A 143,863-nucleotide genomic window follows, 5' to 3' on the forward strand; every position below is an offset into this window, starting at 1 on the left:
AGGGAGGATTGGCAGAATTTAATTTACTACATTATCTTTCAGGAGTATTGTAGAAAAGCTACTGCAAGAGGTTTTTTATTTTCCCAGTTTCTCTCCGTGAACATAAGTCACACTTATACACTATTAGTTCTACCTCTAATCAGAATTTTATCTTTTAATTGATTCAAGTACACTCTTGGTCTTCCAAAGAATGGAGCTTGTATTCTGATACTTTCAATCTGTAATATTCATCTTTTACTCTGACTTTATGATACGTACCAGCCTGGCTTTGCACGGTAGAATACCTATAGAAATCTTTTCCTTTCTATAGTGCTGAAATACGCTTTTGGGGGGTATTTTTTTCACAGAAAAAATACATTTATTTTTCTTTCATACCTGAAGCTAGTTCTTGTTTTCTATCATTATGTAGCTTTATATACAATAGTGATAACTTACAGGATTAAATAGCACTCTAGTCCCTTTAATATGTAACTCTTCATCCAGTTATTTTAAAAACTATGTTATAGCTAGTTTTTTCTTTTGCTTCAGGTGTAATAGTTAAATGAATAAGCGCTAGAATCAGAAAGGTCTGGCCTTGGAATTTCAGTTGACACTAACAATCTCAGTGACTGTGTTCATTGGTAGAGGTCAGGCTCTGCTGCAGTAACAGACAGATCCTAAAATCTCAATGGCTTGACTCATTAAGTGTTATCATTCATGCATAGTCTGATGAGTGCTTATGGGGGTTCTCCCCAAAGCTGTGACTCGGGATCCAGGCTTCCTTCATTTTGTGATGCTACCAACTCAACATGTGACTTCCAAGGTCATAGTGGGAGGAGAAGAGAGAACTGAAGGGGCACTTTACCTCTTAACTGTCTCATCCAGGAAGTGATATAATCAGTTCCACTCGTTCTGCTGGCTAGACTAGTCACAGGGCTCTAACACAACTGTAAGAGAGGCTGCAATGTAGGGAAAGACAATGGCTCTTTTGGGAGAACTAACTTTCTCACAGTGACCACGGAAATTTTCCCAACCTTCCCGTATGTTTTCTCATTAATAAAATTATACTAATAATCAGTAAATATGAGTTACTCTCTTTCAGAGGTTCAGTATAGGTACCAGATATAAATATATGTTGACTTTTATTTTTATTTAGCTGAGTTGAACCCAGTGTTTCTTGTATGTCATCTTTGTCTCGGAATTGTTCATTTTCAATATAATGATTTCCATTCCCCTCCAGCCATTATATTTTCTTTTCTGGCATTCTTCCAACCTTGATCACAGACAGCTGGTGGCTTGTATTGATTAGTAATAACGTGCACATTTGACTGAGTCATTTTGAGCTGTCCCTTCCCACCTAGAGTGGAGTTGAAGCATTCTGAATAGACTGTGATCTCTAATAAAGAACAATAAAGACAGGGACCAGGTATGGATGCCCCTTGCGCCCTTCTCAATGTGGCTAGACAGGGAGTCTCATACCGCCAGAACCATCAGACTGCTGCTTTCTGATTGGCATTGGATTCCCAGGAATTCCCAAGAATTTCCACACAATATCATGAAGAAAAGCATGCATGGACTTTAGAGTCAGAAAAACATGTCTGCAAATTCTTTGATCCTTCTCCCATGGAGAAGTGGAGTGTGGGTGTCCCCTCCTCTTGTGTGTGGGATGACCTCAGTGGCTGGTCAACCAGCTGAGTCCAGCAAAAGTGAAACGATGTGACTTATAAGGCTAGGTCGTAAAAGACAATTCAGCTTCTGCCTATTCTAATATTTTAATGATATCAAACACTTGGCAAGCGTTAGTTGTCCTTCCTTTCCTCAAGCTTATCTTTCTTCAACTAGTTTCCTGAGAAATAAGACTGACTCTGCAATGCTATGGTAGAAATTGTTCGCAGCCCAGCATCTTTACATTTTGGTAAGATATACCGTATTATGAGTACCCTCTTTGAGGCAGGACAGAAAACTCAAGACCCCTGTACTACCTTGTAGCAAGGATTCTGGCATGTGACCTAGGTTCCACCAATTAGATGCACCCTCGCAATACATGCATTGAGAAGTGAATAACAGGAAGAAGTGGTCGTTTGCAAAGGGGTGAAAGAAAATAGTCGTGATGGTGGCAGAGGCATTTGATGCCTTGGGGCTGGGGTGGCAGAGCTTTGGAATCCAGTCCCAAGTGTCCTATTTCTGAAAGCTGAGTCAGTTACATATTTTGAACAAATAGTTCCAGGAACAAATTTTTCCTGACTTTATAGCTTCAAAGTCTGGCTTTCTGACCCACTCTTCCCCTGAAGATTTTGTAGGCTACCTAATAACTTCTGATAATTTTGTTATTAAAAACCAATGAGGAATATATAAAATAGATAAACAACAAGAACCTACTTTATGGCACAGGGAACTATATTCAATGTCTTGTAATAACCTGTAATGGAAAAGAATCTGAAAAGGAATATATATATAAAATCACTTTGCTGTAAACCTGAAAATAACACAGCATTTTAAATCAATTATACTTCAATAAAAAGTTGTTTGTTTTGAAAAAAAAAAAACTTGTGGTTACAATCAAGAGACAAATTAGGAGTATGAGATTAAAAAAAAAAAACAAAAAATGAATGAGGATTCTGTCATTTACAACAAAGGGCCCAACTAATAAAAATGTACACTTCCAATTTGAGCCTCAGATCCAATGATTAACATAACACTTATATAAGAATAATGTCTCATAGTTATACATAGTTTATTATGAGCTCTCATGAGTTATTTTTTAATGTAAATTTTCATCTTTAATGCCAAACTCTTTTCCAAAGTATACCCATTTACTCTCCTACCATCGACATTTTACACTTTATCAACAGGTTTTTTTTAACCTTTACCAAAATTTTGGTTATGTTGTGCTATCTCAAGTGACTTTTTGTGTAAAGTTCTATGAATTTTAACATATATATAGACACCAATCTGCCTACCATTGCTATAGTTCTGTCTTTTTGAGAATGTCATATAGAGTATACACTCCTGTATACTGTAGAGCATGCAGTACAATTTTTTGAAAAAGACTGACTTCACTCAGCATAATGCCTTTGAGATTCATCCATGTCATTATATATAGAGAGAGTTTGCTTTGTTCTTATTGCTGAGTAGTGGTCCATTGTATGTGTATACCAGTTTGTTTACCTGTTCACCTATTGAAGGATATTTGGGGTGTTTCCAGTTTGAGGCGATTATGAACAGAGTTGCTATAAATACTCATGTACAGATTTTGTGTGAATATAAGTCTTAATTTCTCTGGAATAGTAATCAAGAGTAGGATTGCTGCAGACATTACATGAAATTTCTAAAAATCTTATATGTTCTGGTGTAATGTTATAAGTAACAATCCTAGTTATTACTTTAAAATGTATATCTCAGAAATAACTAATTTTCTTGTCAACTGCATTATTATGAACTTTCATCAAATCTTTAACCGTGGTCATTTTTAAGTCTTTTGTCATTTACAGACAGTTCTGGGTGTGCTCTGATGATTTTGCAAATATGTTCCTATAAAAGGGTTTCATCTTCAAGAAATTCATGGAAAAGACTCTGACAAGTACAGGTTTCTGGTAACTGACTGTACTGCTGAACTGAATGAATAAGCATTTTCAGAACCCTAATGAAAAACTGATGAACTCATAAAAGTGCTAACAAAAGATCAAGATGAAAAAAAAAAATTAATTACATGGGACTGAGTGAACTGATGAGGATGAGTATAATTTTTGTGACTTTCTGTCTGAATTAAAAAAAAAAAAATCCCACAAGGACTCAGAGGCAAAGAATATACAAATCAATTTTCACTGCAAAGTAAAGGAGCTGTTACAGTGGAGGATTACTGGACTGAATGTCAATATTATGACATAGTATGAGTGTGTTTCATGTTTGGTAATTGCAAAAAAAAAAAAAAAAGAGTAGGATTGCTGCGTAGTTTGGTGAGTGTATGTCTCCCTTTATAAGAAATTGCCAGATTGTTTTCTAGAGGGGCTTTACCATTTTGCATTTCTACCAGCAATGTATGAGAATTCCAGTTGCTGCTGTCCTTGCCAACAGTTGGTATTGTCAATATATATATTTTTTAACATCTTTATTGGAGTATAATTGCTTTACAATGGTGTATTAGTTTCTACTTTATAACAAAGTGAATCAGCTGTACATATACATATATCCCCATATCTCCTCCCTCTTGCGTCTCCCTCCCACCCTCCCTATCCCACCCCTCTAGGTGGTCACAAAGCACCGAGCTAATCTCCCTGTGCTATGCGGCTGCTTCCCACTAGCTATCTATTTTACATTTGGTAGTGTATATATGTCCGTGCCACTCTCTCACTTCATCCCAGCTTACCCTTCCCCCTCCCCATGTCCTTGAGTCCATTCTCGACATCTGCCTCTTTATTCCTGTCCTGCCCCTAGTTTCTTCAGAACCATTTTTTTTTTTTTTTAGATTCCATATATATGTGTTAGCATGTGGTATTTGTTTTTCTCTTTCTGACTTACTTCACTCTGTATGACAGACTCTAGGTCCACCCACCTCACTACAAATAACTCAAATTTCGCTTCTTTTTATGGCTGAGCAATATTCCATTGTATATATGTGCCACATCTTCTTTATCCATTCATCTGTCAATGGACACTTAGGTTGCTTCGGTATATCCCCAGTAGTGGGATTGCTGGGTCAATATTTTTAATTTTAGCCATTTTAATACGTGGTTTTAATTTGCATTTCCCTAATGGTTAATGATGTCGAATGTCTTTTTATGTTCTTTTTTTTTTTTTCATGGGGAATAATTGCAATCCCTGATCCCCATCACAAATGGGGTTCAACAGGTTACCCGCGTCTGCCGGCATAGGGTAGGCACACACTGAGCTAGGCATCACAGACCTGTTATTGCTCAATCTTGGGTGGCTGAATGCCCCTTGTCCCTCTAAGAAGTAGGTGCTTATTATATCCTCTTTGGTGAAGTGTCTGTTCAAGTGTTTTGTCCATCTTGTATTTGGCAAAATTAATTTTTCAATTTTCTATTTGTTGTTATTTTCTTACTATTGAGTTTGCAGAGTTCTTTACATATTCTGGATAGAAGTCCTTTATCAAATAAGCGATTTGCAAATATTTTCTCCCGGTCTGTAGCTTGTCTCTTTTCATTCTCCAGCAGAGCCTTTGGCAGAGTGAAAGTTCATAATTTTAATGAGGACCAGTTTATCAATTTATTTATTTATTTATTTATTTTATGGATCATGCTTTTGGTGTCATGTCTAGAACACTTTGCCTAACCCCAGTTCTTAAAGATTTTCTGTATTTTCTTCTAAAAGTTATATAGTTTTATGGTTTATATTTAGATCTATGATCCATTTTGAGTTAATTTTTTTGCATATGAATGGCCAATTATTGCAACATTCTTGTTGAAAGACTGTTCTTTCTGCACTTAATTTTTTTTGCATCTTTGTCAAAAATCAATTGGCCGTGTTTATGTGGGCATATTTTTGAACCCCTTATTCTGGCCCATTGATCTGTTTGTCTCTGAATTCACCAATACCATACTGATTCCTGTAGTTTTATGGTAATTTTTTAAACTGGGTAATGTAATTCCTCCGTTTTGTTCTTCATTTTCATAATTGTTTTAGCTATTATAGTTCCTTTTACATTTCCTAATAAATTTTAAAACCAGTTTGTTAATATCTATAATAAATCCTGCTCTAGATTCGTATCTTGATATTCAGCAGTTATTCCTCCAACTTCTTCTTTGAGATGGTCTATCTATTCTTGGGCCTTTGTATTTTCACATACGTTTTTGAATCCAGAAAATTGAAAACAGTTTTAAGAAAATAATTTGAACATTATAGTCCTATCTTCCCAAGATCTAGGACTTCCCAATTCCAGGGGCCCTGGACTCTATTTTCAAAGACCACAAATGTCTACATTTTAGGTGGCGATATTTATAGTTCTTAAAGGTCATTTGCTTTGTATCTCACCTCTGATGATACCAGACCAGTGTGGAACCAAGACATTACTACTGGTCACCAAAATCTGGCTTCCTTTTCCTTCTGGAGATAGAGGAGGAAGTATTATCTCCACTTCTCTTTGAAGTTAAGCAGTACCTTGTGACTTGTTCCAGTTAATCACATGGGGACTGAAGTCATATGAGTTACTTCTAGGCAGAAACATCTAAGAGCCAGTGATTCCCCATGTTTGCCATCACATTCTGCCATCGCAGTTGGCTTCGGTTTCCCAGGATGGTGTCTCCATCAGTTCAAGTTCCAGAGTGAGGATAATGTGGAGCAGAGTCCAAAACATCATACAGTTGACATGTAGCATGAGTTAGAAATAAATTTATGTTGTTTTTTACCACTGGCAAAAAAACCCCTGGGATTGCCTGTTATTGCAGGATAACCTTGACTATCTTGACTAATACTAGGTAGCTGAGGCTAACAGACAGTGACCATGTCAAACTGAAGTATACCCTGGTAAGGCTGCCAGGGCAACCTTTTCCAAAAAGAACCTGACAGCTTAAGCCATATCGGGGGCAAACACACACAAAACAAACAAAAATTCAGAGTTTTATGGGCATTTACAAATAGATCCATTTCTACTTTTGTTAAAATGATAAAGTAACTACATTATCACCTTCTTGACCAAGGAAATACAAAGTTTCTTTCTGTAATAATATAGCATACTCATCTGTCTCTTCTTGTGTCTTCTGCTATCCCTTTTCTTAGCTTCTCTTCAGCTACTAGGCTTTTGGAAATGTCTTTGTGTTCTTGGTTGGGGTTGGGGGGGGTCTCCTCTTTTCACGTAGGTTTCTCTCTGGGCAGCATTATTTATTTACAAATAGTAGATAATGTCATTGTTTCCGGTTTACAAGAATTTCAACCCCTGCCACCCTATTTTAACTTTCATCCAACACATCCATGAGCGTAGCAACAGAAGACGTGTCCTTTCGCTGGACTCCGCTGTAATATCGGTGTGCCTCTGCCACACGCCAGTGGCAGCTTAACGGAAGTCTTTGTTCATTTCAGGAGCAGGACACTTTGAATTCTAAGTTACAGATTGGTTAGGCTGTCAAAGCTCCATTGATTTTGCCAGATGAATAACAAAAAGGCATTTGGTAGTCTCTGTACTTCTTAGTTCATTAACAAACTACACCATCATAGTGCGGAGTCAGAGATCTGGAAGGTAATGTCTACTTTTTTCTTCCTCTGCATTTCAAGCCCTTTCTTTTGCATTCAGTAAATTCAATGAGAAGGCTTTGAGTACTTTGACTTATGAGTAGTTGGCCAATTATTTATGGAGTGTCTCCAAATCACCTTCGTAAGCTTTATTCTCTGATATTTTTTGACTTTGTGGTACATCTGTTCTCTTTATATAAGTCCCTCTTCAAGGTCTTTACTCCAGTTTAAAATTATACAAACCGTGTAATCTATTCTTTGATATATTTACTTCAGTTTGCTTAAGGTCAAAATTTATGCTTCGCTCACCTCCACCATATTCTGATAACACAATGGCTTAAAAAAAAACATGTTATTATGGAAAATTTCACAGTAACATAGAAGTAGAGAGAATAGTGCAATTAACCTCCGTGTCCTCATACCCTTCTACAACAAACAGAATTTGTGGCTACTTTTATTTCCTCATTCTTTCTCTAACCACGGTCACACCCACCCCCTTGCAGGATTATTTTGAAGCAAATCATAACGGCTTATGTTTAATTGGTAAAATAATAACCTACTTTACAGGTTTTTTGCTGATCATTTTCTTTCCATTTCTGTTTACTTTTTTTTTTTTTGCAAATTTACTTATTTATTTTTGGCTGTGTTGGGTCTTCATTGCTGCATGTGGGCTTTCTCTAGTTGCGGTGAGCAGGGGCTACTCTTAGTTGCGGTGCAGGGGCTTCGCACTGTGGTGGCTTCTTTTGTTGCGGAGCATGGGCTCTAGGAGCACGGGCTTCAGTAGTTGTGGCACACGGGCTCAGTAGTTGTGGCTTGCGGGCTCTAGAGCGCAGGCTCAGTAGTTGTGGCGCACGGGCTTATTTGCCCCGCGGCATATGGGATCTTCCCGGACCAGAGCTCGAACCCACGTCCCCTGCATTGGCAGGCGGATTCTTAGCCACTGCGCCACCAGGGAAATCCCATTTCTGTGTACTTTAAATGCTACTAGAAAAGGTATTTTCTGTATCATACTGAATTTCCATAGGCTCTTAGACTCTCCTTCATCTTCTTTATTTCATTTCCACATATCTTAAGTTCCTTGGATCAGTTTTTCTTTGGGTTTATTCTTGATTATCCAAACATGTACTTTCGGGGCTTGCACCTCAGTCAAAATTTTCTTCTCTATACATTTCAGTTCTAGCCACTTCAATAGCGTATGTCAGAGAATTTAATACCTTCTGGCATACATCTGTGTGCCTTCCTGCTTTGTACTCCAAATCCAATTTTCTAGTTGCATCTGCAAATGCATTTTCCCATGGGAGCATTTTCACTGTGATCTTTGTGTTTTCTTGATGTAATTTTCTTGGAAAACATATGGACTTTTATGTATACTTTATACCAGTGATTCTTAAACCAAATCAGGTAGTAAATCTCCGTGGAAATCAAGAAGTGGAAGAACATGAGTTCTGATTTACTTCAAATCTATAAACAAGGCATAATTTTATCATCAGAAAATGAGTATTATATCACTGCAGATTTCTGCATTCCAACATAAAAGGAAAACTGCATGTAATTTGTAAGAAATCACATATCCACTCTTTCAGTTGACCTTTGATTGCTTCTTGCATATTTCTATTTGTCATCTCTTACATGAGCTGGAGGACAAGAATGGGCAATAAATCTCGAAGGCACGGGACTTTCCTGGTGGTCCAGTGGGTAAGACTCTGAGCTCCCAGCGCAGGGGGCCCGGGTTCCATCCCTGGTCGGGGAACTAGATCCCGCTTGCATGGCGCAACTAAGAGTCTGCATGCCACAACTATGTTGCAACAGGATCCCACGTGCTGCAACTAAGACCCGATGCAGCCAAAATAAATAAATTAATTAAATATTTTAAAAAATCTTGAAGGCATGCTTATAGGAGGAAAACTGAAAATTAAGATGATTCTTTACACTTAGTGAATTTTTTCTAATTAGGAAAAGCCCATCAATATTCTGTTTCAGTAGTGGAGCATCTTGACTCAGCTTAAGAACACCAGTGTTCCAGAGGAGCACCTAGCAATCTGGTATGCAGTAATCTGACCATTTGACTAAGAATACTGCATTTACCAACTCAGAGATGATACTTTGTTTTCAGTCATAAGGAGTCAGTATAGTTCCCATGATCCCCCATTAAATGAGCAAAGTAGTTATATTGGGTTGCCCAAAAATTCATTCAGGTTTTTCCGTAAGATGTTACAGGAGAACCCGAACGAACTTTTTGGCCAGCCCAATAAAAATGTAGTATTTATAACAAATAAGTAAAGTGCATATAGCAGTGCCTGGCACATAGTAAGAGCTGTGTAACAGTAAGTTTTATTATTAAATTATTGTTGTTACCTGGGTTTCCTTTGGCACTTGGTAATATAATATGACTGGAACTTCTTCTGGTGCCTTCACCAGGTCCATCTTCTAACTGACTCTAGTTTTTGTTGTTGTCGATTTTTGTTTGTTTCTTTTTGTTTGTTTGTTTGGCTGTGGCATGAGGGATCTTAGTTCCCCAACCAGGGATTGAATCTGTGTCCCCTGCAGTGGGAGCGTGGAGTCCTAACCACTGACCCACCAGCGAATTCCCTCTACTGACTCTAAAATAGGGGCTTGGGCCTTCCCTGGTGGTCCACTGGTTAAGAATCTGCCTGTCGATGCAGGGGACACGGGTTCGATCCCTGGTCCAGGAAGATCCCACAGGCCACAGAGCAGCTAAGCCTGTGCCCCACAACTACTAAGCCTGTGAGCCACAACTACTGAAGCCCGCGAGCCTAGAGCCTGTGCTCCACAAGAAGAGAAGCCACCGCACTGAGAGGCCCGCGCACCGCAATGAAGAGTAGCCCCCGCTCTCCGCAACTAGAGAAAGCCCGCGCACAGCAACAAAGACCCAGTGCAGCCAAAAAAAAAGGGGGGGCTCACCTAACACCGCATCTTTGGCCTCTGTGGTTCTTCTCTCTAGATGTAGAGATAGAGATAGGGATATAGTCTTCCCCTCAGATTTCACATATTCTTATGACATGTGAGAAGTAGATGAAGGAGCTGGAGATGGTTAACCTGTAAGAGAGAAGAGTACATGGAACATTTTCATAGGGCTGTTGGGAGGCTGAGGCAGTGGCCACTCTCTGGGTCAGTGATTCTTCAATCCTCTGTAGTGACAGACTGCTTTGTACCTCTGATGCAAGCCCCTCCCCCCAAAAATGACTGAGCGTTTGCAGAGGCATCATGGACCTCCAGAAACCCATCCGTGGATGGGAAGGCTTCCTGCCTTCGTCTGGAGGGCAAAACAAGGACCAGGGAGTAGACGATGTTGAGTTGGCAGGGAAAGAAGTCCTGGTTCAATATAAGGATGCTCTTTCTAACAGAGCAGTAGTTCTCCAACTTTGCAGGATATTACAATTACCTAGGGTGATTTTAAAAATTCTGATGGCCAGGCTGTGTCCCAACTGACTATAATCAGAATTTCTGTGGGTATAGTCTGGGCATTTTTACTTTTTATAAAGTTCCCCAGATGATTCCAAGGTGCAGCCGAGTTCAGGAATCAGTAAATTAGAGTACTTTGCCATTGGAACAGTCTCTTTAAGTAGTGAGCGCCTTGCCAGTGGAGATACTTCAAGCACAGAACGTTTTTCTTATTGATTTGAACATTCTAACTCTACTTAATCTCTCCTAAACAGTATCTATTCTTTGCTCTATTAACCTCAAGTTCAAATTTATTTTATTATTTAAGAAATGACTTTGCTTTTGATTCTCTGCTTTTTTTCTTTCGAATTGTACACTTGTTAAGTCTATGGGTTCTGTGGTATTTGCATTTGTAATTCAAAATTACAAAGGTATGAGTGTACTTATAGGAGCTTCTTTGGCCTGGGCAGCAACTAAAGTGATATTTCACGATGTGAAAGGCCCAGGCTGGTTTGCACAATCTGTCTGGTCCTTGATCATACTTCTGTTTGGAAACAGAATAGTACTTCTAGTTTTCAGTCACTTGTAATATCATTTCTTTCCCTTTCAGCTTTCATTCATTTCCTCTGATGTCATATTGGAAAAGATTAGGATGCCCAAAGATATTTGACCTTCCATAGGTAAATGGAACTTTATTAGCATCAAAATGCCATTTTAAGCCTATGTGAAAAAGCCAAAATGGTAATAAAACAGATATTGTTATAAGAAGTTGCTGATCTCTACCTAGACAGAAAGTGAAAATGTGTGCTTCTGGCAGGGGTCACTTTGGGGTGAGAGAGCAAGGCGTGTGGTCCCCAGTGGCCTCTGTCTCATTACAAGCAAAGTTTTCCTCAGGAAGGCCCTGGCCATTCATCAGCAGCCATTGTGCTGATGTAATATCGGTGGTCATTGCCTGGGCATTAGAGTACATCCACACAGCTTGCGGGGTCCCCAGGAGGAACCCATCTGTGGGACTGTATTACAATCATGCTGGTTTTATAGACGAGTAAACAGACCTGGAAAAGTAACTCGCCCGACAAAACACACAGCTAGGACATAGGATTGGAACCCTGGCTGATTGGAACCCGAGTCTGTGCTCTCCTGATAAGGGTTATAACTTTCCTAACACTTTGGCTGGATTATGAATGCCAAGTCCTATTTTTCAACCTGGAAAAACATCAGCTAAAGATAGACAGCATCATCATCACCACCCCCTACCACCACCACAACCACCAACACCATCATCACCACCACCTACTCTATCAGTTCGCTAGGACTGCCACCACGAAGCACCACAGACAACAGAAGTTTACTGTCTCAGTTCTAGAGACTTGGAGTCCAAAGCCAAAGTGTTGGCAGGGTTCGTTCCTTCTGTTTTTTTTTCTGGGTGGTCTTTTCACTTTGTTTGTTTGTTTGTTTGTTTTGACCACGCTGTGCAGCAGCATGTGGGATCTTAGTTCCCTGACCTGGGATCGAACCTGTGCCCCCTGCATTGGGAGTGTGGAGTCTTAACCACTGGACCGCGAGGGAAGTCCCTCACTTTTTTTTTGTTAAATTGAAGTATAATTGATTTACAGTGTTGTGTTACTTTCAGGTGTACAGCAAAATGATTCAGTTATATATCTATTATAGATATAATATATAATTATATCTATAATATATATATTCTTTTTCAGAAAGACTATATATATTCTTTTTCAGATTCTTTTCCCTTATAGGTTATTATAAAATATTGAGTATGGTTCCCTGTGCTATAGAGTAGGTCCTTGCTGGTTATCTGTTTTACACATGGCAGTGTGTATATGTTAATCCGAGACTCCTAATTTATCCCTCCCCCTGGGTTGGTACCTTCTGAGGCTGTGAGGGAGGGATGTGTTCCAGGCCTCTCTCCTTGACTTGTAGATGACCGTCTCGTCCCTGAGTCTCCTCACACTGTCTTCCCTCTAAGCATGTCTGTGTCCAAAGTTCCCCTCTCTATGCGGACACCTTCATATAGGGTGGATGAGGGTGAACCAATTGACTTAGCTTTGACCACATTCTCCACCAGCTTCCTCAGAAGCCAAAGGATCCCCAAGCCGACATCCAGGGTTGTTGGGACAGGACAGAGGAGGCGGCTGGGATGCATCAGTCACACATAGCACAGTGGTTCTCTTCATATTAGCATAGTATCATTTGGATGTTTTGGGAGTGGAGGGTAGGGATGCTTAACTCTACATTCCTACTCTGTAGGGGCACTTGGTACTCCATCACCAGAGACAGAGTCTGTGGTAACATCTTTCTACCCTCTTTTCTTCACTTCCAACTTTGGTCTTTAAATCCATCAGTCTTTAAAATTAGCCTTATCTTTTACAATGTCAATAGCTGGCAACGGATGATTTTGTAATATTTCTTCTGTCTATTCCTGAACGTATCTTGAAGATATTTCACCTGAGTTGTTGAATTCCTTTTTTTTTTAAAAAAAAAAACAACAATATTAAATGCTAAGTTCAATTTGGATTTCAAACCACAGGAAGAAGATGTTAAAGACTTTAAGCAACCATCACAGTAATGGATCTCGGTCCGAAAAACAAGACTGAATTAGAAAATAGTGAAAATACTGAAATTCAAAGCACAGAAGAAACTGAATTAATCTATACTTGTCCAGATGAAAGAAGTGAAAAGAATCATGTTTGTTGTCTTCTCAATATCAGTGACATTACACTTGAACAAGATGAAGAAGCCAAAGAGTTTGTCATTGGAACTGGATGGGAAGAAGCAGTGAGTATTTTCTTGAGTTAGGTCTCTTGCATGTCAGTGTTTTGACACAAGCCTTTTCTTTTACTATTTTCAAAAATAGTTACTATTGCCAAAAAAAAAAAAAATGTGTAAACGATGAAATATAGAAACCTTTTGGAACAGAGGTAGAATGTTAATGATGATAATAGCTGTACCTTTTATTGAGTATTTATGGCCACTCACTATTGGCAAGCACAGTACTGAATGCTTTACATACATCAATTCATTCACCTTCTCAATAGTTCTGTGAGGTAGGTATTATGTGAGGCATAATATTATGTGAGGCAGCCTCACTTCTTGGACAAGGATACCAAAGCACCCAAAAGGTGAAATGTGTCAAAGATCACCCAGGCAGTGGTCAAGGCAGGGCTTGAACCCAGCTCTTCTGGACTCCAGAACCCAAGCTACTTAACTTAACCCAAGCTACTTAATTCCCCAAGAGAACTGAGATTTTTATCCTGGTGGTTCTACTCAGAACCCTGTGGGTTGATTCTTAAACTATTCTTAGAATCAGTAATAGAAATACAGTTCTAAATTTAGAACTGTAAGGGAATTTGGTCCAATCCAATGATTCTCACTTGGTAGTGACACAACTGGTGGGGAGGGAGAGGGGATGCTACTGGATGTAGTGGGTAGAGGCCAGGGGAGCTGCTCCACATCCTACAATGCCCAGGGTGGCTCCCACCGCAAGAAATGGTCCAGCCTTGGGACTTCCCTTGCGGTCTAGTGGTTAAGACTCTGTCCTTCTATTGCAGGGGGTGCATGTTCGATCCCTGGTAGGGGAACTAAGATCCCACATGCCACGAAGCCAAAAAAAAAAAAAAAGAAATGATCCAGCCTTGTCTTACCTTGGGCTGCTGTAATAGAATACCATAGACTGGGTAGCTTAAGCAACAGACATTTATTTCTCAGTCTGAGGTCAGGGTGCCAGCATGGTTGGGTTCTTGGTGAGAGCCCTATTTCATTTTATTTTATTATTTTTTGGCTGTGCCACGCAGCATGCGGGATGCAGGATCTTTAGTTCCCCAACCAGGGACCGAGCCCTTGCCCCCTGCAGTGGAAGTGTGGAGTCTTAACCACTGGACCGCCAGGGAAGTCCCCTCCTTTTCTTATAAGGGCATTAATCCCATCACGAGGGCCCTGCTGTCTTGACCTCATCTAATACCTAAATGACCTAATACCCTAATACCTCCCAAACACCCACCTCCAAATACCATCACACTGGGGATTAGGGTTTCAACATAGAAATTTGCCGGGGGAGGGTACCCAAACGTGCAACCCATAAAAAGCCCCCAATGTTGGTAGTGCCAATGTTGAGAAACCTTGATCTAATTGGTTTATTTTATAAATATGGAAACTGAGGCCAAAATAAGGCAGAGTGACTCTACCCAAGTCCACTTGACAGTTGCAAGAATGTGTGTTCAGAGCCTCCTCTGGTGCTCTCTCTACTGTATGCCCCACCACCACCTTGTTAAGCATATATGACCTCCTATACACACACTCCCAGGTCAGGTAAGTCAAGGTGGTAGAGAGTTCTATTTAAGCATGGAAAACTTTCTAAGCTTAGAAGGTTCAGTTTACTATTCAAGGTAATTACTTTGAAATATACATCCAAGGGCTGTTGGAAAAGAATTTTCTTTTAATTGGAAAAATTGCCCCGCACCCCATGCTGAGAGTACGTTTGCTGTTCACACTCTGTCTGGTACGATCCTGCCACACCATTTCCTCCTGCCTGCTGCCTGCTACTCTTTGCTCTCTCTGCCCAGCCCCCGACCCCTGCCCACCCAGCCCTACCCCACCTCTCAGACAGCCTTGCCTCAGGAGGGGTGACTGAGGTCTGTCCCCGCCCCCTGCAAAGGCTGCCTTCCTGCAATGGCTCATGTCCCCCTGACCCTTTCTGTGCTGGTGCCAGGGACCCCTGGGCCGGCATTTAGAGGAGGACAGAGAACACTTTGCTGGTAGCAATTCGTGAGAGTTTCTTATGCTTGCAGAGCCAAGGGACCTCACAGGAGCCAGATGATGGGATGCCTCAGGGCTGCACAATGTTGACCCAGGCTGACCCAGTGCAGGAGCCTTTCCTATCACTACCCTGCTGTTTCTCCCCGTGGCAGCCTGGGGATGCCCACACCACTTGGCGGCTCTGTGGACAGTCAGGGGGGAGGCACAGTCACCTTGCACTGCAGCTGGGCTCGAAGTCCTGGCAGACATCCAGACCTTTTTGGAAACACCCAGCTTACCTGTGACACCTCACCTGTAAGGGCCAAAAAGGCAAGGTGTCATTGCCCCCTGCCCTGGGACTTGGATCCCCTGCCAGGCCTTCTGAACATCCCGGAGATGTAGATCCTCTGTATCAGCCTCGGCCCAAGGCTCATGCGGGGTGCCTTTTTTTTTGGCTGCACCTTGCAGCTTGCTGGATCTTGGTTTCTGGACCAGGGATTGAACCCTGGGCCTCTGCAGTGAAAGCGCCGAGTCCTAACCACTGAACTGCTAGGGAACGCCCATGTGGGGTGCTTTTTATTTTATTTATTTATTTTTTTTAAAAGGTGTATTTATTTTATTTTTTAATTAATTAATTTATTTTTGGCTGTGTTGGGTCTTCGTTGCTGCACGCGGGCTTTCTCTAGTTGTGGCGAGTGGGGGATACTCTTCACTGCGGGCTTCTCATCGCGGTGGCTTCTCTTGTTGCGCAGCATAGGCTCTAGGCACGCGGACTTCAGTGGCTGTGGCACGCAGGCTCAGTAGTTGTGGCTCATGGGCTTAGCTGCTTGGCGGCATGTGGGATCTTCCCGGACCAGGGATCGAACCCACGTCCCCTGCATTGGTAGGAGGATTCTTAACCAGTGCACCACCTGGGAAGTCCCTGGGGTGCTTTTTAAAATCTACCTTCCCAGGAATTCCCTGACCCTTCCGAAGCCCCTCCCCTGAGTACTGGGTTAGTAGGTTGGGGTGGGCCTTGGGAATCTGGATTTTGAAAAGCAGCTCAGGTGACTCTTAGGGTCAGGCAACTGGGGAGCCTTCGCTGACTCACTTGGGCCTGTTTAATAGATTCAGAAAGACAAAAGCTCAGGGGTTGCTCCACATTTTAGGCTCCCCTCACTCAACATCCCGTTAAGCCAAAGTTGGCCTTTTCCACACACACAGCCTGGAGACAAATCCCCTTGCCTGGCTGGAGGTGGGGACCAAGCGACTTGCCTCACTCCACCAAAGCCACCATCTGGAGAGAGGCTGTCAGCCTGAGGACCTGTTAGCAAATGGGCTGGGACCCTTGCTTTTCTGTAAAAGCTGGAAAACCACCTGGGGAGCCAGGGCCGAGAGCAGTGAGGTATGAGGCAATGCAGCATGGTCCTCTTGAAGATGCAGTGCCGACCCTGCAGCTCATGAAGTGACGGGGTTCCCAGAACAGAGGCAGAGGGAGGGGGAAGCTGGGGAAGATGTGCTCAGGCTGACTCAGCGTGCGGTGCTGGGCAGCGGCCTTGTAGCCGTCCAAGAACTGGGACTTCACTATGCTAAAGAAAATGGGTTTTTTTGATGAGAACATATTCAAGGCTTCAGCAGCACGGCTTTGGGAAGAGCTAGGCCTGTGGAATAAGAAAGTATTGGACTCCTATAGCACTTACTAGACTTTTTAAAAAAGTGATGCTGCAGGCTTCCCTGGTGGCCCAGTGGTTAAGAATCCGCCTGCCAATGCAGGGGACACAGGTTCGAGCCCTGATCCGGGAAGATCCCACCTGCCATGTAGCAACTAAGCCTGTGTGCCACAACTACTGAGCCTGTGCTCTAGACCCCATGAGCCACGACTACTGAGCCCCCATGCCACAACTACTGAAGCCCGCGTGCCTAGAGCCCGTGCTCTGCAACAAGAGAAGACATTGCAATGAGAAACCCACCCACTGCAATGAACAGTAGCCCCCGCTCGCTGCAACTAAAGAAAGCCTGCGCAGCAAAGAAGACCCAACGCAGCCATAAATAAATAAATAAAAATAAAGTTCCCTTTAAAAAATAAAAAAAAAAAATAAAAAGGGGTGCTTCTCGACACTTATGAATTTCTAACAGGAATTTGGGGAGCTGAACATGTGAGGTGAGAGGGTGTGGAGGGTGAAGAGGGGATGATGGGAAAGGGATGTTTTTCTGCAGGGGGAGCAGAGGCTGGCCCCATCTTCAGGCCCGGGAGACAATGCTTCTCCTCACAGCCTCTCCTCGTCCTCTGCTTGGGGATGCACAGACCTTCTGAATGTGCCAGGACTTGTTGGCTGTAAGGATATGTTGAGCCTCAGTTTCCTCCTCTGTAACCTGGATATCAGACTAAATTGTAGCACTCCTGTGAGGATTAAATGAACGAATGCCAGGAGATCCTCAGCTCAGTGCCTGGAACATAGTAAAATTGTGGGAGCTATTTTTGCTTTTTTTTTTTTTTAACATATAAGGTTGCCAGATTTAGCAAATGAAAACACAATACACCCAGCTGAACCTGACTTTCGGTAAACCTAATTTGTTTAAGTATATCCCGAATGCGGTCTTGTATTTTTATCTAACAGCTCTGTTTACCTGTGACCTCTGTGGCAGGGTCAGCCGGGGGACTCCGGGTGTGGCCGCGGGCATGGGGGTGCCTAGGCCATGCTGACCCTGCGTCTGCCTCTGCTCCTCTGCCTTTCCTTCAGCCCCTCCGAGCAGCAGTCTCGCGGGTGTGGTAAACAGAGCCTGCAGTACAAGAAAGCCTGGCAGGGGGGACAAGAACAAACAGTTTTGATTTCATTTGAATAATTCTGAATTTACTTTAATGCACATCTAAAAAAATGTAGAGTCAGCACATCAATGTGGCCATTTATAGATACTATCGCTTAGTATTTTCGTCTTTAAAAATACTGTTACAGATACTATTGCTTAGTATGAGGCTAAACTAGGCATGAAAAGTTAAAACTAAAACATTTAAGTGAATTTTTAGAGAAATATTGATTCAAATAGGACAGCCAAAATGGGAATGGGGCCAAAGTAGGGGCAACTGGAGTCTAGGCAGCTCAGCTGAGAGTAACACGCTGTTTCATTTGCAGGTCCGAGGCTGGGGAAGGATTTCTCCAACTGCCTGCATCTGGCCCAGGAAGAAGCTTAAAAAGGCGAAGATGGGAGAAAGTGCCAGTAGCTGCTTACTCTGTGTTAGCCTCTCCCAAGGGAGCCTGGAGGCCAGGCTTCAGTCGGAGGCGGGGAAGTTGGAGTCGGGGGCTTCAGCTCCGGCTGAGGCAGGGCCGGAGAAGGATGGAGGCAGCTTCTCCCAGACTCCGGGCCCCCCGCCAGGCCCCACCCCTGCCTACCGGGAAGTTAACAAGACCTGCTTTCCCACCTACGGTCAGGGAGAGAAAAAAAGTCTGCAAATAAAAGAGTTTATTTGGTGCCTGGAAGACTGGGCCACTCCCGAGACTGTGAGGGGCAAGGACCCCGGAAGCCCCGGCGCTGACGGAAGTGCCTCCGTAGCAGACTCCTTGACTTCCAAGGCCATTTTAGTTCTACCTGCCCTGAAGGCTTCACCCCCAAATGGCTTGGATGTGCCGGGTAAGAAGAGTCAGAACTTTTTCTTGCAGCTGGAAGAGAAGGGGCCGAGCGTGGCGAAGGATGAGCGTGTGGCTTGTGCATATGGAGTGAAAACAGTTGACGGGACAGGTGAAAAGAGACCCGTTGAGCTGGCCAAGCACCACAGGGTGAAGGAAACACAGCCTTTCCCCACCCCGGTGGCCCGGACATCCCTGCTGGCCGGTCCCGAGCCCTGCTGCCTGCCCTGGTCCCTCCTGCCTGAAAAACACCTGGTGTGCCCTCCCCAGCACAACAGTGTTCGCTATCTCGCCACCTTGCAGCTTGTGCAGAAACAAGGAGCGCAGAACTACAAAGCCAAATTCAAAGCCAGGGAGCCGAGACCTCCGGTGAAAACCCCGCAGCGCGTTCTCACAGCGGCCAAGCCGGCAAACAGGCCCCAAACGCTGGAGACCAAAGTGTTGTCAAGACCTCTCTTGCCATCCCTCACGGTGAGCAGAGTTGTTATGGCCGTTCCCACTCACAGACTCCTCTGAGTTGCCACAATATAATTCCCTGGGAGTAAGCACTGTCTTAAAGTTGTTCATCTTCTCTTCCCTCTCTCCCTCCTGCCCCAACCCCAGTCTCTTCCTCCTCCTCCTCCTCGTCTTCTCGTACACTCTTCTCTCCCCCTCTCCCCTGGTGCTTTTTTGTAATATAATCAGGGGAAATTGAACCTCATTGCATGGGTTTTGATGTGCTCTCAAAGCCCCGATATTTATGTGTTACCTGCTACTATTGCTTAGCCATTTACAAAATGCAAACTGGTAATGCCAGTCTCAGCCTCTGCCTGACTTATCTCTGCACTGGAAGACAAGTGGATGGTGGGGAATCTGAAGGGCCTCCCTCAGGGATGCCCCCATGCCAGCCCTGAGCCAACCCGCAGGGGCTCCTTCTGCCCCCTCAACCCCAGTGCCTTAAGCCAAGGGTACTGGGCGTGTGTAGACCATATCGTTTCTTGATCTTTTGAACCTGGCAGATGTCTGTCTGTTGCCCCATTTTCTCTTGCAACAAAGATCTGCTTCAATAGAAACAATGTTATAAGAGAAAATTCCAGCCTGTGTCCAAGTGAATATCCTCTGTCCAAGGTGGCGTATCCTTATATTATATCCATGGATGTACGGTATCCCTTGTTTCCTATATGTCCCAGATTTCATATATTATAGCCTCATGCTAGTCTCTTGTGTCTGGGAAGTTTTTCTTACCATTCTACAAAATTCATCTTGGGAGGCAGGTTAAGAATAATTATTATTTTTTTAAATGTCACTGTGATTATTGTCAGCATACATGCTTCCTCCAGTCTTACCTTATAACTACTATTTGGGAACTCGACAACCCCAAACAGACAAGTATGGAATGGGGCTGTGACTTTCTTCCTTCTTCCATCGTTCCTCTCCCCTCATTTTACCCCAGTGCATATTTCCTGAAGTTGTATATAAATTAAACTTTTGTAAATGAGTTATATTTTAAATGTGAAGTGACAATGCTATGTAGAGAAATGCTCTGAAGAACCATTTTGTAATATGCATAACCATTTAGCCGCTCTGTAATTACATAGTTGGCATGTGCTTAAGGTAGGTTGTACTTGAACTCTAGGCTTTCCATCTCCTAAATGATGGGCAGACAGAATATATGACTCTATTTGTAAACATCTGCTTTCCATAACTGGTCTTTGTGATGTCTTGTCTGTTTAAGTTTAGGTTTTTTGGTTTTGTTTTGTTGGTTTGTCCTTACAAAACACCAGAAATGCAGGAGTGACTATAGTACAACTGTCACTGAAAGGCGTATTTTGCCTTTTGAGGTCATACACTTTACAGTCTAGAAGCAGTTTTCAGGTTCTACTCATTCTTTCTTCTCTGAATGAAGAAACCATCTGGATTCATCCCCAGGAAGAGGCCCTGATTTCCCACTGTGTCTGGACAGTGGAGGTCTTGGACCCAGTACTGTTTGAGGACCCTCCAGCTCTGGCAGCCTGCCCACCTAAGTCAGTGGTTTTTCAAGCCCCTCTTTATAAGCTGCAGAATAATGAATAAGATCACTATGTAAAGCAGTCAAAAGTGTTTGATTGGGAGGGAAAAAGTATCCACCAGTATGAGGGACAAAGCCCACCTGCTCAGCCCAGATGTACTTACCTGTTGAGATCTTGAGGCGATTTGAACTGATCCAAGTTACAACATAATGTTTTTTTTCTTAGGAAAAACTCATTTATTGAGATAACGGTTATAAATTCTGTAGCTTTGGGGGTAAACATATAATAATTTAGAATTGAGGAGAGCCAGTTTGAACAAAGGAAGGGCCAAATTTAAAGGTTTGTAGTATCTTTTTTGAGCAAATAATTTGGTCAATGAAATGTTGACTGGAAGATCCCTCTGTGAATAGATAAGAATGCTTTGCATTTGGCATCTTTTTCTTTAGGTAATTATTCAAGTACCTGTTAAAGGCCCTCTGGGATCTTATCTGTGTTAGCTGTGGTTTAAATTGTTTCTCTGCGGATAGTCACTCTAGGCCTTGTCCCAATTTCTATTCAGATTAAATCAGGACATCCCAAACTGGTCTTTGATGTCCAAGTTTAGATAAAGGCTAAATGTTGACTAGAATGCAGTTCCCCTTAGAGTTCTAGGTCACTAACAAAATCCTGCCATTTTAAGGAGTTAAGCATGTTATAATTCAGTGCCAATGGCCCTCTTCCTACCTCCAGGTGATGATCTCAGTTAGGTTTTGGTTCCTCTAGTCCTCCCCAAACCAAGCATGGAGGGCTCTGTGTTTCACCCCTCATTCTGTTATGTTTGGCTGTCTCATTAGTAAAGCTTTCCAAACCCCTATTCTTTTTTGAGGTTTAAAAAATCACCGAGTGGAACTGTGGCAGCACCCGACAGAGGGCTCCTGCAGGGCATGAGGTCAACTACTGGGTGAGGCCAGGCTGAGGTCTGGGGATGCTCCTGGGCAAGGGCAGGGCCATAGGGGCTGGAAACCTCAGAAAGACAGAGTATAGATCTGACGGAGAGACGAGGGACAAGGCCAAGGGGAAGCCTAAGTCAGAATAAGACCCGGCAACATTTGGACAAGTATGTAGGGCTTTGGCTACTCAGGGAGACTTTCCCTAATTTTTATGGTCTTTTTATTCTGGACTTTGCCCCCTATTGTGAAATTTACCTGTACTTCCAGGACCATGCTATAAAATGACTTGAACCCAGAATCAAATTTGCTTTCAACCTCTCCCGAAGTGCCGGAGCCCCAGCCCATCTCCCTGAGGGCTCCCCCAGCTGGCCAAGCAGGCCGAGCTGCACAGATGGAGTCCTCGCATCTGGGACTTTTTGGGTGTCTGGGCTTGGGTCCAGTGCAGCCTTAGTGCTGCAGTTTAGGGGCTACGGAAAAGTCAGCTGGGGAAGAAACGGGCTCCTGTGGCTGTGATTGAGGGCAGACGAGGGTGGTCCCTGGTACCACGGGCAACACTCTCCCACTGTCTGCCAGGCTAACTGGGGCACTGGAGCCAGGAGAGATTCAGTGCTGTGCCCTCGATGCCCAGGCTAAACTCTGACCTGAGCTCCACTAGCCGGTCACACGATACAATAATTCCACTTGAATTGGCAAGGCACTGTTCTAAGAGTTCAAAGCCTCTTCTGGGTATTATCTCTTTTTATCCTGAGCAAATTCATGAGGGTCAGGGATCATTTTCTCCTGTGACCCAAGGAGAATCCAATCAACAGAGAGCTTGTGTTTAGTCAGGCCTGGTGTGCACCTCGGGCATCTGAAGGTGCCAACTTATCTCCAAGGTGAGGGAACAGCTGGGGCACTGGGTGGAAAGTATCACATAAGGCAGGAAGGAAGGCTTCAGAATGTCATTCCTTCCTGTAAGATGGGAACAATTTGACATAGGATGTGGTGAAGATGAGGAGGTAATGTATGTAAAACAAATCAAGTAGAGGTTTGATCTGTGGTTTTCCTGAACGTGGTGATCAGATCAAATACAGATGGCTGGATCATTTCCCTTTAATGAATGCCTGGCTGTTCAAAATCATCTAGAAATCCTGTGGGCACGGCCAGCTGTCATTTGGAGTCTGATGGGTCTTCACTCTTTCAAAGTCCTCAGAACTCAGCTTCCTAACTTGTCGGCTCAGGGTCCTTGCTTGGGACTCCTGTTAATCCATGGGCCATCTTCATTCCCTGGCCCTTTTCCTCATCCTGTTTTGCTTGAATTTCCACTGCACCAGTCTAAACACCATTGCTCTGCAGATTTATACCGTGCCTCTCATACTGATTTTGTGTCACTTTGAGGTGTTACAGCAAAAAATTTACTTTTCAAGTTTAATCTCCCAGAACAAAGCTATTGTATATCTTCCTGAATACAGTCTTAGGATAACTCCAGTGCAACAAGTAAAACTAGCACCATCATCCTTTTTCCTAGGAGCTGAGAACTAGACTTTTTTTTTTTAATAGCCCAGCTTTGCCCCTGGACATTGTTGACTGCTCTATAAAATGAGGGGATTAATACCTAGGGTCCTTCCTAATTCTGTCATTTTAGTGCAGTTAACTTGCCTGTAAACATTACCAGACACTCAAAATGTGAACAGTTCTTTTTGTCACAGATTTGCGATCAGATTTCCTCTGGATGCTGGCTTTTGTAGTGTGAAATTTAAAAAAAATCTAAATGAATTTCAATTTGTACATTTCAAAAGTTGTTTATAGTAAAAATCCTAAAGAGATTAAGAAAAAAAATTTTTTTTACGTAAGACTATGAGAATTCAATTTTACTAACACATTCTTTATAAACAACGCACGTACTTTTTTTTTTTTAAAGACAATTTTTTAGAGCAGTTTGAAGTTCATAGCAAAATTGAGAGGAAGGTACAGAGATTACCCATATGCCCCCTGTCCCCCCCCCCCCCCCCGACAGATGCACAGCCTCCCCCAGGATCAGCATCCCCAGGGTGTGGACATTTGTTACAAATGATGAACCTACGCCGACATGTCATGATCACTTAAAGCCCACAGTTTACATCAGCGTCATTCTGGGTATTGTACATTCTGAACACATACTTTTTTTTTTGGAAGTTTTGAATTTTATTTTATTTTTTATACAGCAGGTTCTTATTAGTTATCTATTTTATACATATTAGTGTATACATGTCAATCCCAATCTCCCAATTCATCCCACCACCACCACCTGCCCCCCACCACTTTCCCCCCTTGGTGTCCATACGTTTGTTCTCTACATCTGTCTCTATTTCTGCCCTGCAAACTGGTTCATCTGTACCATTTTTCTAGGTTCCACATATATGCATTAATATATGATATTTGTTTTTCTCTTTCTGACTTACTTCACTCTGTATGACTGTCTCTAGATCCATCCATGTCTCTACAAATGACCCAATTTCGTTCCTTTTTATGGTTGAGTAATAGTCCATTGTATATATGTGCCATATCTTCTTTATCCATTCATCTGTCGATGGGCATTTAGGTTGCTTCCATGACCTGCCTATTGTAAATAGTGCTACAATGAACTTTGGGGTGCATGCGTCTTTTTGAATTATGGTTTTCTCTGGGTATATGCCCAGTAGTGGGATTGCTGGGTCATATGGTAATTCTATTTTTAGTTTTTTTAAGGAACCTCCATACTGTTCTCCATAGTGGCTGTATCAATTTACCTTCCCACCAACAGTGCAAGAGGGTTCCCTTTTCTCCACACCCTCTCCAGCATTTATTGTTTGCAGATGTTCTAATGATGCCCATTCTAACTGATGTGAGGTGATACCTCACTGTAGTTTTGATTTGCATTTTTCTAATAATTAGTGATGTTGAGCAGCTTTTCATGTGCTTCTTGGCCATCTGTTATGTCCTCTTTGGAGACATGTCTATTTAGGTCTTCTGCCCATTTTTGGATTGGGTTGTTTGTTTTTTTAATATTGAGCTGCATGAGCTGTGTGTATGTATTTTGGAGATTAATCCTTTGTCCGTTGATTCGTTTGCAAATATTTTCTCCCATTCTGAGGGTTGTCTTTTCGTCTTGATTGTAGTTTCCTTTGCTTTGCAAAAGCTTTTAAGTTTCGTTAGGTCCCATTTGTTTATTTTTGTTTTTATTTCCATTACTCTAGGAGGTGGATCAAAAAAGATCTTGCTTTGATTTATGTCAAAGAGTGTTCTTCCTATGTTTTCCTCTAAGAGTTTTATAGTGTCCGGTCTTACATTTAGGTCTCTAATCCATTTTGAGTTTATTTTTGTGAACACACATACTTCTTTAATGTTCCAATGGCTCAGTTGATATTGCATCCACAGCAATGCTTAAAATTCCACTCCACCAACTGGCCCTATGCCTCGGGCAGGACTTTTCAACCTTCACTGTTGGCATTTAGGAGCTGGATAATTCTTTGTGGTGGAGCTGTTTTGTGCATAGAGGGATATTGAGCAGCATTTCTGGCCTCTACCCACTAGATGCCAATAGTCTCCTGCCAGTTGTGACAATCAAGAATGCCTTCAGACACTGCCAAGTGCCACTAGGGCAAAACCGGCCCAGGTGAGGACCAGTGCTTTAGGGAATTAGTTATCTAGAATCCTAGAATTAGTTATCTAGAATGCCTCTGTTTGCTGCTTCCCTGACAGCTTTACTTACAGAGCAAGCAGAAGCCCTGGCACAGAGGCAAAGGAAATGTGGGAGATGTCCTGCCTGCTTCATCCTGGAAAGCACAGGTGCTCTCAGTTTTGTCCTGGTCCTTCAGGGCCTTCTGGGGGCACCTGCCCGGTTTCCCTCCTGAAGGAAGCGACTCCGGGCCTGCTTTTCCCTGAGACCGTCTCTCTCAGAGTAACAGTAGGGCTCATTGAGCCAGCGCCAGGAAGAGCTGTTGGCATTCTCTTATCCTTCTTTTAGGAGAATGTGCATTATTGTTTTGGCAAGGTTTTCAAGAAAATTCTAAGATGTTAAGTTGATGTATTTGCATTTAATGGCATCATTCAGAATTCTCTACTTTTTTAACCAGTACCCTCCTCAACTTCACTGCTTGTGCTAAATCACTGTGAATATTGAGAGGCAGCCAACACTATGTATGACCCTCCTCAGTAACCGCTGGAAAATCTATACTTCATGTATATGTGTGTGTGTGTGTATATGTATATATATATATACACACACACATATATATATATACACACACACACATATGAAAATGGCTTTCTTCTCCCATTTGGCTCAAACTACAAGCCTTTCTTCCCTATGTATCTTTTAAAATGAAACAATTTCTCGCTTATTAAAACTTGAAAACTGCTAACTTGAAAACATAGCATAAAACTAGTCTTATTTCCAGCACCACAGGAGGGTTAGGACTATTCACTGTCTGTAAATGTGAAAGAACTCTCAGCAATTTCATTCGCTTTAACCTCTGTATGTGCTCTGAAGAAAAGTAGAAATCTAACTAATTTGAGATAAAAACCACTGGTCCTGATAACTGTTCATGACTCTGCGAAGGCTTAGTTTCGTGGCTATTCACCCAAATCCTCATGACTGACTTTTCTAATGTAATTCCAGGAAAATGGGATGTCAGGGAGATACCATTATGGCAGCTAATGAGAGAACTTGAAATCTGAAGGCTTACTCCTTAGACAGACATCTCATTAGAGAAATGGGATTTAAATGGTTTTAAAATACACCACATCTTACCAAAAGAAAAAGAAAAAAAAACTGATACCAGCTTACAATTCATTAATAAGTACTAGACTCTCAAATATAGCTAAACAAAAACTATTACCACAAACTGAACTAAGACAATATAAACAGCTCCTAAAGCATAGTTTTCCAAAGTTTGAATGGTTTCTCAAAAAGCATACTATAGAAATCTTAATTTTTGAAGGCTCACTTTTTAAATAGGGAGAAGTCTTTGAAGAGCATTTTAAGGTTAGATATCCTTTTGTGATGTTAATTCAGATGCATTGACTCCTGCCAAATTTTTATTGCAGCACGAGCTCTATGTTTTCTGAAGTCACTAAATTTCTCATTACAGCACAGGAAAAGGAAGATAAAGTAGGAGAGAGATCAGTTCAAATTCAGTCCTAAGCAGCAACCATGTTTGAGATGCAATCATAAAACCAAATATTTCACCTAGGACATGGAAAAAGCACTAGATCACCAGAAAGCAAAGAGTAAAAAGCTGCAAGCAGAAGCAATAAGAAGATGCCAAACTCGGAACAAGGTCTTATTGACACATAATATGCTAATCAGCTCACTCCTTTAGGCCAAAAAAAAAAAAAGTCTTTGTTCACATAGGTAACATATGTATTTTTGAGAGTAACAAAGTCACCATGGAGATATATTTTTTTAAACAATTTTTTATTTTCTGAAATATTTGACTATTTCACTGATAAACTAAAAAAGAATATTTAATTTTGTTGTTCTTTTTTGTAGCCTTTATGACCTGTAATATTAACTTGCTTGATGGTAAAGAACCAAAAGTTAATGGAAGAGCCTTGCCCACGAGTTTCTCCTATGACAACCTTCACTGTTCCTGATTTTGTGGATTTAGAACAAAGTTACAAATGTGTTTATTTTGTTATTTATTAGTAAGGCAATATATAAATTTAGATTTTTTCTGAAGTTGAAAGAACTGAATGAATACTAGCCCTCTTTCAGTTTCAGTATTATAGACAATGCTCTTATTCATTCACGTACTTTGGACATTTGCTCCTTTCAAACATGCATATTTTTAAAATACAGTGCCCAAATGTGTTAATTTGAGGACACCAACAACCTGAGAGGCCTTTCCATTTGCTCTTTAGCCTGCTTCTCTCGATATGTAAACTAGTGTATCAGTGTGTCTGCTAATAAATACCTTTCACACAACTGAGAGAACCCTTTGGATTTAAGCATTGCAAAACAATGGTATTTAGTCGACTATCTTCTTGGACTATAAGAACATTAGACTAGCCGACATCTTGCTGAAAAAACTAGATTAAATTCATGTCATTTAAGTCTTTTAGATGTTGGGAGTGACCAGTAAGCCAACAGACTGACGTGTCCTCTCCTAGTGTCAAATCTAATCTGTGGCACTTTAACACACTTCAGGTGAGAACACACACATATATTGAGATATAAGGAAAATAAAACCGCATAATACTTGAGACTTCAAAGGCTTCATTCCTAAATGCCCCAAAGTTACATGTTCCTCCTACTCTTTATTAAACAGGCTTCCGAAAACAAGTCTGAGAAGCATTTCTTTTAAGTATACACGATAGTAAGTACTCTTCAGAGTCAATATTAGATAACAAGTTTGGACTGGAACTAAGAGAAGCATTCTAAAATTGCGACTGTAAAGGATTACATGAAAATATCACCCTGTCATTAAACAACTCAACTTCACAACTAGCCTGACACTGATACATTTCCTTCCAATCAAAAGTAGCTGCAAACCGGGACGCCCCTGGTGGCGCAGTGGTTAAGAATCCGTCTGCCAATGCGGGGCACATGGGTTCGAGCCCTGGTCTGGGAAGATCCCACATGCCACGGAGCAACTAAGCCTGTGCGCCACAACTACTGAAGCCTGCGTGACTAGAGCACGTGCTCCGCAACAAAAGAAGCCACCACAACGAGAAGCCCCCGCTCTACGCAACTACAGAAAGCCTGCTCACAACAACGAAGACCCAACGCAGCCAAAAAAAAAAAAAAAAAAAAAAAAGTAGCTGCAAACCTTACTCTGCATCTTTCAGGTAAGTCTATAAAAAATTTCTACTTTTATTTCCCTTTATCTAAAGGGACTCAAACACACTGATTTGGCTTTCCTGCAATTAGTAACTGAGCATGAGCAAAGAACTACTCATAGTCCTACCCTCTTATTTTTGCTCTTAAGCCAGAACCATATTACTTACAAAGATAAAAGACACCCCATTATGAAATGGTGACATTTGGATGAAAAATGAATCAGAGTAATTTCTTTAGAAATTATTTTTTCAAATTTCCTTTGAAAAAATTTTCCAAAAACTTAAATCATAGGGCAGTTTTTATCAAAATAAAAACTTTACGCCAAAACAGCAGCTTTGGGAATTCCCTGGCCGTCCAGGGGTTAGGACTCTGTGCTCTCACTGCCGAGGGCCCAGGTTCAAAATCCCTGGTCAGGGAACTAAGATCCCACAAGCTGCATGGCGTGGCCCAAAAAAACCAGAAGTTTTGGTAATGGAATGTCTTTTCATTTTCTACTAGGAAAATTGTTAGCATATTTTCATGAACAAAGGTAAGACAGTAATGGAAATAACTAGGCACAGTCATTTCATCGTGTGACTTTCAGAAGATGATGAGTTTGTGAAAAGTTAAGGCAATGAAGTCACATTATGAGTATGCTGAAGAATTTACACAAAAGGTAGAATTATCACTTCTCTTTAATCACTGAGTTTCAGATTTTACAAATAATCTTAGAACAATTCAGGTAACTAAGGTTTTGGGGGGAAACAGTTCTTACTTGTACATGAAGAACTATTACATGCTCCATTTTTCTGCAAATAACTCTATTGGCTGGATTAACAAACACTGTCACAGAAACACAGAATTTTTTTAAAGCCATAGATCACTGCATATATATTTACAAAAAGCCATAAACAAACATGCATTTCTCCTTATTAGGAGAACTTAAATAGATGTTTGAACATTAAGGCAGTGATGATTCTAAAACATAATGAAATTCTAAGTTAAGGCTTTATGTTTCTTTTGAAACCCATATTCATAGGCAACTGTGACCAAAGCAAACTTTTATCTATCAGATTGAGTTCACCTGCTCAGGATATGTTATTTATCCACTACCAATAATTCTTCTACAGGATAGGAATTAGTAGCAACACCATTAATTTACTTTAGTGAATTCTTAGTCCCCTCCTTAGGTTTTATTTTGAGGATTTAGCCTTCAGCAGCATAAGCATGTGCCACAGAAAAAACAGAGCATTTCTCTGGGTAAACTTAGAAAAATTTACAGAATGCACTGATTTTTACTTGCCTGAAAGTTGGCCAACAATCAAGAACTCAGAATCTCCTAAATACAGAAAACTCCAAAAGCATACTTAACCACACACCCATCTCAAAACACAGATGTTCTTGATTATTGAAGCACTTGGTCTTCACCTCATTTTCTTTGAGGACTGTTTGGTATTACCCTCTCTAAACAAACAAAGCAACAAAATGCAGAACACCATATTTTAGATGGATCTATTCTATAATTGCTATCCTCAAGGCACAAATACTATCCTTGCTAGACCAATGTGTTTCCTCATTTAAGGAAAAAATGAGAGGTGGATGAAAAGAAGATTCACTTTAAAATAGCTGCTGATTGCACTCTTGCCCTATCAAGCTTATGCAAAGTGTTGAAATTTAGGGGGGAATGTCCTTTTCTCCTTATGTTATTTTTTTTTAAACATTTAGAGAGACAAAACTCAGACTCAGCTGGTGGGTGCGCCTCGAGGAGCAGCTCTGGAGCACCGGCCTGACCTTCTGTAGGGAGTAGGAGGGATGCTCGTAGGACACACTCCAGTCTGGGCTAACAGGCATGATTGCACAGCCCAGCGTTTCCATAGTTGGGGTGACTTACTGTCACTTAGACTGAAAGGATCACTATTTACACTAAGTGCTTGCCGCTACTTCTTTAAGCAATAATTTTACAGCAACACGTCTTGTGAGGAAAGTACTATACACTTAACGTTCGTATCAGTAAGAGTTCACGTAGAGGAGGGATGGCATTGACTATATGACAATTGTCTCAAAAGCTAAAGACAAGTGTAGTTTCCTTTGTGTCTTCAAATCAGGGGAGAGTAAGATGTCAAAGCAGATGAAGCTGTTGGTGTTTACATCTGATGGTGCAGCGTCAGACTTGTTTAGACATTATTGGGACACAGGGATTTCTAACAAGCACTGGTGAAAGTATTTTAGGTGCAATTTAAGTAAGTCATACTTTGACTAAAATGTTTTGAAGGTTTGAAAAGTTTGTACCCTAGTCCTGGTGAGCTTGGCTTCAGCTAAATGGCTAGATGGGTTTTAAAGGTGTGAAATACATTTTTTTTTTTTTTTAAGAAGGGAAGACTACACTGAAAGGGCAAATGTAGGCAACACAAATACAATCATTGTTAGATCAACATCTTAAACTTTATAATACACTCACACATTTTTACACAAATTTCATGTTTACAAGTACAAAAGGCAAAGAACCTCAGAGATTCGAAGTAACTGTATCATCAAGTACATTCAATAGAGTTAACACTGCTGTCCCGGTTCTCCATCTTCCAAATCCAGAAGGGAACCAACTGTAAATGCCATCCCCCATGTGGATTCCACTTTCAGAAGTTGGAGACTGGGTGTAGTTCTGCACATGTCTGAGTTTCAACAGAGCTGAATTGAGAGTCCATCGTGTTCCAGGCCAAATCGGCCAGAAGAAAGTCATCCATTGCTGTTTGAGTTTCATTGCTGGTGAAGAATAAGCTCCCCAAAGTTTCAAAGCCAGAATTCATGGTCTATGTTTCTGCACTGTTCAACTGAACTTTGCTTTCTAGAGCAGGTAGGTTTTTAGCAGTGGAGATTCCTTCAGTTTGGGTCTCTGTGTCAGATGAATCAGTACTCATGGAAAAGCTGGAGTGTTTCAGAATACTTCCCAGAGGCAGATGAGGGCTACTGTCTAAAAAGAAGTTCAAGTCCGTCTGTGTCTGCGTGTCAAACATTTCAAGGCCTAAGAAGTTAGAATTTCCCCTACAACTGTAGGACTGGGCACAGGCATCTGCAAATAAGAAGTCAGTTTGGGTCTCTATGTCCAGGGATTCCAAGACTGGCTCCGTGGTCATGGTGCTAAGCTCACTCTCTTCAGTTTGAGTCTGGATATTTGAGGCTGAAAAGAACTCTTCAATATCAAAATCAATTGCAGGATTCTGGGTTGGGCCAGATGGGAGCTGGGTGTCAGGTCCAGTACTTGTGTCAGACAAAAGACTACGATTGTCCAGTGTCTGACCAGGCAGATTACTTGACAAGATGTTTTCTAGATCACTTAATAAATCTATGGTTTGGGTCTGATTATCTGTCATATTCTGTGAAGAAAGCATACTATTCTGTGCACTGAAGTTTATAATTGGTGCAGATTTCTCAATATCTTGATTTAAAGTTTTAGGGTGGTTCTGAGGTAACAAACCATGAGTCACAGTCTCTGCTACTAAGCTGCTGCTTATAATATTGTCTGTAGAAACACCATATGATGAAGGGACACTCTCAAAAATGTCTCCACACATTACACCTTGGTCCATCTGTACTCGATCATCGGTTGCACTTTGCATTCCACTGGTCTGAGTTTCTCTGGAGATCCCACCTGACTGGAAACTGGCATCTATAAACACATCAGTCTGAGCCGCTATAGATGAGGTTACTTTAGAACTGGGCAAAAAAGTTTGAGTATGAACACTAATGGGAAGGGAAACTTGAGAACCAAATGTCAAATCAGTTTGAGAACAAGATGACACAGAGGAGTCAGGGCTAACCCACTCTGCAGACGGTATAAAGTGTTGTGTGGTGTAAGACAGTTCTGTCTGTACATTGATTGAAGAAATGCTGTTCTTCTGACATGTGTTCCCTAGTTCTTGTAAAGGGTTAGATGGACTTTTACCGAAGTTCACTTGAACACCTGTGCTAATTGGCTCAACAGCAACAGGATTTACAATTTTTGAAAGAGGGAGGCTCTCCTTGAGAGAGCAAGCCTCCGAATCTAGGCCGAGGATCAGGGTTCCGATGGACAAGGGCAGTAAGTGCACAGCACCGGGGGCAGAGCCCTGATGATCGACACCCAACACCACAGGCTGGGCTGAGGAGTCGGCTGTAGGCACAAAGACAGGCACAGGAGAAAGCTGCATAACGGGGAGTTTAACCAAAGCCACTTTGGGCTTTGGTAAAAGCAACTTCTGAGGATACCTTGGAGGTGTTGGAAGAGTCTGCTTTCTGGCATTAGAGCTGCAAGAATCTTCAAACGAAGCCACTAGCTTTATTTCTGAAGCTTCCAGTTCTTGAGCATCTGGTCTTGGGGTTGCTTGGTTGCTCAGTGATTCAACAGTCTTACTGGACAACTTCTGGTTGTGCAGGCAGTTTTCCATTTTCCTTTTCTTACTAGGTGGATCCCTGAAAACAATGACAGAGTAAAAAGAGAAAAACAATTTTAAACTGCAGTTTTCTTCATCAACCCTGGCACTGTTATCTTCACTTACAAACTCTATTTCCCACATCTACAGCAGAGGTCAGATTCAACCCAGCGAAGAGAAATCCCTTCTTTTGTAACTCGGCCTATTATCAATATATGGTAGGTAGAAGTTCAGAAACATGCAAACAGGGAAGCACACCTTTTTTTTGGGTAAAGTGCTAAGTACCAGAACTCAACTTAGATCTGTAAGCATCAGGAAGCTAACAGATTATATAATGCAACTATTATCATTTCTAAAGTAGGAAGCTCTTAGTCCAAATATAAATATGACCTTTCAAATGAAGCACAGTTTCATGATAAAAAACTCTTCAACAATCTAGTATCCCTCTAACAGAAAACGCTGGAAGTTTTTGAAGAATTGAAAACCCAATAGATTTTCAGTTGGGAATAATAAGGGACTCTCAAAAGGAGCTGGTGAAAGAATAAGGAAGAACAATTGGGTCAAGTAGATGTGGATCATCTGCTAGTACTGCTGCCATTTCCAAAAGTTCCCTTCTTCATGTCACATCTTTTCTCCGCCATTCCTCCTTTCTCCCCACACTAATGGCTCTACAGGAAGTTTCATTTGAAACTCTTCCCACAGCTATTGGCTTTTGGGCCACCATTTTTCCCCTTTACCTGTGTTCTGCAGGGATCTCATGGCCAGTTCGGTAGATGTGGGACTGTAACGCAGTCCTGCTGGCATAGGGACAGCCACACGTGCACTGGAAGGTCTTACCACAATCCTCTGCATGTCTTTTCAAGTCCCACTCAGTGCCATATGAATTGCTGCACTTACTACATTTATGCTTCTTTTCGGCATGCATTTTCATAAAGTGCTAGGAAGAACACAAAAGGACTAAAATGAAAAACTGCAACTGCTCAAAACATTTCAAAAACCATCAACATACCCAAATTAACAATGATTTTACATGATACAATATAGCAGTGCAAATCAAAAGAATGTAAAAGCAGGCAACTCTTCCAGTCCAGAATCATCTCTTTCCCCACTGGCTGGGTCCCTCCCTCCTCTTTAAGATAGCTGCTTCTGAAGTTCTTCTTTTCCCTGCAGTTTCTTAATCCCTTGGGAGAACATTTCCTTTGTGCCTTTGCTCCTCTGACCTTGAAAGCATGCAGATTCACACAAGAGATCTGGAAGTACACAGTTTATCATACTTTGCTGACTTGGTCTTCTTTTCTTTCCAAATCCACTTCTGGACAACTTCCCCTCCAGAACAAGCCATGTCTCCTTCACTTACACCCTACTCATTTTTTCCCCAAGTGGGAGACTTGGGTGGCTGTCCTTACAAGAAGCTTTCTGCTCAATTCTCTAGTTATGATTGGTAAGTAATTAGAATACATGAGGTTTATGACATCTGCATTTCATCCTCAGAGAAGTATACTTAAAGGCAAGTAAAATACCTGTTTTACGAGAGAAAATTGAGAAAATGGTCTGTCAGGGCCTCTAGGGCATCCTTCAATTGGACAACAGTAGAATTTTGGTACAGTTTTCAAATCTTTTCTTATTGTTGGATTCACTATGCCATCCTGCAAAAGAAAAATTACTTTAAATAATTTTCAAAAAACCAACAGAACGAGCTGGGAGTGATAACAAGGAACGAGTAAAGATGTGCACAAGGGATCTTTTTAGGGTGATGAAAATGTTCTAAAATTTGGGCTTGTGGTGATGGTTGCACAACTGTAAATCTACTAAAAAATAACTGAATTATTAACTTAAAATGGGTAAATTGTATCGTGTGTAAACTATAGCTCAATAAACCTGTTAAAATTTTTCAAAACAAAATAAACAAAAACCAACTATATTGTTTAAAAATCTTCTATCCATTCCTTTAGCACTCCTTCTAGACTTAAAAATCTCTGCCCTTCAAGCCAGCTTCTCTAATTGTAAGTGGTATATTTATAGTTTCTTAGGCTCAAGACTTGGTATCATCCTTAAGTCTTCCCTTCTTTTTTATTCCACCCACACCGAATTAGTGTGAGTCTCTGAAAAAAACCTGACTATGATCTAGGTCTTCCTGATAAAGACAACTGTGACTTTCTCTGATCACCACAATGCCCCCTAAAGTAGCTAAAGCTAGTTAACACAACGTTTATACAGTAGCGTGAATATACGCACCATGCTCTGTTTGAAATTCAGTAATCATTATAATGGCCAGTGCTAACATAGCTTTTACTACCATGGCAGGCACTGTTCTAAGCACTTTATATATATTAACTCATCCTAGTAATCCTTTCTTATTAAGTATGTGATTGACTTTTTGGCTGGGAATTTTAAAATAATTGGTGAGTTAATTTAGCTTAAAGTGCTGTCTTATTGCCCCTGATGAGCCCACATACCTCAGGAGTGAGAAACCTATGACCTCCAGTATAATTCTTATCTGACAACCCCCAGCTGGCCCCAGAGGAAGGTGTGTGGATGGGGGGTCGGGGTGGGGAAGGACCTCCCTACTACGGCTGGAAACAACTGGACACGTGCTCAGGCCTCAGCTGCCGCTGTAGCACCTAGACGTTTTAGTCCTTAGGTGCTGTGATGGGAAAGGATTCACTACTTTAGGAACATGCCCACCTCCTCCGCTTCCATCAGTGTGCATCTAGAGAAGAAACGAAGAACCGTGCGGCTAGGACTCCCTCCGTTTGCTTTCCTACTGGATCTCAAGAGGAACATGTTGATCTTGTTGAGTCTGTGTCCACTCATGTAGAGGGGAAAAGAAGCTATTCTTGTTTCATTTTTAAACAACGTAATTTATCTCTCAACGATATCAAATGTAGTCAGTTATTCCTCCATGCCTTCTACCTTGGTCCATCCTTTTATAATCCTACTGCACTACACTGTCTAGATATTCATATTCATTTGGATTATTTAAATGGTCTCCTAAATAATTTTCCTTCCTCTTCTAATGTCAGAACAAATTTGACATTCCAAAAAATTATTTGTATGTATCGCCGAATACTATTTTTTTAAAAAAGGTACATAAAATAAAATCCCATCTCCTCATTATGCCTCCAATCTACCATTATAACCATATCTTTTTCTGTTCCCTTTTCATACACTCTGCTGCTCACCCTAACACTCTTCCCACTTCCATTTCCACCTTCTACAGCCACTCTCGGATGACTGTCTCCCTTCAGGCAGAATGTGACAGTGGGAAGAGGGCACGGCATGGAGAGGCCTGTGAGCCATTTCCACCACTGATTAGGCACATGACTTTGGACAGGTTACTTAATCTCTGAGCCAGTTTACTCATTTCAAAAGCAGAGAGAATAGTTAACTCTCAGGATTATCTAGTACTGGATTAGCATGGAGCCCGCTCACATTCTCAATAAATAGCACTCCCTTGTTCTGCTCACCACCCAGATCTATTCCTTGTCTGAATTCCAAGGTAGCAGCTAACTTAACTTGCAAAGTATCATTTTCTTCTAGAATTCCTGTCTCCTCAACTAAATTTCTTAAGGGCAGAAACTAAGTTATACACCTCTTGGTACTGTTTTCATGCTTTAGACTGCACACTAAAGGCAGAGCACTTTTAGAAAGGCAGCCCAGTGCAGGGCAGCAGCTCTCAAACCTAGCGGCCTGTGAAAAATCACTTGAGGCGTTAAAAAAAAATACCTGTGCCTGGTCCCAGTCCCAGGTAATGATATAATTAGTTTTGGGTGGGTTTAGTATTTGGTTTGGTATTTGGTTTAAAAATCTCCCCTGATGATCCCAGTGTGTAGCCTAGCTTAAGAACCATGGTGCAGTGGTTAAACCCATGGGTTCTGGAATATGGAATTCTCTACGTTGCTCCTTTCCTGTGACCTTGAAAAAATTAACTGTCTTGGTTTCCTTATTTGTAAAGTAGGCATGATAGTACGATCTACCTCAAGGTTGCTGTGAGGATTTAGTGAATAATTTAAGAGACTTAGAACAGTGCTTATCATATAATCACTCAATTAATTATTATAGCTATTAGTTATCGGCTGTGGAGATTTTTGTCGCTTCTTTTGCTTTCTGCCAACCAACTTAAGGCCAATAAGCTAATCTAAACTAGTACTTTACATTAAATACTGTCCTTGTGGCAACAGAAATAAAAGCAAAAATAAACAAATGGGACCTAATCAACCTTACAAGCTTTTGCACAGCAAAGGAAACCATAAACAAAACAAAAAGACAACCTACGGAATGGGAGAAAATATTTGCAAATGATGCGACCGACAAGGGCTTAATCTCCAAAACATACAAACAGCTCATTCAACTCAACAACAAAAAAACAACCCAATCGAAAAATGGGCAGAAGAACTAAACAGACATTTCTCCAAAGAAGACAGATGGCCAACAGGCACATGAAAATATGCTCAACATCGCTAATTATTAGAGAAATACAAATCAAAACTACAATGAGGTACCACCTCACACCAGTCAGAATGGCCATCACCAAAAAGTCTACAAATAACAAATGCTGGAGAGGGTGGGGAGAAAAGGGAACCCTCCTACACTGTTGGTGGGAATGTAAGTTGGTGTAGCCACAGTGGAAAACAGTATGGAGTTTCCTCAAAAAGCTAGAAATAGAGATGCCATATGATCCAGAAATCCCACTCATGGGCATATATCCAGACAAAACTACAATTCCAAAAGATACATGCACCCCTATGTTCACAGCAGCACTATTCACAATAGCCAAGACATGGAAACAATCTAAATGTCCATTGACAGATGAATGGATAAAGATGTGGGGTGTGTGTGTGTGTGTGTGTGTATACATACACACACACACACACACACACACACACACAGTGGAATACTACTCAGCCATAAAAAAGAACAAAATAAGGCCATTTGCAGCAACATGGATGGAACTACAGATTATCATACTAAGTGAAGTGAGAAAGAGAAAGACAAATACCATATGATATCACTTATATGTAGAATCTAAAATATGACACAAATGAACTTATCTATGAAATAGAAATGGACTCACAGACATAGAGAACAGACTTGTGGTTGACAAGGGGTAGGGTGGGTAGGGCGGGAGGGATGGATTAGGAGTTTGGGGTTAGCATATGTAAACTATTATATAGAGAATGGAGAGACAACAAGGTCCTACTGTATAGCACAGGGAACTATATTTAATATCCTGTGATAAACCATAATGAAAAATAATATATATATAGAAAGTATATATAACTGAATCACTCTGCTGTACAGCAGAAATTAACACAACATCGTAAATCAACGATACTTCAACTAAAAAAAGAAAGAAAGAAAAATCCATGGATTCATCTCAAAAAAAAAAAAATACCGTCCTTGTGAAAGTCTGATTGAAATGCTGCTTTTATTGAAACACTGGCCTCTGCTAGCTTTAATGACAACCAACACTGTCTCTCAATCACCAAACTCATCCCATTCACCAGTTCATCTTTTTTTAAATGAAATACTTTTAAACTTATTTTCCTTCTAGTGTTATCTGCAAGAAAAAATCAAATATGGAGAGAATATTAAGAAAGCTCTAAAATTCTTTTTTTTTTTTTTAAGGCTAGGACAATTAAAAAAAAAATTATTTATTTTGGCTGCACCGGGTCTCAGTTGCGGCATGCATGCGGGATCGAACCCTGGGCCCCCTGCATTGGGAGCACGAAGTCTTACCCACTGGACCACCAGGGAAGTCCCCATGCTTACTTCTAATACATCTTAAATTTGCTTAGCAATCCTTTTATTATCCCTTTTCAAACTCCCTATCATGCTCTCATATACCTGTTCACTTCACTTTTTAAAAAATTAATAAACTTTATTTTTTAAGAGAAATTTTATTAGATTCACAGCAAAATTGAGCGCAAAGTACAGAGAGTTCCCATACACTGTAGTGCCCCCCCGCCCCCCCAATACAGCCTGTTCCACTATTAACATTCCTCACCAGAGTGGTACATCTGTTACAATTGATGAAACTACACTGACACATCATTATCACCCAAAGTCCACAGATTTTATTAGAGTTCACTATCCGTGCCGCACATTCTATGGGTTTTGCCAAATGTATAAGGACAGCTATCCATCGTTATAATATCATACAGAGTATATTCACTTTCCTAAAAATCCTCTGTGCTCCACCTATTCATGACACCTTTCCCCTTAAGCCCTGGTAATCACTAATCTTTTTACTGTCTCTGTAGTTTTGCTTTTTCCAGAATATCATTTAGTTGGAATCATACAGTATGTAGCCTTTTCAGATTGGCTTCTTTCACTTGGTAATATGCATGTAAGGGTCCTCCATGTCTTTTCATGGCTTGATAGCTCATTTCTTTTTGGTGCTGACTAATATTCCCCTGTCTGGATGTGCCATCGTTTATTTATCCATTCACCTGCTGAAGGACATCTTGGGTGCTTCCAAGTTTTGGCAGTTATGCTTTAAAAATGTTTCCTACCACCTCCTCGCGTTTCCTTTCTCACTGCTACCATCATTAGTTCAAGTATTCCTGACTCTCTGTTTGGACTTTGTCACTAACCTCTTAACTAGTTTCTAGACCTTCAATCTCTTTTTCATTCACACTTTGCCGCATTCACCTTTCTAAAATTTACCTCTGATCATGACATTACTTCACTCAAACATTTTCAACGGCACCCCAATACTCCCCAAGCCCAAATTCCTCTAGCCATTGGGACGTCCAAAGTCCTGTACTATATAGCTTCAAACTATGCTTCTTTTCCATCATTTCTCTGTTATATCTAATGTAATTACTTAAAATTCCCCAAACCTTTTCAAAAGGAGGAATATATTTATAACTTTGTTGCACTTGGGAATGTTTTAAAAAGAGTAAATGTTCAGTAAAAACTTGGGGCATTATACTGAATATGTTTAAGTGGCCATCTAAGTCAAAACTGTATCACACATCAGGATGAGACACTAAAGGCAGTCATATTGGACATCAACAACATCTCCTTGTTGCTGTCATTACAGGTGTGTAAACAACCCGATGCTGTTCGCTTTCCTGCTTTCTGAGGGCCAACTCCTCAGTCCTGCCCATCACCACCTCTCTTCCCCAGTTCCTGACCTTCTTCCCATTCTTGTTCTGAGACAATAAGCTCTGAGATGAGAATGGGGTGATAAGAAATGGTAATGGCACAATAAGACATGAACTGCAGTAAGAAAGTGATGTTTTTGTTCTGAAGTGCTATATACATTCTGGAATAAAACTTGGCAGACTTTTTTTTTTTAACTGTACCTTTTGTGTGCATAACTGAAAAAAATGACAAAAAATACTTCATGCTTTTTGTACCTTTTGGGTACCTGTTTATAAAACATTTTACGTAAAAGAATTTGAAAAAGAACCTATGAGAGGAAATAACTGAAAAACAAGATGGACAAAAGTAAACAAAGAGAAGAAAAGTAAAGCAAGAGGAAGGACCCCGATGAAGAAGAGAGGATAAAAGGAAAGGATTGTAAGAACTGTGGCAAAAATTGGAAAAAAAAAAAAAAAAAGAAGAAAAAAAGGCATTATAGCTACTCTAGCATCTCTCTGCCTTCACAGAAAAACATCCAAGAAGAAAAGTAGTTTGCTTTGTTGTTGTCTTATTGTACATTTAAAATTAGAAGTCTCTGTACACTGTGATCTATAGAGCAACTTGGAACATTTTCTTTCCCTAAAAACAGAAAAAAATTCCTGGCAAATCATTAAAAGCAAACCCCTGGACTGAACATAACACAAAATCCACTAAGCCATGTTTTAAAAATATGTGTTGCTGGATAAGAGGTTCTTTAAGGGGGCCCCTGTCCCCTTCACTATTTTCAAACGTGAGGGATAAAAGAATCAAGAAATGCCCATTTACTCCTACTCTTCTTTTCCCTGAATCACCAGCTTTCATTTCTCCATGGACCCCCTTGTAGGCAAGGCTGGACTAGGATATTTCCAGATTTACTTACAGGATATGGAATATAGACATATATCTTAAGAACCCACATAAAACCAAAAGGTATCATGTACCTTACACCTTACAACTCTATCTCCACTTTTATTCATCATCCTTCAGAAAGATTTGTTAATAATTAAGAAGGGAGTATTTGACTGAGGGCAGGGTATCTTCTGAAGATTAGAAATAAATAAGAACCTTATAACAAATAATGGGGAAGGGAATAAAATATTATCATAGGGGATTCCTTGGTGGTGCAGTGGTTAAGAATCCGCCTGCCAATGCAGGGGACACGGGTTCGAGCCCTGGTCCGGGAAGATCCCACATGCCGCAGAGCAACTAAGCCTGTGTGCCACAACTACTGAGCCTGCGCTCTAGGGCCCACAAGCCACGATTACTGAGCCTGTGTGCCACAACTACTGAAGCCCGCGCGCCTAGAGCCTGTGCTCCACAACAAGAGAGGCCACCACAATGAGAAGCCCGCGCACTGCAACGAAGAGTAGCCCCCGCTCGCCACAACTAGAGAAAGCCCGCGCGCAGCAACAAAGACCCAACACAGGCAAAAATAAATAAATTAAAAAATATATATATTATCATAATCTAGGAGAAAAAAAACCACAACAACTAGGGCAGAAACTAGAATTATGTAAGTAGCTGTAACCAAGAGAACAAAGGGAAAAATCGCCATTGAATACGACGCAGATCTGCCAAGCAGATACACTCAAGCTTCAGGGCCCGTAGGAGCACACTGGACTGCTAGGGGAGCCTCTGGTCCAAACACAGACCACCTGCAAAGCCACAGGGAGCTCCCAGTCAGCTCTTGTCCTTATTAGGCCTCCTTCTTTCCCCTTCCTCCTCACAATACTTTGAGAACATCAAGGGTCAAGCGTAATGTTTGAACTCAAGAGCCTACTACTTGGCTCCCAATTGTGTGGACAGATTCACCACACTGGGGCAACACTATACAGATATGGCTATTTTGTCACACAGGCTACCTTCATTAAAAAAAAAGAACCCCCTTTCCACCAAGACAGCAGATGTCCCGGGGCTGCATGGTTAGAAAGACGGAACAAGGCAGGAAAGTGAGCCTGTTTGACATGGAAGAAACAACGATAGTTCAGGGTGAGGTTTCTTTAATTCCTGCCGAAACAGGTCTCTCTAGTGACCTAGGAAGGAAACTCAGGAGAGTCCATTTTTCGGTTGTTCACGACTTGCAGTTCAGAAAGCAATCTTGAGCGCACTGTGCTGTCTGCAGACAAGAGAAATCTGAAAAAATGACTAAAACTGGAAGAATGGCTTCACATAGGTTCTAAGCAAGGGGGGATGCTGATACTCTGCCGTGCTAAGGTCCAAGTAAAGGTTTGACTATTAAAATTTACAGTTGCCTCAAACATATTCCTTCCTCGTGGGCCTGTTATATGCTTAGGATTGGCAGCTTCAGAATTCCTGAACTTTACATATTTTAAAAACATAATTAGAAATAAACCTACTGCCTACTACCAAACCCATCGTATACTAGTCCTGACAAGTAAATGGTATCTTTGCGCTTCACAGATGCTTCACAAAGTCTGGAGAGATACACAGCCCCTGACAGCAATTCCATAGAAAAGAACAACGTAAACTGTTAAAAAGTGCTTGCGAGAGTGATGTTCAGGCCAACACAAAGAGAGTCGTGGTCAGACTGGCAGCTTCCTCTGCGCTCAGAGATGTAACGTCGGCCTTAGCTGTCTACCAGTGAGGGGAGGATACTGGAGGTTGGTGATGGCTGTATACACGAGCTGAAGAGAACCCAGGGATTAGGCTGAAGAACTCCTGCAAATATACAGTCCATCCACTCAAGATAAAACATGGCTAAGAAAAGGAAGTGTTTAATTAAAATTCGGGATGGAGGAGAAACCAGGAGAACGAAGACCATTCCCAGAGTTACTTCACTTGTGTTGTGAAAGAAAGGCAGAACTCGCAGGGAAACTGCAGGCCCACCCGCGAGGTCTTCCTCAGCGCACCTCCATGTACCTCTCCTGATCGGGCCTCCCTAATCGTCACTTCAGCACGGTGTGGCCTCTGTATCCAGCTGGTGCTAGAAGGGGACTGCCCTCCGTGGGCATCCCATCTGCCCTACTAGAGACCATCACCTCGAACTTTCTGCTGTTAAATTCTTATCAGAAGCCTGATTCTAAACACGTTTCTGAGGGAGATTTACCTGAAGGGCAGACGGAACATGCAAGAGGCGAGGTAATTTAAACTTACTCCTGAATCAATTCAGACCACCGAAAGCTACATACTCCCAAAACTCCCTTCAGTAACGTGCTTTGGAATTATGCCCCTGTTGGCCTAGAAGACTTGAAGAAGTGGTGCAAGGTAACTTCCTATTGTAATGACTGAGAAATCATGATTTAATAGGTCTGGGATGGGGCTGGACATCTGGATTTTTAAGAAGCTTTCCACAGATGTGCACTGAAGGCTGAAAGTCGCCCCATTTTACGTAAGGTGGAAGGGACGTTCAGATTATTGTCCGGTTATTATATACCGTGTCCCCTCTTAAACAAGATCCACGGGAGAAATTTCGCTTAGGTCTCATCCCTGAGCAAAGGTGATGTTAACCAACACTGTGGAACCTGTTGCCAAAGCTGCAGCTCCCTGCTAACAACTGGCCCGGAGGAGGAGGCAGTGTGCGTGCGGTGCGAACGGCACCGGCTTCGACCCGAGGCCGGGTTTAAAGCCCAGCACTACGCAGGTGCGTCATCGTTTTCTCTGCAGTAGAACGAAGGTGTCGTGAGAGCTCACGAGACAAACGTGAGAAATGCCCGCGACGCCAAGTGCGAGGCCGGTGGTCCGGCCGGTCCGAGCCCGACAGCGCAGTGGCATGACACAGGGTTTTCCTACCGCTGCGCCTTCCTGCCTCCTAGCTCCCACTCTCCCTGCCGGGACCCCCCTCCCCGGTCTGGCCCTTTAGGGCCTCGGAAGCCCCCGCCGACGCCGGCCGGACCTCGGCGCCTTCCCGTCCGCGGCCCTGGCCGCCCTCGGCCCCGAGCGCCCGCTTCAGGCGCTCGGTCGCGCCAGGCCCCGGGAGGCGCCGTCCGCGGCGGGCTCACCTGCAGGCGGTGGCTCTTGACCAGGTGCATGTTGAGCGCGGGACTGTTGGGCAGGATCTTGCCGCAGCCGCGCACCGTGCACAGGATGTTGGTCCGCACGGCCCGAGACAGCTCGCTCACCGACGGCTGGATGAGCTCCCGGGCCGGCGGCGCCGCACCCGCAGGCTGTTGCCTCGCCGCCGTGGGTCGCGGCCGGCTGCCCCTCAGCCGCCCGGGGGGATCCCACGGGCCGGAGGCGGCAGCGGCTCCCCTCGCGGCCGCCGGGACGGCCGCGGCGCCCAAGGCCAGAGCCGCTGGCCCCGCCGCCGCCGCCGCCGCCGCCTCAGAGGCCGCCATGGCTCCCGCACCTCAGGCCGGACAGCTAGGACGCCCCGCCTCCCGCCGCAGCGACTTCCGGAAGGGGGCGGGGCCTCTCGGCTCATTAGCATCCGGCGGGGCCCGGGCGGCCGCGGCGTCGTGTGCGGGTGGCGGAGGGCGCGTCTGCCATGAGCCACCACCAGAAGAGGCGGGCGGGTTACAAAACTTCACAGGGGTTCCTGGGGACAGGTAGGACGTATTGGTCCCGCTGGTCCATTATTCGCCTTCCTAGAAATCTGACCTCGGGCCACAATTGGATAGAAGAAAAAGCAATGCGTTCAGAACTTTACTTCCCAAAGATTGGAAATAACCCAAGTGTTCAAGGAGGAGAGGCGAGAGTGTGTGAATTACAACTATGTGTTTACCAGACACTGGGGAATGCACTTTTCATTCAGTATCTCATTTTGTCCTCAAAACAGACCTAGCAGGTACGTACTATAAGTTTTCCCCCATTTGCAGAGAAGTAAGTAACTAGCCCGAGGTCACATTATACAAACAAAAGGATTGTTATAATTGACAGAGTTAATCATTTTAGGGAGGGTAGATTTACTTGCCTGTATTTTAACTGCTGAAATTTGATTACTGTTTGGGGGACAGTGTAGCTCAGAGGAGGGTTCCAAAACCTAAGTTGGAAGAGGGACCACCAGATAGGTCATTTAAATGAGTGTAGGAGGCCAGGTGTAGTCAAAAGGGAGGGGTGAGGACTGCAGTGGAATGGGAGTTACATCCTTTGTTTAAAGGGGGCAGCGGCTACTACTCGTCTTTGGTATTGCCGGATTTATTTTTCAAGATTTTTATGTGAAAACTCCCAGCTTTTATATATTAGCAGCTCTATTTGTTTTCTATTGCTGCAATAACAAATTACCACAAACCTGGTGGCCTGAAACAACACAGATTTGTTATCTTACAGTTCTGGAGGTCAGAAGTCTGAAATGAGTCTACTAGGTGAAGATCAAGGTGTCGGCATGGCTGCATTTCTTCGGGAGGCTCTGTGGAAGAATCTGTTTACTTGCCTTTTCCAGCTTCTCCAAGTCATTAATGGTGAGTTGAGGCTTCTTCACATCACTCTGATTTCTTCAGTAGTCAGCTCTCCCTCTGCTCTCTTCTATTCCTCTTCCACTTTTGAGGACCCTTGTGATTACACTGGGTCCATCCAGGAAATCCGGGATAACCTCCCCATCTGCAAAGTCCTTTTGTTTTGTAAAGTAACAAATTTACATATTCCAGGGATTAGGATGTGGACCTCTTTGAGAAGGGTACTATTCTGCTTCACAGTAACGAATTCTGTATTAAAAAGTACTGTGGGCCCCAAATCCCCCACATCTGTGTGAGAGATAGCATCCACGGGCTATTGTTTCTTCCAGCACAGTGTCCAAGAGGGCAGGCTCTGGAGGCCAACTGCCTGGGGTTAATGTGGGCTCAGTCACCTACTAGCTAGTACTAAGCTTTGGTATTCACGTCGATAGAGTGAGACTAGTAATGCCACCTGCCTTATAGGATTATTATGAAAATAAGACAAAGCGTATAAAATACTTGGCACAGCGCCTGCCACATAGTAAGTGCTCAGTAAACATTAGGTCTTTTTCATTTTTGGAGACCCTACCTAACGTGCAGTAAATTCCTTTGGCCTAGAGATCCTTGGATCTGCATTTACTGCTCCATCTGATCCCACGACTGCGTCTGAATGGCGTATGTGGCTCTGGACCCTCAAGCACATACCAGGTAAGCATTCCCTGTATCTCATTTCCTGAAGCAGAAGCCTCTGTCTGGGAGGGCTGCAGGGTGCAGCCTCAAGTGATTCCACTGTAGGCTGGGTAATACTGGGTTGGCCAGAAAGTCCCTTTGGGTTTTTCTGTAACATCTTACAGAAAAACCCAAAGGGACTTTCTGGCCAACCCAATATGATTAGTGTCCTTCTCGTTCAGGCTCTCATTGTACATCCCTGCAAAGCACCAGAAAGGGCTGTGAGCCTGTGGGAAACCATCCCAGGAACCTGCAGGGCCTCTGTGCAGACCTAATGTGGGCATTCAGGCACTGAGTAGAAGTGCCTACCATTTGTGTGCACGTAGGAACAGATGCTCTAAACCATGACTGTGGTCTACAAAAAAAATTAGCGTTATTAAGCCCCTACAGACTCAGTGCCTCACTCTGAGATAACTGAAGTGTCTAAGCCATTTGCTAATTAAATCTAAACAAATATATTTCACATAAAATACCTATTGGTATTGGTATAGACAATACCAATACACTATATTGGTATAAAGCATTGTTTAGCCTCTTCTGATTGTGTTTTATCTGTATATTAAGCCTCTTTTTGATTTTCATCAGAAGTAACTGATATACCAGTTTTTAAATATCTCATTTAAATTGGTGTTTTTCTCCTCTGCTTTGGCCACTGGCTAACGCCATCCAAATTTTCCCTTTTATTCTAGCAGTTGAGGAGGCACTTGTATGTTCTTACGTGGTAATCTTACCTCTAGTTTTATTTTGTCCTCCTATTCTTTTTCTGTCCTTCATTTGCCCAGATTTCCTCACCTTTTGATTTTATCATAATTGTAACATATGTTGTTATAACCCCAAATCCTTTGTGGATCAAGATAGGGAGTAGATTTTAAAGTGTTATTGTAAAAGGACATGCGATTTAGTGATGATCACTGAAGGATTTTCACCAAAAGTGACCGATACACCCGTTTTTAAATATCTTTATTCACAAACCTGTATATTATCTGTCAGTTGGAATGCCATATGTATGATAAAATAGATGAGAAGTATCATATTTACAATGAAATCATTATTTTATATAGCTGAATCAACTGATAGGCTACCTCCTGCAATAATAACTTAATGGGCCCAATTCTACCTTTTGAATGGACCAATTTTATGATTCTCCTGGAAAGTTTTGGGTTGGGTATAGTTTCTTGTTGCTTCTTTCTGTGATCCAAGGCTTAAGAGAAAATCCCTGGAAACCAGCAACTGGAACCAGACCTCTCCAGGATTGAGGAGAGACAGGAGTGAGAAAAAAAGACATCCTGTCACATCTTAAAGTCCCACAACTGCTATGCTTTGCAGGAGGAGGAAAGAATCAGTCCCAAGAATTATACTGAACATTTCTAAATCGTCAACATCAAGGATTAATCTCTAAAACAAGTTTGCAGATAGAAGCTATCCAGCTAGTCATTATAAAATGCATATGCAATACAGTCAAGGATGCTGTGCTTACAAAACCACATACATCTTATTTATCTCTAATTTTAAAATAATTCATTCCCTTATTGGGTATGCAAGTGAGCAATGGAGAAAGTGGTGCATCTGCAATACCTGAAATTAAAAAAAAAAAAAAAAAAGAAAAGAAAAGAAAATGAAAATAATCACAGGGACAACGATTTGAGTCAGTTTAAAAATGACCAAGATTAGAGGGTGGATCATGGACCCCCATTAAGTGAAGCAGAATATGCAAAACAGGGCATGATGGGATAGCAGACGAGAGCCATGAGAAAGCTCAGGGGCAATTAGTCAGCAAAGAGAGGGTCGAATGTAGTATGTTGTTAATTCTTCTGGCTGATGAAGTATGCTGACTACTTACCGGCTGGTGCTAAGGATTTCAGTGCTTCCAGAAGATGGGGGCTAGAGAACTTAACCAGGCACCGGAGGGGTTCTTCTCTCTCAGCCAGGATGCCCCCATTTAGGTCACTTTTGAATTTCGTTTCAAGCTGTCAACAGATATATTTTTAAGTGACGATTAAATATATCAGTTGCAATGGCAAAATATAAAGAAATAGGATTGTGTATTTCACTAATTCTTGTTATCAAGAAACACAGGGACTAATGGGGGTGGGAACCATTTAATTTGCTAATTGCAAACGTTGAGGGCAACCAGTATATCCAACAATATCACATGCAAAAAGCCAAGCGTGCACAGTGCCTGACACACAGGAGACCTTGCATGTCGGTTCCGCCCTCAGATGCCCTTTACCTGAGCATTAGGTTTGCATTCTTAATGGAAAATGAGCACTGTTTTTTGTAATCTGTCATTTCAATGTAAAAATGTCATGTGTTTTGAGTCACTACCGCAGTTTAACTTCTTATTATAGAAGATTTAGAAAACATACAAAAGTGAGGAGCGCAGTGTGATGAGTCCCCACGTGCACATCACCCAGCTGAAACAATGACTGGTCTTGTTCCATCCATTACTCGACCCTCCTTTCCCTACTGCCCACCCCCACTGGATTATTTCGAAGCAAATCCAAGACACCATAGTGTCCCACCTGCAAGTATTTCAATGTATCTAAAAGAGTCCTAAAAAGGACTCTTTTTCAAAACCTCACCCCCATCACATTACCACACCTAAAAAAATTAATAACAGTTCCTTCATATCATCAAATATATAAGTACTGCTACTTCAGTAGGTACTCGGCTCTTAGATTCTAACTTCATTTTTTTAACTTAAAATGATCCTTAAAATTTAGAGACAGAATGCTGAAATATTTAGAGGGTGAGTAATGTCTGCAACTAATTCAAATGGTTCAGAATAAAGAAAGAGAAAGAAAGAAAGCAGATGTGGCAAAATGTTAATGATTAGTAAATTTTGAAACAAAGGGGAAATGAATGCTCATTGTAATATTCTTGCATGTTTTCTGAAGGTTTGACATTTTTCAAAATAGAAAAGGTAGGGAAGAATTAGTAGCAGGTATGAATAAATGTGTGCCTTGACTTATAGAATAGACCCATTCTAAGATGTGTATAAAGAGAAGTTTTGTGGACTAAATCTTATGTATCCTACATCAGTGGTTCTCTGTGCAGAATCGGCTAGAGGGCTTGTGAAGACAGATGTCTGGGACCCACCTCCAGAGTCCGTGATCCAGTAGGACTAGAATGGGGCCAAGAACCTGCATTTCTTACCCATATTCCCAGCTGAGGCTGATTCTGCTGGTCCAGGGACCACATTTTGAGAATGACTGTCTTAAGAGTGTGAGCTGTTCAAAAGAAATGGGTTGAAACCTGCCATTCAGGGAGCATAACTTGAAAGGTGTCAGTCAACTTTTCCCACTAAAAACAAATCAAACCAAACAGGCACTGGGCCTGAGTGAGCAGATCAATGGTAGACTTAAAGTGTGGTCCGTAGCTGCAGAAGGTTCCTTCTAAGCAGAAAGAATTTTATTGGAAGGTTTGAGGGGAGGGGGTGTTAGGAGTATGAGCATGAGTATTAGACTAGGGTGATGGTGATATAAAGCCTTGAATTCTTCTAATGGTGGCCATGGGCTTGCCCCCAACCTGGCTTTCCTGGTGGGCAAGCTTCTGGAACGAGCCAGGTTTGCAGGCTGCTGGGTTTTCTCCACGTGATGCCAACTGGGCTTTGTAATGACTTATTTACTCACTCTTTTATTTAATAAGTATTTATGAGCACTGACCATGTGCAAGCATTGTTCTAGGTGTGGGTGGGCTAGAAAGGTATAACCTACCTTTTTTTTTTTTTTTCTCAAAAATACAGATCACAGCTGGTTATACATAACTGAATTAATATGAAAGGTTAAATGAAAAGGCAAATTCAACATTTCCAAAGGTCTCCTTTGCAACAGAGGAACTTACTAAATATGATAAAGAAGTCTATTTTAACTCATAAACTTATTATACAACATTAAAGTGACAAATGAATGAGAGACAGTTTCTTAGATCTGTTTTCCACTTACAGTTTTAGTTCTTTTTAAAAAATATTGATAACTTGTAGTTAGTTTATAGCAGTGTCCTACCTTATATTGTGCAAATTCTAGTCTTGGTTGTGGATAGTCTCCAAAAATTTCTTGAGTCACTCTCTGGACTCTCTCTTTTTCTATTTTGTTTTCATGAATGATCCTTGAATCCACTACAGATGGAAGATTTCAAGAGAAACAGCTGTTATATATTTAATATTATTATAATATTATATATTTTATATATGTTAATATATTTCATCCATAAAGTATCATCCTTTCATTCCTAACCTTTCAACTTGCTTGTATAACTTAAAAATAATGTTTACTGTTTCTTCTCGATTGTAATAATTTCTTATTGTTGAAAAGCTGGAAAGTATAGGCTGGTAAGAGAAAATAAAAATCACCCATAATTCCACCACACAGAGATAAGTACTGTTAACATTTTAATCTATTTGTCTAACCCTTTTTTCAGTGAATAAAAAGATATGTATTTTTTAAACTGGGATTATAAAATACACACAATTTTGTATCCTGCTTTCTTTACTTAACATAAAATCAATAGCAGTTCTTATGCCATTGGAAAGTCATAAATATGTTTAGTTCATAATGGCTGTACCATTTCATTTTATTGCCAAATCACTGCCAAGAGAGAGGAACATTTTCATTTTTATAAATCTATATTGTACCCCATCACTTTTCTGAACTTTCTGATCCACATTAGTAGTTTCATACTCTATTGTCTTGGGTTTTCTAGGAAAGGACTCATGTCACCTGTGAGTACCAACAGCGTAACAATTCTGATTACAGGCGCACCTCAGAGATAAGCGGGTGCAGTTATATACCACTGCAATAAAGTGAGTCACATGAAGTTTTTAGTTTCCCAGTGCATATAAAAGTTATGTTTATATTGTACTGCAGTCTATTAAATGTGCAACAGTATTATGTCTAAAAGGACAATGTACATACCTTATTTAAAAAGTACTTTATTGCTAAAAAATGCTAACCATCATCTGAGCCCTCAGGGAGTTGTAATCTTTTTGCAATAGTAACATCAAAGATCACTGATCACAGATCACCATAACAAATATAATAATAATGAAAAAGTTTGAAATATTGTGAGAATTACGAAAATGTGACACAGAGACATGAAATGAGCAAATGCTGCTGGAAAAATGGCGCCGAGAGATTTGCTCAACGCAGGGTTGCCACAAACCTTCAATTTGTAAATAACGCAATACCTGCGAGATGCAATAAAGTACTCAGGAAGCATTAAGAGCCTGGGCTCCAGGCTCAGATTCGGATTTCACTCCTGGCTTTGCCAATTCCTAGCTATGTGATTTTGCCTGACAAGTTACTAAACCTCTCTGAAACCCAGTTTCCTGATGAAAAGAGCTTGTTCATGGGACTGCTGTGAAGAAATAGGAAATGACTCATATAAACACCTTAGTATGGTGCCTGGCACAGAAGAAATGCTCAACAACTGTTAGTTAATTTTTGGTTTTGTTGTGATTATTATTAGATGCCAGTCTAGTAAATTCTAAAAGAGATTATGGTAGCTTAGCTTCCCCACTTCAACAGAAATTTAATTTTCAATTTTCTGAAAACAGTAAATACTTTTGAATCACAATCCTGGTACATAAATGTTTTCCTGGGTGACAGAAATCTGAAAAGGAATGTCCTTCCAAATTTCAGTTTTATCTTAAAACACACATACTATTTATATCTAGCCCAAGGCTTCTTTCTTGTAGAGGTGTAGTAGAGTTGTGAGTTTCAAAGGTCTAGGAAAAAGAAAAAAGAAAAAAGTGAATGTTTTCCTAATTTTATCACCTTGAAGTATAGATATTAATTGGTTTTAATGTACAAAAGTATGGCAAATCTTATCTTTAGTTTTTCCCAACACAAAGATTTGAGGCCATTTGCATACTGAGTTGAGCATTTCTCCTAGAGCGATGTTGGCAGAGAATGCCAGCAACATGGCTGCTTTGTTTGAGGAGCTCTGTACCTTGTTAACGTGAAAAATGGACCTGGAAGAAGTATAGCTGGTGAATGCAAAAGCTAGAGGAATCAGAGGCAGCATTTACAATGTGATGTTTCAGCTTTATATCTATGTCTTTATAACTGTAAAAAATTTGCTGAGATTCCTTATCGAAAAGTAACTTTCCTATTGTAAGTCTGAACCTCTCAGACCCCTTCGCTTACTTTCCCCACTGAAGCCATTGTTTTTATAATTAAGTGTTTGACAATATGAATTTTCCTAGAAACGCAACTGTCATAGGAGAACCGTTGATAGCAATTTGGTAGGAGGGTGGTAGGTAAGAGGGGGGGGCTGCTGTGGGAGAAAATCATTATCTAACTTCTTAATGTTAGATTTTTTCCTTAAAGAGTAGCTTGCAGAGAGCCATCACTTCTTTCTACTTAGAACAGATGAAAATACATAAGTATAACATACCTAAGGGCTCAAAGATATACACAGAGCCTTAACAATCCTATAGGAGTCTGAACATATGAGCACACAGATGCCATGCAGAGGAAAAAAAAAAAAAATCCCTGAGCCTGGGAGCAAGGCCAGATCCGTTCTTATCATTAAAGGGGAACAATGCGTTCAAATAATTTTGACAAATAAATTGTGGGACTTAATAAACCAATGCCTTCTCCTTTACTTCCAACTCCTGTATCAGCTGCTTGACTGATGGGACAAAAAAATCTGCTTCTCTCTTGCAGAACAGAATAATATAATCAGCTTCAAAAGACAGTGTCGAGTTACTCTGAAGAGAAAATAAATTCTGATTGGAATAGATGATTTGGAAACGGGGACCTATAACATAGACCCCAGTGACTAATGGGCAGTATAAAATACAACGCAACTATAAAAAGATGAGAGTGAGAAATTATATTGTTTCCTTTCATGTTAACTGAAAACTTTCTGCACTTCAGGGATATCTGACGTGATCTCCTGGCACTGGAGGTAGACTTTCCCACCTGCTCAGCTTCTAAATTATGTGTGAAAGAGAAAACGGAGACTTAACTTTAAATAGTCACTGATGGGCTCACCTGATTATACTGTTTAAAAACAATAGCCTTAAGAGAGTCCAGATACCGGCTTCTGAGGTCCATTTTCACAATCTGATGGTGTTTGCTAGCAATTGTCAGTGCCTTGAAGGGAAAATTAGCAAGACTATTAGCATTACTGTGTCTATCTCTGTATTTACAATACTTGTTCAGGAAAAAATCCAGAACAATTAAATCTCATGGCCTGTTACTTAGCTTGAAAAACGAAAACAGGGGCTAATGGCATTAAGATTCTCACAAATGCAAGGTCTTTTGTAATACCATTTTTAGAAAAGTGATCCTGTTTATTTTTTTTATTTAAAAAAATATTTTTTTTTTTAATTCTTGGCTGCACCAAGCAGCATGTGGGATCTTAGTTCCCCAACCAGGGATCGAATCCGTGCCCCTTGCAGTGGAAGCACGGACTCTTAACCACTGGACCGCCAGGGAAGTCCCAAAGCGATCCTGTTTAAAGTTAGGAATTATAATAAATGAAATTCAGAGTTAAGAATAAACAGTGAATACTCAAATGTTACCATTTTCGATTACTAGTCATTAATACTACGATACTGCCATACAAAAATGCAAATATGTATGTACGCTCTAGGACAAATTTTGAAGAAAAAAGTGCAAATTAAATGCAACTTATAAAAGCTTCCCATCATCTGGGGAAACAAGTTGGAAGACTGAAACAGAATTAGTAGCATAAGGTATTTACCTGGAACTAGAGGGTAGAAATAGGTTTGCCTTAAGATACACATTAGAAAAGAACATTAGCTTTTGGGGCGATGTTTAAACTAGGTGGGATATGGTGGACTCACCTGGCTGTCAGTGGATGGAAAACCACTGTTTATTGTGGAGGAGAGACTCCAGATGTAAAGGAGAGTTAAGTGTTAGAAAGAAACAGAACTGAGCAGCAGTAGCAATCCTTCTGCCATTTCAGTAAACACCTAAGGAACTTAAATGACAAGTCCGCCTGCCTGGAGGACTTGGTGTTCTACTCGGCACTAGAGATGATGCAGCCAGGACGGCAGAGCTGCTTATCTACAATCAGCTCTGGAACCAACTGAAGCACCATTGTAGTTGTGCATGTTAAGACGGTGGAAGCAGCAGCAGTTGCCAGGCTAATTTAGGGAGGGCTTATTTGGGGGAAGATGCTAGGAAGCCTGTGATAACAAAGGCAGAGCCATAAACAGAAGCAGGCTCTGACCAGGGGACCATCTTCTGTTAAAGCACTCTTCTTGTGTACGCAATGTGGGGAAAATGGTTACAAATGAAAGTAATGTTCATTAATAGGCAAATGATGAGGTCATGAAAATGTAGTGAGGTACATTCATATGTAACCTCATTGAAATGTTCTGTTAAGTTAGAAAAAGCAAATTACAGACCCTATGTACCAGCGTGGTTTTTGTAATAAAACATCTTCTGAAAGGAAATAGCAGAACTGTTAAAAGCAGTTATTTTGGGTGAGTGGGATTGCGCAGAAGGGTATGGAGTCTTAAAAGACTGTTCAGAGACTTCTATGTTGGTTGGATTTTTACCTTGATTGTGTACTACTTCTCAATTACAAGACAGTAATGAAGAGTTCTAAACCAATGCTTATGCTGTGCTCCCACTTGTAGAATAATAACACTTTCTGCTTCTTATTTTAGGAGATCAAGAATTACAGGTGGTATTTTTTTATTTGGCTGCGCCGTGCAGCATACTGGATCTTAGTTCCCTGACCACGGACTGAACCTGTGCCCCATGCAGTGGAAGCGCGGAGTCTTAACCACTGGACCGCCAGGGAAGTCCCCCTACAGGTCGCATTTTATATATCAAATGATATTGAGCAGTTTAAACCTACATGGACCTGAGATAAGGATAATACAGAGTTATAGCTTATAGTAATTGGTTCCATACCTGACCCAGAAGGGGTAGATTGCTTTTCAGTTGGGAGGAAGAAGTGAAGGCATATGGAGTTTGGGAATAATACACCACGTAAGCAGGTTTGTACTGGTTTGGCTTTCTATACTGTGTTCCCCAGGCAATTCGAATCCATACTGCATTCTCCTCAGCGTCTCTGAAGCTGACTGTCACCTTATTTAAAAAAAAAAAAGATGTAAGTTTCCTAATTAAAATCTCATGTGGCACCAACAACAGGTGCTTTTTAGGGGTGAAGGATGTTACTATAATCTTGCACACCGGCTGAGATCTGGCAGTCTTTTCTCCTCTGTTTTTTTTTTTTTGGGCCGTGCTGTGAGGCATGCAGGATCTTAGTTGCCCAGCCGGGGATTGAAGCCATGCCCCCTGCAGTGGAAGCATGGAGTCTTAACCACTGGACCACCAGGGAAGTCCCTCTCCTACTTTTCATTACAGTGTTTTGGGAAATCTTTGGGAAAATATTTTGTGGTCGTTTTGTAAAGATACATTCATGCCTTGCAAAGTCTTTTGGAAGGAAAAAAATTTTAAATCCTACAAGCAGGATATGACATCAGAAATTTTCAATAATTTCTTGGGCTTTGTTCTGAAAAACTATAAGAGTTTATGAAGCAAGGCAGCCTCACAAATGAGATATCTTATAAGGAAGCATTTTTAGCATTGAACACAGACCTAGCGTGCACTGTAAAGTTTAATAGTAAGATTTCTATGTAGCAGTGGGCTTAAAAAAATACTAATCCTAATGCTTTTATGCATTTAGCTCAGGTGCTAAAAATTACCCCAAAGCAAAGTTACATAGCGAGACTATAAGAAATTCTACACGGTTTCCATTTCATGGATAAAATATAGACCTTTCTAAACTTTTAAATATGATTGCCAGTTTCTATGGAATTTAATAGCTCACTCCTAGATTATTAGCCCCCCTTGCAGCTCAGACCCTGGAGATACTTGAGACAGGCGCACTTGGCTTGCCCACATCCCTGTTTTTTTTTTTTTTTTTCCTGGCTGTGCTGCGCAGCTTGTGGGTTCTTAGTTCCCTGACCAGGGATTGAACCCGGGCCCTCGGCAGTGAGAGTGTGGAATTCTAACCACTGGACCACCAGGGAATCCCCTGCTCACATCTCTTTATTTCCTCCGTCTTGTATCTTATTCCTGGTGATCACATGGCTGCTGACATTAGCAAAGAAGGCAGTTACAGTTGTCCCTAAGGATTCTGGATGATTGGTTCCAGGACCCCTCTCAGATACCAGGATACCAAAATCCAAGGATGCTCAGGTCTCTTATATAAAATGGTGTAGTAATTGCAAATAACCTATGAGATCCTCCCACATACTTTAAATCATTTCCAGGTTACTTATAATACCTAATAGAAAGTAAATGCCATGTAAATAATCATAAATACAACATGAATGCTATGCAAACAGTTGCTGACCCAAAGCAAATTCAAGTTTTGCTTTTTGGAACTTTCTAGAATTTTTTTTCCTGAATATTTTCATTTGTGGTTGGTTGAATCCATGGGTGCGGAACCCATGTATATGGAGGGCCGACTGTATTTTGACTCTGCCCACTCTTTATCTGGTTGCTTCCCCAAATTTCCTCAGTGTATCAGACAAGGAACCCAGGACAAGGGGCATGGAGGGTACAGAGCAGTCTGACCTTCCCCTGGGTGAGCAGCACAGCCCTCGGCCCCAACAGGCATGCAATGGACCTCTGCCAGCTTGAATGGAAGAGGACAGGATCTTATTCTGAATAGCCTCTTTGCATCACATTACGAAAGAAAAGTGTGTAAAGTCAACATTGAGTGTAGTATACGGAGGGCACATTTTCACTAGGAGAAAATTGGTAGCATTCAACGGAGTCAGGTAGTCGCTAGTCTAGAATAAGGATAACTTAAGTGAGGGCTCATGAAGGGACTTAAAGAGGTCTGTGACCTCCTGAATTGGATGCACCATTGGATGGACATGTCTAAAGGTATGCTTTTCTAGAGAGGTGCTATGCCACTTATCAAAATTTTCATAAGGGTCTATAGTCCAAACAAAGGTTAAAAATCAGTAGGCTAAGAGGAAAGGGCGTCCACAGAGTCAGTGTAATCCTGGCCCGGCTGGCCAATGCTCCATCTCACATTCTTACAGTAAAGAAGATACTCAGATACCTGTAGAGGCAGGACCCAAATATAGACATTTATTATTTTCCCAAGAAACTACCTCAATGGATATCATCCTGCAATACCTGGGATAAAGCATTTCACAGAGGAGAGCTCAGATTAATATTGCTCAAGCTTAAACGAGTGCAGCCAAGGGACTTCCCTGGCGGTCCAGTGGTTAAGACTCCGTGCTTCCAATGCGGGGGGCGCGGGTTTGATCCCTGGTCAGGGAACTAAGATCCCACATGCCATGTGGCACAGCCAAAAAATTAAAAAAAAAAAATTTAAGATGACATAAACGAGTGTGGCCAAGGGTCCTAAGTGGTTTGGCGAAACTGGGACTGTTCTCTTGGCCAGGGTATCCTCCACTAGCCATCAACTGTCAGTAACTGGCCAAGGCCCACAAGCTACTGAACATACGTATGTTTGGCGTGAGAATCAAATGAAGCTTACAATACAAAGAATCACCACATATTTAACACATTAACATACTTAACACAGACCATCATTATTATACTACATGATACAGGCATAGAAAGGGACAGAAAGTGTGCTACCTTACAACTGAAACAGTTTTTAGTTTGTCTCTTCTTTGTAAGTTTTTCCAAGAACTTTGTATCTTGAAGAGTTTTACCTGGTAAGATGTGCAGTTAATCTTCCCTCTCTCTCTCTCTCTCTCTCACACACACACACACAGACACACAGACACACAGACACACACTCACTCACTCACTCACTCTCCACCCATCACTCCCCAGTTAGGCTCCCTGTGTCCTCTCATATCAGCTTCTCTCCCCCATTGGTTCAGGGCAGGAGTTCTTTACCTGAAGTCCATGGTTAGAATTCAGGGCATCTGTGGACTTGGTGGGGGAAAAATTTCATCTTTATTTGTACTAATTTCTAACTGAAATTTAGCATCTCCTTCAATTGGAAAGTAGGCATCAAAACAGTGGAATTTTAGGACCTGTTACTTTGTTGTCCATAGAAATCCTAAATACTCTTATCATAACTGTTGCACATGCCTCAAAAATATCATTTACACCTATTAGTACTTTGAAACTAGTTGCTTTTAGATCCATCATGGGATTATTTATTGTGTTAATAAAGAAGCACATGCATTACTTATCACAATTTGGCATTTTAATACCTTAATAACTGTATTTTTAATATCATTTGTTTCCCCTGTGAGTCTATGGATTTTATTTTATAGCATTTAAATACACTTTTCTGAGAAGTGGTCCATAAGCTTCACTAGTAGCCAAAGGGTCCTTGGCACAAAAAGGTTAAGGTGCCTGTCCTAGAGCAGCAGGTGAGTCACTCTTCACTCCTGGGCACGAGGAGATGCTTTTTGTCATGACGTCACCATTATCAGCCTTTGGGAAAGTGGGGTTATTCAGCCACTAGTTAAGTTATGTGGAGGAAGGTGGAGATAAGCCGGGAGTCCTCAGTCAGTTGAGGAAGGGGGTGAGGACATGTGGACTCCAGCTCGGAGTAGAGGGACGGGGAGACAGAGAAGACACACGGCCTTTACTTGCTCATCCTCCTCATCTAAAACCTGCCGCATACACAGCACGTCACTCTCTAGCTGGTCTTTCAGGCAGGACAGATATGATCAGTAAAAAAGCTCCTTTGTCCCCCCAGCCTCCACCGCTAGTGTGCCTGAAATTCATTCAGGAGGCAAAAGCTTTTGGTAGTGATAAGAAAAGAGAAATCTAACAACTGAAATATGTGGGCATCAAAGTGGGAGGAAATGTGAATGTTTCAGACTCTTTTCTCCTTGCGTGGTGAGGGCAGTGGCCTGGGGTTAAGAGAACAGAAGTTCCTGGTGCCTAAAAGAGGGACAGGAAAGACCATCAAGTGAGGAGAAGGTGCTGGGAGGGAAGATGCAGAGAAACTCTGAACTGGACCCGAGAGAGAGAGAGACACTCTCTAGGTTTCTTGTTTTGGGTGAAGTAGGGTGGGAGTGTTTGCTGCGAGTGTTTCTCAAGATGAGTTAGCCAGTCATGTTCACCTTCATAAGAAGGCTGCTTCCAGAAGGGTCCAAACCACACATCCACAACACTTCTGGAGGGCTGGCCAGGGGTTATATGTGGTAATGAGGCTCTTTGTTTTAAAAAAAAAAAAAAAAAAAAGCAGGTGCATGTGCCACAGCCACAGTCCAGACAGGACTCTCCTGTAACGTCTGCAAAGTTCATAATTTCATGGTAAGAAGAGTTTTCAAATAATATAATCCAAAATAAGAACTTAGGAGCAAGGTAGAAAAAAGTGCTTGCTTATTCACAGAATTTTAAAAAAAAGGAGACATACCTTCTCTTGGTTCACAATTTTCTTTGAATTAATTTATAAATTAAATGCAGGGAATTCCCTGGTGGTCCAGTGGTTAGGACTCTGTGCTTTCACTGCTGAGGTCCTGGGTTCAATTGCTGGCCAGGCAGCTAAGATTCTATAAGCCGTGTGGCACAGTCAAAAAATAAATAAATGCACCCCTACTCAAAAGGCTGAAGATTTTGTTTTGTTCTGTAAACCTGAGAAAATGTTTCTAAGAGTCATCTGGAGAAACAGTTAGAACATTTTTGACAAGAGTAATTGGGGGTAGGGGCCGGGTTGACTTGTCTTAAGGGTTATTGAAATGTTTTAAAAAATACAGCGATTAAAGGAATGGGGAGTTTGCTCCAGGCAAGTGGCCCTCCTGATACCAAATCCAGAAGCAGGCAGAGCAGCCTACATGGTAACTGGCAGGACCACTCTGAGTGGTCTCCCTGCAGGTGCAGAGCCGGCCCTGGAGGAATAGACCAGAGTAGGTGCTCCCTGCAGGCAGCTGCTCTCACTCAGGCTAAGGCCCTGCTCCTGCTGGAGGAAAGTGAAGGGGTCGGTGAGGAGGGGCCAATGGGATTGCTTCCACGTGTGGGACACATCAGGAGCAAGAAGAAATATTTCCCTCCAAGAGTCTTGTGGCAGAAAGAACAGAGCTTGAGGATGAGCCTGGGGAAAGGATGTACTTTTACTGAGACCTGAGCACATTTATAAGCAGTAGAGTAGGAATCAGAAGAGGCAAGAGATTAAGGATGCAAGAGAACAGAGGAAAATAAAGCAGGTATGTTGGATGAGGACATAGGAGATGGATTCACAGCACACACAGAGGGTCATTATAAGAAAGGAGATGAGGGAATATGTTGGGTGACAGGTGGGTAAGTAGAAAGCAGGACCAGTTAGAGACAGGATGAGGTAAGGGGATGGAGAGACAGGTCAAGGAGTTTATCAGAGAAGAGGGAACACCACTATGCCAGAGAGGACGGCCAGAGCACGGTGAATGGGACAGAGTTTTTGGCATGTCTTTATATGCAAGGAGGACTAAGGCAGAGTAAGGTGGAAAGGGAATGAAGTAGGGGAGGCTGTTAAAAACTGATCACCTCAGGACCTACTGTATACCACAGGGAACTCGGCTCAATATTCTGTAATAACCTAAATGGGAAAAGAATTTGAAAAAGAATGGATACTTGTATGGGTATAACTGAATCACTTTCCTGTATGCCTGTAACACATCATTGTTAATCAACTACAGTCCAATATAAAATAAAAATTAAAAAAAAAAAAAAAGCAATCACCTCAACCTAGGATAAGATGTTGAGGTGGTACCTGTGGAGACAGACTCGCAGCTGAGGACTCTTCGGTGCTCTCGAGCTACCCTAACATTGTGGCCACGAGCCACCTAGGGCCATTTAACTAAAATTCATTACAGTTAAACACGACGAACGTTTTAGTTTCTCAGTCACACCAGCCACACTTCAAGTGCTCAGTAGCCACACGTGCCTGCTAGCTGGGTCCTGGACGGTGCTGATCTAGAACATTTCCATCGCTGTACAGTCCTACTGGGCAGTGCTGCTCTTGAGAAAGAAGCAGTACCCCTGAACTGAGAGGTAAGGGGAGAGGAGAGTTTTCACACTGAGTAGAGTTTGTCTTTGATACGGAATAGAACAGTATGGAATATTACTAACTGAAATTCTTACAAATTGAAAAAAATAATGTAGTAGCGAATTTTAAGTGCACAGATGCCATGAAATTGAATTTTATGGAAATTCAGATAAATTTTATTCTTACATTTTTTAATGCTCTCTTAAGAATTTTCTTGAATGAACTTTTGAATTGCTCCATATCAAAAAGGTCAATGTCTTCACCTGTCAAAATGAAAAGAAAAATCAAGAAGAATCAAGGGAGCTACAGTGTCTTCAGTACATTTACAAAGATCCTGAAGATAAGCATTTGGTGTAACCTCAAAGAGCAGTAATGATCAAATCACACAAACGCTGCTGGTACCCCTGACAGAGCATCACCAGATATATTTCTCATTTTTCTATACATGAGTAATAATCACTGCATTTGGAAAGAAAAGAGACTTAAGAGGAACAAACTGCTACTCACTTTTAAATTGCCAAAACATCAAATACAAGTGTTCAGTTAAAAATGGAAAACATTACCTGGTCCTTTACTCATCTGAAAAACATCCCAAACTTTCTGATGCCGATGAAATTGAGTATCTGAGACAGGGAGGAAGAGCTTATTACTATCATATCAAGAGAACTTTCAAGTAACTATCATATCAGGGAACTTTCAACTTATAAATACATATTTTTAATAATGTGAAAGTGGAGAAAAATAACAGTAATTTATGAATTAAGTTATACAGATCTTTATTTAAAATATAAATTTTAAATGGATTAAATTTACTCCAGACAAATAAAACAAGTCATAAGGAATTACTCAGGATAGTAGAGATTTAGCATTAATTCTTAGACCATTTATTCTGTCCACACAGGTCTACTCCACAGACTGCTGCATCTATGCAGCAAGCCAGGGATGACGTGCTCCTGGAACTGGTGTTTCTATTGGCTTTCCTTAGTCTGGAGCACTCTTCTCCTAGCTCGCTGCACATCTCACTCTGGTCTCTACTAAAATGCCACAGTGCAGAATGGCCTGCCCTGAACACCCTACCAAAATCGACCCCCCATCCCGCCCTGCTTTAGTTTCCTTCATAGTACTTACCACTACCTGACATTACAGCATACATTTAGATGTTCATTTGTACACTGCTTGTACCTGTGGGATATTGGACTTAGTCTTGTTCACTGCTGTAGTCCCAGTGTCTAGCCACTGGCTGGCATTAAACATATATATTTGATGAATGAATGAATGAATGTATGATATAGAAGACACCCTCCAGGAGTTACAAACTTAAGAGTATCTTGGAGTAAAAATGGGCCTAGGAAGTTACTGAGTTCAGTCCCAACATATTATCATCCTGGCTTTACTCTGTCCCTGTGCTGACCTCGGTCTGCATCCCTGTGTCTTTGGACCTAGGACCAAGGTGCTCTGCACCCCATACGAGGGGCTGTTGGCCCCAATACTCAATGGCACCAACCTGCTGTGCCTTTGTCTTATTACTTTTTTTTCTTTTTTTCTTAGTATTTATTTTAGAAGTCTAGCAATAGTTTTTCTTAAGTTATCAGCACATTTCTTCGTGTTCTTTGAATTCAATCTGTGTATTTAAGTTCAGATGGTAATTTGAGCTTGCTAATAAAATCTCTCAGTAATGGGAATGATGGAGTATACAACAAGTTTAGTGTTTCTTATGAAAACCATGGTTAACTGAAGGACATAGGCCTAGTAGAACATGGTCAGCAAAAGAATCAAAGTCTGGTCAGCCAACCCTCCCCTAGGCCTGCAAGCTGCTAGTCAGCTTTAAACTTTTCCAAACCCACACAAAAGAGGCTACTGCCCTTGGCTGAGGGGGGCATCCTGACCACTTCCTTCGTTTTTGGCTGCCCAGATTTGTACTTCTACTCATTTCTGAACAAAATGTCTTGAATATAGTATAAACAAAGTATTCATTCTGCTTTACCATTTTCACTAACCTTAGCGTCACTATATACCCCAAATAACTTAAGAATGTCTTATTACTTTTCTTGTCCTGTGTCTTTTTTTTTTTCTTTTTCTGGTGCCTTGGCGTCCTTGTCTCCCCATCCCACCCCATTTATGGCGATGGCCTGACAATTCTTGATTATCCAGTTCTGTCCAAAACAGGTGTAATCAGGTATAATGTGATGCCTGCCCTGAAAGATAGCATCCAAAGGGTTTTGTTTCTTTCCGGTATTTTCTTCCTTGGTTCTATGTTTCAGAGTTCAGATGGCCTGCTAAATGATCTTTGAATAAGGTTGTTATCGTAATAATGGAGATTAAAAACTTTTTGTTGTTAATGATTCTTTTAAACCCCGTGTAGAAGTTCATGATAAATGGCAAGGACTTAAATACAAATGCAGACATTTCCTCAAATAGAACACGTGCTAGACTAATCCATGATATTTGTGACAAGCTTGGTCCACCTCTAGTGTCTCCTATCTTAGCTGGGGGCCCACTTTCCTTCTAGTTGCACATGCAGACCCCAGAGCCATGTGTGCCTCTCCCACTTAGTGCCCCCATGACCACACTACGTGCAAGTGCGGTCAGTGTTAATCCTTACACTCCTTACAAGCTGCACTGTAATTAGAACACATTCGCAGACATCTATTTTCAAATTCTGTTAATAATAATACAAAGCCTAACAAACACTAACTATGTGCTTATTGTATGCCAGTTACTGTGCTAAGGGCTTTTCAAGTCTTATCTTATTTAACCCTCATAACAATCCTGTGAAGTAGAAGCTGTTATTGTCCATTTTAGTTAGGAAAAGTCTGAGGCTTAAAAAAAGGTCGTGTGACTTGGCAAAGGACACAAGACTGGTAAGTGACAGAGATGAAATATGAAACCAGGTCAACTTGACTCTAGAATCTGAGCCATTACATACAAAACTGCCTCTCTGATGAAACTGGACTGGTTAAGCATAAATACAAATCACCAAAACTTACAAATGATGTCTAAAAGGGCTGCATCCTTGAGACTTGCACGATTCTCCTGAAAGAGAATATACCATTTTTAGTAATCGTGGTGATAGGTGTGGTTCTACCCCATCTACAGCACATTTTAGGATTGCTTAGAGCAGATGAGGGCCCTCTCAGTACTCTACTGACAACCTGTCTCCCATCTCTGCTCTCCTGTTAAGTAACACATACACCTTCTGATTCGTGTCTCATTACAGGTTCTCACAACTGTTCTCCCCGATCTAATCCTCATTTATCACTTTTAACTTTTTTTTTTTTTAATCTGTGGTATCCATCTAGATTTCCTCTATCCCAGGTTTTCTCAGCCAGGTGCTAGTGACATTTTGAGTCAGATAAAGCTGTGTTGTAGAAGCTGTCCTAGGATGTAAAGGAGCATTCCTGGCCTCTACCCACTGGAAGCCAGCAGCACCCCAATCCCACAGTTTTGACACCCAAAAACGTCTCTAGACATTGTGTCCTCTGGGAGACAAAATCATCCCAGCTGAGAACCACTGCTCTATACACACATATTTATATGTTTACATATTATATAGTTTCTTTCAGTGTTATACAGAAAGATCTAGTTTATTCTTTTTAATGGTTAAAGAATATTTTATGTGGACGTATCATTATTTATCTAATCTCCTAAGTATAGTTGTTTCCAATTTTTTGTGTGTAAACAATGCTCGTTAACATCTTTATATATATTTACATATCTATAACTAGGTATATAAATGTTTATCAATTATGATATTACATATACCTCCTTATTTTTTATTATGTTTTCCATATATGTAAATTTCGAAGTGGAATTGCTGGGTCACAAAGTATATTTATTTAAAAATGAATGAGGAGGGGCTTCCCTGGTGGCGTAGTGGTTAAGAATCCACCCGCCAATGCAGGGGACACGGGTTCGAGCCCTGGTCCGGGAAGATCCCACATGCTGCGGAGCAACTAAGCCCGTGCGCCACAACTACTGAGCCTGCGCTCTACAGCCTGCGAGCCACAACTACGGAGCCCGCGCGCCTAGAGCCTGTGCTCCGCAACAAGAGAAGCCACCACACTGAGAACCTGTGCACCGCAACCAAGAGTAGCCCTCGCTTGCCGCAACTAGAGAAAGCCCGCGTGCAGCAATGAATACCCAACGCAGCCATAAATAAATTAAAAAAAAAAAAAATTAGTTCCTTTTCCACTATAGTGGTACGTAGCCCTCCTAACTTCACAGCCTAGCAGCTACCTTACATCTCTTTTGGACTAAGGAAAGGAAAGAAAAAAACCAAGGGGTAGCGTCATGTTCAAGGTTAATCATTTTGAACACTGTTACCTCACAAAGCAGAACCAAGTCCTGAACAAGAGATTCCTTTCTTTGCCGGAAGTTTACAGTCTGCAGTTGATTTTCAGACAAAACATTCCAGGTTTTTAGTATTGTCATCATTTCAGTCATTGGGATTTTCAGGATGGTCCTCCTGAAAAACTCGGAAACAGTTTCATCCATCTCTTTGGCACTTTCGTAAAGACAAAACCAAAAACAGCACGATAAAGTATTAACCAAACACAAAAGTGTAACTTAGTGAATCTTCAGCATGATATTTTTAGCCAGAATTTTGATTTGTAGGTCAAACACCCAAATGTTTACCATTTTTCAGGCGCTCTGCGAACAGTGTTTCAACAGGAGGATTAAATTATTTTCTCCTTAAGTGCACATTTAAATATGTTTTGGAGTTTTTAAAAATTAGTGCTCTCCCTCCTTTCCTGGCTAGAGTGTTTTGATCTTTTGATGGCAATGACATGTGAATCATTCACTCATTTACTGATTCATGTATCAAATTACTGAGCACCCGTGTGTGCCAGGCACTTTTCTAGGCACTGGGGATAGATACAGCTTTAACCAAAAAGACAAAAATCCCTGCCAACATGGAGTGTCCTTTCTAGTTGGGAGAGACAGGCAACAGGAAAATCACCCAAAATGTTAAAAGTGATAAGTGCTGAGGAGAAAACAGAGCAGTGTTAGGAAGCAGTGAAAGTGGAGCAGGCTGGCAATGGGTGGTGGGGATGGAGAGCGGGCCTCAGAGAGAAGGTGACATTTGAGCCAATCCTTGGCGGAGGGAGAGTGAGCCATGGGGCTAGCTGGTGGAGGAGCTTTCCAGGCAGATGGAACAGCAAGTGCAAAAGCCTCGGGGCCTTCAAGGGACAGGGAGAAGGAGGCTTCCAGAGAGGTCAGAGTGGTGAGTGAAAAGGCACAAAGGAGGAGGTGAGGTCAGAGATCATGAAGGGCTGTGTTTATGACTAGAGGCAGAAGTCAGTCTGTCAATCTCACCTGCTTCCACCACGACTATGGGATTTCCAAGGACAAATAGAGGAGATTCCCCTAAAAGAATCCTGGCTGTGACGTATTTCTACCATTTAAGTGTTGAACACGGCATATAATTTATTACCATCACCCACTTCTGAAAATATATGGGTAGTTGAATATATTGGGTTGGCCAAAAAGTTCGTGCGGATTCTTCTGTAACATCTCATGGCAAAACCCGCATGAACTTTTTGGCCAAGCCAATCCTTTGAAAAGGATACTAAAAACAATAGTTAAAAATAAAGAGGAATGATTAGGAGTTGTTTAGAGAGAAAAATAACTGAATTAAGAATGTGGGAGCAGCATCAGGATCCTGAAAATTGAGCCTGACTCATTCCCTTGTCCAGATGCAGGACCCACCTGCCTTAATGTCAGGACTAAAATCCTCACCATGGTCCACAAGGCCCTGCGTTGTTTGGTTCCTGCCTCCCTGTCATCTACCACTCTCTCCTTGGCTTTCTGAGCTCCAGCTACACTGCCCTTCTAGTTTCTCTATTACAAGAGGATCCCTTCAGCTAAGGGCCATTGCATCTGCGGTGACCCCTGCTTAGAAGGTTCTTCTGCACATATTCACATGGCTCTTGTAATTCAGGTCTCAGCCGTGCTTCTTCACAGAGAGACTTACCCTGACCACCCAATCTAGTTATTTCCCCACCTTGTCTTTACAGAACTATCTGAAATTATCTTGCTTATTGATTACTTTATTGCATTAAATATTTGATTCAGCTTCACTAGGGCAGGAACTATGTTTGTCTTATTCATAGCTGCATTCCTAGAATCTAGAACAGTGTCAGCCCAAGAACTGTCTAGTGGAAATGCTTGTGCAATGAAGTCTTAGAGACTCTCCTGAAGCAGCCGTGCCCGAGGAGGTAAACAACCGGGGAAGGATTAGGGTCCAACAGTCGGTGACAATATCAAGCCAACGTCTCCCATCAAAAACACTGGAGGTGGGTGGGTGGTGGCTGTTAAAATGCAGATTCCTGGGCTCCAACGATTTAAACGGGGGGGGTGTGGGGGACCGAGAAGGGCTTGAGATTTTTGCACTTTAAGACTAAGAGCCTTAATTCCGGCTAAACTTTGGGAATGCCATTCTAAAGAATTCTGGTAGAAAGAGTCCACGCAATCTCATCAATAAAGTTGGAAAACCCTCGAATAAACTCTTCTGATTCCCTGTGATTAGCTAATTTCTTTTTACATCTGAGCGCTTAGCACAGTGCTTGGCTTGGTGCTCGAGATAGAACAGCTGAATGAACGCATGACAAAAAAGGTCCCTTTTAAGTAACTTTCCTGGAAATCTATACAGCCTAAGAGCTGCCACAAGGAGCAGAAGGAGTAATACGAGAGGCTGCAAAGACTAAAAAGGAAGGACGCCAAGGTTAACCAAAAACCAGGACACCCAACTCTGGGGAAAGCAGCAACCCAGGGCTGGGATAAGTTTAGCCGGTGACAGCTCCGCGCGGCTCCAGCGTGACGCAGGCCCTACGTGAGGCCCCGCCCCACCACGGGCGGATGTGACGTCACGCCCCAGCGTCACCGCCCTCCTCACCTCAGCCTCAACTGTAGTCCCCAGCCTCCGGCCCGAGACCAAGGGCCAATCCCGCACCTTGGGACTTGCGGCAGTCGTGAAAGAGTCGCCTCAGAGGCGTGGGACGTAGCTTCTTAAAGGCTCCCGCCACGCTCGGGGGCCCGATGCCATGCCGCCAGGGGTCCTCTTACCGTCCCACATCGCCGGCTGGCTCTCTCCTCATCAGCTGTTCCCGCCTGCTGCACCTTCAAAGCCACCAATTGCAGTTCCCGCCGCCCTAGAGCCCCGCCCACCGGAGCCCAAACTTTGGACTGTACCCTCGGCACAGGGGACCGTGTGGGGAGAGCGACGGAAGTGAAACTCGCCGAGCCCCCGCCTCACTCTTCTTAGCAGAGAATATTGTTTGAATGCTTTAATCCCAGCCACGAAATCTGGCTCGTCGGTTCGACTTAAAGTTCAGGCTCTGCCGCGCCTTCGCGGACTCGCTCTCCCTCCCTCTACAGCGCCAGAAAATGGGCCTGTCCAGGCCGGACGGCGCATGCGCATCGGGCGGCGAGCGGTGGGGGTTGGCCGAGCGGGGTCAGGCGTGGAGGGCGCGGAACCTTCGCCACCCGGAGCTGTCCCGGCTCCGGCGCCTTGGCCGCCGGCTTTTGGGTGCAGCGTCTTCGCTGGTGAATACCGCTTCCGCTCTCCGGGTGTGGCCGCCAGTCAGGTGAGTCTCGGGGGTCCGGGCCGTTCCGAGGAGCGCTGTCTTCGTGGCTGAGATGTGAGGGGAGGCCGCGGGACACTCACCTGTCCCCCCTCAGGTCCCCAACTCGCGCGCCCCGCTGTGTGCCATCCTGCCGGGACTTCGCGCCCGCCTGGGGGGTTGGGACCACTGCGCTGGGTGTTGCCGGGGCGTTGGAGTCGTCCTGAGCTCCCCGCCCTCGGGCATTCTCTGGGACGCGCGCTGGTAGTTGAGAGCCGGCTTCGGTGTAGACTTTTCACTCTGCGGGAATCGGCCCCGCCGCCGCTCTCGAGCCTGTGACCTGGGGCGAGCTCCTCCTCACCCCGAGCTTCCACGCCTGTGAAATGGGTATAACCCAGCGCCTCGGTTGTGAGAAGGGAAGCTCTGAACACTGTGTCGGACGCGGTGAGCGCTCAGTACGTTGTGGGATTATTACTGTTACTGGGTATGCAGGCGTTTAGGATTTGCTTGTGGTAGGTGAGAGCCTGTTAGGGCGCATCTTAGCTTCAGAGAAAGTTCCCACCAATCCGTCTTGCGATGCGATAATCCAGTAAGATCACCCTCAGTACGCTTTTCAAGGAAAGTGACGTTCAAATCTCGTTTATTGGGTTTCAAGATTACTGAGCTTGTCGTTTCACACTAAGTGGTTTATGAAGAGTCTTCAGTAAATCCGAGTTCTGGAAGCCTTCGTTTGAAGACTTACGTGCATAAAAGAAGTTTGCGCTGGCAGAGGAATTCTGTTGTGACACCCCTTGTGTCTCCTGTTCTATCCACACAGGCTTCTGCACTTGTTTGGTTGATTTAAAGTGACCCTCATTTCCCACCTTTTTTAAAAAAACTATGTCGAGGTCTGAATCAATTCTCAAATCCATGGTAATCCTACATTCAACGTTCAGCAGACATTTATTGAGCATTTACTCTGTGCATTTAGGAGAATGTCCCTTCCCTCACTAGCCTGTGTGTTCGTTGACGTTCATGGACTAATTTTTTTTCCTCTGAAATTCATGTGATCTGACAGAGTGCTCAGCACCAAGTAAGTGCTGATAAATATTAGTTCAGGGAAAGCTGCACCTGGGCCCATTCCTTAAGAAATCATGTGGGTTGCTCTCAGTAGCAGTGGGGCATGGTCTGTACTCTGGGAGCACTTGTCACTTACTCAAAAGCATCTGTTTAGATTTGGTGACTTTGCAGCTGTGATAAGTAAAAGTGGGTAGGGTAGGTAGGTAGTCCCCTGCTGTGTCTGCTACCTCTGCTGAATGTGGTGCAGTTTGAAGTAGAGAAACACTCATTTAACTGATTCCGGTGCTTTCTGAAATTAGACTTTAAAAAAATATCTTTTAGAAATCATTAAGTATTATTTTATCATTTTTCCTGGAGAACAGATTCTTCAGACTCTGAACAAGAGCTTTTCTGGCCTTGTTTTAAAATGACATTAGAAATTATAACTGTAGTATAAATTTCTTTCTGGTGGGGCCACACAATAGCAAAATCTTTCTGAAGAAAACCTAAGTGGCATTAAAATATAGGGTTTCCCCCTTGTGATCATAGATCTGCTGAAGTGTGTTATTAGAATGCTTCCTCCTTTTTCTTCACTAGTTAATGTATTTCTTACTCTCGGTTTTTTTATTTTCTAAAATTGTGCCACCTGGTGGTTGAAATCTTCTGCCTATTATAGAATATGCGTTGAAAAATTTTACGTCAGGGTCTCGGTAGAATAAGGCGAAGCAGTGAATAAAATAAGACTCTAGTTTTTCTATCTTTAGTGAGGGCACCCTACTGCTTCAACCCTCCCAGCTTACCCAAGTAAAAGTTACAGTTGCTTTGCAGGGGCCTATTAGCCAGTTATCAAAATATCAAATTGTCACAGATGAACATTTTTAGGAGTTTAAGTGGACTGTTGTGGTATCAGTGTGTGCATACCTGAGGAAGTGGATGGGATTGGCATGGGGAAGGAAGAGTTGTAGCTGTGACAAGTAAACCGTTCTGATGGTTTCTAAATGCCAGTGTAAAAGTGGGACTGAAGTTTTGTGTTTAAGTACTGACAGTTTGAATGGAATTTATCCCTCTCTTTCTCACTGCAAATACCCATACACAAAGTCTTGTCACCAATGAACGTTCCCTTTACCTTTGCTTCAATAGTGCGGCTGATGTTCATAATTACCTTGGTGCTGCCTTTTGAGATTGTTTTCTGTGTTATCAGTAGTAACAAGCGTTTATCCCTTGAGTGCAAATTTTATTTTTGGAAATGGCTTAAATTTAATTGTGAACTTAGATTTGAGAAGAAACGTAAGGATATACTCTGTAACATCCTTAATTATTAAACTTAGCCAGTCTCTTGGGCACGTTAGGACAGATAAATGAGAAGTTCACACAGCAGCCTGTTTCACTGTTGGACAGCTCCAGGAAGATGACAACTGCCTCTGTACCTTCCACACTTTGGTTTCCAGTCCTGTTCTCGGACACATCTCAGAGTCAGTTCAGTTCAGTCTTTCCTATCAGGTGACAGGGCATTTCAGATATACTAATAATACTTTACCTTTGTCGCACTCACTCTTCACTATTTCAGATACTCTCACATATGTTATTTTATACCTCATGATAGGGACTTCCCTGGTGGTGCAGTGGTTAGGAATCCGCCTGCCAATGCAGGGGACATGGGTTCGAGCCCTGGTCCGGGAAGCCCTGGTCCCACATGCCGCGGAGCAACTAAGCCCGTGCACCACAACTACTGAGCCTGTGCTCTGGAGCCCGCCAGCCGTAACTACTGAAGCCCACGCATCTAGAGCCCGTGCTCTGCAACAAGAGAAGCCACCGCAATGAGAAGCCTGCACACTAGAGAAAGCCCGCGCAGCAACGAAGACCCAATGCAGCCAAAAAATAAATAAATAAAACTTTAAAAAATTAAAAAAAAACAAAAAAAAACAAAAACAAAACCTCATGATATAGGTCAAGAGCTAATTCCATTTTATGGAAGAAGAGACTTAGGTCTCAGATTAAGTTAGCCAAAGTGATATAACTTGTGAATAGCTGTGTCCACAGCCTTTGCCTTCAGACCCACATCTTCTCCCTTCAAATCCATTACTTGTCGTACTTAACCAGGCTGTTCTTTCTATCTGTCTACTCTGTTGTGGGTTTCCCTAAGTTAGTAAATATTCCCAATTTCATGAATGGCTTCCTGTTTAAACCTAGTGTCAGAGCCATCTCCATCCTGAGCATTCCCCCTGGGGGTACTCAAATTGTCAGTATTCTGGACATGGCTGATCAGGACAAACACAATACTTTTCTTTTTCTTGATGTAGACAGATCCTCTATTTCTAATAATACAGGATAATATTACATTGACTTCTTTGAACCTAGGCCTAGAATTAGTCCCTGTTGAAGTTGTAGCTAACCAGAGGTTCTTTGGGAAATAGTTTTTTTCTATCTGAATTTATTTCAGTCACAAACTGCTGGGAAGGCATGTCTTTCCTATTTTGAATGCGGGAAAAATCTGTCACGGTGGGAGATTACGTTGGGTAGTAACTCTGTCACTTCCTGTGTGACCCGGGGCTTAGTTTTGCTATGAAAATATGAGTAATGCGTATTTTGACCTACAAAAAAGCTATTTCTTATGGTTCAACTGAACTTAAAAAGGTACCTACTTCCTCCGGTTATTGGGAAGATTATAAGACTTGTGCCTGCATGTGTTAAGTGTTCAAGAAATTATTTTCGACTCTAATAATGTGGATATATTCTTATGGCTTTGACGAAATTTTAAAAATAAGCATATGCAATATATATTTAGCTTCTATTCGGTTCATAAAACGTTACTTTGAGTTACAATAGTGTTACTAGAATAAGCTTTTAAAGATGACTACTGGAAGGTGTCAGCACTCATTTAAATGTGCTCTAAGAACAATGCCATTGTTTTAGAGTTATGTTTTGTATATTACACCCAAGAGTACAGCAGTGCATCTGCATGTACACCAACAGTTAGCCAAAGCTGGTGGATAGAAGGAAAGGAGAGGAAGAGAATATCTAACTAAAAAGATAGGGTGGAGGCAAGAGGGGAATGATTGATAAAGCAAGGAATTTGTTAGATAAGGGATAAGGTAAGTGTTTAGAGCTTTAGGTTAAGTCACAGCTTTCACCAAGAAGAATAGGAAAAGGAAACTATATGAAACCATTTTCTTGTTTGACACAATCTAGGATAAGTATGTAGACAGGAAGACGTTTTATTGGCACCGTGGCTGGGTCTACAGTAGCGTACGTATTTGAAGTAAACTTTTGTGGAGGGAGGAAAAATATGTATCATGATATACATTTACGCTTATATACAAGGTGCATGTGTATATTTATCTCAGCAGCCAAGTGTGTTCTTAAGTTTTACCTTACCAATGAGAGAGGTCATGTCAGTACATCAGAAGCTTGTTTCTGAACTGTAAAAGCACACATTTGAGGGCTGGTTGATAGAAATATGCAAAAATATTTTGTCAGATATATTTACAAAATAAAATGTTAACGGCATTTTCTAGGTGACTAAACCAGTGTACATCTCCCTTCAGAAAAAATAAGCAAGGCAGAAACAGGATAACTAATATATACATAAGTGTAGGTATATAATACTGGTATAGTATTAGATGACTTAAATTGCTGGACTGTATGAGACCTCATTTTTCTGAGGCAAAATTTTTATATCTTTGTAAAGACTTTGTCATCGGTGACAGGCAGACAGAACTTGAACTTGGCTGCATTTCCAGTTTCCATTTCAAATACTCAAATACTTACTTGGCACAGCGGCCTGATTTGTGATCTTTAGGTGTGGTGTGTGTGTGTGTGTGTGTGTGTGTTTAGTAGTTACTCAGTGGAACAGTGATCTTCTGATATTTTTATAACTTGAAATCTGAAATAGGAGGTATATTATAATTCTCTGCAATTATTTGTTTAGTCATTTTTAAGGATTTTATTTGTCGGGAGTGGGAGGTTGGTGGGCAGTTTGAATTTCTTGGAACATTTTTTAACAGCTTTATTAAGGTATAATTTACATACCATAGAATTCGCTCACTCTAAGTGAATTCAGTGATTTTAGTAAGCTTCTACAGTTGTGCAGCCATTACCACAATCCTATTTTAGAATATTTTCGTCCCCCAAAGTTTTCTTTGTGCCATTTGCAAATTAATCCCCACTCTCACCTTTGGGCCTAGGCATTGATCAGCTTTTTGTCTCTACAAATTTGCCTTTTTTAGACATTGCATATAAATGGAATCATACATTACAGCCTTTTGAATATGGCTTATTTCATTTAATTTAGTGCTTTTGAGGTTCCTCCATGTTGGCACACATATAAGTTCATTCTTTTTAATTGCTAGGTAGTAGTACCCCATTGTATAGATATAGCGATTTGTTTATCCATTACTTGATTATTAGACATTTGGATTGATTCCACTATTGACTATTATGAATAATGCTATGAACATTCACATATAAGTCTTTGTGGGGATATATGTTTTCATTTCTCTTGGGTGTGGTCTTAGGAGTGCAGTTTCCAGGTCATATGTTAAGTTTGTGTTTAATTTCTTAAGAAACTGCCAAATTGTTTTCCAAAGTGTCTGTACTATTTAGCATTCCCAGTTGCAATGAGTAAGGTCCCTTTCCTCCACATCCTAACCGGTGCTTGGTATTGTCTGATTTTGTGACTATAGCTATTCTGGTGGATGTGTAGTAATCTTTTCTGAGTTAAAAAGAATAGGTTTAAGAAAAGAATAGGTGAATAGTGCTGCATAAATATAGCAAACACCTGAAAATGATGTTTTATCTTAGACCTTGGCTGCTAATTTTCTTTGTGAAATGAAACAATTAAACTTAATTTCAGGGATTTTAGCTTCTTGATTTCATTGTAATAATTGCATTTTATGAGTATATATGCTAAATTTGAGAAAAAAATTTCCACATCTGCTTCTTGTTTCTCTTCATGGTTTAGTTAGATTTTCTCAGCCAGATGTTAGTTAGGAAGAAAGCAGTCTACATTAATTCACACTGATGTGAGACTGACTAATGGCCTTTTAACCCTTATACATTTAAAAAGGATTAATAGGCCAGTTCTCTTCATTGGTAGAATTTCATCTGAACAAAATGAGTTGTAATCAATTTCAGGAATGTGGGAAAAGTAATTGAAGTCAGGCTTATTAATATAGGCAAGCTGTTTCTGCTTGAGCACCTATTTCCAGGATTGGGTCTTTTGAGGAGTCCGCTTTTTTCCGAACCTGCATGTTCTCTAAACACTCCTGATAACCTGCCAAATCTGTTAAGTCATTGGATAAGGAAGCTGAGGCTCAAGTTTAATAATTTGCCTAAGGTCAGCATTCTTTTCTGATAAAGGTCACTGCAGGTTCTTACTGAAAATAGTTTTAGGTCGCATTAACAAGTACAGTCACACATATTCAAGACACTCTTGTATCCACAGGTTGCTCTGCTGTGCTCCATCTCCTTCTCCTAAAGATGCATCCTGACTTATCTCCACACTTGCATACTGAAGAATGCAACGTCTTGATTAACTTGCTTAAGGAATGTCACAAAAATGTAAGAGTTCAGAAAAATGACCATAAAGCAAAAATGAAACCTAGGTACAGCACACCGAATTAAAACGTTATCTCCATTAATGGAAGGAAATGATAATGTCTTAGTTATGGGTCTTAGCTTAGTAAAGATTAGCAGTTGATGCTTGTGATTTTTTTTAGAAACCACTTCCCTTTATGATAAGTAGAAATCAAGCATGGTAGTTTATTAGGGAGCTTCTGAAATGATATATAGTAATTAGAATCCCTGTTCCTTGTTCCTTGACTTCTACAGTTCTGTGTTTAAAGGAAGTTGAAACATTTTTTATAATTATATGTTAACTAGATTTAAATTATGACTGGCCTAATTTGACAGGTTTACTTAGTTGTTAGTGGAATGGAAATAAAATTCCATGGTTAAAACCAAAATAGAAAATAAGCCCATTTTTGGAATGCGTTAAATTAATCTGATATTTTTCCCAATGTCAAATATTTCGTTTTTTTCATGTATTTGATGTATGAGACAGTTATAAGGAGCATTTGTGTTTTTCTTTAACTTTGCATGATGCATTATTTCCTTCATGTTATTCATAAACTGTAGATATATCAGATTCCAATAATAGTATTATTTAAACGAGTAAAATTTTAAGACTAAAAGTAAGGTAGTAAGGAATGCCGATGACCTGTGAGGTCAGGTATTTATACTGGTTCAAAGAATGTTGTTGATGACAATATACTTTTCGGCAAACTATTTCTGCCATACATCTAGATTAAGAATTGATACTGTGGGATTGACATATATTCACTAATATGTATAAAATAGATAACTAATAAGAATTGATATTGTAAGTCTTTTTAACTTTAGCCATTGGTTTTAAATTGTGTTTCCCTGGGGGCTGATGACTTTAAGCATCTTTTCATGTACTTATTGGCCATTCATATAACGTCTTTCGCCCATATTTTAAAATTGGGTTGTTTTGTCTTGTTATTGAGTTGTAAGAATTCTTTTTATCATTTGGCATACAAGTCCTATGTCTCATAAGTGTATTATGAATATTTTCTCCCAGTCTGTGGCATCCTTTTTTATTTTCTTAAAGATGTGTTACAAAGAGCCGTTTGTAAGTTTGATGAAGTCTAATTTACCAGTTTTTTCTTTTATTGTTTATGTTTTTTGTGTTCTAAGGATCTTTGTATATTTCCTGGTCACAAAGATTTTCTCCTATTTTTTCTTCTAGAAGTTTTATAGTTTTAGCTTTTAAAATTTAGGTCCGTGACTCAAGTTAATTTTTGCGTATGGTGTGAGGTTTGAGTCAAGGTTTATTTCTCTCCCTGCGGATACCCAGTTATTCCAGCACCATTTGTTTGAAGAGACTGTCCTTTCCCCGCTAAATTACCTTGGTGCCTTTGTCAAAAATCAGCTGACCATATGTGAATGGGTCTACTTCTGGGCTCTCTAGTCTGTTCCACTGATTTATATGTCTGTTCTTAACACCAGTTGATTCCAACATTATCTTACTGGGGCCACCTGGTCCCATGACTGTTTTGTCCTCTTTTCTGTCCCAATTCACTTTCCATGCTGCATCTGGAGTGCTCTCTCAGACGTAAGTTTAATCACTGTTCCCCTTAATGGCTCCCTTTGCCTGTAGAATAAACTCTAAAATTTCTTTGTGTTTCGAGGCCTTAATGTACTGGCCCCTACTTACTCTTGGGCTTGACTACATGCCCCCCCCCCCCCCCGCCACCACGCCCCTCATCCTTCCTGCGTGTTCTTGTCTGCAGTTGTACTGGAGCATGTTTTTGTCTTCTAAGCCTTTTTACTTGCTTTTTTCCTATGCTTAACTTAGAACCTTCCTCACTGTCTCAACTTCTCATTTGCTTGACCAGGTTTTATCATCCTCTAGGCTTTATTCTGGTGAATTTGTCATTTCCTCTTCCTTTTCTTTCCTGGCCGGGATTCTCTGTACTCCAGTAATACTGTACATAATAGATTTCCTACATTATGGCAGTTACTCTTACACTTTTTGGTCTCAGGACTCCTTCACACTCTTAAAAGTTATTGACGACCCCAAAGAACTTTTGTTTATGTGGACTATATCTACCAATATTTAGTGAATTAGAAATTAAAACTGAGAAATTGAAAAATACTCATTTAGTTAAAAACTGTAATAATAAACCCATTACATGTTAATAGTTATTTTTCATAAAAAAGACCTTATTTTCCAAAACAAAAAAACGGTGGAGGGCTTCCCTGGTGGCGCAGTGGTTGAGAATCTGCCTGCTAATGCAGGGGACATGGGTTCGAGCCCTGGTCTGGGAAGATCCCACATGCCGCAGAGCAACTAGGCCCGTGAGCCACAACTACTGAGCCTGTGCGTCTGGAGCCTGTGCTCTGCAACAAGAGAGGCCGCGATAGTGAGAGGCCCGCGCACCGCGATGAAGAGTGGACCCTGCTTGCCGCAGCTAGAGAAAGCCCTCGCACAGAAACAAAGACCCAACACAGCCAAAAATAAATAAAAAAACAAAAAAACCCCAAAAAACGGTGGAAAGAGTGACATTGCTTTTGCATTTTTGCAGTTCTCTTTAATGTTTGGTTTAATAGAATACAGCTGGTTCTCATATCTGTCTCTGCACTCAATCTGTGGTGATATTACACTTCATGTAGCCTCTGGAAAAATCCACTGTACCCTTGTGAGAGAATGAAAGTGAGCAAAGCAAATAAGATCTTCAATTATTAGGAAGATAGATTTTACCTTCCCCTGGAAAGGTCTTGGGTAGCCCTGGGGACTACACTTTGAGAACCACTGCTTTATAGCGATCACTTCATGATTTTTCTCTGAGCTATGAGAGTAGGGCCCAGGTCCACCTTGCTCACTGTTGTGTCCCTAGTGCCTGGGACACTGTCTTCCAGACACTGACTGATTGATTCACTTATTCAATCAGTTGCTCTACCAGTTTGTTCTCTAGAAACAGACACCAGGCATTGGAGGCTTATGCACGTGTATACAAGAGAAGTGCAGTCCATGGGCATTTCTTTTACCAACTGCACTGGGGCATTTTGGGTTTGTTTTTCACATAATGTCACAAGAGTATAATTCTCTTTTGGGCTAATGTTGAGGTGGAAGTGAAAATATAAATTAGTTTTTGTCTTGAATTTTTAAAATAAGATGTATGTGTATGGGATGATTGGAATAAATATAAACTAAACTATGAAATACTGCCTTACATTCTAAAAGTTTAACCCTTTCTGGTATTTCTGTTTGGCCAGAAGGTGTGTGAAAAAGCATTGTCCCTGTTTGTTGTCAAGGAGGTAGTTTATACACAGGAAATATTTATCCTGAAAAGGTAATTAGGTAATCAGTAGGAGATCTTAAATGCTTGCCAGAAAAACTCTGACCATTTATTCAATGTGGACCAGAAAAGTACATTTAAAGTGGTGAAGAAACAGGGAAAAAAGAAGTAGCATGACTATTACTAATTATGTGTTGTCTGGTTTCCATGAAAGCCTTAATTAGAAAGAAAAGGAAAAGATGTGCTTATTGTTACAAGTTAAGCATTTATGGCATGTCATTATAGGAGATCACCATGCTGTCCGACCTACGCATAAAAATCGTGACATGCAAACACACTAATTATGGCCCTACTAAAATTCAGGTTCTTGATATCAGTCTTTATCTGCTTTGGAGCATATATACTTTTTGCCATGATAATAGTCACAGGACTTGAAACCACTAGAAGATTTTTATTTTTGCTTTTCAAACAAAACAGACTTTGAATTCAGACATTGATTTTCTGATATTGTGAATTAGTGGCTTGTTTATGGGGCCCCTACAGGCCATCTAATAATAGTGTTATGTGTTTCTAATTTATTTTGATGACATTTTGAATGGAGGTAAATGAGAAAATGGCTTTGGCACCAAGCTTTCCATAAGTAACTCTTCTATGGGACAGGAGTGTTTGCTCGTGAAGGAGGTTACTGGTCGTGTCAATATGGCTACACTGCCCTTTGACATCACTCTATAATAGAGGATGGATAACATGCCCTTAAAGAAAGGGTATTAGGTAATAAAATGCTTTTCACTCGGTCACTGTGAGGTTTTGGCAGGATAATAGTCTTCTCTTTTATCAAAGAAAAGTCTTTTTATTTTTCATTTCTACCTATAGAGCATTTATTCCTCTTTTGTAGGAATGCCAGGATAAGCCTGTTTATTTGTATATTTTATACTTGTGACTTAACTATTTGCTTAACTATTAACTGTTTGCTTATTGACAAAGTGACCCATTAAACCCATTTCTGTAGGAATAAGTGTTTCAATTCTGTGTGCCAGAGACCTTAGCATATGGGATGAAATATTTTACGCCTTTTCTTCCTTTTAGCACAGCATTCTGAAATTTTTTGGTCATTGCAATGATCTTGATCGGGAGATGAGAAAATGCTTGAAGAATGAGGTAAGGAAAATGTTAAAGGATGGAAATGGTTGAACTATAGAAAAGAACATCTTGGAACAATATTATATATTACTGCCATTATTAAGTTTTTTGCAAATTTTTGTATAACACCGATTGACTTTATATGTATGTCTTCCCCTAAAACCAAGAGGAGAAATGAAAAGTGTCTTCTGGGGACAATTTTGGGACATTGCTGATTTTTTTTTTGCATGTACATAAATGAAAACAACTATCTTATAATAGTCACTGTAACTCCTTTGGATGAATTTTTAAGGTTTAGGACATTGAATCTGTTCAGCAGAAAGACTTGTCAGTCAGTGCTTAGCTATAGCAGGTAACTAAAACTCCTTGGGCCTCAATTTCCTTGTATAACATGAGGAGGCTAGACTTAGGCTCTTTCCAGCTTTAAAATTTTGCATTTCTTTATAATTATAGTATGTACAACCCATAGGGATCTAGTTTGACTTGTTTGGAAAGACTTGTTTCCTGAATACAGTTTTAGGCTATGACTTGGACTTGGGCAAATAGCCAAAGTTTATTGTCTTTTTGCAGGTACTGCAAACTGAACAGAGTGCATTTTAAATCTTTGAAAAGAAATTTAATTCCATTTCTGTTTTGTTCATCAGATATTTTAGGTCCAGAACCTTTAAAAATATATAACTACTAAAAATCTGCCCTCCAATTTGCGTTTTCTGTACTTTTGAACTGTTTTTCCCCTATAAGCCTCATATTGAAAGGTATTAGATATGATATTTGAAGCCATTCAGCATCTATGAATCATTTTTTGTGTTTTCCACTTTGGGGCTCTCCCCGCCACCACCTCCGCCTTCCTGGAATCCCTTTACAGCATCTTTCCTGTTTGAAAAACTTCCTGGAGTTCTAATAATTTTCTTTGTGTGAACAAATGGGTATAAGTGTTTTAAACTGATTTTTGAAAAGAGTTTTTTCATCATATGTAAATGGTAGTTTATATGGAAACTAAACCTAGGGCTGTGTTCCTGTTTCAATAAGGTTATGGAAAAATAAAACCCATACTGTTTTATTTGGTATAGCTGTTTGTTTCTTACATGCTTTCAGTTGTATAAGGTAGCTTTTTTCCTAAGTTTAGATTTTTTTTTTGTCCTTACAGTTCAGTGATTTTGCCATTGGTTTGGTGATTAGATCCTCATATGAAATTTTTTTTTTCCTATTTGGTAGAAGAATGTGTAGATATTTTTCTTATTTTGTCTGAGTTTGTTTTCGTATAAATTTCAGGTTTTCTCCTTGACTACTTTCTAAGTCCTCTATGTAGTTTTTATATTGCTTCATTACCTGATTTATAGATGTTTTTCTGTCTGTTCTTTCATCCTTCAGTTCTCCGAACCTGTGCTCATTTATTTCCTCTCTGCTTTTAATGCTTCCCAGTTTCCCATTTACTGCTTCTAGTGCTCTCCTCCTACCATTTCCTTCATGTGTCATTTAAGTACTTCATTCTTTGAAGCTTTTAACTAGAAAAAAGGTCCGGCCAGTTCTTTCTGATCCTCTCTTTGCTGCTGTGTTGCTGCTTTTGTTCTTTTTATTGAAATAATCGCTAGTACTACTTTTGCAGCATCCTCTTTTGTCTCTCTTACTTGTTTGGTTTGGTTTGATTTTTGGCTAATTGACCTTCCATGCTATCTGTGTTGTTTGGTGGCATTTTGTGAATAACACCATAGTTATCCTTCTTTTTTCTTCTTTTATTCAGGGGCCATGTTGACTCCCTTTGGAGATACTGTAACATATATTTTAATATAGACTCTGTTTTAATTTGCTTTATGACTTATTTTATTGGCCTGCTACAGAGTATTGTCTTCTGAAGACTTACCCATAAGACCCTCCTTTGAACCTGATTGTTGGAGGCTTCATATGATTAAAGAGGGATATCAAATATTTTTCTCAGAGCAGGTATCCCTCCATGTTCTACAACGTTTTTTTTTTTTAACCTTTTAAAGTAATGAAACGCCCTTCCCCTCTCCCCCCGACAGTCTTATGAAGAAAATTAATGTATGACGGATAAAAGGAATGTTTTGGTTAAAGGAACCTGGTGTTTCATCTGTTATTTGAAATGGCCCTTTGATGAGGAAAAAAAAGTTTGAAAACTGCTACTATTCCAGAAGATATGTTAGAACTCTTCAGTCAAAACTTTAGACCTAGAAAACTTCTTAAAGATTATCTAGCCCAACTCCTTACATTTGAGCTTACTGGCCCAGAAGATGAAGTAACTCAAAGGTGTTAATCTCAGGACTCAGGGGAGGCAGCCAGAGTCCCTGGTTAGTGCTCTGTCACTTGTCTTTTGTTTCTGTGGCTTCTTTCCATATCTCTGACAGCTGAAAGATTTTGATGTCCAATTATTCACATATACTCAGTTTTTTCAACTTGAATTTGCTTTTCGTTTTTTTTCACTCTGCCTGAGAACCCCTCTTGCACCTTTAAATTATGTCTTTATTTGTGTATATATTATAAACATGTAAATATACACGTATGAAACCACTTATATTCAAGTTTCTCTGCTTTAAACAAGTATTTTTTCTCAGTGCCAGGCTCTGGGTTTCCTGTTAGTTATAACCTGCTGGCCAGATCAGAATACTAGGCTAAAATCCTCCAAGGTGAAAACTACATTTAGATCCAACCGATTACAGAAACATAGGATTTGGGGAGAATTGAATTTGATGACTATTCATGATGAAAAAATCCTAGGAAGTTCAGCTGACTATAAGTTTCCATATGAACCATTAGGATAATATGGTTACTAAGAGCCAGTTTCTCTTTTGGCAATATTTATAGAAATATGATGTGTCTCGGTCATAAGAACTAGTAGGCCCACTGTAGTCCATATCTGCCGGACTTTGTTTAGAGCACTAGAGTATTTAATTCTGGTGTGGTATTTTTTTATAAGGGGTTATTCGTATTAAAGTGTTGTGTAAAAGGCACTTTACAGATAAGCCTTTAGAAGGCAGAAGCTATGTTCTGTGGAACAGTTGTAGAAACCAGCAGCGTTCAGCCTGTAAAAGAGATAGTGGGTTACCTGTAATCAGATATTTGGAAGATTGTAGCAGGCAAGGAGAAATAGAGGGAAGTAGGAGAGTTTACAGGGAAACACTTATTGGTTCAACACGAGAAGCTCTGGAACAAGAAGTGTCCAACAGTTGAACTGGCTGCCTCTCGGGGTGGGGAGCCTCCTGATTAGAAGTGTTCAAGTAGAGGTTAGATGACACGCTAGATTGTGAGCTTCTGGAGAACAGGGACAGGACTCATCCGTCCTAAATATTTATTGAATTCACGTTTTGGGAGGAAATTAACTCAGCAAATATTTCTGCACCTATTAGGAGTTAGCTGCTGTACTGTATTGAATGAAATTTTACTAGATGGCCTCTAAGGTCACTGTTTCCAATCTCAGATTCAGTGAAATAAGAGCCGTGTAGAAGTTTTGTCAGTAAAAACGTTATTTTTATTTTGCAAATATATCTAAATATCTAACGTATGTAAATGGTGACATAATCTATTGTCTCTTTTCTCCCCCCGCTTCCTTTTATTTTCCAGTACATGGAAAAGAGGAACAAGAGCAGGGAGCGTGGCAATGCAATGCGAAAGAGACTTTTTAATCCTCCAGAGGAATCTGAAAAATAGATCATATTTTCACTGGATGCCTTGGCTGAGAGAAGACCCAAAGACTCTTGGGTGGTAGCTGAAGGAATCCCGTTGCATTTGGTCTCCAGAATCCTTTGAATGGAAAGTGACCCATGAGAAATCGAGCCTTGGAGAAGTATGGAAGCCCTGGATCCGGAATGTTGGTTGGGCAGAGCTGTTAGAACTCTCTCTCCTCTTCCAGCGCACCTGAGACTTCTAACGTGTTTGTTCCCTTTGCCTACGGCCTGTTGACATTTGAGTAACTTATCTCCCTCAATAAAATCATTGATTCTAATCATATTTTCTCTGTTCTCTTAGACTTTCTTGGAATTAGGGCAAAATGGTGCCGTTAGACTTCTCTTTTTGCAGTGTGGCAGTTCTGGAGCCTAAACGTTGAAAGCACAGCTAGGGCAGACAGAGTTTGGGGAAATCCCAGCTGTGTTAACTCTATGAAAATCTTCCAACTTTATTGTTTTTAAAGAGCTCTTTTCCAAAAGGTTAAATGTTTAGCATTGATAACATTGTGTCTGGCTAGGATTTAAGTCTGAGCAGACTTAGCTTCTCCGTTTGGTTGAAGGTGCCCACCCTGGGTGCCAGTTGTCTCCTGGGCATCAACCTTAGGCCCACGTGCCTCCTCTTTGCTGGGCACAGGGCCCTTCTTCCCAGACTCATTTCTAGCAGCCATCCTGCCAGTGTTCCTTTTGCCGGGTGTTTCTGAGACCTGTGACAGTCTGGAAGCCAGCCTCCAGCCATGGCCACAGCAGGGCCTTGAACTTCCTGTTGGATAAGGTGTCAGCAGACTGTGAGCCATGAGCTCTGTGTAGTGAACTCTGCCTTCATGTGCAGCAGGAGGCCTTGTTGGGCATCAGTGTTTGGTAGTGATTGCCCCATCACAAGAGGTGTTCAGGAGGCTGGACATTCATTTAGCAAGGGGGTTACCCAGGGTAACAGACATTCGATAAAGGCATGGAGGAAGAAGCAGAATTAATTCTGAGGTCCCTTTCAAGACTGAGATTTATGAATATTTATTCAGTCAGCCCTCCCCACCACCCCCTCCCCCAAGTGTCAGGCAGTACAGGTACAGAAGTGAGACATTTTGTCTTCAGAAGCTTGTAGTAAACTGACAAGTTGACTATTACAGTAGTGTAGTAAGTACCATGATTAGGTAGGTGTCATGGAAAACATAGGGCACCCATGCCCAGCCTTCAGGAGGAAGGAGCCATTCCAAGAATGCTCCTTAGCAAAGGTGACCTTTGGCAAACAGAGTGAAAATGGAACTGTCTCAGGAACTTAAGGTTGTTTAGCCTGACTGGAATATGAGAACTACTGGTGGAAGAAGATCCCAAACAGCTTTGAATTCTGTTGCAATTTTATCTTCAGTGCTATGATAGCCAGTTGGGGAATTAGAAATGGTGACTAGGGATTTGTGGAGGGGCCTTAGTTGGAAGGATGATGTGTTTCAATTTGTATTTTAATAATATTTTTCTGGTTATGGTTTGGGAGATAAATTGGAAGAGATGGGAGATTACACCCAGGGAAACCAATTTGGTTTTTGCCCCAACATAAATGAGAAATTAGGGCCTGAGTTAAAGAAGTGGCTTGGGGATCAAGAAGAGGGACTAGATTTGAGGGGAATTTGGACCTAGAGTCAGCATGACTGACTAGGTGGAGGGTTTAAGAAGAGTCCAGGGGAGTCTCAGGCTTTTGATTTGTGTTTTCATGCTGATGGTCCCTGCCCTGAGCTGGAGGGAGTACAGCAGAGGTGTGGTGAAGTGTTGAGTTTGCAGTGTGTGGGGAAGATCCAGATGGAGATGGCTTTTAGACTTTTGAGTGTTCAAACCTGGAGCTTATTAGAGTCACCGGGACCAGAGCAGATTTGAGAGAGGGCAGCATGCAGATGGCAGCTAATGCCCCATGGGCCCATGTTGACAGTGGACTCTGAGTGGTGTTTTATAGACCAGAATGAAACTTTGGGGTCACTTAACTTAAAAAAAATTGTTTAAGTTCATTTTTTATGGAACATTCAAACAATTTATGTCTTACAGAGTAAAAATTTGATACCCTTTATACCCCTGTATTACTTGACTCCCCAGAGGTATCTGTAGTTGACAGTTGGGTGGGTCTTACGCATTTCAGGACAGGAGAAGGAGCCCTGTGTACAGAGAAGGAGGAGGCATAGAGGTAGGAGGCAAACCACAGGGAAGGGTGCCTCAGATTGTCAGGTAGTTACGGAGGAGTGAGTTTCATTGGGTCAAAGTAAGGGCTGAGGTACCTGTTGATTTGGTTCCTCTGTCATGTGTGACCTTAGAATGGTGTGGTGTGGGGTGTGGAGAAGTGGGTGGAAGCCCGGGTGGAGCTGGAGGATTTAAGCACCTTTGAAAAGGCTTGGCACTGAAGGGAAGGGCAGTGGAGAGTTGAGAGGGAGAGTTGAGAGACAGTCTCCTTTTTTTTTTTTTTTTTAAATTTTTATTTATTTATTTATTTTATTTTTGGCTGTGTTGGGTCTTCGCTTCTGTGCGAGGGCTTTCTCTAGTTGCGGCAAGCAGGGGCCACTCTTTATTGCGGTGCGCGGGACTCTCACCATCGCGGCCTCTCCTGTTGCGGAGCACAGGCTCCGGTCGCGCAGGCTCAGTAGTTGTGGCTCACGGGCCTAGTTGCTCCGCGGCACGTGGGATCCTCCCAGACCAGGGCTGAACCCGTGTCCCCTGCATTGGCAGGCAGATTCTCAACCACTGCACCACCAGGGAAGCCCCCTTTTTTAAAAAAAATTAATTAATTAATTTATTTTTGGCTGCATTGGGTCTTCGTTGCTGCATGCGGGCTTTCTCTAGTTGCGGCGAGCGGGGGCTACTCTTTGTTGTGATGCACGGGCTTCTCATTGTGGTGGCTTCTCTTGTCGCGGAGCATGGGCTCTGGGCGCTCGGGCTTCAGTAGTTGTGGCATGCGGGCTCAGTAGTTGTGGCTCGCGGGCTCTAGAGCGCAGGCTCAGTAGTTGTGGCGCATGGGCTTAGTTGCTCCGCGGCATGTGGGATCTTCCCGGACCAGGGATCGAACCCATGTCCCCTGCATTGGCAGGCGGATTCTTAACCACTGAGCCACCAGGAAGCCCTCCTTCGCTTATTTAAACAACCCATCAAGTTTTTTATTTCAATGACTGATTTTCCCTTTCTAGAAGTTCTGTTTGGTACATTTTCAAAATTTACCCATTCTATTTTCATAAAGATATTTCATATGTTTTCAGTTCTTTATTTTTTTTAAAGATAGTTTCCTTTTTAATAGTTTTTGTCCAATAGTTCTATTATTTGAAGTTTTTGATATCTAATACTTCTGTTTGTCTGCTGTCTCTTCCTCATGGTTGATTGTTTCCTTGTGTTTTTAATTCCTTTATTGTTAGCATATCTTTAGCAGGGTTTATTTAATTGGACTTTGTACAGTGTAACTTGAGGGTGTATCTCTACTGTATTTGCCTCTACTAGGCACCACAGAGGTATTACTGACTCAGAGCCACCTTTTATGCTAATTTTGCTGGTTGGGAATTCCTGGATCACGTGAGGGAAGGCTGAAGGCTATGAATTCTAGGTGAAAATTTTTTTTCTGCTCAGAGCCCAAGATGAGTCTTGGCTTTACTCTTGTCTCCCTATGCTGGTGAGTGGATGTTTTCTAGTTTCCTTTTCTTAGAGGGGGTACCCTTTGGTGGTCCTGGCACTATGTGGTATTCTTACTTGCTACACCACTCCTCATACAGACCCAGTGTCTTCCATCTTTTTTCAGTGTGTGAATGAAAACCTATTTCTAGGTTACTGGAACTGGTCCAGGATGCACAGCATCTCCTGATGCTCGTACCTTTCTGGTTTAACAGTGCTTTCAACCCTCAAGGATTTTCTTTACTTTATTGTGAGCTCAACTGTACCTTAAAAAACTCATTTGAAATATGTGCTCTAGTATTTTAAAATAGCTTTTTAGTAGGAAGGTGTTCAGATGATCTAATCATCCATATTACCAGAAACAGATGTCCCATGCATAAATTTTTAACTTGCTCACTAGGAATGGTTGTATTTTAAACAGTTAAAGGAATAATTTCTCATTCCTAGAGCGTGAGTGGAGAGTGAAAGGAGTTGGAAGGAAAGGGGAGATGAGAAGGGCATGGCAAAGAGAGGAGTTGTTAGAGAGCGAGCGTTCTTTTCCAGGTGTCTTCATCGATGTTTGGACTCTTGCTACTTAACTGGTCCATGGATCAGCAGTTTCAGCGTCACCTGGGAGGTTTGTTAGAAATGCAGAGTCTTAGACCCCATTCTAGACCTACTCAGTATCCTTTTTTTTTTTTTTTGGCCTCGCCGAGCGATATGATCTTCGTTCCCTGACCAGAGATCTAACCCGTGTCCCCTGCAGGGAAGCGTGGAGTCCTAACCACTGGATCACCAGGAAATTCCTGAGAATCTGCATTTTAATAAAATGCCCAGGCAATTTGTATGCACATGAAAATTTGACTTAGACTATTCCTGATCTAACTACTTCCTTAAAATGACTACTTCTTTGAAGTTAAAAACCTTCCTCCACTCTTTTTTTTTTTTTTAATTATATTTTTATTTTTGGCTGTGTTGGGTCTTCGTTGCTGCGCACAGGCTTCCTCTGGTTGTGTTGAGCGGGGGCTACTCTTCATTGCGGTGCGTGGGCTTCTCATTGCAATGGCTTCTCTTTGTTGCAGAGCACGGGCTCTAGGCGTGTGGGCTTCAGTAGTTGTGGCATGTGGGCTCTGTAGTTCTGGCTCGCGGGCTCTAGAGCACAGGCTCAGTAGTTGTGGCGCACGGCCTTAGGTGCTCCGCGGCATGTGGGGTCTTCCCAGACCAGGGCTCGAACCTGTGTCCCCTGCATTGGCAGGTGGATTCTTAACCACTGCGCCACTGGGGAAGTCCCTTTCCTCCACTCTTGTCACTACTTCTCTGGCTTTGTCCTTTTTCTGCAGTTAATTTTTAAGCATTTTTAAGCACTTTCCTGAAATGGCTTTTGTATTGAGGTTTTTGAGAACATTCCTGTTGGTGATATATTATATTGAGGAAGTGTTAATGTGACAGATTGTCATATTGAATATGACAGCAAAATCTTACTTAACTCTGGAGCAAAGCCATTATGAAATTCTCAGGGTATTTGCTTTCTACTCAACACTGCAAGGTAGAGGACTGAGAAAGTGGAACATTCTGTATAGAGAGCTTTAGACCTGGCTATTTTTCACTGGAGTGTTTGCCCTTTACATGGAGGATTCATATTTGCCAATATCCCAACAGTGCCCAAGGGCTCCCTTTTCTCCACATGCTCACCAACACTTATTATCTCCTGTCTTTTTGATGCCATTCTTACAGATGTGAGGTGATATCTTACTGTGGTTTTTTTGATTTGCATTTCTCTGATGATTACTGATGTTGAGCATCTTTTCAGGTACTTGTTGGCCATCCATATGTCTTCTTTGGAAAAATGCCTATTCATTTCCCTTGCCCATTTTTAAGTTGGTTGTTTTTTTAGCTCTTGAGTTGTAGGAGTTTCTTATGTATTGTGGATATTAACTTCTTATCAGATATATGGTTTGCAAATTTTTTTTCCATTCTGACTGCCTTTTCATTTTGTTGATTGTTTCTTTTGCTGTGCAGAGATTTGTAGTTCGATATAGTCCCACTTGTTTATTTTTGCTTTTGCTGCTTATGCTTTCGGTGCCATATGCAAAAAACTGTTGCCAAGACCAGTGCCAAGGAGCTTTTTTCTTATTTTTTTTTCCCTAGGAGCTTTACAGTTTCAGGTCTTATGTTTAAGGTTTTAATCCATTTTGAGTGCATTTTTATGAGTGGTGTAAGATTAAGAGACTTAAGAAACATAAGAACCAAATGTATGAATCATGTTTGGATTCTGATGGGAACAAGCCAACTGAAAAAACATTTTGGGGGACAGTTGGAGAAATTTGAGTATGATTGGGTTTCAGATGATGTTAAGAGATGACTGTAATTTTGTTAAGTGTGATAGTGACATTGTGATTACGTTTAAAATGGTGTCTTTATCAGTTAAATATGCATTATGGAATTATTCACAGGGGGAGTGATAAGGTGTGTGGGATTTACTTTAAAATACCAGCAAACAAAGTGAGTGTGGGGTTATTAGATGAAACAAGACTGGCCATGAGTGTATAACTGTTGAAATTGAACGGTAGATTCATAAGGGTGTATTATACTTTTCTCTCTTCTTTAATGAATGCTCGAAAATTTCCATAATAAAAAAAATTTTTAAGAGCCCTAGATGTTTAGAGTCAAGAAGCAATTTCATCTAGAAATATGATTTATCATAAATACATATTTTTCTGAGGAAAGGAGTCAGTACTGTTGGTTCTTTTTTTCCTAAATACTTAAGATTTATTTTGAATTTTTTGACTCTGAAGTGTTCTGGGTTTTTCTGCTGAAGACAAAGGGCAGCCTTTCAAAAAAGACAGATGTTGACTGTGGAAATGCTAGGAGTGGAATAGAAATGTGTTCAAAATATGATATATATGTGCCCACACAGAAACCTACTCATAACTATTTTGAAGGCTTTTTTTCCCCCCCAGGGCCTTATTTTCCATGACAAATTCCCATAAATCCAAAATACCTAATTCAGACTTTGCTGAGAGTCAGAACACTGCCATGATCAGGAGTTTGGAGTCAGACAGACCTATATTCCAGTCCCAGCTCTGTCGCCTCTGAGCTGCAGTGCTGGAGCGCAAATTTAAATTCTCTGAACCTTGGTTTCTTCAACTGTGAAGTGAGACTGTTATACTACCTACCTCATAGAATTGTGGTGAGGATCAAATGATCACATTTCCCATGTGGTGATCTTGGAATACTGTGAGTATCCCTGGAATCCTAGCTTGTATGTATGTGTTAGAAAACTAGAAACTCAAGCACACAGCCTCATGGAGACAGATGCCTCTTGTCTGTCTTTATAACCCCATCTCAACTGCGATACATAACTTCCTGTGTCAGTGTAAGGAATTCACTCCTCTGAAGTGAATTTGTACCTCTGTTTTTGGAGTTGACCACTCAGAAGTGCAATTCCATATATTTGTCTCATTTTCCTTTGGACTTGATTTGTCTTCTCAACTTTCCCCAGGGGAAGAGAGTGAGATGTGAAAACCAGGCTTAAGGACCATTTGATTAACTGAGGAGAGCACTGCTAGATATCACCCGGGCTACAGAGGTTAGCAAGACCCCCACCTGTGTCCTCAAGAAGGCCTGGGACATATCTCTGTGTGTTCAGGGAAGAAGGAAGAAGGAGGTGGTGGTGTGAAAGGCAAGTTTCAGCGTCAGAATTTTTCACTGGAATCTTGGCTTCCTTGCATATCTTTGGCAAGTTATCTCTCCTTATGCCATAGAACCCCAATTTCGCGGTTATAAAATGGAGTTTGCTGCTTCACCAGTTGTTGGGTGGATCAAAGGAGACTCTGGCATTGCTTTTGAACTATGCAGGGCCATGCAAATATTCGTTGATATTTTCTAGAGAGAGTGTGTCAGACTTCTCTTGGCATCCCAACAGGCATCAGAACAAGCAGGGAGTGGCCCCTGAATGCTCTGTAGACTCTCCTGGAGCATGAGCTGGGTTTAGGGATGCTCTGAAGGAGAGTCTAGCCCCCACTGTCTTATACTCGGCCTCCCTGTGCTGCTCCTGGGCCCAGACAAGGCAGTTTCCCAGGATGTGGTCCTTGGCCCATATTGCAATGTCCCTCAGAGCATGCAGGAAAGCCCTACTCAGCAAGGAGAAGGTATGAGCAGTCACAGCCCCTAGGGTCACTCTGCACCTTCGTACGAATCCTTATGGGATCCCCAGGGCATGCCGGCCAGTGTACAAGGTGTTGGGAACATAGCATGAACCAACAGACATGGTGCTTATAAGTTCAGTGAGTAGTCCACTGGGTGTTCCATGTGTCCGGCCCAGCATTGTCCAGTAGAATTTCCTATAATAATGGAAATATTTATGTAACATCCATGCTGTGCAACTCAGTAGCCTGTAGCCACATGTGAGTGTAGGACTCTTGAAATGTGGCTTGTGTGATTGAGGGACTGAATTTTAAATTTCATTTACTTTTAATTAAATTTAAACAACCACATGTGGCCAGTGGCTACCATATTGGACAGTATTGTACAGCACTGGAAACATTCTGAGAAAATTAGAAGGGTACCCATGCAGGCCGAAGGCTTGACCTCCCTTCGTAAGAAAGAGCTGTGAGACTCAGAAGACCTGGTTTTAGCTCTGCCTCCCACTTATGTGTGGTTTTTGTCATGGTACTTGGCCTCCTCTCCGTTGAGTCTCCTGATCTGTAAAACAGGAACAGAGGGATTGGGTTAAATTCTTTCCAGTGCTACATTCTTGACTCTCTTACGATTGGCCTTTTATTTGCATGGTGTATTAGTGTGCTATGGCCTCTGTAACCAAATGCCATGGACACAGTGGCCTAAAACAACAGCAGTTTATTTTCTTAGTTTTGGAGGCCAGAATTCCAAAATCGGTTTTATTGTGTCCAAATCATGGTGTCGGCAGCACTGTGTTCCCACTGAAGTCTCCAGGGGAAAATCAGCTTCTGGTGGCTGCTGACACTCCTTGGCTGGTGGCTGCATCACTCCAATCTCTACCTCCGTGGCCACAGGTTCTAATCTTCTGTGTTTGATCTCCCTCTGCCTCCTTATAAGGACACTTGTGATGGCATTTAGGGCCTACCAGGTAATCCAGGATAATCTCCCCATCTCAAGATCTTTAATCACATCTCAAAGACCCCTTTGCCATGTAAGGTAACATTTACAGGTTCCAGGTATTAGGACCCGATGTCTTTGGGGGCCATTATTCAGCCTCCTACACACAGTAATATTTAATGATGTGGGTCTACTTCAAATCAAATACCGTGGCCGTGTAACTGGATGTGTGAAAGTTGCCACCTGCCCACATGCTCTCCTGGGGAGAATTGTCTCAGCTTTCTGAATAGGGACTTGAGTTTGATATAAAATACCCTTTCCTGCTCCTACCTTGATTTATTTATGCCAGAGCATCTTTACCAAAAGATTGATTAACTCATGAATATGCCCCAATTCATATACTTCCAATATTGAAATATTCCCCATATCACCAGCACTCTCCAAAATGTGTGGAAGGGGGCTTTGACTGGGATTTGAGTCAGGAAACCAAACTGTATTGCATGGGAGTGAAAGGAGAGAGCATTTGTTGGATCAGCTGGGTAAGTGATGTTTCTCTAGTGGCATACTCATAAATTTGAAAATATAAAGGATTGGCCCCGACACAGCCTGAGAACAGCTTGTAACTGATTTGGAATGTCATGTTTTACTGTTACTTAATCAAATCTGAGAGCAGTGGTTGGGGAAGTGGGTTCTGTAAATATTGCTCTGAAGCTTTCACATTTCAACAGAGAACAGATGCCAAGTGTTTTCATTATTATCGATGTTCGAAGTTATTGGAAACAACCACAGATATACTCCTTGGAATAGCAAAATGCCAGCAATTGCCTGGGGTGGGGAAAAGGTGGGGGAAGAACAATGAATTTGTAAAGTTTGAATGAAGAATAAGTTGGCTTCATTTTTTTTTGGCAAAAGAGGCCTAAAAGTGAAATATTTATCATCACAGAGATAAACACAATTATCATTTAACATGAGTCACAACCTTGTGTTGTTCAACAGGAGACGAAATGACTTAGAGGCGGAATAAAATTACTTCATTTGTGTCTCTTAAGAACACAGAGTTCTGTTGGTCTGCTTAAGTGCTTGGGTTAAATAAGCGGAGAAGTATCTCTTCTGTTCCCCCAGGTGATCAGTGGCTTTGTTACTGGCCATTCATCTGAGGTTGCTTTTCAAATAATTAATAAGATGGTGATGTTGATGATGGCAATAATAATAATAATAATGTGTTTCTTAAGTGCCAGACACTGTGCTTTACTTGCATGATCTCATTTAATCCTCACGTTGCCCTATAGGATAAGTATCCTTATCCCCATTTCATAGATGAGGATAATAAGGCTTGGAGAAGTTTGGTATTTCTCAGCTACTAGGCATCACGGCTGAGGTTTGAGCCCAGCTCTTAGTCACTTGCCCTCTCCTCTCTGATGAGATGGGCTTGGGAATTCCCTTCACTTTCTCTCAAAAGCCCATGGAACTAAACTGGCAAATTTTGCCCTGCGCTGTTCATTCATGGTCACTGTCATTGGCGTGGCATTGGGGGGTGTGGATTACTGTGCATAAGGTTTTAGCTGCTTTGTAAAGTCTCAGCATTTATCCTTTTTTTTTTCTTCTGTGACTGTATCTCTTCACCCATGCCCACCTCCCCACCAACCAACACATTTCTAAATGGGAGAGGAGACAGGATTCAATAGCTTCCAGGGATAGAGAACAAAGTCTTTTCCCCACATCGAAAGAAAATCTCACTGACTTCCTGACAGGGAGGATATTTTCCCTTCAGATTCCTGTCTGTTTCTGACTGATGAGTTAACACCCTGGTTTTCAAAGTGTACTCGTAGCAAGCCCTGGAGTTCTGTGGGCTGGTGCCGTAGAATACTGCGTTCACACATGCCTTCTTTCACTTAGCAGGTATTTATGGGGCTCCCACTATGCCAGGCCCTGGGCCAGGTGTTGGGGACACACTTGTCCTCAGCCTCCCAGAGCCTGCAGAGTTTTCAGCGAGAGCGCTATGGGCATTTTAGGCCAGATAGTTCCTCACTGCGGGTCTGTGCTGCTCATTGCAGGCCGTTCAGCATCCCTGGCCCTGACCCACTAAATTCCCAAGCAGGGAGACAGCTAAAAATGCCACTGCACGTTTCCATATGCCTCCAGAGGGCGCCGCTGCCCCGGTTGAGAACCACGGCAGGGAAGACGGATTTGGAACGAACAGAAAAATTTGGATGCACGTCTTGGGTGTGGTGCACACTTGTCTTTGCCAGGATGGCTGCCTTCCTCCTCTTCCTCATCCCCCTCTCCACGTGCTCTCACCCACCTCCCTGCTCCCCATCTCCACCAAAGGGTAAACCCGATGGACCTGAATGGCTGAGCCTGAGCCAGAGGCAGAGGGAGACCCTGGCCAGGAGGCGTAATGAGGGGCTAAGTGACCCTGAGCACTGTGGGGGAGGGGGGGGGGGAGGACTCCTGATAAGACTTATTGGCAACCTGAGGGCACAGGTAAAGGCATCCCTTCCCCATCCTCCAGATCCAGTGTGCATGCTGATTCAGCCCACAGCAAGATTTCCTCAGTCACCAGTCTGTACCCTCCCACCTTCCCTCCTTACTGTTAACAACACAGCAAAGGATTTACACAGAGAAGAATGAGGCCAGGACCCTGCACTCAAAAAGCTCAGCATCTGGCCCAACTCTCGAGACCTCATGAAACTTAACAAGTGCTGAGCATCGTCTGGTGTCTGGGAGTGAATGAAGTAAACACATTCTTGGCCTATGTGGAGTTTGGAGACTAGCAAGAGCAACAGACCATTTAAAGATGATTTACAAGACCAACCCATTTCAAAGTGGGACTCGGCATGTCGTTGGCAAGAGTGTGGAGGGGCAGAATCCTCACGCACAGCTGGTGGAGATATAACTTGGTACAGCCTCTACCGAGAACAATGAAAGCTAAAGATGCACATACCTTATGACTCAATGATGCCAATCTTACTCATATACCCAAAAGAAACTCTCCTAGGAATATACAGAGTCACGTGCTGCTGAGCATGTTCACAGCAGCTTTCTTTGCAGCAGTTGAAGAAAAAAAAAAGCGTCATCCTAAATGGTGAACAGGAGAATGAATGAATACGTTCAAATGTTGGAATGCATCTGTGAAAATGTGTGAACTGAAACTTCACATATGCCTGTGGACATGTCTCACTAATCGGATCATGAACAATAAAAGCAAGTTGCAGAATAGCATGTACAGTATGATCCCATTTGTATTAAGTTTAAAAACACACAAAAGAATGCAACATATTGGTTCGGCGTACAAGCATATATAATAAAAATAGAATGAAATACACAGGAATGATAAGCCCTAAATTTAAATTAGGCAACTTTAAGGAGGAAGAAGGGAGTGTAATTGTTCACGGGACTGCAGGAATCTTCAGCCATGGCTGTATTTTATATTTTAAGGTGGGTGGGATGGTGGGCACATTGGTATTGTTGCATTATCATTTATATTCAGTGCCCACCCATCATGTGTTCCCCTCTGTCTTTCCTGACAGAACCTCCATTTTGTTTAGGGATCCACCCTCCCTTCATGCATCCTACTGGGGCCTCGGGGAAGCTGACCCACCCTTAGGTTTGGGGTGCATGGACTCATTAGTTTAAGGACCCATCACTCTTACCAGCAGTTGGTTCAGAAAAGGGCATGTGGTCCAGTTGTGTTCAATTAAACTTGGCAAGGTTTGCTGAAGTCTTCAGGGAAGCACCTTTTCTAAGGAGAGAGCTACAGGAAGCCTCTCTCTGTCTCTGTCTCCCACTCTCTGGCTCTCTTCCTGGACCCCAAAGAGGAAGCATGTAGCTCTGCTTGCCAACAGTGAGGGGAACAGCCTTAAAAAGTAAGCAACACTGTATATGGCAGAGTGGAGAGATGATTAAATCCGTTGACGGTATCACGCTGGCTCTGAAGCCTGCCCCACTTTTGCTTTTCCAGAAGGGGAGCCAGTAAATGTTCTTGAGGTTTGAGATACTTTGGTCTGGGCTTTCCACTGTCTTGCCGCCAAAAGCATTCTCTCTGTACCACATAGGTTGTGGAAGCACATAGCAATTGTTTCTTAATTTACTCAATTTTAAGCTTTTCCCCTATTTGTACTATAAACATTTGTAGTAGTAACAAGGGTTAGCCATTGAGGAAACCCATGAACAAGAAGGAAAGCAAATATTAATGGAAAAGATCTTGAAGGCTCTAGTGTGGTCGTCCTTTTCTGAGAACGTGTGTTAGTTTCCCATGTCTGCTGTAACAAATTACTGCAAAGTAGGTGTCTTAAAACAACAGAATTTATTCTCTCACAGTTTTGGGGTCCAGAAATCTGAAATAAAAATGTTGGCAGGGCTGCGCTTCCTCCAAAGGCTCTGGGGGGGATTCTGTTCCTTGACTCTTCCAGCTTCTGGTGGCTGTTGGCATCATTCCAATACCTACCACCACCTTCACGTAGTCATCTCCTTGTGTCTCTGTGTCTCTCCACTTCTGTTTCTTATAAGGACACTTGCCACTGGATTTAGGGCCACCTGGATACTCAGGATGGTCTTATCTCAAGATCTTTAGGTGAATTACATCTGCAAAGACAAATTTCCCAAATAAGGTCATACTCGCAGGTTTGGGGAGTTAGGGCATAGATAGAGCTTTTTTTTTTGGTGCCAATATTCGACCCACTACAATGTAGTTGCTCTTTGTTGTGATTTTACAGTGCAAACAGGTAACACGGTTTTATTTTCAACCTAAAAAGTGGTACCTGATTCATAAAAATAGGAATAAATAGGTCAGTATTTACTTGTGTTCCACAGAAAGCATTAAATTTTCTCTTATCCAAGTTGGATAACTGCTTAGTTAACATTTGAGAGTTTTGGTTTTTTTTTTCTTCTTCTAGATTTTAACAGAGGAAATGAAGTTGTGTGATGTAAATGTTGGACAACATGTTCTTGACAGTGTAAGTTCCTGGCTCCCTGGGAGACAGATGGTGTTCAGCCTCAGATACGTCCCAGGACAAATTAGACAAAGAGGCCCAGCATCACATACAGGTTAGCCAGAAAGGAAAAGTATGAATAAAATCATCAGAGAGCAGATGAGTGTGAGAAGGGAAAAACTCAAAACACGTTTTGAGGCCATTTGGTCTCCTCTGAGAGGTGGTAGATAGATCCCAGAAAGACAGCTGTGGACGTTGGAAAGGAAGGAAAGGACTTTTGGACTTGGAATCAGATAGACCTGATTCATGTTGCTGACATGTTTCCATATGATCTTGGGGAAGTAATGTGCTCTCCCTGGATCTGTTTTATCTCCCATAAATCTTAAGAAAATTGCACTTCCCGACACAAGTTTATTTTATAAAATAATGGGGATAATGATGCATACCTCTGAGGGTTGTTATGAGGATAAACTGATTTGTCCTCTGCAAGAGAACCTTGCCCATAGTGAGGACTCAGGACATGTCTGTTGAATGAGAATCTGAACTAGAAACATCTTCAGTGAGTGGCAGGTCGGGAACACCTACAGCGTGGGCGTGTTACCATAGTTCTTCAGATTCATCAATTTCTACAAGGCTTCAAGTAGAAATAGAAAGGCCGAGGTAAACACACTGGACTTGAGTTTCTAGCCGTGATGGAGTAACTGGTGTGGATTAACCCTCCCACCACAAACAACTATAAATACACGGGGCTACTTTTGTCAGACAGTGGGCGACAAGTAGAGCAATAACATGATCCCTGAGAGATGGGAAACTCAGGAGTTGAGTCCCGTAATCATCCAGCACCCTGTCTGAGGACAATATTCTGACTGTGGCATAAAGAATTAGAATTTGAGCAAAGCACAGCTGTTCCACTGACTGAAGGAGGCAGAGATCAGAGTGAAGTGAAGTGAAGAAGTAGAATCCATGGGGCAGGATGTTACAGAAGAGGGCTCTCTGTATAGGAGGACCCCCTCTCTGGGGGTCCCCTTTGAGTTTGTGGCCTAGAGACACATGTGCAAACAAGACCACCTGAGGCTCACAGAGAAGGGCAGCCATAGGGTTGAGAGAAGAATATAGGTCCTAGAGGATGAGCAGTGCTGGGGATCATTGGATTTTTGGTCCTGCCACAGTGGAGAGATATCATTAATGGCTTGTGAATACGCTGGCATCCAGCTGAGATGCTAGAAAGGCCACACCTTAGGAGAAAAGTCTGTCTTAGAGCAGGGTCCCCAACCTTGGTATTACTGTCATTTCGGACCGGAGAGTTCTTTGTTGTGGGAGCCGTCCTAGGCATCGTAGGATACTGAGCAGCGTCCCTGGACTCCACCCACTAGATGCCAGGAATGCTCCCCCACTTTGAGACAACCAAAAATGTCTCCAGACATTACCAAGTGTCCCCTAGGGGCAGAATCACCCTAGTTGAGAACAGTACCCTAGGGTAAGACCTAATTTGTACCTTCCCTAACAAACCCAAAATAGTATCGTGACAAGATTTGCAGTTGAGGCAGAGTTTGAAAGTTGAGTCCTACCAAGTTGGAGAGGCTGGGCTTCCCGCAGATCCACACTAATATCGTAAAACTAAACCTGCACTCGTTCAAGGTGGCTTGCCAGTAACTGAACAGCGGAACAGTGTGAGCTGGACTTAGTGACTGACTTCTGATGATTGGATTATGGTGGGAGTGCTAGTGAGTGATTTCCAAGGTTGGGTCATAAAAGGCCTTGTGGCTTCCTCCTTGCTCTCTCTCCCTGATCACTCACTCTGGGGAAGCCAGCTGCCATGTTGTGAAGACACACAGGCAGCCCTGGGGAGAGCCCTTTAGGCGAGGAGCTGAGGCCTTCTGCCCACAGCCATATGAGAGAGCTATCTGCAAAGACGGCCTTCCAGTCCATCAAGGCTTCAGAGGACTTCAGCCCTGGCTGATATCTTAACAGGACCCTCACTAGAGACCTTGAGCTAGAAGAGCCCAGCTAAGCCTCTCCCAAATTCCTGACCCACAGAAACGGTGAGATGATAAATCTTTATTGTTTTGAGTGGCTAAATTTTGGGATAATTAATTATGCAGCAATAGGTAACTAGTTCAGTCCCTTTCCTTGGTGGATCTCAGTTACCTCTCTCACACTATACAACAGCTCCAAAATCTCTCATCCTATTTCTCATTTTTCACTCTTTTCAAAATTTTAACAAATACACTTAATTGTTCAGGACCAATTCTTCCCTTCTCTCTCTCTCTCCCTCTATTCTTCTCTCTCTCTCCGTCCCTCCCTCTCTCCCTCTGTCTGTTTTTCTGTCTCTCTTTCTTCTTCTTTTTTAAAAAATATTTATTTACTTATTTTTATTTGGTTGCCCCAGGTCTTAGTTGTGGCTTGCCAGCTCCTTAGTTGTGGCACGTGGGCTCCTTAGTTGTGGCACGCAAACTCTTAGCTGTGGCATGCACGTGGGATCTAGTTCCCTGACCAGGGATTGAACCTGGGCCCCCTGCTTTGGGAGCGTGGAGTCTTAACCACTGCACCACCAAGGAAGTCCCTCTCTTTCTTCATAATTGTTTGCTTGATTTTGGTTTTGTTCTTTTAGCTTTTTTCCATTACAAATTCTTATCCCCATTTCTCTGGTTCTTCTACTGATGAGCCAGATTTCCCCCGTAAGACCCAAGAGTAGAGGAGAGTGTGGAGAAGGGGCAGAAGGAGGAAATGTTGACCAAGTAATGCCAGCCTCTCTTCAATAGGAGAAGAAAGGGGAAAGCTATGAACACACATATATCAATTATTTTTGTCCCTATTATATTAGTACTTATAACCAAAGTTTGTTATTTGCTTGATATATGTCGGGTACAGTGCTAGGAGCTTTAGGTGTGTGTGTTTAATCCTAAAAACACATCCCAATGAGGTAGGTGCTATTATTATCCTGTTTTTCAAGAAGAAAATTGAGGCACAGAGAAATTAAATTAGTTGTCCACAGTCACAGAGCTGTCAAGCAACAGGGGCAAGGTTTAAAGGTCTGTATAACTCAGAAGAACATGGCTGAAGTTGCCATGCATATTACATCAAAGTGGGCTGACAGGGCTTCCCTGGTGGCACAGTGGTTGAGAATCTGCCTGCCAATGCAGGGGACACGGGTTCGAGCCCTGGTCTGGGAAGATCCCACATGCCACGGAGCAACTGGGCCCGTGAGCCACAATTACTGAGCCTGCGCGTCTGGAGCCTGTGCTCCGCAACAAGAGAGGCCGCGATAGTGAGAGGCCCGCGCACCGCGATGAAGAGTGGCCCCCGCTTGCCACAGCTAGAGAAAGCCCTCGCACAGAAACGAAGACCCAACACAGCCATAAATAAATAAATAAATAAATAAATAAATAAATAAATAAATAAAGTTTAAAAAAAAGAAGTGGGCTGACATTGGTTCAAACTCATTTTTTTTTAATTAAAAAATTTTTTTAATTTTATTTTTGGCTGCATCAGGTCTTCGTTGCTGCGCGCGGGCTTTCTCTAGTTGCGGCGAGCGGGGGCTACTCTTCGTTGCGGTGCACGGGCTCCTCATTGCGGTGGCTTCTCTTGTCGCGGAGCATGGGCTCTGGGCGCTCGGGCTTCAGTAGTTGTGGCTCACGGGCTCTAGAGTGCAGGCTCAGTAGTTGTGGCGCACGGGCTTAGTTGCTCGGTGCCATGTGGGATCTTCCCGGACCAGGGATCAAACCCATGTCACCTGCGCTGGCAGGCGGATTCTTAACCACTGTGCCGCCGGGAAACTGTGCTGGAGTTTGTGCCTCAAACTCATATTTAACTTTTATAAAACCACAGGGCCGATTCAGTGCTGGCTAAGACATTTGTAAGCCCATATTGCCTAATCTCCCTTCTTGGACCAGAAGGAAATCCATGATCTCCAACTTATACAGAACAGGTGGCCATTCTCTTTCTTCAACCTTAGATGGCATCTAAGTTGAAAATTCCTGGAACGTAGGTTTTGGAAGTGAAGCCTAGTTTGTACACATGTAGAACCCAAGGAAGAAGATTATCCTGATCACCACCTTTCTATTTGTCAGTCATTCCAGTCGGTGGCAGGACCATTTGTCCCACAGGATTGAAATTACTCACCCCCGGTGCGTCATCTGACATACAAACCTTCCTCAACATCGTGAGGTTTGACATTGAAAAACAGTTGCGTCTGCTGCCCATGCTGTTTTCGATTTCAGCAAGGGTATAAAAATGAGCAATTAAGAAAGTAGCATAATAAAGCAATAGAAAACAGAAGGGGAAATTACTCATAACCCAATGCCTTGAGACAATGATTATTCTTATGACGCATTCATGAGGCATCCCTTGGACCGTTGTGTTCTGGCCTTTTGTGAGCCCTCTGTTTGGGTTCCAGATGTCAAAAGCGATATGGGAACATATGTATATGTATAACTGATTCATTTGGTTATAAAGCAGAAACTAACACACCATTGTAAAGCAGTTATACTCCAATAAAGATGTTAAAAAAAAAAAAAAAAAAGCTTAGCTTTCAAGACTCTTTGTTTCTGCCACTGAAATCTGGCCTGTCTGCAGCTGAGAGTCTGTCTTTGCTCAACTCAGAAGTCTGGGAGCTTTGAGTCTCCTCCCATCAGCCCTGCTGGAAGGCTCCCTGTGATGAAAGGTAGATTTGTCATGTCTTCTATTACTCTAGCACATGCTCATTTCTTGGTATAACTGATTGCGTTATCGTTTGCAACCATCTTCTTCCTCCTGGTGAGGGTATTATACATCCACACCCTTTGCCACGTGACTTCCAGGAATGATGCCAATGAATGGAATGTATTTTTTCCTGGAGTTAGTCCAGTGGGTGGACTGTATCGTCAGGCTTGGCCATCTGACTTGCTTTGGCCAGTGGAATGTGAGTGGACATGATCTAGGCAGTGTCCAAGCAGAAGCCTTCATCGATCTTGCATAGTTTGGCTTGGCCTCTTGCCTTCCTGTGTTCTGCCATCAGATCATCACATCCCAAATGCAGGCTGTTCCTTCAGCCTGGGTCCTGGAGTGAGAAGATGTGGGTCAGAGCTGAGCAGAGCTGCGAACTTGAGTGTAAGAAGTATCCCTTGTTTTTGTAAGCCCCTGAGATTTTTGGAGTAGTTTGTTACAGCAGGATATATTACTGACTAATACATTGGTTCTCTAGGTAAGCGAGGAAGAGTCCATCTTCTGGGGCAAACCTTCCTCATTGCAGGTATCTCAGCTACTTCCAGCTCCCTCCCCAAACTGAGGCATGACCTTCCTCTTCTTCACTGGTAGGACTCAGATATTGGCACGTACTTCCATCACGTTAAAGGAAAGCAGTGTGACATGGAGATTGAGTTGGAGCCCTGCCACTCGCCTCTGTGTGACCCTGGGCAATTTACTTAACCACTTTGTTCCTTGTTTCCCTCCTTTTGGTAAAAAGAATAGCACTGACCATAGAGTTTGGACGCAAGGAATCAATGTGGTGAAAGGTTGCTATGGAGTTTATGGTTATTGGCCTTCCACTGACTGACTCCATCTGTCCAGGCTTTTAGGAGAGATGTTTACAGAATGCAAAGGAGAACTTCTAGAACTGGACCTGGAGGCCTAGAACTGCTGGAGTCCTGCTGCCCGTCTTTCATCTCTTCTGGATTCTGACTGACTTTATTCTGTCCTCTTGAAGATTAGTTTTTTTTTTTTCCCAAGACCCAAGAGGCAAAGGGCTTTCCCCGTTTACACAATCCATGGAATAACTCTGATGGTCCTGAGGTGGGTCATGTTTTCATCCCTCAGACAATCTCTCTGTCCAGGGTCATATCCCAGACAGCCATGCCTGGGTTCACAGACCTGTGGCCAGCGGTAGAGGTGGGGTCCACTGCTAGAAACATGTGGAAGGGGGAATCAAGACAGTAGCACCATCACCAAAGTTACCACAAAGACCAACACGTGATTACTGTTCCTTGGATGTGGTTTGTGGTCATTGTTGGCAGCATGAAAACACATGGTCTTGGAAGTCAGGCAGCTGTGTGACCCTTAGGAAATGTTTAAACTTCTATAAACCTTGGTGTCCTCATATAAAAATGAGGATAATAATTTCACTCTCCCTGGTTTGCTATGATTAAATAAGGTGACATATGAAAACATCTGGAACATAGGCTCAGCAAATACTAGTTATTAATCCCCAAGTTCTGTTACCCTTGCACCTGGGGCTGCCTAGGAGAATGCATTCCCTCCTTTCCCAATGTCCGCATTTCTTACTGTGCAATTAGTAACACAGCTCTCAGGTGGAGCCAAGTGCCCCCATCAGTTGCTCACTGCATTCTCTCCCTGGAGGCTAGCCACACCGGAAAGCTGAGTATCACAGGGCAGTGTCCTGAGGATGAGACTGAAGTATACAAAAGCATTTGGGTGGTTTTAAGAAGAGTTTCTCTACTAGGATGCCTGAAACCCTTTCACTTGCTACATTAGCAAATCTTAACCTACTTGACATAATCAACCCCTCTGAGAGTCTGATTGAAACAATAGACACTCTTCTCTGAGAGATGTACAACTGCACATACAATTTCAGGAGGGTCACTAAGTTCCAGGAAGCCCAGCCCTGCGACCCCAGGTTCAGAGCCTCTGCACTAGATGGGGAATCTTGCTAAGGAAACTCTGATACCTATTCACCCAGATGGTGCTTGGATGGCCACTGCCAGCTCTTGCTCCACAACCCTCCTTTGTCCAGGCACCTGTGTCTGACCAACCCTCCTTATGATGGACACTTTCTGTGTCCAGTAACTTAAGCGTCTAGGCAAGAGGTGTGCCCTCAGTAAGTCTGTTCAATTAGGTTGCAGTCAAGTATTGCAGCTTCAGGGCCATTCTGTCTCTTTAAGTTGATCCCATACTTCTATTTTGAGGCATGACCTGTGGATTTCAAAGGTTTTCTCTGAAGGAGTATTCTTATTTCAACATCTTTTAATGATATCAGGATTCTTTTGCTTGCAGTAGATGGAAAATCCACTTTCAAAATGTCTTAGGCAAACAGAGGGAATGGCTTACACAACTGAAAAATTCAAGAGTCATGTCTGACATCAGGCACAGCTGCATCTAGGGGCTCAAATGTCACCATGGGAACTTGGTCTCACTCCAGGTACTAACTTCTTCTTTGTTTGCGTTCCATTCCCAGGCAGTGTTTACCTCATAGTGGCAGAATGGCTGCCTGCAGGTCCAGGCTTATGTCTTATTCACTCTCAGAAATGTAAAGAGGCCCATTTCAAACCAGCTTCCTATGATCTGCCTGGGAAAAAAGCAAACCTAAGACTATCTCCTTTCCCCATCTCCAACCAGAATGTACTCATTCGTTCATCCTGCTCTTTGAAGTGGTGTCTTGGTTGAAGGGGACAGATTAACACATGACTCGCAGGATAAATCCAATATGGTAAAATAGGTGCTATAGTAGAATTGGGGTATAGGTGTAATGGGAACTCAGAAGAAGGAGTGATAAATTCTGCCTGTGAGGCTCAGAGAAGGCTTCCTGAATAGGGGATGTTTGAGCCTCATCGTAAAGCACAAAGAAGAGTTTCCTAGGTAGAGAAGAGGGTGAAGGGCATTCTAAGCAGAGGAATATAACACATGCGAAAGCTTGGAGGCTCAAAAAAGCAAAGAATGTCCAGGAATCTGTGATGAATTTCATATAGCTAGAGAAGAGTGCTTGGGTAGGAGTGTTGAGAGATGACAAGAAATGGGACAGAGTGCCAAGAGATACAAGACCTTGTTTATCATGATAAGGAGTCTAGGCTTTACTGAGGAGCAAGGGGCACAGTATTGAAGCGTTTCAAGCCCTTGACATACCAGATGGAAGATTTCGGAAAGATCACCCTCACTACAACATGGAAGATGGGTTGGAGGAGAAGGGCCCAGAGGCAGGAGGCCTCTTCCTAGAGAAGCTATTGCCATCTTCCAGAAGAACTGAGGCCCATGAAAGAGGAATGGGTTTAGAAGCTCTTTAGGAGGCAGAATTGGCATACCTGGAGACCAGATGGATGGGGGCTGAAAAAGGAAGGACCTAGGGTAATTTCCAGGTTTCTCCATTGGGAAACTGGGTGAACAGTGGTGGCCTGCACTGAGGGAACACGGGAGACGAGCAGGTTTAGGGGTGAGGGGAGGGCAAGGTGTTCAGTCTTAAGCGTGTCAGTGCCCTTGGGACATCAGGTTGTGGCTGTCCAGCTGTCACCTGGGTTGCTGTGTCTGGAGCTCTGGAGAGAGGTGGGCCTGGAGGGACAGACATGAGGCTCATGGGTTGCGGGTGGTGCTGGTGGTGGAAGCAATGATAACCTAGATAGGGCACCACCACTAGAAAGAAAAAAACCCACTGTTGTTATTATTATTGTTATTATTGGTGTGATTGTTTTCTTCTGTCCTTGCACATTCCCTTCATGATTCCAAGTCCTGGGGGAGGGAGAGTCCAATTGGCCAGTGGGGTCATGGGCCCACTCCTTGGCTTGGGGAGGGCAGGAGACTTTAGTTTTCAGTCACCCGAGATGGTACAGTGCAGACGAAGTAATTTCCCCAGAAGAAATCAAGATGATATTAACCATAAAAAGGGGTCATGGACCTCCCCCCCCACATATGACCCCAAAATGACAAATGTCCAATCGCAGCTCCGCTGCTTATTTCAGTATCAGTTTTCCTTCTGGTGGTTGCTGCTGAGAGGCTAAGAGAGGTATTTCACCTAAAGCTCTGGCACCCTCCATCGCATCCCAGCGATTGCTTTGTAAGTGTTTATTATTATTATTTTTTTGTACCAATAATCCAAAAGATAGTTCTTTAGGTGGTGGGCATGGGGCTAAACTACTTCATATGAAATATTTTAGAACGAAGGCATCTTCCCAACCAGTTCGTTACTTCATGGTCTCAGGGCTTAGGTAACTATGATGACATAAATCACTCCTGACCATGTGTGGATAAGCAGTATCGGCCAGCGTCTGGAGCCATCAGCTGTGTCCCCTAGGAAGCAGCCTCCTCACGAGTGGATAAATCCAACATTTATATTGGGCACCCACCATGTGCCCGCTGCCACTCCGGGCACTATCACACACATTATTTTTATTTAATCCTCACCCTGACCATGAGATGTAGATGGCATTTTCTCCATCTAAAAAACAAGTAAGATGAAACTCCAAGGCAGCAAGTGACTTGCCCAAGGACACGGGGCGGAAAGTGGCAGAGCTGAGCTGACAACCTGAACCTGTCAGTCAGTAAGTCCCGGCAGATGCTGGGAGGCTGGCCCGGACCAGGAGGGAGGGTGTGTGTGTGTGTGTGTGTGTGTGTGTGTGTGTGTGTGTCCGGACCAGGATGGTGTGTGTGTGTGTAAGCACGTGGGGCCTAGAGGGAGCATCAGGTGAGGGTCCCAGAGCACAGGGGTCTAGTCCTGCCCCAGGGAAAAGGAAATCTGCTTTCTGGCCGGAAATCCCATGGGGGGACTCGGGTTTATAGACGAAACCCCCTGATCTCTCCAAGAAGCCTGGCCCCGGGGTCTGCGAAGGGATTCCGGCTTTTCTGGGGAAGCTGGAGTTGATGAAACTGACAGCCCTCTGGGCATAGGGAGGAGGAGGCCGTGGCGGGCATCCGGCTTGGCTTCCTCCGAGTCTCACCGAGCACCGGGCTGTCTCAACAGTAGCTTTGGCTGCAGACACATCGGCCCAAGAAAAGTAGGTCAGCTTGCGGCCAGGCAGCACTTCCTGCTGGTCCCCAGCGCCCCCCTCCGCGCCTTCCCCTCCCTTCCCCACTTCTCCGCACTCTCTGCTCTTCCTCCCTCTGCGCCCCCTGCGGTTCCCGTTCTCTCGTCCCTCCTTCCTGCCCTCTCCTCTTTCTGGTCCCCCCGACCCTTTCTCTCCTCTGTTCTCTCTCTGTCCACCCGACATCCCCCCTCCTTCCTCTCTGCCTCTAACACTTCTGGTATCGGTACTTAATAATACAACCAATCTGTTGTCTTTTTAAACAGATAACGTGCTTATTTTAAAGAGATCAAAGGTGCAGAAAAGTTCACACATGAAAAAAGGCAAAATCCCACCGCTCGGAATTAACCTTGGTGAACGCAGTGAATCCTGCTCCAGATAGATTTTAATGTATACATGCACATATTTTTACGTATTATGTATATGTATATAGTAGAGGATAGATATAAATATTTTATTAAAATGAAATGCTATTTTATTAAAAAGTATTCAATTTAATAATTTACTTTTATTGAAATTCAATACAAGAAAAGAAATTAGTGAAATGGAAAGAATTGTTGAATTTTAAATAAATGTGTCTTTATCACGAGATAGAATAAAATATTCCTTTAAGAAGGGAGGAAAGGAGGAAGAGCGAGAGAGAGAGGGAAAAGGAACGTGAATTAAGTGGTTGGAGATTTGTGAAAGCTACATGTTTTAGTTTTTAGCTAGTATAAGTAATCCTTGCCAAGAAAGATGGGGGCATTAACATTTATGCATTTCTTCCTATCACTTCTTTTGTTTCCTGATTTTTAAAAAAGTTACACTATGATTATTTTTAATTTTACAGGCTCATAACATTCACATTCAGTAAATATATGTATTTACATATTACATATTCAGTTATCTAAATCTATTTCCTATAGTAACCATAGGAAAACATATTTACTGTTGATTCTATATTTAAATAGATTCAGTGCTCATCACCAGCTCTTTTCTTTTGCATTCCTCAATTATTTATTTAAGTCATTGTTTCACGAATGACTTATGGGTCCTGTATTGCTTGAACAACAACATGGGCTGGGCGTACCCTTCTCAAGATACACTGTTTTTCATTTAGAACTTTGTAGACATGATTCCATTGTCTTCTGGCATTGAGTGCTGCTGTGGAATTGTTTTTTTAATCCTTTTTTTCTTTTGGCTGTGTTGGGTCTTCTTGCTGCGCCAGCTTTCTCTGGTTGCAGCAAGCAGGGGCTACTCTTTGTTGCGGTGTGTGGGCTTCTCATTGCGGTAGCTTCTCTTGTTGTGGAGCACGGGCTTTAGGGGCTTCAGTAGTTGTGGCGTGCAGGCTCTGGGGTATGTGGGCTTCAGTAGTTGTGGTGCACGGGCTCTGTAGTTTGCGGCATGTGAGCTCTAGAGCGCAGGCTCAGTAGTTGTGGCACACGGGCTTTGTTGCTCCGCGGCATGTGGGATCTTCCCGGACCAGGGCTCAAACCCATGTCCCCTGCATTGGCAGGCAATTCTTAACCATTGCACCACCAGGGAAGTCCCTGTGGAATTGTTTGAGGATAGGTAGAATTTTTTTCCTTCCTTGTAGGTAATTTTTTTTTGTTCCTGAGTGTTGGAATGATTCTTTCTGATTCTATATAATTCCAGTTTAACTGGGATATATTTGAGCATTCTGAATAAAATTTTCCTGCATTGGATAACTGTGCTCTTAGAGCTAAAAAATCATTCCTCTCTTTATTTCAGGAAAATGATTTGCACTGTATGGTCTTTAAGTACATCTTCTCTAATCTTTGTTGGATTATTAATTTAAGGAATCAAATATCCATATGTTGGATATTTTTTGTCTTCCATATCTATTAGTTTCTCTCTAACAGTTTAAAAATGTTTGTCATTTTAATTGTAATGCAAGCTTTTTATTTCAGTAATTCAATTTTTAGCACAAGATCCATTCTTTCTTTGCTGTCCTGAATTATGTCTTAGTTCCATAATATTGTTGTTGTTTTGGACGTCAATTTGTTTCCTTAGTTCTTCAGTCTCTATTTAGAGCATCTCACTCTGTTGTTTTATTTTCTTGTTTGGAACTCTTGTTTTATTGACATTCATGTTCTTATTTGTTGCTGTATAGTACGAATTAGTTGTAAGGGATTTCCTTCTTTTTTTGGAGTCGTGCTTTCTTCTTGGTTGAGTTCTTTGTTTTATATTTGCTGTCCCTTCCTCCCGCCCCTTTCCTTCTCCCCCCTTTCTCCCTCCTCCTCCCTCTCTCCCCCGCTCCTTCCCTCTCCCCCCTCCCTCCTTCTCTCCTCCTTCCTTCCTTCCTTCCTTCCTTTCTTCTTTTCTTTTTTTGCAGTAAGTCTGCACAGTTTCTATCACATTTCTTTTCATTTTACTTATGCTCGGGCAGCTCTGATTGGACATTCTATTTGCAATTATATAGCGTGGATGACTTCTTGATTCTTTCCGTACCCTATCTGAAACCAGATTGTTTCCTCTCCAAGCAAAAATGCTGTCTGTTGCCTGGACTCTATTCTCTCTTCTAAATTATGCCAAACATCCTGGATCAAGGTTCACTACGCTCATTTGGTGGGGGTGGGGGGGAGTACACCCATTTCTCCAGGGGCTGGGATATCCTGTGTTTTGTTTTCAAATTCAGCATATAGGTTTGGAGCCTTCCTTTCTATCTGTTCACTTTTCTCTGTTGTTTCCTGACCTCTCCCTATTTCTTCCCAGTAACCCTTTCCCCTATTTCTATATCAGAAGAGAAAGAGATAAGAATTGGGGGATTAAGTAAAACTCCCCTGGAATTTGTTGATTTATAGGTAGAACTTTGGGGCGATGAGGGTGGCTTGAGAGCCATGCCATGTTGTACTTTTTGCTTTGCTCCAGAATTTTTTGTTTCTTTCCTTAATTGAGCTTTCATTGGTTTACCCCTTTGGTCTTCTTTGAACGGTACTGATGACTTTTTGGTTCTTTGCTTGTTTAACTGTTTTAGTCATTGTGTTAGACGTCAGGACTGGGAAATTTTGAGATGCAATTTCAATTACCATCTTAACCTCTTAACCTGGAATTTCTGAAGTTGTGTTCTGTCCATGACACCCAGTTATCCACAAGCCTGCCACTGTGATTAAAAATATCCTCCCTGGCCCTGGTCCATATTTATTCATTTGATCATTCATTCACTCACTTGTTCAATAACATGTGTGTTCAAGACACTGTGATAATTATATTTTTTCTTCACTGTTGCTTCCAGACTTCACATACTGCACATCCTTAAATCAGATTTATCCAGACAGTTTAACTGATCGAGAGCATTGTCCCATTGTGTAAGAACTACCCAAAACATGGAAAATTAAAGAAACTTTTTTCAAGTTGTTAAAAGTTAGCTTGGGGAATAAATTAGGTTGTGAATATTGTCTTTGTTTTTTTTTTGTTTTGTTTTTGGCTGCTTTTGGTCTTCGTTGATGCAAGCGGGCTTTCTCTAGTTGCGGCAAGCAGGGGCTACACTTCGTTGCGGAGCGTGGGCTTCTCATTGTGGTGGCTTCTCTTGTTGCAGAACACGGGCCCTAGGCGCGTGGGCTCAGTAGTTGTGGCATATGGGCTTAGTTGCTCCATGGCATGTGGGATCTTTCCCGGACCAGGGCTTGAACCCGCGTCCCATGTATTGGCAGGCAGGTTCTTAACCATTGCACCACCAGGGAAGTCCCTTGTCTTTCAATTTTAAAAACTCTGCCAGAAAAGTTCACTTTAGAATCAGCTCATAAACACACACACACACACACACACACACACAAAGTCCCTGAAGTTGTTTAAAATCTTATGTCATCAGCCCTGCTATTTACTAGTGTTCCAAATTCCTGTTGAACCATCCCTTAACTTTTTGCTATTTCCTAGTAATTGCAACGTTTTGTGTATATAGTACATTATAGTTTAGAAAGTGTTTTCCCTTACTTTTTCTCTTCTTTCTTTCCTTTTTTTTTTTTTTTTAATTGGGTTGGCCATAAAGTTCATTTGGGTTTTTCCGTAACATTTTATAGAAAACCCCTGAAAGAATTTTTTGGCCAACCCAATACTTTACACTCATTTTTTACCTCGATTTAAAAATGAAGGGGTACTTCCCTGGTGGCGCAGTGGTTAAGAATCTGCCTGCCAATGCAGGGAACATGGGCTCAATCCCTGGTCCGGGAAGATCCCACATGCCACGGAGCAACTAAGCCCGTGCACGACAACTACTGAGCCTGTGCTCTAGAGCCTGTGAGCCAGAACTACTGAGCTCGCGAGCCACAACTACTGAGCCTGCGTGCCTAGAGCCCGTGCTCTGCAACAAGAGAAGCCACTGCAATGAGAAGCACGTGCACCACAATGAAGAGTAGACTCCGCTCGCCACAACTAGAGAAAGCCCGCACACAGCAACAAAGACCCAATGCAGCCAAAAATAAATAAATAAATAAATAAATAATTTTAAAAATGAAGGAACCAAGGTTTAAAAGGTGTGACTTTCCTACACGTCTGGTAAGGGAGAAAAAGAAGCAGAGAAATGGAAATCAACACAATCCCTATACTTGTTTTCCAAATATTTTTGGCTCCTGCTATCTTGAAATACATGGGATGTTTTTTGTTTACAGGGAATAAAATTTTGTTCTTGCTTATGGTGAGAAACCATTGTACATACAGTTTTGTGTCTTATTTTTTTTTTTTACCCAAGACTATACATCATTAGCATTTTAAAATTCTTCTCAGTATTCCAGATGTCATTTTTAGTGGATATGTCATAATTTACAGTGCAGTTCTCTAGTGTTGGACATTTAGATAGATTCTAGTTGTTGTTATTTTTCTGTAATAGCTGAGAAAGTAATAAACATATTTGTGACATATAGCTTTTTGCTTTTGTTGAATCATTTCTTTAGTATAAGTTTCCAGGAATGAAATGATCAGAAACGTTTTATAATAGTGCTTTCCAAAGAGGCCATTTTGATTTATAATGGCACCCTTAATGAATGAGGTTCTACTTTCACTCCAACTTGGCCTGAATTACATATTGTTTATATTGTGAAATTTTGCCAACTTGGGCAGGTTTAAAATGATATGTCAAGGTTGCTTTAGCCTGCATTAAAATTTAATAGTATGGATTTTTTCCATATGCTTTTTTACCATTTGTATTTGCCCATATAAATTATCTATTTATATTCTTTATCTATCTGTCTATTAGGTCTTGAAGTGTCCCTAAAAACCTGAATTACTTCAGGGTTTGACATATTTAACTTAAATACTTTCCTCTGTCTGCTTTTTTTCATAGTTAAAGTTTTAGAAATTGAGTTACAACTTACATATAGCGAAAATCCACCCTTTTTAGGGGTTTGACAAATGCATGCAGTGGTGTCACCGCCACTACAATCAACAATTCCATAACCTCCCAGATCCCCTTATGAGCCTTTGTAGTGAACCTCTTTCCCCAATCCCAGACCCTGGCGATCACCGATCTATTTTTCTGACGTATAGTTTTGCCTTTTCCAGAATGTCATATAAATGGAAACATGCACTACGTAGCCTTTTGAGCCTGACTGCTTCCCCTTAGCATACTACGTTTGCCATTCATCATGTTGTGTGCCTTCTCATTGCTGAGTCGTAGTCCATTCCATTCCAAACCGTAGCAGTTTGTTATCTCTCTTTCTGCTTGAACCCTTCTCTTTTTAGTTCTGTGACATCTCTCTAAAATTTTGGACTTTTAAATATTTAAGTCTATCAGCCAGTCTTTTCCTTTGTAATCACTTCTGATGAGAAGATTTTACTTAAGCAATTTCTTTTGCAAATAGGAGAACCCTAAGAAGCATAACCCATCCATCTGTCCATTCTCCTTTCAGAGAGTGGCTGTCGCTTGTCTACACCTCATCTTCCACCACGATGGGCCCAGTTCTGGGCGTCTTGGATAAAGAGGCACAATCCTGAGAGCTCTCTTGCTGTGAGCTCTCAATTTGAATGGAATTTTAATAGTTAGGGGCAGAAATGAAAGTGCTGAAAATTAAACACATTCTCCTGGAGGCAAGGGTAACTGCCTGGGAGAGCAGGGATGCGGCAACACTGAGAAGGATGAAGTGAGGTGGCATCTCACTTGGTTAGGATACCTTGGCACACTGAGAGCAAATGTGACTTTAAATTCAAGGGAGTGGTTTGTTTTTATACTAGTTGAATATTCAAGTAATCAAACATTCTCCTTGGCAACTTCTTAAAGCAGCTGAGAGATTATTTCCAATTCCTTATCCAGGTCGTTATTAGGATTGAGCTTGCATAGCTTCCTTGGAGATATGTGAGCATCCTGCAGCATGATCATGGGGCCTGATTTACATAGGGACTCTTGTACCCTGCGGGGAGGGGAGCATGTGACAAAGAATCTGGGTTTTTTCCAGATCTCTGGACACGGCCAGAGATGCAGGAGACACTCTCTGTGTTTCCCTTGGCAGATGCCTTGCTGAATAGGAACAGCCTCCTTGAGCCTCAGGATTAATGCTGTTGCCACCACTAGACCATAACCTCCATGAGGGCAAGGGCCATGTCTGTTTCTCTTACTCTCATATCCTCAGAACGTAGGATTAAGTGGGTGGATGAATGGACAAACTAATGGACTGAAAGCTTTGTGGTCCATTTCCTGAAGCCACAAAGGCACGCATCACGTAAATCCATTCAGGAAGCTGACCGTGCCCCCCTCCTGGTGCAGTGGGAAATGAGGTAGGAAGGCAGACCTTGAAATGGGGCAAAGGAGCCACCTAAAAGGCTTTTGGCTGTAGCATTCAAGACGCCAAAGATGTGGATGTAAAGTGACCCTGAACCGGTGCTGTGGCGGTTCAGCAATGTCCAGATACTCCACGAGGAGTTATGGAGGGTCTGCCTCTGGTTCACTTTGACAGTCAAGGCTAGAAAGGTGGGGCTCAGCCTGATGGGGGATCTCTCCTAGACACGGGTGGAGGGGAGATTCAAAGGAGCAGACATAGGACGGCTTTTTGGCACAAGAAGGTGCCACTACCCTGACAGTAAACACTCAAATCATCTGAGCCTATTTCCTGAGTCCTGACAGCCTCTTTTCACTTCCTTAGTCTTCCTTTCTTCTTTGTAAGGTGCTTGTAGCCACCAGGAGCTGAGTCTTCAGCCATCTGTGGAAAACGGAGATTGTCCTCACGGACTGTTATTCTCAGCCTAACCTAAATGGCACTAAGCAGTGTGACTTTCTGAGCCCCAACAGGTTGCAGACCTGGTGATGTGGGTCCCTTGGTCCCTGGGTCCCTTGAATAAGGGGAGAGGGACATGTCCTTGGTTTGGCAGATGCTGTGGGTGGAGGGTCTACAAGCTCAAACACCTATGTGAATCCACTACTTAGTTTTTGTATGTTTTGAATGTTGATACTTTGTGGACAAAACAGTAAGTTGTTTAGCTTTTTCTCTGTAACCATTTGCTTCAGAATTAGGTAAGAGTCCAAAACCCAGTATCCAAGCAGAGACACAGCTAATTACCAACATGGAAAAGTTTGATAGGGACAGATGCTATGCAGGGGACCTGAAAACCAGCCATGAATGACAAAAACACAAACTACATTCACCTCCCCACTGTTGAGTTCCAGCTGGAATCCCACAGAGACCTGGAGCTCCATGTGTCCAAAATCTCCCTCATCCCATTTCTTGGTATCTGCTCTCTTAGTGACTAAGACCACGAATATATCTACGTGTCCATGTGGAAACCCACGTGTCACCTTCAACATCCTTCTTCCCCTCACCCCCCATATCCAGTCACTCACCAACTCCTGATGATTCTGCCTCCTGAATGTCTCTCCAATCTGTCCCTTCTCCCCTTCTCTCCATGGACCCCTAGCATCTCCAGCCAGGGCTGGTAAGCGAAGAGTCCTCCTAACTAGTCTTCCTGCCTTCACTACTGCCCTTCTTCAAATCCAGTCATACCACAGGCCACAGATGGTCTGCATTCTCTTAGGATAAAGGGCCTCATGATCTCACCTTTGTGCGTTATCCCGGTCGTATGTCCGGATTTCCCTTCCTTGCAATCCAGGCTCTGGCCATAGGATCCTCTTTCAGTTCCTCCAGAATGGGGGCCACTCTCTGCAGTTCCCCTCCAACCCAGCCCCCATGCCTTTGGCATTCCCATTGCTAGCTAATTCTTACCCATCTCTGAAGTCTAGTTAGACATCTCTCTTTGAGCCCCCCAACCTGGCAGGGTCGGGGGCCTTCCCCTGCATCCCTATTGTGCCCTCTGTTTTCCTCACAGTGGCAGGTATCAGGCTGTATCATAATTGCCTGTTCATTGTGGTAGCTTCATTGCCTAACACAGAGCCTGGCGCCTAGTAGGTGCTTAAGAAATGTTTGTACAGCAGTTGAATGAACAAAAACAAGAGAGAGATTGGCTTGGCACCAAATGAACATATTAAGACCTGATAGGTTACCAAGATGTATTAATGAGAAATTATAACTTTCTGGGTAATGATAGTGGTTATTTCTAATCCCCCCCCTTTTGCTTCCCCTTCTCCTCCTCCTTTGTTTTTTGGCTTATGTATTTTCTAAAATTTCTACAATCAACATGTATTTATTTTGTAATAATATAAGAAAAAAAATGACTCATTTGTTTTATCACCACAAGGAATGAATTTTGCATTCTGGGGTTTTGAATTTTATGCCCCAAAGACAAGACATTGAACCCTGGGTACTGCTCCTTGAAGGCCAGCGGCAGCCTTCTATCCTGGTTGTATTTTTCTTGCCTAGCTACATTTCAACATTTCAAGGATTTTCAGCCAATTAAGATGGAGGTACTCGGATTAAATGGCTAAAAGAAAAAAGTCTTTAAAATGCTAAAAGCAGGCAAAATAGCAAACGACATTTAAAAGGAAGCAAAAACACTGAAGGGACAAAAAGTTACATATCATGGAAAAATGAATTACTTTTGACAAATGCTTTGCTACAAATATGAAATTAAGGTGGACGTGTCCTTGGACGTATAAGCTGAAAATGCTCAAGAGTGAAAGCCGGGAAACGATTCCAGGCGGCGCGTGCGCCACGCAGGGCCACCTGGGTGATCCTGTTGTTTGTTGTACTTGGTCCTTCACCGCGAGGCCCCGCCCACCCCACCTGTGGGTAGGCGGCTCCTGCCTACAGGAAATGGTTCTTCCGCAGGTCAGTCACCTAAGTGTGAGGGGGCGTCGTCAGACCGGAAAGCTTTATCCCAGGCAGGGGAGAAAGCGCATTCTGCTTTATCTCAGGGTCTTGTTCTTTGCACCTAGACTTAAAGGAATTGAAATGTCTAGTAAAGTGTTTACGCCTCCGGCCAGTTCACGGTCTAACAGACCTTTGTTTTGGTTACCTAATGCTGCGTAATACATTCTCCACAACTTAGTGGTGTCAAACAAGCATTTTTTGAATTGATGGATTCTGTGGGGGAGGAATTCAAACGGCTCCCTAGGGCTGGCGGCTGGAGTCCTCTGAAGGCGTCTTGACTCATCTTTCTGGCTGTTGTTGTCGGCTATTGTCTGGGGGCCTCAGTTCCCCTCCACGTGGTTCTGTCCACGTGGGCTTTCAACCTGGGCTCCTCGGGTTGGCTTCACAGCATGATGGCTGGCTTCCCCAGAGCAGGCGTCCAGAAGGGTGGAGGCAGGCATGAGCTGTATCCTTTGGACCCCATGTCCTCCAGAATCACATAGCCCGCCGCCTCGCCCCCTGCGCTAGGGAGAGCAGTCCCAGCCCCTGCCCGGACCGGGGGGAGGGGTGGTGGTGGGAATGAGGACCCCACCTCTCAGAGGGGGCGTGTCCAAGTCGCCCTGAAGGGCGTGTGGGATGGAGATCTTGGGGCGGTCATTTAGGAACCCCCCTGCTTAAAGATCTTCAGTAGGATTCCATTTCGAGCCTAGGTAAAGTCCAAACGCCGTGTCAGAGAGACTGGTCCCCTGCCCTTGCCCAATGAGAAGCCCCTCTGGCCTTCTTTCTGGTTCTCTAACACATCAAGGTCTTTACACAGCCTCTCCCCCTGCCTGGTTCCATCTTTGCAAGGCAGGCCGCTCCTCCTCAAGTCTCAGATTAAAGGGTACCCCTTCAGAGAGGTCTTCCCTGGCCACCTTACACCAGCTCCGATGTTCTCTTGTCACCACACCTCTCCGTTCCCGTCAATGGCCTATTCCACTTTGGGATTATGTATTGATTTCTTTGTCAAGTGTAAGATCTATGCCTCTTTTATTAAAAATATATCCCCACTGCCTAGCACAGTGCCTGGCACATGGTATTCACCCAACAGAGATGTGTTCAGTGAACACATACACCCTGCAAGCTGCCTACCTCAGGGGGACTGGCTGAGAGCTGGATTCTAGGGCCGGCCTAGGGCCCCAGATGATCACATTTCCAACAGGTCTGCAGTGTTTCATTTCCCTTTGCTCTCCCCCCTCGTATTTGCAAACGCCTTGACTCCTGTGCTAAGGGGCCTTAAAGGAGCGCGATGATTCCTCGGCAAGACCAGGAGGGCGTTAAGTGGGGAGCAACGCCCCCTAGCGGCCAGTGGGGCGGTGGCTGGGACTGATCCCGAAAGGAAGACTGGTCTCTGGGAACAAGTCAAGAGATCCAGCTGCTCCTTCCCACGTGGTCCAGTTACACCTTTGGGGAGTTGGGGTTTTATTGGTATTAGTGGAAGTCGCTTTTGATAACAGTTGACAATAAAGGGAAAGACCTGATTACTCAAATGTGCTTACAAAGGGTTGTTGTGTCATGTGTAATATACTGCAATTATTTAAAAAGTGTCATTTAGGTAGCTGCCACTAGGTGAGCTGACAGAGAAGCTGTGAGTTACCTTTGGCTTGTAACTTCCATTAATAAAAACCTCATAATTACGCCCTGACCCCATTGCTAATCCTTTTCCCCTCATGCACTCTGCACTGGCCCAGGGTCCTCTTGGCTAGTCTTCAAACCCATGTAGAATGCCCCAATCTCAGGGCCTTTTGCTCGCTGTTCTCTCTTCCCCGACTCACCTCCTCATCTTCTTCAAGTCTTTGCCCAAAGAGCATTTTCTCCATGAGGCCTTTCCCTGACCATCCTCTTGAAAATTGCAAACTCCCTGCCAAAGCAGGCCCTGGCCGCTGTCCAACAAACTTAGCTCCTTTTAATGTCATGTAATAATAATAATAATTATAATAATTTTAATTATTTTTCACTAATCCTCTGACTTCTCCCACCAGACTTTAAGCTCTAGGAGGGCAGAAATTTTTGTTTGCTTTCTTCACTGCTGTATCCCCAGCTCCTAGCGCAGTGCCTGGGACGTAGTATGTGCTCAATAAATACTTGCTAAATGAATAGATAAATAACTCTGTTAATAACCATCCTTTATTCTGGGCATTTATTAAATAGTTTTTATAATCAACAGCAGTAGCCTGTGAGATATTTCTTTTTGTCTCTCTCTCTCTCTTTTGGCCGTGCTGCACAGCTTGTGGGATTGAACCCCGGGCCACGGCTGTGAAAGTGCCAAGTCCTAACCACTGGACTGCCAGGGACTTCCCTCTTTTTGTCTCTTTTTTTGCAGAAGAAGAAACTGAGGCTCAGGGAGGTCAAGTAGTTTGCCTGGGGGAACATAGCTACTGCCTGGCTGAATGTAGAATAGAATTCAAGTGTGTCTGATGCTGAGATCAATGTGCTGTTCAGCCCTGCACTCTCTCCTGTTGATGCGGACACCCAGAAGGGACCCAGCCCCACGCCGTGGCTGGGCAAGGATAGGCAGGGTCAAAGAGGAGCAGACACAAAATTCTAGGGCTGGGAACTATGGTCTGGGCAGAAAGCGTCAGGGAGATGGGCTGTTCAGCCCCAAGGGGCCTGTGCAAGGTTTGGGTGAGGCACCAATGGATTGTTCTCCGCATTATCTCACAGAGGCTGTAAATCTCAAGAAATGTACATGAATTTCAGGACGGTCTTGTCTGTAGCAGCCTGGCCTGCAGGAACTGGGAAGAAATCCCCCTAGATTATATACCTATCAAATTTCCCAAAGAAACTGTTTCTGAAGGAGTGGAATTCAAGGAATTCCATGTCTCAATTGACAATCATTATTATAAATGATTATGGGCTATATGATGATAAATACAGGGAGTTTTTTTTTTTTTTTTTTCAGGGAGTCTTTTTAAATACAAGACTTTTTTTAAACACAAGACATTTTATTCTATTTTATTATTATTTTTTTTTACATCTTCATTGGAGTATAATTGCTTTACAATGGTGTGTTAGTTTCTGCTTTATAACAAAGTGAATCAGTTATACATCTACATATGTCCCCATGTCTCTTCCCTCTTGCATCTCCCTGCCTCCCACCCTCCCTCTCCCACCCCTCTAGGTGATCACAAAGCACCAGAGCTGATCTCCCTGTGCTATGCGGTTGCTTCCCACTAGCTATCTATTTTACGTTTGGTGGTGTATGTATGTCCGTGCCACTCTCTCCACAAGACACTTTAAATGAAGTGCCTGCTGTATGACTGCCCACTGCTAGGTCTCAGTAGGGATTCGAAAGAAGGGGCCAAAGGATTACAGTCTGATGCTGTGAGGTTCCCTCTAGTAGCCTGGAAATATGTGGGACTGAGAGATCTGAGTTCTGAGTGGGGCTCTTCGGGCCACCCTGAGCCTGAGCAAGGGAGTGCGATGGTATAAATTGGTGGTTCTCAAAGTGTGGTCCCTGAAGCAGAATCAGCACCAACTGGAACTTGTTGGAAATGCAAATTATCCCTTCTCTCTTGCCCAGTGCTGAACTGGGCCTGGCAGCCTGTGTTTTAACAAGCCCTCCATGTGGTTCTGAAGTTCGAGAGCCACTGGCGTATATACTAATGCCAAAGTAGAGCCTCAGTGACCACCCTCTGGTCCCTTCAATAATATTTTGCCCCCATGGCTGTGCTGTAGGATCTAGAGTCAGATCTGGGTTTGAATGCAAGGGTAGGTAATTTCTCTGAGCCTCAGTTTCCTTATCTGTAAAATGGGGATAAAGAATACCTACTTCATAGGTTATCATATAAAATTAAAAATAAATGAGAAAATGTGTATGAAGTTCCCGGCACATAGGAGGTGTTCAATACCTTCTTTTGCCTCCTGCTTTCCTCCTTCCTTAGCGGACTCTTTTTTTTTTTTTTTTTTTTGGTTATGAGCAACAGAAGGCAATTGACAAACTTAAGGTAAAAGAAAATCTTGATGGGTTCAAGAATTCCATGAAGACTTGTCCATACTTGCTGTCTCCAGTTCCACTCATTCTTGAACGCACCCTCATCAGGTTTTTGTACCTCAACTCACTGAATCTGCCCTTCTCCAGGTTTGCAGTGACCTCCTTGAGGCTAAACCCAGTACTTTCTGGGCCCTTACCTGATGTGCCCTATCACTAACATTTGACACGGTTGATCCCCTTGTCCTTGACATGTTTCTGGGGGCAAGCTCCTCTCCTGATCCTCCTCCCATTTCTGGATGCCGGTCTTCTTTGCTGAGTGTCCATCACTCATTTTCTCTCTAAAGGTTGAAGTTCCCCAGAGCTCAGGCCTCGGGCCTCTTTTCTATCCATACTCTCTTCCTAGGTGATCTCATCCAGCTTCACAGTTCTAAGCCCATCCATGTGCTGCTGCTGATAACTTCCAAATTTATATCCCCAGCCTGGACCTCTCCCCTGAACTCCACTCTGGAATATCCACCTGCCTTCACACTGTCTCCACGTAGACATCAAATAGGTTTCTCAAAAGTAACAAGTCCCAGCAGAGCCCCAGTATCCCACACGCACACCGACTCCAGCTTTGACACAATTTTCCCACCTTGATTAATGGCAGTGCCATCATTCCTATAACTCAGGCCAAAAACCCTGGCTTCATTCTTTTTTTTTAAATTAATTGATTAATTTATTTTTTATTGGGGTATAGTTGTTTTTCAATGTTGTGTTAGTTTCTTTTTTTTTTTTTTAATGTATTTATTTTTTATTTATTTATGGCTGTGTTGGGTCTTCGTTTCTGTGTGAGGGCTTTCTCTAGTTGCGGCGAGTGGGGGCCACTCTTCATCGCGGTGCGCGGGCCTCTCACTATCGTGGCCTCTCTTTTTTTTTTTTAACATCTTTATTGAAGTATAATTGCCCCACAATGGTGTGTTAGCTTCTGCTCCACAACAAAGTGAATCAGTTATACATATACAATATGTTCCCATTTCTCTTCCCTCTTGCATCTCCCTCCCTCCCACCTTCCCCATCCCACCCCTCTAGGCGGTCACAAAGCACCGAGCTGATCTCCCTGCGCTATGCGGCCGCCCCCCACCAGCCATCCACTCTACATTTGGTAGTGTATATATGTCCATGACACTCTCTTACCCTGTCACATCTCACCCCACCCCCTCCCCATATCCTCAAGTCTATTCTCTAGTAGGTCTGTGTCTTTATTCCCGTCTTGTCGTGGCCTCTCTTGTTGTGGAGCACAGGCTCTAGAGCGCAGGCTCAGTAGTTGTGGCACACGGGCCTAGTTGCTCCGTGGCATGTGGGATCTTCCCAGACCAGGGCTCGAACCCGTGTTCCCTGCATTGGCAGGCAGATTCTCAACCACTGCGCCACCAGGGAAGCCCAGTTGTGTTAGTTTCTACTGTACAGCGAAGTGGGGTTCCCTGTGCTGTACAGCAGGTTCTTATTAGTTATCTATTTTATACATATTAATGTATATATGTCAATCCCAATCTCAATCTCCCAATTCATCCCACCCCTCGCCCCCCCCCGCCCCTCCCCCCCACCCCGCTTTCCCACCTTGGTGTCCATACGTTTGTTCTCTACATCTGTGTCTCTGTTTCTCTGGCTTCATTCTTGATGCCTCTCCTTCTCTTGTATCCCACATCCAACTGGCAGCAAGTCCTGTTGGCTTACTTTCTGGATCTATCCAGAGTCCAATTCTCAGCACTCTGTGTGGGTCACCGTTATCTATCTGTTGCTTGGATTTTTGCAGTGGCCTCCTAAATGCTTATGCCCTTGTTTCCCCTGCAGGTAATTTCCACTCAGAGAAACCCTGTTCACATGTAAATCAGGCTATGTAACTCCCATGTCCCAAGTCTTCCAGTACACATGTCTTCCATTGACTCTCTGTATTAGTGTCCTAGAACTGCTATGATAAAGTGCCACAAACTGGGTAGCTTAAAACAATAGAATTTTATTCTCTCACTGTTCTGGAGGCCAGATGTCCAAAATCAAGGTGTCAGCAGGGCCAAGCTCCCTCCGAAGGCTCTGAGGGAGGAACGGTCCCATGCATCTCTCCTAGCTTCTGGTGGTTCCAGCAATCCTTGGTGTTCCTTGGCTGGTGGCTGCATTATTCTAATCTCTGCCTCCATCCTCACATGGCCTTCCCCTCTGTGTATCTCCCTGTGTGTCTCTTCTCTTCTCATAAGGACCTCAGTCATTGGATTTAGGGCCCACCCTAATCCAGTGTGGCCTATCTTAACTGATTACATTTCCAAATATGGTCACATTCTGAGGTTCTGGGTGGATGTGAATTTTAGGGGGAGGCACTATTCACCCCAGTCCTCTCTCTAACCTTATACCCTACTACTCTGCCCTCCTTTCAGCTTCATCCTCAATGTCCTCCTTACTCTCCTTGATCATGCCAGGCTTAGTCTCACCTCGGAGCAGAGACTGTTCTCTTCCCTTTGCCTGAACGGCTGACTCACTCAAGTCTTTTCTAAAATGTTACCTTCTCAGTGAGACCTTCCTTGGTCACCCTCTCTAAAATCCTGACACCTCCCATCAGATTTCATATTCCCCTTTTCAGCTTTATACTTTCCTCTTTAGCATTTATCACTTTCTAACATACTATATATATTTTAATTTTTTTATTAATTAACTAATTTATTTTTGGCTGCATTGGGTCTTCGTTGCTGCACGTGGGCTTTCTCTAGTTGTGGTGAGCAGGGGCTACTCTTCGTTGCGGTGCGCGGGCTTCTCACTGCGGTGGCTTCTCTTGTTGTGGAGCACAGGCTCTAGGCGCGTGGGCTTCAGTAGTTGTGGCTCGTGGGCTCTAGGGCCCAGGCGCAGTAGTTGTGGCACACGGGCTTAGTTGCTCCGTGGAATGTGGGATCTTTCCCGGACCAGGTATTGAACCCGTGTCCCCTGCATTGGCAGGTGGATTCTTAAGCACTGTGCCACCAGGGAAGTCCCTATTTTAATTATTTTCTTTGTTTGTTATCTATATATGCTACAGTAGAATGTAAGCTCCAAGAAGGCAGGGTTTTTTTGTGTTTTGTGCACTGTTCTATTCCCAGCACCCAAAAAAGTGCCTGGTACATAATAGGTGCTCAATAAAACTTTCTTGGAAATTTTTTTGAATTAATGAACTGAATTGTCTGGGAGTGGACTAATTTGGCTTTTGAAATTGTTATTTAAATTTAAATACAAACACTGTTCATTTGTATCTTTTGACATTTTCTTTCTGTTGGCTTCATTTTCAGGTAGGTTCTTCTCTTATCTGGGGGCAATGACCACTAACAACTCTAGGTTTATACCTTACCAGCTTGATAGGAATCTTAGTCAGCTATCGCCACAATAATGCTGCATAACAAGACACCCAAAGACTCAGTGGCTTTTCTACAACAAACATCTATTTTTCTGGCTCACAGTTTTCTGCTGGTTGGCTGAGACAGCTCTGCTCCTGGTTGGGGATTGCCTGGACTCAGGTCTACTCCATATGTCTCCATATTCTCCCTGGATCCACATCTATCCATGAAATATTCTCCTCATGGCCAAGGGTGGGAGCCCAAGAGTGCAAGTGGAAATATGTGATGCCTCTCAAGGCTTTGGCTTAGAACAAACACACTGTCACTTCTGACCACAGCCCTTTGACCAAAACCAGTCGCCTGGGGAGAGTGAAGAATCAAACTCCAGCCACTCATACACTACAAAGTCACATGACAGGCGGGAGTGAAGAGCTGAGGACAGTCCTCTAATACCCCATAACAGGCTCAGCAAAAACAAAGAGACTCTTGTACCATTATCCCAAGAGAGATCTTGGGCTGACTCTCCCTTGGTTGACTCAGTTCATACCCATCCTTGACTTAATCACTGAGGCTTGGGGCAGATATTACAATGACTGGTCAGACCAGTGTCATGGGCTCATTCCGGGAAATGGGCAGTGGGGTGGAGTTGGCAGAGGTCCCCCTCTCCCAAGCCACTGGATTGAGAATCAGAAAGATGTGTCTTTCTGAAGGAAAATTGAGGTTGTCGTTATCATGAGAAGGGCGAATGGGTGCTGGGAAAACAAAACCACAAATACACTAGTCCCTCTAAGTCTAGAATAATTTGAGATACCTGGCAAGTGGCGGTCCCAGGAAGCAGAGAGCGGCAGATGGCATGGCACACGGCATGGCACACAAGCCGTGGCACTAGGTTTGGGAGTCTGAAGGCAGGTCCTTGCCTAGGAGTGTGGTAAAAGGGAGATCCACTGGGCCACCTCAAACTGAGGTCTCCTGCATTTGCGTGGGGAAGCGGGCCATCATAGCTTGAGGCATCTTCGAGCCTCACCAACTTATGATTCACACTCAAGTTGGCCCAATCAGAGTGAAGCCCAGGACTTGCCCAGGAGTCACTCAGAAGAGAATTTCTCTCTTTTCTGCTGGACTTGCCACTGGGAGGATATGAGGGCAAAGTCTATCTAAGCTGTAGCCAACATGGCAGAAGTAAAAGAGAGAAGCTGCTGACATTGTTCAAGTCCCAATATCCAGCCCTGCCTCAGTCTTTTCTGTTTCATGTCAATGAATTTCTCTTTTTTACTTAACCATTCTGAGTCATCTGTAAGTGAAGTGCTCCCCTCCTGACACCAGGCTTATGCTCGGGACCAGCCCTGCTCCTGGCTTGGCCTCTTTTGATCCCATTTTGCATTGAACATTTGCTCTCCTGTGGCTTCAACACCTGTGTAATTTATCAAAGAGGACTGTAGACAAGACAACAGGTCATTGGTGACAGGTTTTCTGAGTGGAGAAAACTGTCCTCAGAATAGGATACTTTGTGCTCTTCCATTTGAAATGGCTTCACCGTCAAGTCACAGAGGGAGGTTTTGTCCCCTACATTTTAAGTACGTAACATTACAACAAAGACCCAAAGAGCATTTTCCCTTTTTGGGGATGAGTAAATATAGAACTAGCCATTGCCAGAAACCAGTGTGCTAGATAAATGTACTCTCATAAGAGAATGATTTTCCTTATAATTGTGCCAAATTAACTAGCATTGTTTATAGTGCTTTGTAAAGATTTTCGTTCTATCATCTGATTGAATCAACCCGTGTTAAAGCCACCCCAAAAGGTGGGTATTTTAGTTCCCATTTTATGGATGTAGAAATTGAAGCTCAACAAAGTTAAAATAGGTCATCCAAGTTCTCTAGGTAATGAGGGTCAGAGGTGGAATCGGAACCCAGGTCTCTGTTTCACAGTCCTATGTAGTTCACCCCATACTGTGCTGGCAGAATGAGAAAGTTTGTGGCAGTGTTGGGTGGATTTTAGCTTGGAGTCTATTTTATACTCTTTGCTGCCAAGACAATCTTCCATGACTTCCTTGGGCTATTGGATAAGGGTCATTAAAAAAAAAATCAGAGTGTCCTCAATGGAAAGCAGTGTCCAGAGTTAAGAGGTCACCAACCCGATCTTCCCTCATCTTCCACCAAGTTCTATTGGTTTTACTTCTCAAACATCCCTCAGGGGCTTCCCTGGTGGTGCAGTGGTTAAGAATCCGCCTGCCAATGCAGGGGACACAGGTTCGAGCCCTGGTCCAGGAAGATCCCACATGCCGCAGACCAACTAAGCCCGTGCGCCACAACTACTGACCCTGCGCTCTAGAGCCCGCGAGCCACAACTACTGAACCTGCATGCCACAACTACTGAAGCCCACGTGCCTAGAGCCCGTGCTCCGCAACAAGAGAAACCACCGCAATGACAAGCCCGCGCAATGCAATGAACAGTAGTCCCTGCTCACAGCGACTAGAGAAAGCCCATACGCAGCAACGAAGACCCAACACAGCCAAAAAATAAAAATATAGATAAATAAAAAGCCATCCCTCAGATCTGTCCCTTTCACTTCATCTCCAGGCCCCCATTTTGTTTGTCTGGACCACAGCTATTGCCTCCTCATAGACCTCTTGTTTCTACTCTTAACAGCTCCAACCCATTCTCCAAAGTGCTTGAGAATGAAGAAAACACAAATCAGGTTATGTCATGTCTCTACTGAAGACATTTCAATGATTCCTTCTCCTCTTGGGATAAAACTCAAACATCTTACAGAGGCTGTTGGGGCCATGCATGGTCTAGCCCTTTAACTCGCTTCTTCCCCTGATCTCTGAGCTCCGGCCACACTGGACCTCTCCCAGCTTCCAAGGAACCTCAGTGGAGCCCAGCCTAAATCAGCCAAACTCAACCTGACTTGTAGACACATGAGAGATAGTAAATTACTGTCATCTTAAGATAATAAATAATGTTTGGGCATGTTGAGGTTAGCGATAGCTAACTGATACAGTCTTCTAGGAAAACACTGCCCCACTGGATATAGCCGTTTCTGCCAGTGCCTGGTGGTCAGTGGCCAACTGTGTGTGTGTGACTCTCCTTATCTCCACGTTTGGTCATACTTATGCTCAGCTTCTCAAACAGCCTGTCTTGAATGAAGCTCCTTCAACTTTTGGCCATTTTCCCTTCTTCCATGCAGGCTCAAACCAGCTGCTAAGACTGGGTAAAGAGACAGTACTCATGTCATTCCCTCGATCAGCCTGCTCTCCCTAGTCTCCAAACCCCATCATCCTCTTTCATAAAAATAAATAAAATAAATGAAAGCACCTTTGCATCGACAGGCATGCAAACCCAAGCAAACACCTGCCTGTAGGCATCAATAGCCTATTCAATTTGGCAAACTGCCAGGCTTTATGTGCTAGCTTGCGTCTGCAAGAAGGAGACGCTAAGGTGGGATTAGACAAGCAAAAGATTCGCTGGGGGACTTGCCTGTGAAAGTGTGACAAGGGGAGGAAGCAGGAAGAGGTAGGACGAGCCTTCAGATTAGATCCAAGTCTGACACCTTTGAAAGGAGAGTGGGAAGGAGGGAGGATTAAGCAGGAAGAGCCTCAGACCACAGTACAGGTCTAAGAACATTTTGGCCAGGCTGATAAGGGGTCCTCCAGCTAAAGTCACCCCTGAGAGGAGTCCCGTGTCCTGTGGGAAAGGGCTGGCACTGTATCGTGCTGTGCTCAATCACTGGGTGGTGTAGCCTGGGAGAGGCGTAGCCTCATTGTGAACATGGTGCATCCCAACAGGTGGCAGCTGGGTCTGTCAGTCAACTGTGTTCCTACAGCTGGAGATCTGAGCAATGCATTTCTATGGCCGCCATACTCTTAATCCCAGATTGGCCCTCACCCACTATGCCCTGAATAGAGAAATGTATTTAAATAAATACGTGTTGAGTTGAATGGGTGGTTGGGGAGGGGAAGAAATCAGATCTCTCCAAGGAGAGAGTTTGGCCTTTTTAGAAGACATTCATGTGGAGCAGACATATGGAATACCTTGACTCAGAGACAGGTACCCAAGTACATGTGTCTATCTTTGTCTAAATCAGGAACACTAACCAGATGGCTTTGGAGCAGGTGGCAGTTCTTGTGGTTTTTCACCAAAATGGTGTTGATTGTCAGAGGGCACATGGTAGCAAGACTGGAGTATGGGAATCACCTCTGCACTTTTCCCTTCAAAGCAAAGGAGGAAGGTACCCCAAATCCCTAAGACCTGCCTTTACAGGCAGACTCCAGGCACAGGAGAGAAGGTTCAGGGTCAGAATGGTCACTCATTCAGCAATATTGATTTTACACTTGTGCTCAGAACTGCGCCGGCTGCTAGGGGAATGCTCCAGGTAGCCTCCACTTGCCCCTTCAGACCTACTCTCCACCTGTCCCCAGCTTGCTCTGGCCCAGAAGGCTGACCTACATGGGCAGCATTGGGCTCCATTGCCCTCTGGCCTCTGATTGGCCTTGGCCAACAGGGGGTCCTGGCAGGAGATTGTGAGAAAGAGGGAGGGTGGGGTCAGGCACTTCCTCCCCTGGCTCCCTCTCTGGTCACAGCTCTCCCTTCTGTGGCTTCCCTAATGTCCCCTCCTTTCCTCCCTTTAAGCCTGGGGTGGTAAGTTCTGGGTTACAGCCCCTACATCCACCCCTTTATATAAATAAACCCTCCTCTGCTTATCCAGTTCAGGTGTGCCATCCGTCTCCTGTGAGGCCTGGGAGTGAAGGGAACAATAATAAGACAGATTTGGTCTGGCCGGGGTCAACAGACATTGTCTTAAATCAGCTCTGGCTGCCCTAACAAAATACCATAGACTGGGGCACTTAAACAACAGACCTTTATTTCTGACATTTCTGGAGGCTGAAAGTCCAAGATCAAGATTCATTTCCTGGCGAGAGCTCTCTTCCTGGTTTGCAGACAGCCGCCTTCTCACTGTGTCTTCATGTGGCAGAGAGTGCGTGCACGAGAAAACCAGCTCTGGTCTCTCTTCCTTTTGTTATAAGGACACTAATCTCATCATGGGGGTCCCACCTTCGTGACCTCATCTAAACCTAATTACCTTCCAAAGGCCCCATCTCCAGATACTATCACACCGGGGGCTAGGGCTTCGACATAGGAATTTGCAGGGCAGGCGTCAAACATATAATTCCACAAACATTTAAAACTATAATACAATAAAATCTACCATGGAAAAGTACTTGGCATCCCTAGTCTGGGGTCAAGTGGGGGTCAGAAAGGGCTCCCCTGAGGAGGTGACATGTCTCATGTGCTCTGTGCTGGGCACAGAAGGTAAGTTTCAGGCAGAGCAATAGCAGACATGAAAGCCTGAGTGGGGAAGGAGCTGGGCGGGTTCCACGAACCAGAGAAGGCTCTAGGGTGGGTGGCAGCCTGGTGATGGCCGTGGGATCAATTCATACAAACCCCTCTCTCTTTGTCTCTCTGTCTCTCTTCTTTCTTCTCTCTCCTCTCTCCTCCACCCCCTTCCTTTTTTTTCCCCCCCATAGGCTTCAAAGAGGTCTCCAGCCCAAGGTCAGCTGCTGAACTTGAGAAGGACATAGGGTCAGGGCCCCCTAGCTGAGCCAAGGCAAAGTCCCCAGGTTCAGAATGCTGAGTACAGCCTGGGCTGTTGCCTTCTGCTGTCTTTTCTCTGCACTGCAGTGTGGGTGGGAGGATTAACTCCTTGTGATCCGAGTGATGAGAGGGACCAAATGACTCAGAAGCAGGGTCAGCCTAATGCATAGAGGGCTGGTTAGAAAGGGTTCCCCGACCCCAGGACAGGCAAGACAGAGTGCACTTGGCAGGACACTGTGAGATCTCATTTATTGGATCCATTATCTGAATTAGGAGCAATTTGAAATTATGATCACGAGATAAAAATCAAAGATAAGAGTGTTTGCAATTATCCTTGCCCCTGCTTGTGTTGTGGGCATTGTGGAGGCCTCTCCTACCTTTCCTCATGTTTCAGATTATTTAATTAAATTTAACTAGTTCTCTGGACCCCGGAAGAGGAAGAAGGGAGCCAGCATTTACTATGTGCTAGGCACTGCATTAAGCCTGCATTATCCTGGAAGCCTCACACAGCACTTCAGTTTCTCATTTAGTTTTCCAAGCAGCTCTACACAGACGGTGTTACTATCCACATTTGATGGGTAGGAGTGCTGAAGTTTTGAAAGATTGAACAACCTAATTGTAGTCCCTTAGTTAGAGTTATACATCTGTCTGTCCATCTGCCCATCCATCCACCTATTCATCTAGCCATCTGTTCATCCATCTATCCATCATCCATCCATCTAACCATCATCCATCCACCCATCCATTCATCCATCCATCCATCCAACCATCTACCCATCCATCCAGCTATCCATCCATCCATCCATCTACCCATCCACCCACCCATCCATCCATCCATCCATCTACCCATCCATCCACCCGTCCATCCATCCATCCATCTACCCATCCATCCACCCGTCCATCCATCCATCCATCTACCCATCCATCCACCCATCCATCCATCCATCCATCTACCCATCCATCCACCCGTCCATCCATCCATCCATCCATCTACCCATCCATCCACCCGTCCATCCATCCATCCATCCATCCATCCATCCTTCCAACCATCCAACCATCCATCCAACCATCCATCCACCGCTTGGTCAACAATACTTACTGATCATGTTTCATGTGCTGCTGGGTACTGGGGTATCATTGGGGAAGGAGACACTTGGTCTTCTGCCCTCATGGACCTCTCAGTCTAGTGGGGTGGGTGCTCAGACCTCCCTGGGCCCCTTGGGTGGGATGTCTCAAAGGCCTTCTTATCTGTAGCTTCATCCCAAGGTCCCCTACACACTCTGGGTCTGGACTGGGGTGTCTGGAAAAACTTAGGGCTTTTCAGTGGCACATGAGCTACTCTTAGCCCTCAAAGAGAATGTATTTTGGGTGGGCAACTGACTTGAGGGCTGTCCCAGAATATGGGCCTTTTAGTGCTAAAGCCAAAGTCCTGGGCAAACTTGGATGGTTGGCCACCATAATTCAGTGGTTCACAACAGTGGGGTGATTTTGCTATCCTCCCACTCAGGAACACTTGGCAATGTCTGGTGACGTGTTTGGTGGACACAGCTAGGGTGGGGAGCTGCTGCTGTCTTTCTAGTGGGTAGGGACCAAGAATGCTGTTGAACATCTTACAGTGCCCCAGGGCAGCCTCCTTCACGAAGAATCATCCAGTCTAAAATGTCAATGGTGCCCCAGGCGCAAGAGAGGCGCTAGAAGTGCCGCAGAGTTATTGATGTGAGAAGTGGCATTCAGCCATTGATGGGTGGAGTTACTGATGCCAGGAGCAGCATTCAGCCAGTGGTGGGTGGAGTTGGAGGGCAACTATCCCAGCTTCTTTGCCTGTTAGGTGGGAAACTCCAATGCATGTTCTACGTTGTCTCCCAGACTTTCCCAGTGGAAATGAGCTCCCGCGTTGCCCATGGTGGTTGCCTGCTCAGTAACACAGCCCTTCAGTGGCTGCCTTCCATTCCCTGACTCATCCCCCCCTCCCCTACTGACACTACCCCGAAACTGCTTGCACTCAAGTTAACTCAAGGTTTGCTTCTGGTGGAACCCAATTATCTTTAGAAAATCAAACATGGCGAGTTTTATTTAAAGATAACAGTGGGTTGTACACCTGGAAACTCCATTCCTCTTCTCTCCATTTCTGGCCCCTGAACTCAGTTCCGGGGTCCTGCTGCACAGCCAACTGCAGATGCCCGAGGGCGGGTGGCCACGTAATGCTGAGCAGCAGTTCATGCAGAAGCTGCCAGCGCATGGCCCTCTTTGGGTGCTGTCAGGTGCACACAGATTTGCCTAAAGGGACGTGAGCGGCGGGGTGGTGTTGAAGCGAGACGTGGAAGGGGAGTTAGAAGCAGTCAGGCCAGCTGGGCTTCCTTTGACCTGGCCTCATTGACACAAGCCACTCGTTTCTGTTGGCCTTGTGATTGTACAGTGAGGCTTTTCCTACCCTCAGTTGAGCGTGGGTTAGCTGGGTAAGGATAGCGGGGCGGGTGATGTTCCAGGCTTTAGAGTCAGACAGAGTTGGACCTGAAACCTGGAGTTGGCATTTATTAGTTCTTTGCCCTTGGATGACTTACTCAGTCCCTTGCCTCATGTGATTGTCATGACAATTAAATGATAAAATGCACATAGAACGGTATGCTTTGTGCCCGGCATGCTGTATAGTTTACACGTAGCAATTACAACATTGGTGTGTGTGTGTGTCCACGCATACAATATATGTGTATGATATATATATCCATGAATATAGATTCATGACTGCAGGATAAAGGCCCATTTTCTTCAAAAAATTGTTTTCAATATTGACATTTTCAAGTCTCTACGAAAGTAGAAAAAATAATACAATGAACCCCCAAATATCCATCACCCAGCTTCAGCCATTATCAATATATATATATATTTTTTTGGCCACACTGTGCGGCATGCAGGATCTTAGTTCTTCGACTAGGGATCAAACCCGTGCCCCCTGCATTGTGAGCGTGGAGTCTTATCCACTGGACTGCCAGGGAATTCCCTCAATATCTTGTTTTATCTATCTATCCCCTGATATAGATATATATATATATTTTTTTTTTTTTGAGTATTTCAAAGCAGATTTCAGACAACAAGTCATTTCAGCTGTCATCTTCCATTTGCACTGTAATGAGTTTAGCTTCACTCTTCACCCAGGGCTGAAGACCCTCTGGGGAGTGCCACCAGGACTGGCATCTGCCCTGGGCCATGGGCTCCCCGTGGTCCCTTTCCACAGTCCTGGGGACCAATGTCCTCGCCCCCCACACGTGTGCTCTTTCCTCCCAGGCCTTTGTTTGTAGTGATGGTTTCGAGGTCGTATCTCATTTCTACCCAGGTACTTGCCGCCTGCTTCTCCAGACTTAGCCGACATAATTCATGCTGAGCGTCTGTCTCGACTCTGGAAAGGTGCTGCTGTCTCTACATTTCACAATAAATATCTTTTTAAATGACCTGGTGTTCAGGCCCGTTTCTCACTTCCAAGGAGGCTTTTGACTGATGACCTAAAGAATTGCCTCCCTGAGACTGACAAGGGAATGCAGTATCTCAGGCTCCCTCTTCTCTCCCTCCAGGAGGCTGGATGGGAGCTGTGACTTCAGGTGCCACAGGCTGCTCCCGACAGAGGCAACTTTCTGCCTCAACGGTTACTGCCAACTTTCCTCTGCCCCTGCGGGGCTGCTGGCTGCCACCCTGGAGGTCAGGGCCATCTTGAGGTTGCTCCAATGGGATGCATTTCGGCAGGAAATCCATGTGAAAGGCCTCCAAGGGCAAGGTGAATTAGGGCTCCCTGTCTGCAGGCAGAGAGTTTTATAGAGACCTTGAAGTCCACCAAATGCAAAACTCCACAACTAGGGAGTTGTGGCTAGAATTCTCTTGACTTGGGGGCCACATGCTGCAAAGGCTGGCCGTTTTAAGATCTCCATATGCACGAGGCCCTAGGCACTCTCACTTTGTGATACACCTTCTTGCATCCCATCAATCACAATAAAATGTACCCACATCCCACACGAAATGCAATTCACGTATAAATGTCAGGTTGCAGATGACTAGAGGCCTGGAACAGATTCTTTCTTAGAGCCTTCAATGAGAGCACGGCCCTGTTTGGAGTTTTGTGATATAAAAACCAAGATTTCAGTTCGAGGTAACTCACTACCATGGCCAAAGAAACCTGCCCTTCTGCTTTCTAGATGACCAGGGAAGACTTTTTTAGTCTTTAGCTGTGAATGGAATCCAGTTTGCAGTGACTGAGTTAATTCTGCTTTAATCATTGATGATGTTTCAAAGCCTCTAACCAACTCCATCACAGAAGTCAGTCAATAAAAAATAAAAGTGTCATAAATGAGAAGGGCCTGGGGAGCATAGTTGGCTGGAGGCCACCGGAGGCTCCTGAGTGGCTCTGGCTACTTCTCTCAGATTCGTCACCAAGTCATCCTGCTGCTGACAGTTTGGTTCTGGCTGTGGCCCCTTGTTATGGGCTGACGGTGTTCTCCCTACCCCCAAATTTATATGTTGAAGTCCTAACCCCCAGCACTTCAGAATGTGACTGTATTTGGAGATAGGTCTTTAAAGAGGTAATTAAGTTAAGATGAGGCCATTAGGGTGGATCCTAATCCAATATGACTAGTGCCCTTATAAGACAAGGAGATTAAGACTCAAACACATACAGAGGGAAGACCATGCGAAGACTAGGGGAGAAGATGGCCATCTACAAGCTAAGGAGAGAGACTGCAAAAGAAGCCAACCCTGCTTACACCTTGATTTTGGACTTCCAGCCTCCAGAGCTGTGAGAAGATAAATTTCTGTTGTTTAAGCCACCCAGTCTGGTACTTTGCTATGGCTGCCCTAGTTCTGATAATGGACTTGTGCCTCAATCTCTTTCTCTAGGACGTACCTCCTTCCCCCAACGCCCACCCCAATCTGATCTTTCCAATCCTTCTCCCAGGGGCTGGTTCTGTTGATTGTGGCTTGATTCTCTGTTTACACTTTTATGAAGCCAGCTCTCAAGACTTATGTGCATCACGGCCCCTGGATTGCTTGCTGAGATGCTGTCATGGGTTTTACTTGCCCATCATACTTCTTTTGGGAAACCTCCTTTTTCCCACCCCATGTGTTTCTAGTAGGGCTTAGTTGTAGCATCTGCCTTCCTTCCACTGAACTACCCATCTGGACCATTATTCTTTTTTTTTTTTTTTTAAAGAGATTGGAGTTTATTTATTTATTTTTTATCTTTGGCTGTGTTGGGTCTTCCTTTCTGTGCGAGGGCTTTCTCAAGTTGCGGCGAGCGGGGGCCACTCTTCATCGCGGTGCGCGGGCCTCTTACTACCGCGGCCTCTCTCGTTGCGGAGCACAGGCTCCAGACGCGCAGGCTCAGTAGTTGTGGCTCACGGGCCTAGTTGCTCCGCGGCATGTGGGATCTTCCCAGACCAGGGCTCGAACCCGTGTCCCCTGCATTGGCAGGCAGACTCTCAACCACTGCGCCACCAGGGAAGCCCTGGACCATTATTCTTGATCAAGAAACATTTCAGAGGGAGAATCTAATGGTTTTATCTTTTTTGGTTTGTTTGTTTGCTCTGGGTCTTAGTTGAGGCTCGCTGGCTCCTTAGTTGTGGCATGCAAACTCTTAGTTGCGGCATGCATGTGGGATCTAGTTCCCTGACCAGGGATTGAACCCGGGCCCCCTGCATTGGGAGCGTGGAATCTTAACCACTGTGCCACCAGGGAAGTCCTGAGAATCTAATGGTTTTGGTGGCCAACTGGATATGGGGAGAGAGAATAGAAAATATCAGTACTCTGGCTTGGGCATTTGGATGGATGCTTGTGAGACTGGGAACATGGACAGAAAAGAAAATTGGGGAGAAAGTGATGAACTTTGGCTTTCAACAGCTAAGAAGTGAGCTGATAAAAGTGATGTTTTAGGAAGTCTGATTTAGGATTGATGAGAGTCTGGAGGTTGGGAGACCAGGGAAGAGATAATACTTGATCCTGATGTGAGAAGAGAAATGATGTTATTAACCAACCACTTCTGCCTAAAGGATCGTGGCAAATGCCGGGTTCAGCTGAACATGGTTTTTCAAAAGTGGACCCGGAGGCTAAGTTTGCTGCTGTCACCAAGCAAGTCACACCTTCCCTAACTTACTACCTGGAGTCCGCTCAACCCTGGCTCTGGCTTTGATTGGAATTTCACAAAATGACAGAGGGGCAACCATTTCCATTAAATCGACTTCTGTGGGCTTTGCTTGGACCAGAGGGCATGACTCTTTGGGGATATTTGGAGGCTGATGGACAAACCAAAGAATTCCTACAAAACCACCCTGAACGTTCTATTGCAGTTAAGTTCTTCATGGACATATATAGGTGAGAGATCAAGTGAAAAGAGGAAGGAGAATATGGGGTTAGGCTAATCCACAGTCCCAGCACGGAAAGAGGCAACAAGGAGGAGGGTTGTGGATGAGCCCTGTTTTGGGGGATCCACGGGATGCACGATTTTTTTTTTTTCAAAACTTTAGACTGTCTTGAACATTCTAGTTCCAACTTCTCTACGGGCAACTTAAGTTTCAATGGGAGTTTGCTAGATTTCAGTGATAATGAATACAGGTGGCTACAAAGTTAAACTTTAATTTAGTTCAAATAAAATATTTACTAAAAAAAAAAAAAAAAAAGTGGACCCGGAGATGTGTTGGGGAGTGGAAACTGGGAAGAGCCAATTTTTTTGCAAGATAGGAGGAAGGGCATTTGAAGTTCCCAAGGGTAATCAAGAAGTGAGGAGGTGAGAGAGAAAGATGGAAAGAGGAAGGAGGAAGGAGAACCACAGATCTGTCTCAGCCTGATGCTCCCTTGTGGAGTCAAGTGACTGCTGAAGACAAAGGAATCTAAAGCACAAGATATCCAGTGTTTAATTTTAAGTTCTTTGCTTTGCTCCACCCACCTAAACTTTCCGTTTCCCCTAAGCACACAGACTTCTTTGGTTTTGCTTTTAAAAGGAAATCGAGGAAGGGTCTGAGTGTGGGTATTTTCAGAAAAGCAAGAGCATCTAGGATGTGATAGGATGCACGCCCTGGGTGGCCTCAGTTGGCAGCTGGGTTTCACTTATACTGTTTGTTATCTGCCTCAAGTCTGAACTCACCAGCTGGGTCTGAAACCTCCTTTTAGATTACTGGGTCCCACCACACACCAGAGGTGCAAGCATTTGTTGACTGACTGATTGCCTCCAAAATGTTCTCCCATAAGAAGTCTCCCAGTGACCCACCTCCCAATTCTGTCCAGTAGCCTGGCCTAGAGAACGCTGCTCCAAAGATAGTGCAGAGGTTGCCCACTGCCACTTTGAGATCACAATAAGGGAACTGGCTGCACTTAAAGAGGCAAGGTTCACTCAGCAGCTTCAAAAACATTTTTTTTTTTCAGCCAAGTTTCTGTTCTGCTAGCAGTTCTTGCTTGTGACCTAGAAGTGGCCAGTGCCCCAGGGAACGATGCTGTCTAAACTTCCTCCTATTTCCTGGCCTCCCCTCCCCCCACCCCTCCACTGGGCACTTGGGCTTCCCAGCAGCCTTTGCAGGCCTTTCCCGCACCCCTCCTCCAGCCACGTCCCTGCTCGGAACCCTCACCCTATCAGATGCAGGCCCGCAGCTGGACTGTAGCCAAGGGCAGCCATGAATGTTGGCACCGGGCTTAAATCCACACTGGCGTCCCTCCTGCCTGCAGCGGGTCCAGTCTGGCCTTCCTGTGCTAATTTCTCTCTCTGCTCCGGCCAAGGTGCGTGTGCAGAGTTTCTTGGTCTAAATCATACACTCACAGCTGGGATTTGTGTTACTACATGCATTCTGAGCTTTGTGGATATGTACTCCAGAAATGTCTGTAAGTTAATTTTTCTTTTGCACGTTGGTTTGTTTGATCCATTAATGAATGCACCCCTCCACTTTATGACATTCTAGAGTTCTCTTTTCCTTGTCTTTGAATGGAAATGATGACTTGTTTGGTTGCCCGGATCTGGCTGGGAGCTGGGCCAAGAATCCCCTCTTACACACACCACTCAGTGCCCACACCCATCCACAGTCCTCTTAAAAACACTGACTCATCCCCTCTATCAGCATCATTCATTCACTTACAAGAATATTGAAGCCTGCTGGGTGCCAGGGGCTGTGCTAGGTGCTAAGGGCACAGTGCCAAAACAAAACAATGGCCCTGCCATCCTGGAGCTTGGAGTCTAGTGGAGGATATAAACAAGCAAACAATTTAATCTACTGATGTAAGAGGAAAAGATGGGAACACCTAAGCCAGACTTGGAAATTCAGGGACAGTTTTAGGAAGAAATGCCATATGCATGGCGCCTACAAAAATGTTGGCTAGGCAGGGAGGGCTGGTTGATGTTGACATTAATGGTGGCCTTAAGCCATGCTGTGCATCTATCATATAAGCAAATTCCATAATAGCACCAGACATAAGGAAACAGGGAAAAACATAGACTCAATGGTTTTTCCAATTCTTGGTTCAAAATGTTTTCATTGACAGCCTCTAAAAGTGGAATTGTAGTTTATTGCTTGTCATCTTTTCACTTGTAGAATCTGTACTTTGTAGAGTCAAGACTCTTGACTTTGTAGAGTCAAGACTTGTTCATCATTCCAATAGATAAACTTATTACCCTATGGTAAAGCTCCAACTGGACTGATACCCCCCGTCTGCCCCCGCTCAAGGTCAGCCTCATCTCTAAGCCCCACTTTCTGGATATTGACCATAAACTTCTCACAGAATGAGTGCCTTAAAAATATGTGCTGTTGGGTGGGATAGGGAGGGTGGGAGGGAGATGCAAGAGGGAAGGGATATAGGGATATATGTATACGTATAGCTGATTCACTTTGTTATACAGCAGCAACTAACACAACAGTGTAAAGCAATTATACTCCAGTAAAGATGTTAAAAAAAAAAAAAATATATATATATATATAGTCAACCAGGGATTGAACCCGCGCAGTGCTGGTGTACTTTTGAATGAGGTGCTTATTCTCAGACCTTAATAAATAATATCATTAAATCATTTAAGAAACCCAGGAGCTAGACAGTGCAAATCCAGGAATGAAAGGTCCAGTCTATGTTCTGACGGAGTTCACAGAGTGTGGAGAAAGTGTTTAATTCAAGAGATAATTGCAACAAAGTGTGATTTGTGTGAAGAAAGAAGTACCAGGTGTGGCGGAGCACAGAAGAGGGAGGCGAATCAGAAGGGGTGGGGGATGGCAAGCTCTCCATCCTCCCCCCAAGCCCGTTCCTTATTCATACCAGCCTGGGAACTTGTCGTTCCTGACCAATGAGTCAGGAGAGGAGAATGGTAATGAGTAAAGGAATGTCAATGTCAATGTTACTTGGGGGGGGGGGGTTGCGTGTGTCGGGGGGGGAAAGCCCACAGCAACAGGCTCTGCTGGATGGTAATCTGACAGATGAAAGCACTGACTGCAAATTGGTGCCGCTGTTAGTGAATACGCATGTGACTTCGCAGGTGACCATCGAGTGGGTGTGAGAACACGGGTACTAATGATCAGGACACGCAGAGTTTGTTTGGTTTGCAGGATGGCAGGTGCTGTGCAAAGAACTCTGCAGCCCCTCATCTCATTTAGTCCCCACTCATCCTCGTCCCCAGTGGACTGCCCTGGTGGGTCCAGTGGTAAGACTCTGCACTTCCACGGCAGGGGGCGCGGTTTGATCCCTGGTCGGGGAATTAAGATCCCGCATGCTGCACAGGGAAGGAAGGGAGGAAGGAAGGAAGGAAGGAAATGGTGCTTCAGCGGGGTTAATAGGCAGTGAAGCTTCAGGTCTTTATGCCTTTGCTTCCCCCAGCTTGGTGAGCAGTTTCTCATCCCTCCAGGGTCCAAGTGATGGAGGAAGGAGGGAGAAGGGGCCATGAAAGGTCTTACTTGGCAGGTCCTGTCTTGAACTTGTGGCCACATCAAAAGGTCGAAAGAAGGGAATATTTTAGCTCAAAAAAAGAGGGGTAGACTTGTTTAGTTTTGGAGGAAAGGGATCACTGGGAAATAATAATGATGGTTAAAACTATCTGAGTCCCTTTTTCTGTACTGTGCAAACACTTATTTAACCAGAGGTGGCTACAATTCCTTTTTCCCATTTTACTGTTAGGGAAACAGAGGCTCTGAGAAAAAAGTAATTTGTCAAGGTCAGAGAGCTTGTTAAGTGGAAGACTAGGGGTTTGGGCCCAGAGCCTTTGACTTCAGAACCTGGTCTCTTAATGACTTTGCTTTCTGAAGTTGGAAATCGATCAGGAGAGGAAATTACTGTTCCTTACCAACTTGACAATTTGCCTTCTTTCTTAGAAATATTACCAGACTGGATAGAATTTCCTCTTAATAGCTGGTATTGAAGCAAATCTAATGAAAATGTGTAACCTGAAAAAAAAAAAACCACTCTCTGAAATGGGACCAATTTATGATCATAAAGGGATCTCTTGTGTTTGAAAATAAACAGCAACTTGATTTGATGGTATGTAAAGAATTAGGAAAACAAAACAAATCTCAAGGGAATGAATTTGTATACCTAGAAACTATCTCAAGAGAATTATTTCTTGCATTGTATACTTGGGAGCATATTTCATACAGTCGAACTTGCACCCGGAAATAACTTGTGGTAGGAAATAAGGTACCCTCCTCCCAACTCATGACCTGTAGGGAGAGAAGAAGAATATGTCACTGATAATGGTTTTAGCACACAAAGCTGCTATTTCAGTTTGTCCCTTTCTCAATGCTTTAGGTTAGCTGGTGCTCACAGAAGCATTGAAACACATTTTACATGTTACAATTCCCCAAAACATTTTTAGTTCAAGAGATTGAAATATTTTGGGTGGAAGTGGGCATTTTGGAAGGGGGTACTTTGCATACGCCAGTCCTCACCCCTTTATCCAAACCATTCCTTCTGCATATCTTCATCGTCCCTACTTGTTGCCATCATGAAAGGCCCACACAGATTGTCATCTGTTCATGGAAGGCTTCCTAATTGCCACATGGGCTGTCTGCCTCCATTGGACCGTAGAGAGTTTTGCAACTTTTACCTTGTGTGAGAGTTGCCTGTCTTTGTGTCTTTGTTCTAATTATAGAGTTCTCTGTCAGTAGGTAGCGGAGTCCAGCTTTAGAGCAGGGGTTGCAAACTATGGCCCGCAGGTCAAATCCAGCCCACAGCCTGCTTTTGTACAGCCCTTGGGATAAGAATGGTTTTTATATTTTTAATTGGTTGAAAAAAGTCAAAAGAAGAATACCATTTTGTGACACGTGAAAATGATATAAAGTTCAGATTTCATTGTCCGTAATTAAAGTTTTATTGGAGCACAGTCACACTCATTTGCTTATGTATTATCTATGGCTGCTTCTGAGCTGTGACAGCAGAATTGAGTAGCTGCAACACAGACCACCTGGCCCGAAAAGCCTGCAATATTTTCTATCTGATCCTTTACAGAAAATATTTATTGACTTCTGCTCTAGGCCAGGTGTTCTCAAATTTTAGTGTGTACCAGAATAACAGCGGGGGCCTTGTTAACACACAGATTGTGGGCCCCACCCCTGTAATTTCTGATTCAGAAGGTCTGAGGTGGGTCCTGAGAATTTGCGTTTCTAGCAAGTTCCAGGTGCCTCTCTGCTGCTGCTGGTTGGGATCCACACTTTGCGAATCCCTGTTCTAGAGGTAAAGAATGGTCTTTGAAATCACAGATACATCTTTAACTAATTTGTTATTTATCGAGCAATTAACCTCTCTCTGAATCTCAGTTTCTTCATCTGTAAAATGGGACTCATGATAACCAAGTCAGGTTGTCTGAAGATTCAGTACATGAAGTCTGTGAAGGTTCCTGGAACATGTGGTAGAGATTCAATGAATGGGCATTTCTTTTCTTCTTTTTTTTTTTTAATAAATTTATTTTTGGCTGCATTGGGTCTTCGTTGCTGTGCGCGGGCTCTCTCTAGTTGCGGCGAGCAGGGGCTACTCTTTGTTGCAGTGTATGGACTTCTCATTGCGGTGGCTTCTTTTTGTTGTGGAGCACGGGCTTTAGGCGCATGGGCCTCAGCAGTTGCGGCACACGGGCTCAGTAGTTGTGGCTCGTGGGCTCTAGAGCGCAGGCTCAGTAGTTGTGGCGCACGGGCTTAGTTGCTTTGTGGCATGTGGGATCTTCCCGGACCAGGTCTCAAACCCGTGTCCCCTGCATGGGCAGGCAGATTCTTAACCACTGCACCACCAGGGAAGTCCTGGGCATTTCTTTCTTTCCCTCCTGCCCTCCCTCTTTCCTTCTATTCTCTCTCCCCACCCCTTCTCTCTGAGAAGGAACTGTACCTACTTATTTTCTCACTGCCTCTGAATCACCTGCCTTCATGAGGCTGCTTGGGAATTTTCTAGTCATGTACAATTCATGATGTGTCTCCCTCCAGTGTGGTGTTCGTTATGTCACCCAAGCAAGGCAGGCTGGGGAAACCATTCTTACCTAATTTACTTGAGCACATACTGTGTTCATGTTTCTATCCTAAGGAAGAAAATTTAGATCAAGGACTAAAGAAAGATTGTCTGTCTACCTCTCAGAAGATTTCATGATAAAGGTGGAGGCCAGGGTTTAAAAAATTAATGGTTGGGTGGTGGTGGGATGAATTGGGAGATTGGGATTGACATATATACACTAATAGATAAATAAAATAGATAACAAATAAGAACCTGCTGTATAAAGATAAATAAATAAAGTGAAAAAATAAATAAATAAAAGTGAAAAATAAATTAATAAATTAATTTTAAAAATTAATGTTTGCCCTTTAGTTAATTGTAATCAGGTGGTTTTGTCTTCTTTCCCAGGAAGAATGATAAAGGGCAAGTGCTTTGGAAACAAAACCATACCAAAATCTTTAAGGAACCACGTATGAATACACATAAAAGAAATACAGCATTTTTCTTGGGCCTGGTTTTCAAACCATGATTAAATTAAGCACACAAAAAATAGTAAGTTTTCCCTGGGAATTTTTTTCCCTTAAAATTTAGCCATTCCTGCTTCATAAAAATTGTTATGAGAATCAAATGAGATAATATAATTGTATTTGAAAATTATAAAGTACTGTTTAAATGCAAAGGAAATCAGGTTTTCCACATTAAGTCACAATCTCACTAGAGGAGAAAGTGCAATTTATTGGATGAATAGCAAAGGGTGCAGAGAATTTGGTAGATGCTGGGGGACGCCACTTCTTTTTATCTGAGCCCCTGGGAATCTATGCACCTTAATTTACCTGTTAAGTTAATTATAGAGAAGACCTTTTAACTTTCTTGCTCTCAGATTTCTTATTTTCTTTCTCTACCTGTGGCAGAACCTGAAAAATGAGGAGTTAACCTCCTACAGATTCCCTCCATACAGGGTACAAAATGTTGGTTGTTTACTCTCCCTTAGCCCTAGCTTGAAAGAGGTACTTTTTACCTTTACCTTTTTTGCTTTAGTGGCCTCCTCCCATCAGCTCTTTGGCTTCTTCAGCTGTGGCTACATCTGCAAATCACGTTTATGCTAATAACTTCCTTCTACTGAGAAAAAAATGTTTTTAGGCAGTGGTGCGCTGGTAAATGCTTAACAACCGGCTCTCTGGGAAGATGGATGCACATATGTTTGTATATTTATTATCACTATTACTGATATAAAGGATGTGTAGCACACAATTTACAAATAAAGACAAAATAAGCAATACTCTTGTAAATTCCATAGAGCTGATTGATTTTCACAGGATGTTTTTGCTGATTTGTGCTGAATGCTTATATCTGTAGCCAACTTACGGTTGCTATTGACCAGCAAGTGTAGTTCCAACATAAATGTTGGCTGATGTTTTCCTTTATGTTAACTAGTAAGGTGAAAGTGAAATAACCAAAGACATATGTAGGGATGTTGGTCCATGATATGAGCGACTCCTTTGCTGGATTGGATAACAGCTTTTGTTTTTTTGTTTTTGTTTTTTTAATTTTATATATTTATTTTTGGCTGCGTTGGGTCTTTGTTGCTGCACGTGGGCTTTCTCTAGTTGCGGCGAGTGGGGGCTACTCTTCGTTGCGGTGCACGGGCTTCTCATTGCGGTGGCTTCTCTTGTTGTGGAGCACGGGCTCTAGGTGCACGGGTTTCAGCAATTGTGGCACGTGGGCTCTGTAGTTGTGGCTGGCGGGCTCTAGAGCGCAGGCTCAGTAGTTGTGGCGCATGGGCTGCTCCGCGGCATGTGGGATCTTCCCGGACCAGGGCTTGAATCCGTGTCCCCTGCATTGGCAGGCAGATTCTTAACCACTGCGCCACCAGGGAAGCCCTGGATAATAGCTTTTGAGTCCTGGAAGAATATTTCCTTAATTTGGGGGGTGATTTTTATAAATACATATTTAATTTTAATGCATGATTAACATTTTTCTCCATCATTTTCTTAAGCTTAGATGATCAATAAAGCAATAAGTCAAGGTCTGATTTGTAGCATTTGTCAATTTCTGTGGTGTATATGCTCCTATTGCTATGTAAACTTAGGCCACTGCACTGACTTGGGATGTAGGACATCATTCAGCAGTGTGGGGGAAGGCCCTCCAGATGGGATGTTCCCTGGCTCCCCCTGGCTTTCCCTCACTTCTAGTCCGTGTGCTGCTAGTTGGGAGTATCAGCTGAATTTGTAATGTTTGCTATGTGTTCTTTGCTAATTTTCCTTCTTTTTGCCTACTTCTTTCAACTTTAGAAATGGGAATTCTGGATATCTGCCTCGCAGCTATCATTCTTAGAGATTTCTCATGTTTTAAACATTGTAGAGAATTTTGAACAGTGTATAGAGGAAAAAAATAAAAGCAGTCATAATCCAATTTCTCAAGGTTTTTTTCAAATACAAATATTTGTATTTGTGATATTATATTCAAGTATTATAGTCAAATATTATACAAAATACAAATATCACAAGGTAGTATTATTTGAAATCACAAAAACACTGGAAACGACCTCGAAGTCCAAACATAGGACAATTTTTTTCCTGATTTTATTATTATTTTAAAAATTTAAGTATAATTGACGTACAACACTATGTTCAAGGTGCACAACATAGTTATTC

The 143,863-nt window shown here is 42.9% G+C and overlaps 4 protein-coding genes across 9 annotated transcripts; 2 read left to right on the plus strand and 2 right to left on the minus strand.

The window, feature by feature from the left end:
- Nucleotides 1-13,152: 13,152 nt before the first annotated feature.
- Nucleotides 13,153-26,951, plus strand: C19H16orf46 (chromosome 19 C16orf46 homolog). 2 transcript variants are annotated; one of them, XM_068529035.1, is made up of 3 exons: nt 13,153-13,362; nt 18,429-19,391; nt 26,928-26,951. In XM_068529035.1, exons 1-3 carry the CDS (start codon nt 13,153-13,155, stop codon nt 26,949-26,951), a joined length of 1,197 nt encoding a protein of 398 aa, XP_068385136.1. The 2 variants fall into 2 exon arrangements, with proteins under 2 accessions (XP_068385136.1, XP_068385135.1); XM_068529034.1 differs by lacking the exon at nt 26,928-26,951 and having other exon boundaries at nt 18,429-19,436.
- A 2,221-nt stretch (nt 26,952-29,172) lies between these two features.
- Nucleotides 29,173-44,334, minus strand: ATMIN (ATM interactor). The gene is made up of 4 exons (XM_068528990.1): nt 44,094-44,334; nt 34,524-34,649; nt 33,741-33,940; nt 29,173-33,043 (listed from the first exon to the last, which is right to left on the minus strand). The coding sequence occupies exons 1-4, from the start codon at nt 44,121-44,123 to the stop codon at nt 31,405-31,407; spliced, it is 1,995 nt and encodes a 664-aa protein (XP_068385091.1). The 5' UTR covers nt 44,124-44,334; the 3' UTR covers nt 29,173-31,404.
- Nucleotides 44,335-47,141: 2,807 nt separating this feature from the next.
- On the minus strand, nt 47,142-68,532 carry CENPN (centromere protein N). Of its 5 annotated transcripts, none has more exons than XM_068528393.1 (11): nt 68,229-68,525; nt 65,487-65,667; nt 64,151-64,196; nt 61,727-61,786; nt 61,350-61,426; nt 55,091-55,267; nt 53,192-53,293; nt 51,855-51,918; nt 50,198-50,310; nt 48,034-48,160; nt 47,142-47,768 (listed from the first exon to the last, which is right to left on the minus strand). In XM_068528393.1, the coding sequence occupies exons 1-11, from the start codon at nt 68,258-68,260 to the stop codon at nt 47,686-47,688; spliced, it is 1,062 nt and encodes a 353-aa protein (XP_068384494.1). In that variant the 5' UTR covers nt 68,261-68,525; the 3' UTR covers nt 47,142-47,685. The 5 variants fall into 5 exon arrangements, with proteins under 5 accessions (XP_068384494.1, XP_068384496.1, XP_068384497.1 ...); XM_068528395.1 differs by having other exon boundaries at nt 68,116-68,300; XM_068528396.1 differs by having other exon boundaries at nt 65,487-65,628; nt 68,059-68,300.
- Nucleotides 68,533-68,580: 48 nt separating this feature from the next.
- On the plus strand, nt 68,581-83,688 carry CMC2 (C-X9-C motif containing 2). Its single transcript, XM_068528398.1, has 4 exons — nt 68,581-68,749; nt 75,207-75,322; nt 79,672-79,743; nt 83,302-83,688. The coding sequence occupies exons 2-4, from the start codon at nt 75,242-75,244 to the stop codon at nt 83,386-83,388; spliced, it is 240 nt and encodes a 79-aa protein (XP_068384499.1). The 5' UTR covers nt 68,581-68,749; nt 75,207-75,241; the 3' UTR covers nt 83,389-83,688.
- The last annotated feature ends 60,175 nt before the right edge of the window (nt 83,689-143,863 follow it).

The sequence above is a fragment of the Eschrichtius robustus genome, chromosome 19 (genome assembly GCF_028021215.1).
Source record: "Eschrichtius robustus isolate mEscRob2 chromosome 19, mEscRob2.pri, whole genome shotgun sequence".
Taxonomy (NCBI): Eukaryota; Metazoa; Chordata; class Mammalia; order Artiodactyla; family Eschrichtiidae; genus Eschrichtius; species Eschrichtius robustus.

Coding starts and splice junctions, on each gene's coding strand:
- CMC2 (XM_068528398.1), top strand. CDS start 75,242: ATGCATCCTGACTTATCTCCACACTTGCATACTGAAGAATGCAACGTC. Junction 75,323..79,671: donor TTAAGGAATGTCACAAAAAT/GTAAGAGTTCAG, acceptor TCTTCCTTTTAG/CACAGCATTCTGAAATTTTT. Junction 79,744..83,301: donor GAAAATGCTTGAAGAATGAG/GTAAGGAAAATG, acceptor TTTATTTTCCAG/TACATGGAAAAGAGGAACAA.
- ATMIN (XM_068528990.1), bottom strand. CDS start 44,123: ATGCACCTGGTCAAGAGCCACCGCCTGCAG. Junction 33,941..34,523: donor AATTTTCTCTCGTAAAACAG/GTATTTTACTTG, acceptor TGTTCTTCCTAG/CACTTTATGAAAATGCATGC. Junction 33,044..33,740: donor GAGATCCCTGCAGAACACAG/GTAAAGGGGAAA, acceptor CATTGTTTTCAG/GGATCCACCTAGTAAGAAAA.
- C19H16orf46 (XM_068529034.1), top strand. CDS start 13,153: ATGGATCTCGGTCCGAAAAACAAGACTGAATTAGAAAATAGTGAAAAT. Junction 13,363..18,428: donor GAACTGGATGGGAAGAAGCA/GTGAGTATTTTC, acceptor TTTCATTTGCAG/GTCCGAGGCTGGGGAAGGAT.
- CENPN (XM_068528393.1), bottom strand. CDS start 68,260: ATGAGGAGAGAGCCAGCCGGCGATGTGGGACG. Junction 65,668..68,228: donor CCAGCCGGCGATGTGGGACG/GTAAGAGGACCC, acceptor TCTTTACGAAAG/TGCCAAAGAGATGGATGAAA. Junction 61,787..64,150: donor AGCCCTTTTAGACATCATTT/GTAAGTTTTGGT, acceptor TCCCTGTCTCAG/ATACTCAATTTCATCGGCAT.